Source organism: Mesoplodon bidens, assembly GCF_964165515.1.
Source record: "Mesoplodon bidens genome assembly, chromosome: 5".
In the NCBI taxonomy this organism is placed as follows: domain Eukaryota; kingdom Metazoa; phylum Chordata; class Mammalia; order Artiodactyla; family Ziphiidae; genus Mesoplodon; species Mesoplodon bidens.
In genome coordinates, this window is record NC_138161.1 from 86,477,800 (window position 1) to 86,621,978 (window position 144,179).

The 144,179-nt window shown below is 40.6% G+C and overlaps 5 protein-coding genes and 1 long non-coding RNA gene across 10 annotated transcripts; 3 read left to right on the forward strand and 3 right to left on the reverse strand.

Moving 5' to 3' along the window:
- The first annotated feature begins 22,846 nt into the window (after positions 1-22,846).
- On the forward strand, positions 22,847-24,713 carry LOC308617628. 2 transcript variants are annotated; one of them, XR_014015897.1, is made up of 3 exons: positions 22,847-22,936; positions 23,974-24,037; positions 24,353-24,713. It is a non-coding gene; the product is annotated as an uncharacterized lncRNA (long non-coding RNA). The 2 variants fall into 2 exon arrangements; XR_014015898.1 differs by having other exon boundaries at positions 24,391-24,713.
- Positions 22,930-28,779, reverse strand: ACTRT3 (actin related protein T3). The gene is given in 4 exon segments (XM_081234843.1): positions 22,930-23,872; positions 26,887-27,158; positions 27,160-27,820; positions 28,405-28,779. Coding segments are annotated over 3 exon segments (1,227 nt in total). The 5' UTR covers positions 28,713-28,779; the 3' UTR covers positions 22,930-23,872; positions 26,887-26,900.
- Positions 28,780-32,456: 3,677 nt separating this feature from the next.
- Positions 32,457-51,444, forward strand: MYNN (myoneurin). 4 transcript variants are annotated; one of them, XR_014015915.1, is made up of 9 exons: positions 32,458-33,381; positions 34,275-34,571; positions 40,988-41,778; positions 42,494-42,653; positions 44,489-44,667; positions 45,559-45,642; positions 46,698-46,784; positions 48,789-49,109; positions 50,721-51,444. XR_014015915.1 is itself a non-coding variant. In XM_081235043.1 (8 exons), the coding sequence occupies exons 2-8, from the start codon at positions 34,306-34,308 to the stop codon at positions 49,049-49,051; spliced, it is 1,830 nt and encodes a 609-aa protein (XP_081091169.1). In that variant the 5' UTR covers positions 32,458-33,381; positions 34,275-34,305; the 3' UTR covers positions 49,052-51,444. The 4 variants fall into 4 exon arrangements, 3 of the variants coding, with proteins under 3 accessions (XP_081091171.1, XP_081091169.1, XP_081091170.1); XM_081235043.1 differs by having other exon boundaries at positions 48,789-51,444; XM_081235044.1 differs by lacking the exon at positions 45,559-45,642 and having other exon boundaries at positions 48,789-51,444.
- A 118-nt stretch (positions 51,445-51,562) lies between these two features.
- On the reverse strand, positions 51,563-75,820 carry LRRC34 (leucine rich repeat containing 34). Its single transcript, XM_081235046.1, has 11 exons — positions 75,737-75,820; positions 71,490-71,610; positions 70,861-70,979; positions 70,698-70,762; positions 69,608-69,691; positions 65,812-65,940; positions 63,487-63,582; positions 60,231-60,385; positions 59,693-59,848; positions 58,928-59,054; positions 51,563-57,384 (listed from the first exon to the last, which is right to left on the reverse strand). Exons 2-11 carry the CDS (start codon positions 71,561-71,563, stop codon positions 57,181-57,183), a joined length of 1,209 nt encoding a protein of 402 aa, XP_081091172.1. The 5' UTR covers positions 71,564-71,610; positions 75,737-75,820; the 3' UTR covers positions 51,563-57,180.
- A 2,839-nt stretch (positions 75,821-78,659) lies between these two features.
- Positions 78,660-91,461, forward strand: LRRIQ4 (leucine rich repeats and IQ motif containing 4; the record flags this gene model as incomplete). Its single annotated transcript, XM_081234738.1, has 5 exons — positions 78,660-79,679; positions 83,944-84,117; positions 85,545-85,683; positions 86,951-87,147; positions 91,309-91,461. The coding sequence occupies 5 exons, from the start codon at positions 78,660-78,662 to the stop codon at positions 91,459-91,461; spliced, it is 1,683 nt and encodes a 560-aa protein (XP_081090864.1).
- Positions 91,462-93,900: 2,439 nt separating this feature from the next.
- Positions 93,901-121,503, reverse strand: LRRC31 (leucine rich repeat containing 31; the record flags this gene model as incomplete). The annotated part of the gene is given in 12 exon segments (XM_081235198.1): positions 93,901-94,232; positions 99,203-99,370; positions 104,572-104,710; positions 104,713-104,734; positions 107,560-107,656; positions 107,659-107,715; positions 108,725-108,892; positions 109,112-109,181; positions 109,185-109,270; positions 112,031-112,198; positions 113,959-114,102; positions 121,437-121,503. Coding segments are annotated over 12 exon segments (1,473 nt in total). The 5' UTR covers positions 121,459-121,503.
- Positions 121,504-144,179: the final 22,676 nt, after the last annotated feature.

A 144,179-nucleotide genomic window follows, 5' to 3' on the forward strand; every position in this document is an offset into this window, starting at 1 on the left:
TACAAGGGAATGAAACTCCTCAACTTGATAAATAAGAGCCATGTTGGCCTTTCCCTTTTATTCTTCTTCAGCCACCAATGGCTATATGGGGCAGGATAGTCCTTCCCCCAAAAAGTTCAGAACAGTTAAAGAGTGATGGACCCACATTACAGAAAACTCGGACATTGAACTTGAGAGAGATGAAAAGATATTTCTGGACCAAAAAAAAAAAAAAGTCACAGCAAAAATCCATAAAACACCTAGAAATAAGCATAACAAGAAATGTTCAAGACCCCTGTAAACACAACAATAAAGCTAACAAACAAAAACAATAAATTAAGTTTTAAAACCTAAGACAGACCTTATTCCTAGATAGGAAAAAGCAATTCTGAAAAATTTTCAAGTGATATCAAACTAATCTATATGTTCATTCAGAACGCAAACTGTTAATTGTCGTTACCTCCAAGGAGTGAGGCTGGGGAAAATGTTTGCAATAATGATAGACAAATCTCCTGGATAGTATTGATTAAAAAAAGATAATAATAACTCCATAGGAAAATATGAACAAAATATGTAATAGATAGGTCATAGAGGAGGAAATACAAGTTGGTCTTAAATATATAAAAAGAAGCTTAGCCTCATTCATAGTAAGAAAATATAAAATAATACACATCTAAGATACCATTTTTAAATTACAAAATTGGCAAAAAACAAAGTTTGCTAGCACCCTTTTGGCATGGCTGTAGGGAAATAGAAACTCTTGTACATTAGTTGAATATCACTACATTGCTTGTATATTATAAATTAGTTACATTTCTATGGAGGGCAATTGCATAATATCTATTAAAATTATAAATGCATGTATTCTTTGATCCAACAATGCCACTTCCTACAGATATACTCACATACATGCAAAATGACACAAAGTTAATAGCCAAAACACTGTTTAAAAGGGTAAAAGATTGAAAACAGCCAAATATCCTTTGATTGGGGACCGAGTAACTAACGTATGGTAGATCTATACAACTGAATATTATTCAACTGAAAAGAAAAGGAACAAAATCTTTATGTGCATGCAGACATGGAAAAAGTTTCATGACATATTATTAAGTAAAGAAAGCAAAGTACATGAGAGTGTTTAAATATGCAAATATTTATGTGTAAGAGGGATAAATATGAATATATATTCAAACGTATAAGAATATAACAATGGTTACTTGGAAAATAAGGTATTGGTTGCAGGAAATACAAGGGAAGACCAGAGGTGAGAAGAATTTTCGCTATATACCTTTTCTTAACTTTAGATTTTTGAACAATATGAATGCATTACCTACTGAGAAAATTTAAACTAAATTTTAATTGAACATTATTTCTTTATGAATTATTTGGAAATAAACCTTTTTATACCATGAAGTGCCTTTGTAAATGTATTTATGACAATCCCTATTTTTTTAGGAGAACCATATTAAAGGCAATTATATTTCATTTAAAAATATTAATTGCTTTCTCATACTTAATTTTAACATAAAGTTTATCACATTACTGTAACTTGGCAAACAAAAAATTTCCAAATATCTTGAATATGCCAATCCCTCTTGATACTGAGGTAGGTACAGGAAGATAAAGGGGAAAATAGATTTTATATTATATTGTGTATACATACACAATACATATTTATAAAGAAATGGAGGTTAATTTTTGACAGTATTGCACTATCTCAATCCCTTATCATTGGTTTAAACTCGTCACACAGCCAACGTATCCCACAACAAATTGATTCTTGTTCACATACAAAGAAGTAGTGTGCGTTTAAATAATGCTGTATTTACTGACTAGGGAAAAAAAAATAGCACACTGAAGTCAGTGGACTTCTGACCTTGAAGAAATGTAATGAACTTGTGTATGGAGAAAAGTTCCATGGTGCCTAGTGGTGAAGGGCACAGGATTTTGGAGTAAGATCCATCTAGATTGAATCCACTGCCTATGTGACCTTGGGTGAGTTACTTCAAAGGGGACTGTTTCCAACACACAGATTCCTCATAGGGTTTTTATTAAATAAAATAATGCATATAAATAGGTTAGCATAGACACCTACATAAACTCTATCTTCATCATGAACTCTGTTCTTTAAATGTCTCCACATTCCTTCCTATGCTTGCAGAGAAAAAAGAATACAAGACAGGTAGAAAAATGGAGAAATCAGTGGCCTCTATGATGCAATTTGTGGGGTTTAAAAAGGTTCTCCTATTCAGACACATCTCACCAAAGGGGCCCACAAGTAGTCTGAGAAGTTAGCCAATTCCTCAAGTTAATCCCTTGTGAACATGCAAATATCTCTAGAAGGGGATTAATCCTCTAACTATTAATACTTAGCATAGCACATTCAACAAATATTACTTTAATAGCTAGTATCAGAAGACATCTTAGAGAATAGTCTCTGTTTGACGAAATACAGAGTCCTGATGTGTCATTTCAGCTGTGGAATGAGTCTTTGAGGCACAGCTTGAAGGAGGCAGGAATAAGACCAAGGAGCAAAACCATTCTGCATAAGAACAGACAGAAATTTGTGGGGTTTGGAAGCACGCATAAGTCAAAGAAAAAGAGCAGACTTTGAAATAGGGAGAAAGGGAACTCTGGGTCCTCCTCCTAGCCCAGAAGACTGCAACTGCCCAGAGGCAGCATGGCCAAAGGCTTCTGAGAACAGAAATATCTGAAATTTAATTGTTTTGCATGGCTTCATGGCCCCAAACCTTTCATAAGATCTCAGGCACAATCCTGAGTTGTCAGGACTTTCAGCAGAAGGATTTGAGTGCTATCCAGGAAGAAGACATATGGAAAAGCAGGCAGAAAATACAGAGAGTAGGATAAATGCACTGTAGAGAAGATTTCCGGAAGTGGAAAGCAAAAATCAAAGGGCCTTGGTCTGGGACATAGCTCCCCCGCACCCCTCACTGCCCCAAGAATCCTCAGACATGGTGGAAATGGGGATGGGGTTAAGAGATGCCTCCTTTCCCTCCACATATGGGGTTAGGGGCTGAGTCCATTTAATTAAGTCTTGAAGGATGGAATGACCCAGCTGCATGTCGGTTGCACTAGCTCTTTTTCCTTCCAGCTCTCTAACAGCTGGGGAAAATTTAAAAGCAGAACCCAGAGGGCCTAGAAACCAGGACTGACAGGAGAAGGATAGCACAATTAGAGGTCAGAGGAGAAAGCTTGGGAGGGATAATAAGTAAAGGGCATCAGATAGGGACACCTCAACAGGAGATAGTTGCTCTGAATAGAGAGGGTTCCTGTGGCTTGAGTAAGCCCTGCACAGATTACAAATTAACATTTCAAATATTATTCACCTAAAGTTAAATTTGGTGAGTGCTATGTGGGTAAGTGACCAAATACCAGATTACTGTGATAAATTACTGAGAGGAAACTACTAAATCTGTAACATGGCAAATACAATGGGAAAAAGCATGGATCAAACAAACAAATATGAAAATGGTACTTTTTCTTCCCAGCTGTCTATTTAAAAGAGTTAAATTAAGCCATGAAATGATCATATCAGCCTTAATTCTTTCTGTTATTAATTGAACACCTTCTTGGAAACATGCAGATAAAAGTCCCACCTTGGAGAATTTGAGATAAGAGTGAATGGAAAAGAAGTAAAATTAACAGGCTTTCCCAGTTCACACTCATAACCATCATGCTTTGTTTGTTCAAAGCTGCCTACAAATGCATAATATTAAATCAAACCTTTAATGTATTCTGACGTGGGGGAGCTTACAATCCTAAGGCCTGTTCTTAGGTTCACACTTTTCTTTGTACATAGTAGGGGCCATAAAACCAAGTGAACAGCAAAAGGCTATTGTGAAATAAGATAGATGAGAGTTCTTTGCGTTATAAAGTAATTCAAGCTGCTAATTCCTGTGATGAAGACGACACAGATACACATACACAGTGTAGACAGTCCTCAGCTAAATATAGTAGATCCTATAATGCATTAGTTTACAGTCATATTAATATGATAAAAGAAATGATGAAATTTAGGTTTTTGCCTGAAAGAAGACTTGTCATAAATAACAAAACTGGCCAGATGTCCTGTGATCCTAAAAATAAGTAAGCTTCTGCTGTGAAACCCATCACTTCACAGGAAATAAAGTGAGAAGCACAGCGGCACTCTATGGAAAAGATCCACCAAGAAATAGCCAAGATAATTTCCTTCATTTGACCATAAACCCATCAAAACTTCATGGAATGTGGTCACTTTATTTATGCAGGAACTCTGTTCAGTTAACCACACATGCCATAACTTTCTTAAATAATGAGAGAGACAGACAACCATGGGACCTGTTCTCTAATAGGAATTCAAGTATCAATGTAAATCTCCAGAATCCTAAGGAATTTTCTACTGAAATTAACAGTCATCAACACAGACTGACTTAGAAATAGATTATAATTTATGCTTCCTTGCCTCCTTAAAACATTTATTCTTGGGGCTTCCCTGGTGGCACAGTGGTTGAGAGTCCGCCTGCCGATGCAGGGGACACGGGTTCGTGCCCCGGTCCAACATTTATTCTTAAAATCTAGCTACTTAAAGTGAACCATTTTAAGAAAAGAATCCAAAAGTACTATAATCAGCTATACTGCTTCTGAGAGGCTGATCGTCAATCATAGGAAAAAAGGAAGTCATTTTTTTTTAATGAAAATTGGCCTAATATTAATGTGGGCCATAAAAACATTTGAAGTCTTGATCAGTATGATGTCATGGAAGCCAGGCCTATTTGACACCAGGTATGAACCAACTTTTGTTTTCTTTGTATGTTGTATATGGCTTGATGTTTGGTGGTGGTATACTCTTGCCATGCTTCCCAACAGTCCTGTCTGAAAACAGCTGTCTTCCCAACCACAGTTCTCCAAAGAGCAAATTCTCAATGGAACTATTTTGAGAAAAGGCCAACTTATTTTAAACTACAAAACAAAAAGTTATAGGGAATTCCCTGGCGGTCCAGTGGTTAGGACTCTGCACTTCCACTGCAGGGGGCAATCCCTGGCTGAGGAACTAAGATCCCATATGCCGCATGGCATGGCCAAAAAAAAAAAAAACCCATAAAGTTATAACCAATAAGCAATCAAATTAGTACCAAATGTTACTTATCAAAGATAGACTTTGATGCAGATAACACTCATTATGGAAATTCCTAAAGTAAAAGCTAGAGAGTATGTCAATGTGTTTCTCTCATCACAGCACACAGCACTATAACATTAGCATTTCCAAAGGCATAGATGATGTTAGATTCTAGGGAGGATACAACTGCATATTATCTCTGTCTTTAAGAAAACTTGTCTAGGGACTTCTCTGGTGGCCCAGTGGTTAACACTCTGCGCTCCCAATGCAGGGGACCCCGGGTTCGATCCCTGGTCAGGGAATTAGATCCTGCATGCAGCAAGATCCAGAGTGCGGCATATCCCGACTGCAGCAGATCCCACGTGTGACAGATCCGCATGCTGCAACTAAGACCTGGCGCAGCCAAATGAATAAACAAATATTACACAAAAAAGAAACAAGCTTGTCTATTGCTTGTCACAGAAGTAAAATTGTGGAACCTATAAAACAGCTATTCTGTTAGGCCATCAGTTGTCATTTTTGAAATTTTTGAAGCTGTGGAGCCATTTCTTCAAATAAATGTTAGAAATCCACTTTATAGGAAATGCGTTGGTTGAGGGGATCAGAGGAGGGTCAGATCTAAAGGAAACCTCTCCAAAATCCTGGTCTCAATCCCCCACCCCCTTTCTTCCTGGAGAAGGAACGTGTAAGTGTGGGCCTTGGGTACAAAACTGGCATTTTTAAATTTCTTTATTGCTTACTTTATTCCTCAAAAATAAAAATGTATGAAGTTTAAAATTTTCTAGGCAAACCACACTTTGAAATTTTAAAAAAGAAGCAAAAAACCTTTATGGGTATGTAACAAGATCTGAGCATAAATTTTAACAGAACTAGCTAAAAACTGTTAGCTTAACCTCTCTAATTCTCGCCTCAGACTGTCCACCTCTCCGTTCTCTTTGTTCACTGCATCCAGCAGCCTTTTCTTGGAGCTGCCTGCCTTTCTACTCTGGAGTAAATGAAGGCATAGTTTTCATCTACTCATATACTTTTGTACCCCTTCAACCAAAATTTTAAAAGTAAGATTATACTGACATGCAAACTGTTTCTGTCTTCAGTTTTACAATTTTAAATAGACTGATTTCACTCTGCAGGGTGGGAGGGAAAATAATCTAAGTCTGTAGTCATTACTGTGATTGAGGTTTTTGCTACAGGTGAACAGATATTGCCATCTACTGTTGAGAAAAAATAAAATGGTTAAGCCAAAAGCTTTCAGCCTTAAGGTTTTGACAGATCATAAATTTAAAACAGAAAAAAAAAATGGTTTTGGGATTTCCCTGGTGGCCCAGTGGTTAAGAATCCGCCTGCCAATGCAGGGAACCCGGATTCGAGCCCTGGTCCGGGAAGATCCCACATGTTGCGGAGCAACTAAGCCCGTGTGCCAAAACTGCTGAGCCTGTGCTCTAGAGCCCGTGAGCCACAACTACTGAAGCCTGCATGCCTAGAGCCCGTGCTCTGCAACAAGAGAAGCCACCGCAATAAGCCCGCGCACCGCAACGAAGAGTAGCTCCCGCTCGCCGCAACTAGAGAAAGCCCGCGTGCAGCAATGAAGACCCAACGCAGCTCAAAATAAATAAATAAATTTATTTTTTTTAAATGGTTTTATGAAAGTAGGATTTAGTATTCATAAGTAGTTTGAAAACTAAAGAGAATAGAAAATATAACAAACAAACAAAACTTTCTTTCCTAAAATCAGAAAAATTGTTATGTGCAATTATTCCTACTTTTGATTAAAAGTTGAAAGCAAATCATTGCTTTATCGGTTTCTATTTGGCTCACCATTTTAGATACTACAGTGGAGAAGAAATATAAATAAATTATCCCTTTTTAATTATCTTACTTCATTTCAAAATTTAACTTAAGGTATATATTAACTTATTTTCTTTGTTTTCTCATAAAGCCACTAGAAGTGCTTATCAGTTTTTAACTTTAGATTTAGCTAGAAATAAATTTTCTTTAGAAAAATAGGGTAGTTAACACAGCCTTCTTTGGGGCCTCTAATAGTACATAGTTAAGCTCAAATATAGAGAAAGCCCCTTTAGGGCAAAAAGCTACCACAAAAGCAGTGCATCTGAGTCAGAAAATCCAGGCACATTAAAACTCTCCTACTAGTAACAAGCAACGTGAAGAATGACCTGTCATTTTTCTGATGGCTGGTGATGAGCTGGAGGAAATGATTTGGTGGCTGAAATTCAGTTGTTTTTACACATAAGAAAGTATTTTTCCCTTTAAAGAGTATTTATTTAACTCTACCAACAGTCGAACACCACGTGACGTCCTGTGTCAGCTATCTCATGCTGGAGAGAAGTGGATGTGAAGCGTGATGTGTGGATGGCACCACGCAAGCCCCCAATGTGAATGTCTATGTAAAGAAAGGAAAGAGACTTTTCATCTTTGTAGTGTGTTAATCCAAGTATAAAAGCTGACTACCCACCATGCACGGTGTATGGTGTGTACGTACGTATATTTGTGTGTGTATACGTGTCTGTAAAGGACTTAAAGTTTTTAAAAATTGGTAATTGACTTTGCTATATCAGCATTTCTGGTTCCAACCATTATGGCTTATTATGCTGGATGCTTTAAGGGATTTTCATCATATCTAATACTGGTAGAGCATTTACTGTATTCAAGGGGCCCTCACTCACATCAGTTTATTTGCTCATTTAACAAATGTGTACTGAACACCAGCCACGTGCAAGGCTCCCACAAGCATCAGAAATACAAAGCTGGAAGACAGACCAGCCTATCCTTCAAAGAGCCTCGAAGTCTAAGGGAGGTGAGAAAGAAGCAACCTCGCAACTGGGTTTACAGACACTGTTAGAAGTTCCCTGACAGAGGAATGAAGGAGCACTAGGTAAAATGAAAAATAACAGATCTGTTTCTGCTTGGAGAGTACAGCAGAAATCGGGAAGGTGTAGGGGATAGAAACCTGTATAGTACACGAACCAGCAGAGGGGACACTTTTTGAGAACTACAGGTCATTACTGGATGCCACATGCTCAGCAGGTATCAGCAGGTGAGTCTAGGGAGGAAATGTCATGCAAAGAAGTCCCAGGTATATATGCCTAGTGTCGTATATGCAGGGAAGATACAACGGTTATAGGAGAAGCTTATGAGCAGAGAAGTGGTGGATTGTCTATAATCCCTTGAACTCTCGTTATAATTATAGACGCACAAGAATTTGCAAACATAGTACAGAGAAGTCCCATACACCCTTCACCCAGTTTCCCCTAATGAGACCATCTTACACAGCTATAGCACAATATCGAAACCAGGAAAATGACATTGGTACAATATATGTGTATAGTTCTTTGTCATTTTATCAAATATGATTTGTGTAGCCACCAATGCAATTCTGAACTATTTCACGAAGATGTTCCTCATGCTACCCACTTACAGATACTTCCTCCCCTACTTCCCTCCATCATCCCTATTTCTGGCAACCACGATCTCCCTCTCTATATTTTTTTCATTTTTAGAATGTCATGTAAGTGGAATCATATTTATATGACCTTGTGTGACTGACTTCTCTCACTCAGTGTAATGCCTGAGATGTACCCACGTTGTTGCAAGTATCAATGGTCCCTTTTTAGGGACTTTCCTGGTGGCGCAGTGGTTAAGAATCCACCTGCCAATGCAGGGGACACAGGTTTGATCCCTGGCCCGGGAAGACCCCACATGCCACAGAGCAACCAAGCCCATGCACCGCAACTACAGAAAGCCCACACGCAGCAGGGAAGCCTCACTGCAGCCAACAATAAAAATAAAAATAATTTTAAACAATCATTAAGAAAATTCAAACAATAGTAGCTACAATACTGTGGTTTTGTACTAATAAAATAAGTATTTTAAAGTATTCAGTGAAGGGTTATTTGAGTATTAGAAGAATGAAGGAATCCTTGCAGGTGACCTAGGCTCTAACTTCATGTGGAGGGGTGGGTGGGACTGAAAGTTTCAACCCCTAATCACCTGGTTGATTCCCCTAGCAACCAGCCCCCCAACTTTAGGTGCTTTCCAAAAGTCACCTTATTAACATAAACTCAGGTGTAGCTGAAAGGAGTTTGTTAAGAATATCAAGACATTTTTATCACTGTTACCACTTAGGGAATTCCAAGGGTTTTTTTAAATTTTATTTTATTTTATTTTGCAGTACGCGGGCCTCTCACTGTTGTGGCCTCTCCCGCTGCGGAGCACAGGCTCCGGACGCGCAGGCTCAGCGGCCATGGCTCATGGGCCCAGCCGCTCCGGGGCATGTGGGATCTTCCCGGACCGGGGCACGAACCTGTGTCCCCTGCATCGGCAGGCGGACTCTCAACCACTGCGCCACCAGGGAAGCCCGTAATTCCAAGGGTTTTAAGAGTTCTGTGCCAGAAAAGGGGAGGAACACCAAATAGATATTTCTTTTTACAATATCACGCCTCCCTAATCCACTAAAACTAATATTACCAATACATAAGATGACCGTGTAACACACTGTATAAACCAAAATTTTTGAGAATGAAAAGGGACATTTTTAATAATTACACTGGGATGATAGTCACAAACAGTGACTGTCCTACACACAAACTAGAACTAATGGAAACTGTATAACATTTCCATTTTGATGTTTCACATCTCACTCAACATAAAAACACTGAATCATTGACTTTCCTACAAAATCTATTTTTCCTCATATTATTAAGTCCCTGTATCCATCCCATTTGCTTGAGCCAGAAATCTAGGAATTATGACCGATTCCCCCTTCCCCTCTCTCACATGCATTTCATAAATCTCTATCATAGATCTATCTACAAAGTATAACCCGAATATATACACCTCCCCCCTCCTCCATCTACCACCTAAGTCCTCCTCTCCCATCCATTGTATTCTAGCACAACACCTGTTCATTTCCTTTACACTCTGTAATTATATATTTATTAGTTTATTGGTCACTGTCTGTCTCCTCTAGTTTACTGCCAAGGACCCTGAGCCTTGGTCACCCAGTGCCGGGCATTCCTAGCACCTAGCATAATGCTGACACATAGCAGGTACTCAATAAATGTTTATTGGGTGAATGAATACGTGAATAAACAGATGGAAAAATATAAGCAAATAGCTGCTGAACACCCTCAAGAAATACTAGCATAAACAGTGTGAAATTGAGAATAATATAGCTGAGTCCTTGTGCCCTATTTAAAAATCAGCATCTGAATCTCTGAGACAAAGACCAAACAACCAAGTAAGTGGGGAAAGACAAAAATGAAGACAAGAGAGGAGAAAAGTAGAGAGAACTGGTGAATTCAAACCATTCACTCTACTTAATATGATAATCTCTAGGTCCATCCACGTTGCTGCAAATGGCATTTTTTTCCTTCTTTTTTTATGGCTGAGTAATATTCCACCGTATATATACCACATCTTCTTTATCCATTCATCTGTCAGTGGACACTTAAGTTGCTTCCATGTCTTCGCTACTGTAAATAGTGCTGCAATGAACATTGGGGTACATGTAAATTTTTGAATTAACGTTTTCTCCAGATATATGCCTGGGAGTGGGATTGCAGGATCATTTTTTTTTTGCCTGCGGTACACAGGCCTCTCACTGTTGTGGCCTCTCCCATTGTGGAGCACAGGCTCTGGACGCGCAGGCTCAGCAGCCATGGCTCACGGGCTAGCCGCTCCGCAGCATGTGGGATCTTCCCGGACCGGGGCACGAACCTGTGTCCCCTGCATCGGCAGGCGGACTCTCAACCACTGCGCCACCAGGGAAGCCCCTGTTTTTTAAGTTAAAAAAAATTTTTTTCTCTAGTCCTCTCCTTTGCCCTCTATATACAGTAACTCTGTTTTAATTCCATATCTTGCACTAGCAGAGAAAATTATGTTATTGAACATGTAAGAACAATCTTTCTGGAACAGCATTCTGTCAGACAGAGAAGGGGAGATCTGTCGATATAGAAGTCAACCATTCAGAAGCATTATCATCAGCAGTGTTATTCTTTGCTAGAGTCAGGTTGTTGCAATGAATACCAAAGGAAGATTTGTTCTGTAACAAGAATAACACATTAGACAGTCATCCAATAACATGTATTAACTCTTTTTAAACATGAACTTTAAGACAAAAATTAAAGTAGATGGATATTCTCACTCAGTTATAACATTATTCATATGAATTTCTCTGTAATAAACAACCAAGCAAATAAGGTGAGAGCCTGTTCTGGGGAAAGGAAAGAATGGGAGTGGGAGATGGAGAAGGGCAGGAGAACTTCAAATTTTCATTATTGTATATCTCATTATTGAAAAGCTACACATCAATACCACACACACACACACACACACACACACACACACACAGAAGAAAAGATTCTTTCTCCTCTTAAGATAAGCATCCCAAGCACACTCTGTGGTTTCAGCTTCCTAGCCTTTGGACCTATATCCTGAATAGCATAGGTCTATTGTCAAGATTGGTTCTGCCTTAACATTACAGCCCCTGTGCCTCTGCCATTTGATATTATAAATAATCACAAGCCACATCCATGGTATTTGGTAGCTACAAAGCATCTCTAATAGGATAAAATGTACTTGCAAATATAGTATCTGAAAGTTGCAAGTCCTATCTTTAGAAAGGGCAATGCTGGGACTTCCCTGATGGCCCAGTGGTTAAGACGCTGCACTTCCAATGCAGGGCGTGTGGGTTCGATCCCTTGTTCTTGGGAACTAAGATCCCACATGCCACCTGGCACCGTAAAAAAAAAAAAAAAAAAAAAGGCAATGCCGCTTATCATTGGGGGTCCAGGGCATGGGAGTTTAAAGTGGAAGAAGAGCAGGTCCCAGAGGTCTCTGAGGCAGGCCTCCTATCTTACAGAGAACATTTCCTTCTAGGACAGAAGCCATCTTAACCCCTCTTTTAGGATAGGACCACCGTACCATTCCTTGGCAAGGTAGCAGTAAAACTGGCAGTCATGCCAGTCCTTCTGCACCGTTAAAGTAATTTTAGTAGAAGCAACAAGAACCTCGACTCCAACTGGATTAAACAATCAAGGTGATCTATCAGTTCATGTATTTGAAAAGTCCAGAAGTAGAGCAAGATTTTCAGTACAGTCCATTAAGGATTCCACCTCTCTCTCTCTGTTTCTCTGGATTCTGCCTTTCTTTATGTGTTGACTCTGTCCTCAGAATAGTTTCCCTCTTAGCTGCTAATAGCAGCAACATTGGTTTCTGACTTCTTCATTCCCATGTGAAGAGAGAGACCCTTACTTCACTCAACCAGTAAACTGAAGTGCTGGACTTGTTTCACCTGGACCATCCCAGAAAAATCACAATGGCAAGGGAGATGGGATTAGAACCATTCCAGAAATAGGCAAGGGTCAATCCATCCCACCTACAATGCCTGGCTGCAACTGAATGCACGAGGAGGGTGTGATGTAGGAGAGGCACCATTATGTCCATGTTCAGCCTCTGCACTGATATGCTTTGTCCCTGTAACTCAGAACCACAAAGCTGCCCAAGAAATAGACTCACTCTGTTTTTAGCCATTCTCTCTCTCCCCCACACACACTTTTTCTTCTCTCTTTCTCTCTCTCTCATTCTCCCTGTCATCTTTACCTTCTGCTTTGTTAAAACTGACTGGCCGTGAAAGCAAGGTAGGAAAGAGGATGAGGAATAAGACAGGAAAGATATAGTGTCCTTCATTTTAGTAGAAGAACTCTAGAAAACTCTAGACTCTAGAAAACTTCTAGACTCTAGAAAAATTCTAGACTCTAGAAATCAGTGATTAAATCTACACAGTTACCCAAAGTCTGAAGCTGTGGCCAGAACTAGTGCTCTAGATTAGCAGATGTATGTGGTAATCCAGAAAAAAAATTTATTTTGGGAAATTTTAGAAGAGAAAGCAAAATAGGTAGATTACCCAGATGTACTATACAAGTCTGGACAATTCTCCTTCAAACCAATACTATCCCTTGTGTTAGTCATGCACTCTTAGTAATTAAATAAATGAATAATCTAAAAATATGGCAGGGAGTTCCCTGGTTGCCTAGTGGTTAGGATTCTGGGCTTTCACTGCTGTGGCCAAGGTTCAATCCCTGGTGGGGGAACTGCAAGCCACACAACGTGGGCAAAAATAAAAATAAATTAAAATATGGCAAATGTTGTGCATAATAATTATTCACAGTAGCAGGAAAATAATTGAAATTAACTTAAATATCCATCAGCAGGCAAAGTGTTATCTAGATTATTGTACAATCATTCAATGGAACATTAAGTAACAGTATTAAATAATGGTTCTGAAGGATCTGTAATATCAAAAAGTAATGCCTGTGATTTACTACCAAGGGTAAAAAGCAGAATTTGAAAAATAATTACATTAAATGTACATATCAGCTATAATTATATAAAATAGACATACAAAAAGGAAATAGAAATATACCAATGGTACTTGAGTTTTACTGAAATGTGATTGTTTTCTACTTCTCAATGTTTTTTGTGGTACTGTTACATTAATTTTATAACTGAAAAAAATTAGAAAGCATTATTACTTGGCAGATATCTATTTAGCACTTTGCCTCTGTGCTGGTAAAATAGCAGTTACGATTAAGTGGTCTGTTCTCTGTCCCAATAGCACTCATTCATTTACTTGACAAATAATTATTCAGTACCTATTATGTACTAGGCACCAGGGATATTTCAATGAGGTAAATGACTTGGTCCCTGCCTCTATCCTTACAGCCCAGTGAGGAAGACAGACAATAAGCAAATAATTTATTACAAATCAGGAGAACATAGTATGAAGGTAACCAACATAATGTCATACTAGGAAGGGGAAGCTGCTTTAAAAGGGGGTCAGAGACGCTTCCAAGGAAGTGGTATCTAAATTGAGATGACGATGAGAAGGTGCCAAAAACTGCAAGTGCCAGGGCAGAGCAATTTAAGCAGAGGAGCTAAGGTGAGAAAGATCTTGGCAAGTCCTGGGAACCGAGAGGAGGAGACCCCGGGTGGCTGGAGCACAGTGCAAGAGGAGAAGAGGAGTTAAAGTGAGGTTGGAGGGCTTCCCTGGTGGCGCAGTGGTTGAGACTCTGCCTGCCAATGCCGGGGACACGGGTTCGAGCCCTGGTCTGGGAAGATCCCATATGCCGCGGAGCAACTGGGCCCGTGAGCCACAATTACTGAACCTGCGCACCTGGAGCCTGTGCTCCGCAACAAGAGAGGCTGCGATAGTGAGAGGCCCGTGCACCGCGATGAAGAGTGGCCCTCACTTGCCACAACTAGAGAAAGCCCTCACACAGAAACGAAGACCCAACACAGCCATTAATTAATTAATTAATTAATTTTAAAAAAATGAGGTCGGAGAGGTAAGGAGGGACCAGATCATGCAAAACCTTGATAAGAATTTTGGATTTTATTCCCAGCGCAATGTGAAACTACGGAACAGAAGAAACACGGTTCAGTTAGTATTTTAATAAGCTCACTCAGGCTGCTTTGTGAAGAATGACTTGGTGGTGAGTAGAGGACAAGATAAGAAGCAGAGAACTAGTCAGAAGGTCTGTGAAGGAGATGATAGTGAACTGGAGTAAGGTGGTGGCAATGGAATGAATTAGAGATAGACCAGAGGATATGATGAGGTGAGGGGAGAATGAGGCAAGGGTGATGCCCAGATTACTGGTTTGAGCAATCGAGTGTATGGCAGCGGCGCTTACCGAGATGGGAAAAGTGAGGAAGAACTGGGGGAATAAAATGAAGAATTTACTTAAATTTAAATAACACTGAACTGCAATTTAGAATCTGCTTATATAATCTTACTCTCCAGGAAGACCTTTAAGGACGGGGAATATGTTTTTCACCTTTGAAGTCTCAACAATGCAACATGTTACAGACTAGGCATTTAGTAAGTGTTTGTTAAATGAATGTCACAGCTTTGCAAATAGTTCATTCCTTCCAGTGCAATAAGAGTCTACTTATTGTGAAAAGCCTGATTTTAGACAGTTTTCCTTACCAAGGCAAACAAGGACAAAATGATTGACCATTAATTATTCTTTAACTGAAAAGGAGAAAGAAAAAGCATGAGATGCTTATTTTTTAAATTCTTTGTTTAGTTTTCTGTAGTTAAACTAAAATGGGAGTTCAAAGCTTTAATGTGTATGTTTAAATTCTTGGGCCTGCTACTGACCTTCTTCAAGTGATTTTACCTCCCAGTGTTTTAGTTTCTCCATTTACAAGATGGAGATAATGGTAGTTGCCTTATCTCACAAGGATGTCATGAAAATAAGTCAGATAAATTGCTTTGCCCTCCTTAGAGAGGGGCTCTAGAAAGTAAGTAATATTAGATATGATGATGAATACCCACAACTTCAAAGATATTTTTTAATTGCCCCCCAAGTCTTTGAACATGTTAAGCCTATGAATAGCACCCTGTTAGGTGTTTATACATTTCTGGCAAGCTTTCACCTCTTGTTAAAGCAGTAAATGGTCTTTGAACAAATGTATTTCTCATTCTTTGATAACTATGCTTCCTTGTTTGTACACTTGAAAGATGATTATCATCTGGCATATGAGGTCGAGTTGAACTCCTTGGTGCCATTACAGTTCAATTGCAGCTTTAATTGAGTTTTTCTCCCAAGGTTGAAAATAAGTCACTTGGTTCACTTTAGTAAGCTACTTACTTCCTAAATAATGGTGAGATGAATTCAACTATTTTCTGCAAATGATATGTATAAATAATGCTTTTCATTTTAGCTATAATATCCTCATTCAAAAATTGACATAAAAATTCAGTATTTTTATTTCTTCATTGCTGTATTTTTTTTTCTGATGGGTTTTCCTAGAATTGCTTTAAATATCTATAATTATTCATTTTAACATTTCTAACATAGACAGCCATGGTACACACATAAATATCACCAAAGTAAAAACCTACAACTCTCAAGACAAAATATAGGATAGTGAACATCATCTAGAACAACTTTATATTTTTTTTTTGGCCAGTGTGAAGCATGCTGGATCTCAGTTCCTTAATCAGGGATTGAACCTATGCCCCCTGAAGTGGAAGCATGGAATTTTAACCACTGGATCACCATGGAAGTCCCTAGAACAACATGCCTTATTGCAGATGCGCATCAAGTTCATAATCAGTGTTATATAAAAAACTTGACATTAGCAATTCCACCCTTATCCACACATCCTTTACCTGATACCCAACACAAATCAAAACCACTTTCTGCTGGAGTAGCCACAATGCTCCTATCAGAGTGCTATAAAATCATTCCTTGCAAACTATGAGAATAAGACCTACCTCTCCTCTTTAATAAAACCATTAAAGGTAAGTCTTAGTATATCCATTTAATAAATGTGGAATATGAAGTTGGGTGACTTATACTAGATTCTTTTGGCCAGGTCAGAACCCAGGTTAAAATCGTTTGACCATTTCTTCCTGTTTCCTTTTTCTCTCAAGGAAGAAATGAGAATTTGAAGATACTGTTATCAAACAAAGTTTGTGTGCATGATGCAGAGTGAGGACAAATAAACCAAAACGTCAGAGTTTGGAGCAAAGAAAGGTTTATTGCAGGGCCAAGCAAAGAGAACTGGTGGCTTGTGCTCAAAAAACCTGAACTCCCCATTGGTTTTTGGGGAAGAGTTTTGATAGGCAAAATTTGGGGCAAGGGCTGCAGGGTGTATGACTTTCTACTGATTGGCTGGTGGTGAGGTAACCCAGGGTGGTGGTCCAGGAATCTTGTGCTCAGCCTGAACTTGCCATCCTCCACCTGTGTGGGGGCCTTAGTTCTGCAGAAGAACTCAAAGATATTGTTATAAATATTCCTTGAGGAGGGACAGGGACCCTGCCCCAAGGCTACACTATTGCTTCTTGACTGCTCCTCCCTTGTTTCTGCATTCTCTCTCCTCCCTGATTAGCAACTGTTTGAACCTGCCCTTTGAAGCTCAGGGAAGTTCATAGAGGCTGAGTGAAGCCTATTTCCTACAAACTATTGGGTTGGCCAAAAAGTGTGTTGGGGTTTTTCCATAAGATGTTATGGAAGGGACTTCCCTGGTGGCACAGTGGTTAAGAATCTGCCTGCCAATGCAGGGGACATGGGTTCAATCCCTGGAAAGATCTCACATGCCACGGAGCAACTAAGCCTGTGCAACTACTGAGCCTGCACTCTAGAGCCCACGAGCCACAACTACTGAACCCACATGCTGCAACTACTGAAGCCTGTGTGCCTAGAGCCTGTGCTCCACAATAATAGAACCCACTACAATGAGAAGCCCGCAACGAAGAGTAGCCCCTACTCGCCACAACTAGAGAAAGCCCATGAGCATCAACAAAGACCCAATGCAGCCAAAAAAAAAAAAAAAAAGATGTTATGGAAATATATGAATGAACTTTTTGGCCAACCTAATAGAAATGGGCGACACAGAAAGGATTTGTACCCAGGAGCCCCACAGCGTCCTTCTTGGTTTCAATACTGCACACTGTGATGACTAAGAAGGGAGATCTAAACCAAGGTGGAGGAAGGGTATGGGAGAAATGGCCTCAATTCCACCAGGTGATGGTATAAGCCTCCTCATGTTACCAAGTCCAAGCTCGCTCTGCTTGCTGCATGACAGGCCAATGAGTGAGGAGATGAGGTGTTGAGATAAGGAATATGACTTTATTTGGAGAGTTGGCAGACCAAGAAGATGGCAGACTAGTGTCTCTGAAAAACCATCTTACTGGGGTTTGGATGCCAGTTTCTTTCATAGAACAGAGAGGAGGAGGAAGTAAAGCAAGAAGGCCATAAGATTCACATATGTACCCTGGAATGGCCAGCCTCGAGGAGGGAATTTCTTCTTTCTTCAGCCATCCACAGGTGGACAGGGTCAGGATGTTTCCCTGAACAAAGGCACTTTTGTTTAACATTCAGGCAGAGGGGCAGTGTTCCCTGAGGCAGGCCATTGTGTATAGACAGTATCCTTTTAGTGGACAAAAGCAACAGGAAGCAAAGGTTAAAGTAAAAGAAACAGATCCAACTTGTAGTCAGATTTCGCTCTCCCCTGTTAGACTCACAGCCCCACCAGGATCTGACAGAATGGATACTGAAGGACAGGCCTATCCCTCAGGTTGATTCATAAGAGCAAATATCGTAGGTGTCCTAAGTCCTATATGTGGGGGAGGAGTTCCAGTTCCATTTTCAGAATATTATTAAAGTTTTATTTTGAAATTTCTGTCTTTAGTGATATTCCCAGGGGCCTATAAAAGATGCTAAGAGCATAGCCTCCTTTCACATACAATTATCTTGCATAGGCCTTTAACTGGTGGGATGGCCCAAACTCCCATACTTCTGGGAGAATCATTCCTGACTTCTGGTATCATTGAATTTGTGTAGGCCAAAGGCCACAGATTAGTAGCTATGATGGGCCAGAGTTTTCCTCAAAAGGTTTTTCGAGTGGCCCATTGCAATGACTTCTGACACCAACTCCCAAGTTAGGCCAAACTTCACTGGTTAAGGGCACAGTTCTCCACAAGACTGCCCTTACTTCAGACACCAGCTTAAAGTCTGGGGTTCCCCAAGCCATCCTCACTTCTGACCAGCTGGCTACAATTCAGCTGGCTAACCCTCAGGTTAGATAATTCACTAGAATGACTTGCAGAACTCAGAAAAGTGCTATACTTACGATTACAGTTTTATTATAGAAAAAGGATTCAAATCCAAACCAGCCAAAGAGAGAGATGTAGAGGGTGAGGTCTGGGAGGGCCCCCAGTGTGAAGCTTTCTCACCCAAGCTTCAAAGTGTCCAGAGTTTTGACTGGGACTTCATGACATCAGCGTGATTGGTTGAGTCATTAGCCAGTCTCTAGCCCCACTCCTCTCCTAGGAGGTCTGATAAGGACATGTTTGGTCTTGTTGGTGTGACCAGTCCCATCTAGGTCATCCCATAAGCTATTAGGTGCTGTCTGAGGCACCCACCAGGAATAAGAAAGGCACTCCTACCAATCAGGAAATTCCAAGGATACGGAAGCTACTTCTCAAGACTCGGGAATAAAAGCCATCCAAATTCTTTATTGTACATACACACAATATGTAATTTTATTTTAAATTAACTATCAACATTTTAAAATCAGTCTTTACATAAACTAAACTTTTTGTCTCCCCCTGAAATATTTCCAATTTTAGGTCTCCGTTCCCACAGGGCTGCTTCCCCTTTAAAAAGGATATTTCCCCACCATCTCCACAGTCTAATTCTTGGTGTGATTCACTCCTTTTGTTTCCTTCTGGTGCACTGCAGACATTTAAATTTGCAAATCTTGGCCTAAGCCTTGGGTATTTTTGCTGTTTTTACTTCCATCACACATTATTACCTTAAAAGAATAAATGGGGAAGGAATGACAATTACCTTTTGTCATTTCATCCTCACCTTAGTTTAATTTAAAACTGCTTTTCCTCTGCACTTTGTGTGAGTGCGAGTGCAGGTGTCTTCTATCTGTCTCTTATGTCTTGAGCCAGGCCAATATGGAATTTTTGACTGCAGAACCAGGACAAACTAAATTAAAACTCACATCATCCTCAGAATCAAAAACTACAGCCAACCCAGGACCTTGGAAAAGAAGCCTCTCTTTCTAAAGACAAAACAAAACCCGTGTTTCTCAATATTTTTAAAGCTGTAATTTCCTTCACAAGCATTAAATTCTCACATTCTCCTTTATTATTTGAAATTCATAAGTAACTAAAAATAAATAAATTAGACAAATAGTTATTTTCAAATTTCATTTACCCCTTCCCCCATTAAAACCCTTTGCAAATCACTGTTTAAATAATCTTAAAGGCATGAAATAAGCCCCAAGTACTTCAGGGGCCATGTGGATACATGCAGTCTCTCTCAGGTACAGGGGTTGCACAGACCTTGTAGTATAGGCAATCCTCAATATTCGCAGATTCCATATTTGTAAATCCACCTACTAAAATTTATTTGTAACCCCAAAATCAATAGCTACAGCGTTTTTACAGCCATTCATGGACACACGCTGAGCAGTGAAAAATTTGAGTCACTTGACACAAAGTTTCCCCACTGAGGTCCAACAAGGTGACACGCTGCCTACTTATTCCAAAAAGAACACTGTAAACAAGTGCCCTTTTTGTGATTTATTTAGTGGAACTTTTTTTTTTTTCATTTTTGTGCTTGTTGATGATTTTGCTGTTTAAAATGACCCCAAGTATAGTGCTGAAGTGCTGTTTGGTGTTCCTAAGTGAAAGAAGGCTGTGATATGCCTACAGAAAATATATGTGTAGATAAACTCATATACAGGCAAGAGCTATATATAGTGTTGTTGAATATGAGTTCAATGTTAATGAATCAATAATATATATTAAACAAGGTGTCTTTAAATAGAAACATACATAAAACAAGATTATTCATTGATCAGTTGATGAAAATGATGTGACTAGAGGCTCTCAGGAACCTAATCTTGTATTTCCCCTAGGAGAAATGGCTTTGTATTCACTAATTCAGTGTTAAGGTGACTTTATAGAACATACTACCACAAATAACAAGAATAAACTGTACTTGTAAACTAGTGAGACACACAATGGACCTTCCAGCACAAAATCCTATCAAAGAAGGTTGTGGAGGGAAGTGAGCAGGGGATGAAAACTAAGCTCACAGGCAAGTAATCCTTAAAGATGTTATTTTATTTTAAACCAGAAAATGGTGGTGGAGCTAACACTAATCATCTTTCCCAGGAAAGCCAATGCAGCATTAAGGTGCCACATAGTAAATAGAACACTGGACTTTAAAGTTCAGGTGGCTAATTGCTGGTCCCAACTCTGCAAAAAATTAACTTAGCCAAGGGAGTTTCTTCATCTGGTGGAGGGACTTAAATCTTTTAGCAATAAGAAGTCACATGTGCCATAATTATTATCTCCAAAATGTTGTCATGTAAATTATCTCATTGGTTGAACTCTATGGCCCCTTCTTGCTCCAAAATTATATAATTTAAGGAAGAGAATCATTCTGCCAAAACAGAAAAAAGTATATCAAATGTTCATAATACTGAGAATTTTCCTTTGGAATGTTTATAAGACATTTGTCAAGGAGAGGATTTCAAGTATAAGAACTAGAAAACGGCTGTGCTCTTTTAAATTGTATTTATTAAATCACTACTTTCTTTTTTTAAAATGAGAGAGAGGGACTTCCCTGGCAGCCCTGTGGTTAAGACTCTGGGCTTCCACTGCAGGGGGCATGTGTTTGGGAAACCCTGCAGGCCTCAGGAGGCCGAAAGAAAAAAAGAAAAAAAAAAAAAAAAAAAAGAGCCTTCTCCCCAGTCGGTGGCCATCCTTGCCTCAGGGCAGACTCCATCACAAATTTTGTACGTGTGGAGAAGCAAAAGTACCACTAGATGGAGCAGGAACAAAAGACATCTATTTATTTCTAGTTCAAGGAACCCTGGCAGTCTTCAAAAGCGATCTTAAAGGTCACTTTCTGAGTAAATGGTAGCTTAGTGAAGCTAGCTGAGTTACCTGAAAAACCAAGAAAAATCTTTGGCAAAATCAGAACGAGAACGTCATTCACTAACTTACCCCATGTTCTTTCCACAAAACCATGCTGACGGGAAAACTTTTTCCTTCTTAGAGAACATTACCAGAAACAGTGCAGTCCAGGTTTTTCACATTTCTTAACTGAAGGCTAAGAATTGTATTAGACGACACTGAGGGACCTACTTCAGGCAACAGGATGAAATGCTAGACATGTTCATGTAGATACTGACATGGTCCTGATTTTTCTTTTCCATTGTCGGATCCAGCTCCAGGCTGTATATCACACTGATAATTTGCCTTTACAATTCAGGCTGCTGGGTACTCTCTCTCCCAGCAATTGCCGCCAGACTAACTGTCTCAAGGAAGTGAAGGCACTGACTTCAATTCCCACATAAACCTGGAAGTTAGGTTTCGGAGACGAATGGGCAGAATGACCTGTTGATTGTTTCCTAATGGGCCTTTTTCTTCCCCCCCGCCCCACACACACCTTGGCAAAGAAACCTGACCCAGTTCTTGGGAGGGGGGGGATATATACTTCTTCGTACACTTTTCCGTCACCACTTAATACTTTGCATCCAAAGACGGAGACAAAGATGAAAAGCAACGACCATTAAGGAACAGAATTTCCACTGTTTTAAGAACAGACTAGATCTTCCAGCTAACAAATATTGTGCTTAATAATCTCACAAAAAAATCACTGCTCTTCCATACCCGATTGTCGGGACTGATCGGGATCTACTTTGGAAGAGGCAAAAACCTCGACAAAATCCGCAGAGCAGGAACTGCGTTGTGATACTATGATAAAAAGCAACAAAACCAGAGGAGGGGGAGGACAAAAAAGCCCTACACAGGAACGGCTAGCTGGCTATTCGGCTCACTGCCCATTCATTGGGACCAATTTTGGAGATGCCTCCACGTGTCCTTCTGACAGTTGATTTGCACGCACTGTGGTCCAATCTGCAAGTTTGGAGGCCCACAGGCCCACCACTGACGGCGAGGGAAGACGGACGCGCACCAACGGAGTCCCTCCTTCCAGAGAGAAAGCAGACTGCCCGCGCCCCACCCCCGCAGCTCCTCCGGCTGCAAGTGTCTGAGCCGAGTCCCGGGTGCACGTCCCACAGCTCAGGGAAGGGCACCGCGCGCGGGGACAGGCTCCGTTCCTTTCCCTGCGGTAAGAGCCTCGCCTCGGCCCCCCAAGCGACCCGCGGCTGACAGAGCCCAACTCTTCGCGGCGGCAGTGGGCGCCTCCGAAGAAGCCCCGGGCCGACCGCGGCCTCAGGCGGGGCGCGGGGCCTGGGCGGGCGCCACGCAGGTTCCCGGGAGAGGTGAGCGAGCCAGCGGCTGACATTTTTTTTTTTTTTTTTTTTTTTTTGCTTCAGTCTGGATGGTGGATGGCGGTAGGCCGAGGCTTTTCCGCCCGCTGAAAGTCAGCGAGAAAAACAGCGCGCGGGGAGCAAAAGCGCAGCGCCTACGCCAGTTTCGGTTAGGGTTAGACAAAAAATGGCAGCCACCACTCCCGGGCCCACCCTCCGCAGCCCACAGCGCCTCCTCCAACGTCTCCTTATAAAGAGAGTGGCCGCCGCCTGCGCGGATTGGCTGGGGCCCGCACGCCGCGGCTCTCGCGAGAGCCGGTCTCGCAAAGTATTTTTTTTTTCAAAAGTTCTGTTTCCCGCCATGAGGACAATCGCCGCCCCACCCACACATTCCTTACGGGAAGATTTGGATCTTTTCTTCAGACGTATTAACTTGTAATTTGAAAACTAACTTGAATGCTTCTTAGCGCTGTTTTCCATCTCTTACAGACCAGGCGAGGTGCACGTTACTATCTTAAAGAAATGGAGTTCACATAAAAATTGTAGGGCCAAAACAGTGATTCTCAGTTCGGATCATCACGTTTGTTAGAGAACTTTACCAAAATAGATTCCCGAACAGAATCTTGGCTTGGCTCATTGGGCTGCCTCCGCGATCCTGACCTGTTCCCTTCTTGAGCAGAGGTTGTTTTATTACGTATAACTACTCCCTTCTCGATCTCAACATTGAGGACTGAATCTCCCTTTTATTAGGAAATAAAGGCTTTTCAGTCATTGACTTTGCTTTAATGTTGTGCCGTGATTGTGTTAAAAAAGAATAATGCACCGTAAATTGTAGCAGGTTTTTATATTGGCCGGTACATGATGTTTTTTCATATAACTGGCTAATCTTAAAAGTTGAACTCTTCAGTTGGGTGAACTTCATGGAGTTGTCGCTATTGGCACCGCGATCTGAAAGAAAAGTAAAATGTTAAGGGGATTGGTTTGATATGGTTTAAGATAGGGGAAAATATAACTAAACGGAAATTTCACATTTTATTTCCTTTGCCTAGATTACCTGAAAAGAATCATCTATGACCCCAATGAAGAGGCTAGAGTCTGTACAGAATATTCCAGGTTAGTTGTTGGGTTAACTGCCTAAGAAACCACAGTTAAGGACCGTGCCCCTGCCTAATCTAGCAAGCTACTTTGGAGATCACTTTAAATTTACATCTCTTAACCTCTTTACATCTCAACTTCTTAATTTGTAAATGGGAATACTATTTGTCTTGCCCATCTCTCTGGGATGTTGAAGTTTAAATTAGATAAATGTATCTAAACAGGTTAGACGAAATTTCTTTTAGGAAAAAAGCACTTTAAGAATTCTAAAGTGAGGGGGTTGGGATCATTCTGTTAGGGGAACCACTGACTAAAACCGCCTGCCCTGGCCAGGTACCATAGTAACCACTTGCAAGAGCTATCTTAAGCAGGAGGTCCTGGTAAGGAATGCGGAACTAACAAGCTACCACCAACCGGAAGAATTTGGGAAAGATCAAAAGGAGAGAGGAGACTCCAGTCCAAGTGTTGTACCAACCTCCCAGAATCCTTCTCGCTAGAATCCATCTTGGCTGAGTGATGCGTGTGCCACCAGGAAGGATCCTGAGTCAGAGTGATTGGCCAGAGACAACCCAGAAATCAACCCCATTACCATAAAACCCGAGACTGCGAGCCACGTGGCAGAGCAGTTCTCCTGTGTTCCCTTACCCTGCTGCTCTCTGCCCCGCCGCCCCTTCCCAATAAAGCCTCTTGCTTTGTCAGCATGTGTGTCTCCTCGGACTATTCATTTCCGAGTGTTAGACAAGAGCCCACTCTCGGGCCCTGGAAGGGGTTCCCCTTCCTGCAACAGTTCTCTCTACAGTGCTTGTGACTCTAGTGAGTACAGCATCGACTATTCAAACTGCTCTCAGATAATCATTTTCTACACCTTATCCAATCTAATAGTTTTGCTTACAATCACTAAAATGATAAACACATGTCAAAGAATGAAATGCACCTCTTCACAAATGCTTCAGGCCAAACTGAATTACTTCCTGCTGCTTGTACATGCCCATGATTTTTACACCTTGGAGGCTTTGCCCTAATGTTCCCTCTGCCATCAGTGTGCTTCTGGTCAATTCTATATATCTGCATATCTACTGGGAGTGCACCACAGAAGTCATCAGGGAAGGGGACAGAGATGAAAAGAGAAAGCCCACAATCCCTGTCCTCTAAGAACATATCTAGTAAGGCAGAAAGACAAGCAAACCAAAAGATAAGGCTGCATAAATTAAGTGGTCAATAAAAGTACAAGTAATATAATGTGCTGAAGGATACAAATAATCGATTTTACTATGGAGGAAGTAGCATGAGCTGGACCTATAAATTGTCTAATTCTATAAGCAAAAAATAACATTGTGAAAGTTCCCATAGAGACATTATCTCATTTGTATTTCATAAGGACCCTGTGAGACAGATAGAGATTAAGATTAGCAACCCCACTTATCAATGAGGAAATTGATCTTCAAAATATTTAAACAATTTGTTTAAATCATGCAGCTGGTAGGTGGCAGGGCCTGGACCTGAACCCACATATACTGCCTCTAAATTCAGAAGGACGGGCACTGTATTAGGTTTACATTTCAGCTTCAAGCCCAGCCCCCAAAAGCCTTCCCTGAGCCTTCAAGTTGTTTTCCCTCCTACAAGTCCCATTTTATACTTCTCTTAGAACACTAAGTCAGTTTCCACCTTATATTATTGCAATTAAAGTATGAATTTCACCTCTCACACTGGACTGCTGGCTTCTTAAGGACACAATCTGACTCCTGATTTAGCACTTACTGCACTTAGCACAGTGCTTTGCATAGAGCAGATACTACATACTTTGAGTTATGTCAACACTGCCAACATTCTCTCAGCTACCTTCATCATTTCAGACCCTTCTTTCCCCTTCATAACTAATTAGGCACCAAGATTTGTCAGTTTTTCATAATTTCTTCTTTTTAATTCCTATTGCTTATAATCTTGAGTATAAGACTTGACTACTTTATATCTACACTAACAACTTTCTAATTGATCACTGAATCTCCAGGGCCTTTCCCAGTCCAATTTATCCTCCAAACTACTACCACATTCATCTTAATTTCCTTATGTCTCCTGTTTTCACATCTTTAATGGTTCCTTTTTGCCTATAGGACATTTAAAACAAAGCCTTCCAGTCTCTGACCTTAATTTACCTTCCTAGTCATTGCTCTTAGTCTGCTCAATATGAGCTCTTCATTTTAACAAAACCAGTGTATTAAACATGCCTTGAATATGCTTTGTTCATTCTCATATCTAGCTTGTTGCTCATTTCCACTATGCTCTTCTGAATATCTGCCCTCTTTTATTATGCTCCCACACCCATCCTAATGCCACCCCATTCATGATGGCATACCTCTGCTATGAAATCTCCCCTTATAGCAAACTTCCTTCCATAAACTTCAACAACCTTCAATCTGTATCACTCATTTGGCACATATCATGTTGTACCACAAATTGCTCTCTCCCTCCAAAGGAAGTGTAAGATCTCCAAGGTAAAGAATAACATCTTCTCAGGACTTCTCTGGTGGTGCAGTGGTTAAGATTCCACACTCCCATGTTAGGTGGCCCGGCTTCGATCCCTGGTCAGGGAGCTAGATCCCAGACACATGCTGCAACTAAGGAGCCCACCTGCTACAACTAAGACCTGGCACAGCCAAATAAATAAAATTAAAAGAGTAATGTCTCCTCTAGCATTTAGTTTGGTTCTACTCAATAAATATGTTATTTGACTGCTTCATCATTATTTTCCCCCATTATAGAAACGCAACAGAGACATGGACCTTCCAATAACTGAAATATTTTTTCTCCCAGAAACATATAATATCCAAAGTTTTCTGTCACATGTACTCAAAACATTTTCTTCTAACCATTTTATCTGTATTCAGAAGCATCTTTGGTGTACTATGTTGGGTCCGACTTCTTTAAATTCCGCAGCGGTGATCCACATGTCCTGGAAGGCAGAGAGGGATGCAAGAACAGAGCCTCCCATCCACATTGATATTTTCCTTTCTGGGGGAGCAATAACCCGCACAGGGGTGCTGGCAGGCACCACCTTTGCTATATCTTTAACTAGCCGCTTATCTAAACCAGGGAAAGAGGTTGATCCCCCAGCAAGGATAATATTGGAGAAAAAGGAATTAATTCCTCAGATCTGTATCACATTTCATTATGCTGCTGAAGCACATCTTATCAATGCCAGGGGTCTCAAGATGCATGAGACTTGGAGAGAAGAGGGCCTCTGGACAATGAAAGAGCTGGTCATGGAGTTTGAGTGTCTTCCCATCAGGCAGTTGGTAAACCTCTATACAATCAGCTTTCTTGGCCTTTTCCTCTTCAAAGTTCATTGCCACATAACAATAGGTTTCCTTAATGTCTGTGACAATCTTTCTATCTGAAGCACTAAGCAGCATGATGCCGTGCTCCTTCAACAGCATCGTGAGGTAGTTGGTAAGGTCAAGACCTGCCAGATCTAGGTGCTGGACACTATAACGCAGACAGTAACCCTCAAAGATGGGTACACACTGGGTAACCCCAGCACCTGAATTCAGCACAAAGCCAGTTGTGAAGCCAGCAGCAAAGAGAGCTAGCACGCCCTGGATGGACATATAGAAGGCAGGAACCTCCAGATGCTCAAAAAACACTTCAGTGACCCGTTGCCGGTTGGCCAGTGGGTTCAGTGCTGACTCTGTAATCAAGACTGGGCCATCACAGGGCTTTAGCTTCAGGTTATCGTCATAGATATGCTTCCACATGATCTCCATGTCCCCCCAGCAAGTAATGAGACCACGCTCCACTGGGTAGCTGTAGGAAAAGCAATAAGATAAATGGCAGCTTTAAATTTTTCCAGTGTCTGCTCTCTTCAAACATGGGTTAATCCCCATATTTATTACCAGTAGCCCTTTATGGGCAGTGCCCTCCAGAGCCTCTCAGAGATGGTAACTGCCAGCAAAAGATAGCCCAGCTACCTTCCTCTGCAATTTCTGTTGATTTCCATCTTCCCTACCTCTTTGGAATACCCTTTTTGACTTAAAATAATAATAATAATAAGGAAATCTTCACAGTTTTAATATCAGTTAGTTGAAAACAAATAGCCCAGAAGACAAAGGTACCTTGAATTAACATTCCTAAATGAACTTATATTTTATGAACGATAACTGTGTTTGTACGTTTGAATACATTTGAAAAGATACAGCGAGCAAGTAATGTTCACTCTTTAGGTATGTGGTACCCTCAGAGATTTGCGGCTCGAGCGTTTGCAATAACGATAGCTGGCAGAGACTTTCCTGTTCCTCACTTCTTATCCTTTCTCTCAGTGTTGGGCCCCTCCTCTGGGCTCCCCCTACTTTGCCTCCACGCGGGTCCTGCCCGCCGGGAGAAGGCGGTACCTGATGGAAAGTGAGCTTCTCTGCTGCTGCGCTTGGTCTCCCACGCACACTTCCTGCGTGCCCTCTGCCCTCCAGGTCTGGCCTTTGGCGCGGCCTATAAAGTTCTGGTAGACAAACTGGGGCTCCCGGGACCCAGCCAGGCCCGCCTTGATCACTCTTGAGCCGTTGTCGAACACCACCGGTAGCTGGTAGTAGCTCACGCCGCGGCCGCCTCCTGTCGCCCGGCCGCTCGGGCTGCCCTGGCTGCGGGCTGCGCGGGAAGCGCGGAAAGCGATGTGCCGGTCCGACGACCTGGAACGCCGCGTCATAGAGACCCCGGCACGGCCCCGCGGGGCCTGAGCCGGGCTGGTGGGAGCCGGGGGCTGGGGGGTAGGCGGGGGGGAGTCCCAGGCCTGGGACTCAATGGATGCAAGGCGCACTCTAAAGTGCCACCCACGATTGCGTCTCACCCGGGTTGAACCACTCCTCACCCCCTTGGAATCCGGGAATACCAATATCAGGAAAACCTGACTTTCTTCCCAAAAAGCTAGATACAAATCTAACCCTTCACAAGAGGCTTTCTCTAATACCTCGATAAGCCATAAAAACAGTTTTATTTCTCAGCGTCATTACATTCTGGTTAATAGATGTCTGTCCAAGGACCTGCGGGAAGCTCTGAAATGCGCCCTCGAAACTGGAAAAAGGTGGAGAGATTTGACAGGGTAAAGTGTCGTAGCAGGGGAGGCACGGTTCATGCTTCTGAACTTCTACAAAGAGAATTTCGTCAACCTGTAAAAAGAGAAAGGCAAAAAGTGCTAGGACTTAAAGTGGGTTTTAAATACTTTTATTATTATTTCTATATATTCTGGGCAGTACTTTGTTGTGTTTCTTTCCCCGTGTTTTCTAAGCAAAATGTACTCAAAACCAAAAAAGTATAATCTCACTTTAAAATTTTTTAAGCAATCCCATCAGGTTACCCACCCCACGCCCCCGCCCCCGGTGTAATATGGAAGCTCATTCTCATTCCCTAAAAATTCTTGATTTTTAGGCATAAGGATGTGTCTGCCTCTTTGCAGGAAAAACGATATTCCTTAGGTCATATGAAGCTCAGGCTTAGAAAAATTTATGCATGTTGCGTGCCCAAAAAGTGCATCTTGATGTCTGATTTTCTTTTTTAACCTCTTCAATTTTGCACACCCTGTAGAAGATTTTAAAACAAGTGCCGTCTAAAACAAGTACAGAGCAGAGGAGGAAATTCAAAAGCTAACGACACGTCCCTCCACCAGAGGCTGGAAGGATCGCTTTCTCGCTAGCTAAGTAACAGCTAGGGAGTTTGGTGCTGCGCGGAGCTGCACCCCGCTGCGGGAGCCGGGACTCCAGGATTCGCGTGCGGCCAGCCCTTCCTAGCCCGCCAAAGCCCCGAAACTCATCCGGGACTCTCAACAGAGTAACGCGAAGAAAAGAAACTAATATAACACTTCTTTTCCGTAGAAGAGAGTAAACCCCCAAAAAGTGCAACCAACGGGTGCCCGGTTGCTAACTAGGGGCTTTGAAAAAAGTGTATGCAAATTCCAACTTTTGAAATGGTAGTACTGTCCAACTGGACATACGGTTATTTTTCATTTTGGGGGGGGGGTTCATTGTTCTTTCTGTTAAAAGTTACGCTAACCCTACCTTTAAGCGCTTGTGAATTGCACGTTACGACAGCGATATCAAGGACTTTCTCAGATACTACTGCCAAGCGGGTTTCCGTAGTGTAGTGGTTATCACGTTCGCCTAACACGCGAAAGGTCCCCGGTTCGAAACCGGGCGGAAACAGCCTACTCCTTTTCCCCTTGTTCACGTCCACTTATTTACTCCTTTTTCCCTTGTTTACGTCCACTTATTTACTCCTTTTTCCCCTGTTTACGTCCACTTACTTAACAGGGTTTTGTGATACTCCGTATGTTTGCTTTTCATTTTATTTTTTTAACATCTTTATTGGACTATAAGTGCTTTACAATGTTGTGTTAGTTTCTGCTGTATAATAAAGTGAATCAACTATATGCATACGTACATCCCTATATCCCCTCCCTCTTGCGTCTCCCTCCCACCCTTCCTATCCCACCCTTCTAGGTGGTCACAAAACACTGAGCTGATCTCCCTGTGCTATGCAGCTGCTTCCCACTTGCTATCTACTTTACATTTGGGAGTGTGTATATATCAGTGCTACTCTCTCAATTCGTCCCAGCTTACCCTTCCCCCTCCCCGTGTCCTCAAGTCCATTCTCTATGTCTGCGTGTTTATTCCTGTGCTGCCCCTAGGTTCATCAGAACCATTTTTTTTTAGTTGCCATATATATGTGTTAGCATATGGTATTTGTTTTTCTCTTTCTGACTTACTTCACTCTGTATGACAGACTCTAGGTCCATCCACCTCACTGCAAATAACTCAATTTTGTTTCTTTTTATGGCTGAATAATATTCCATTGTATATATGTGCCACATCTTCTTTATCCATTCATCTGTCAGTGGACACTTAGGTTGCTTCCATGTCCTGGCTATTGTAAGTAGTGCTGCAATGAACATGGTGGTACATGACTCTTTTTGAATTATGGTTTTCTCAGGGTATATGCACAGTAGTGGGATTGCTCGGTCATATGGTAGCTCTATTTTCAGTTTTTTAAGGAACCTCCATATTGTTCTCTATAGTGGCTGTATCAATTCACATTCCCACCAACAGTGCAAGAGGGTTCCCTTTTCTCCACACCCTCTCCAGCATTTGTTGTTTGTAGATTTTCTGATGATAACCATTCTAACTGGTGTGAGGTGATACCTCATTGTAGCTTTGATTTGCATTTCTCTAATGATTAGTGATGTTGAGCATCCTTTCATGTGTTTGTTGGCAATCTGTATATCTTCTTTGGAGAAATGTCTGTTTAGGTCTTCTGCCCATTTTTGGATTGGGTTATGTTGGCTTTTTAAAAAACATAATCCTGATAGTAATTTGCAGTACCTTGGGAATTTGAACTTTCAACTTGGATGTTATTTTACTTGTTCACCAAATGTTTTTTTATTAACGGCTTGCACATGGAAGAAGTGCTTCAGACTTTAAAAAAAAAGCTTTTAAAACTCACAACCTGATACTGAAAAAATAATATTATGTACAGCCTAGTAAGAGTAATCAAACACCGCGTAAAAAGTAAGCCCTGTTGCCCCCAGCACTCTTTGTATTACAAGTCATTTGGTTTTCCATTAGTTTTCCCCCTGAGATTGCTGATTTCTCTAAACGCCAGAGACCATGTTTTACGCTTTTTCCATATTCTTAGTATCTGTTTGACACCTAGTAGAGAGAAATATTTCTGAATTAATAAATTACTGAAAAGGATTCTGACAAAAATAAAGTGGAATCAGAAAAAAATTATATTCATAAAGATGAAATCAAGAAAGAAACCAGCCTCATTTTTTTTTCTTATAAACCTAACGGTTGTGGGTTTTTTTCACAAACATTATTCTTACCAGGAAGAAAGAATTTACAAAGAGAGCAAACAGAATCTAGTTGTAAAAAATCTCAAGAGAGAAGAAAAGAATAAATTCAAGTTGAGACTGTCCTTTAATATAAAATCACGAGTAAATTTCCTGTGGTCCTGACACAACTTTTTTTGATTTTAGGTGGAGTATAGTTGCTTTACAATGTTTTGTTAGTTTCTGCAGTACAACGAAGTGAATCTGCTACATGAATCAGGATAGATACATATATTCCCCCCCCTCCTTTGGACCTCCCTCCCACCCCACCCCCCAATCCCACCCATCTAGGTCATCACAGAGCACCGAGCTGAGCTCCCTGTGTTACAACTTTTAACAAGAAAAAATATTGGGCTTTCTTGGTGGCGCAGTGATTGCGAGTCCGCCGGCCGATACTAGGAACGTGGGTTCGTGCCCCGCTTCAGGAGGATTCCCCCATGTCGCGGAGCGGCTAAGCCCGTGAGCTATAGCCGCTCGGCCTCCGCGTCCGGAGCCTGTGCTTCGCAACGGGAGAGGCCACGGTGGTAAGAGGCCCGCGTACCGCAAAAAAATAAAATGTTGATGCTTTGGTTTTCTTAGATTATATTGTCCGCGGGTAGTACGAAAGAATTCACCCTAACATACCAGCACGACTTATCTTACCGTTTCTGCGTCTTTTTATCTTACGCAGATAACTGGCACCCCTTTCCCTCACTGTACAAAATCTGAATACGATGTAAATAATTGTATTAAAATTTTTCTAGTCCAGACGCAGAAGAACCCTTTCCGGTACAAAGCCCACCTTTCCCCATGCGCATGCCCAGTGTACCCTACTGCTTTGCTCCGCTTTCATGCAGCTCAGACTTCAATCACCACGTAAGGGTATCCTGCAAACTGGGCTCCAGTTGGCTGATGCAAACAAGACTCGTGGGTTCCCAAGAGCTTTCGGGTACGTAAACTAAAAAGGGGTGATCAGTTTCAGTTCAAAAATTCCCATGGCCCAGAGCCCGAGTACACAAAGCAGCTGTTCCTACTCGTGGGGCCTCAAAGAAGGGGAGGATGATGGGAGAAGACGAGCAACTAACTACAAGCCCCAGCATGCAGTGCGCTATTTGGCTCCTGGAAAGAGGCCCGCGGTGCAGCGCGGTTCCGCCTCGGCCCAGAACGCGGGCCGAGCGCGAGATGCCGATTGTCGTCCAACCAGAATGCTCAGAATGAGGAAGACAGGCGTGGCGCTGTGAGCGAGCCCTTAGATCTCGTATCCAAGACTCCCTGTTTCTCCCTAGCTCCTGGCATGCTAGGTAGCGGTGTCTGTGTACGCCAGACTATTCCCCACAGGCCGGCATCCTAGTGCCCTCCGAGATCCTAGTGCCTACGGTGTTGCCACGGAACGCCCGGAGCCGGATGTGACGTAGCCGTGGAGGAAGAAGGGAGAGGTGGAGCGTGGCGCGGTGACGTCCTTCCAAGATGGCGGAGAGAGAGTGAAGAAACTGTGTTCCCCTTTGGGTTACTATAGGTGAGTTCTGTCTTCGCCCTCAGCCTGCTGTCCCCGCTCTCTCCAGACCCAGGGACATTGGAGGGCAGGCTCCTTGGAGTTCGCGCTCAGGTCGGAGTGAAGGTGTTAGTGTGGAAAGCTTAAGCGAGGCAGCCCCGGTGTTGGCCTTGGCCACAACCTCTGCTGTGGGAATTCGCGGGAGTGGGAGCTCGGCGAAGGGCAGGGAGGTGGAAGCCAGGAGAGACCGGCTTTCGCAGTCACTCTCGGATGCCACCTCGAGTGGAGGCGGGGTAGGGAGGGGTGTGGCCTCCTGGGGCGAGTGAGCTAACCTTTGACAACTCTTGGCCCTGCTCGTTCTCCGCCCCCTGGGCGCCCACCTTGCGTTTGAAGCCACTGTGCTCCGAGGAAGCTAACAGGTTTCAGTGATTTGAGAGTTTTACATTTGATCTTAGCCAAAAGGCCGAGAAGCGATTGAGAGCAATTTTAAAGAACTCATACCGTGTCCTTTCCCCCTTTGTCCCAAGAAATCATTTCTTAGTGGTTCATTAATTTTTTTTCGTAATATACCTGTGCCTACTGAGCTTGAAAGTCTGAAGGTTCAACTGATGCAAAAGCGTGAAATTTTGCGGTGCTTTTATTTTTTCCACTTTGTGGAAAATGTTTTCACACATTGCCATTTATTGACGTGTCCAAAGGATTGTGTTAGTTTACCAAGCTGAAATAAAAGCTAGAAAGGCATTTATCCCTTCGGCAGTTTTATCCATAACTGTTTGATAAGAATTTTCTGGGGATATAAAATGAGAACAGACTTTATTCTAGTTCATGTTTTGTGTCTCTTCACTCATCAATTGCTTGGGCGAAAAGTTTGATGAAAACTTAGGGTTACTGATTTACTATTTCTTTTTGTTTTTTAGAGCAAGGGTAAAATTCGATTCTGATATCAAAATGCAGTATTCGCACCACTGTGAGCACCTTTTAGAGAGACTGAACAAACAACGGGAAGCAGGTTTTCTTTGTGACTGCACCATAGTAATTGGGGAATTCCAGTTTAAAGCTCATAGGAATGTGCTTGCCTCGTTTAGTGAGTATTTTGGTGCGATCTACAGAAGCACTTCAGAGAACAATGTCTTTCTTGATCAGAGTCAGGTGAAGGCTGATGGATTTCAGAAACTGTTGGAATTTATATACACAGGAACTTTAAATCTTGACAGGTAAGGTACACATTTTATTTCCACTTATAAAAGCTGGTCAATAGTCTTTAGAGCCAAAGCAGATTAGTTTTTTCCTATTTAGTCCCTGAACTCTGAGTCTTCAAATATTGATGTGCACAGTGTTGTTTTTAATAAAGAAGTCAGTGTCTCTGATTTGAGATAAACAGACCACATTTCATAAGCACAGAAAGTACAGATGTTAATACGATTAAAGCATGGTTTTTGACACATTTGATTTATCTACTGAAACAAAGCCTGTGATTTCAGTTATGTAAAGTTAAAGATCAAAATATGATGAATTTTAATTGAATTCCAATTTCCCCTTGCTTTTTGGTCTTTATGTTCCTCTGGTCTTCTCTCTCACTCTCTGTCCCCTACTTCTTAAGGTGTTAGGGGTGGGGAGGTATAGGTGGAGAAAGAAGGAAGAATCTCTGTGTTCATTTAATAGGGCTCCCATTTCCAGCTGTAAATAGCAACCTGCAGGACCTCTTCCTGATCTTGATTCAGGAAAATAACTTCATTGGCCATGACTCCTGTTGCCTGGTAGAGCTATCAGTGCTAATGCTTAAGTCTGGTCTAAGATGCAAGGATGCTTCTCTGAGATGCTTAATGCTGTCGCTGCACTGACAAGAAGTAGGTTCCGAGGAATCTGATAATGCAGGCATTTTGTGTCTTTCATACGTGATGAACTGTATAATTAGATTAATACTAATTCGTTTACTTGTTGTTGGGGGAAAGGTAGTGGGGATAAAAGGAAAGAGAAACCAATAAACTTAGTCCTGTCTTCTTTTCTCCATCTTTTATGAAAGTGTAAACATGAATAGATCATCATCTGACATAGAAAGATTATGGTCTTTAGAATTAGATCTTGCCTGTCAAGTCACCACGTCTCTGAGCAAGCTATAGCCTCTCTGGGCCTCAGTTTCTCCATTTGTGAAAATGAGATGATAATAACTACATTGGTTGTTACTGTGAAGATTTAGGATTTACTGCCTCCCAATGAACATTACTTTCCTTCCTTTATTTCCTCTTCTCTATCCTACTCTACAAGCCCATTAATTCCGCATTTATTGGAGAAAAATTAGGGAAAAAACAAAAAAGGAAACACCTGAAATTCTGCCACCCATTGATAACCACTCTTAACACTTCGGTAAATATTCTTTCATTGTTTTCCAGATGATCTCCATAGATATATGCATGTACACATTAAGCAAAGTTCTTCGCTCTCTTTACACTGCAGCTTATCATGGAAATATACTTCTTGAAAAGCTGGAATTAGGATGTTCCTTAATCCTATTGAAAAGGAAACATTCATGCTGTTTGGAATTGCTTTTAAATTTTGATGTAATGAAATTTTTGAGTCAGTTCCGTGTAAGTTGATTAAAGGAATAAAGCAGTGTCATAGATAAATGTCATATGATATTATTTAAATTTACTGAATATTTGGCTATACAAGTGCCTCTGATCTAAAAATTTAGAATACATAATATAAAATCACAAAACCAGTGAATTTTGGTTGATCTTCAATTTAGTGGTTTCCCTTTCTCAAATAACTTTACCAAAAATCTTGAACTGATTGGAACACAATGAACAGTGCCTTACTTTGAACCTTCGTGCAAAAAACCAATGTGAAGAAGAGCCAGATGTTTGGCTCAATCTTTTTTTTTTTTTTTTTGATGTGGACCATTTTTAATGTCTTTATTGAATTTGTTACAACATTGCTTCTGTTTTCTGTTTTGGTTTTTTGGCCCCAAGGCACGTGGAATCTTAGCTCCCCAACCAGGAAATGAACCCGCACACCCTGCATTAGAAGGTGAAGTCTTTTTTTTTTTTTTTTGGTATTTATTTATTTATTATATATATTTTTTCAATCACTTCCTTTTTTTTTTCTGCTTTATAACAAAGTGAATCAGTTATACATATACATCTGTTCCCATATCCCTTCCTTCTTGCATCTCCCTCCCTCCCACCCTCCCTATCCCACCCCTCCAGGCGGTCACAGAGCACCGAGCTGATCTCCCTGTGCTATGCAGCTGCTTCCCACTAGCTATCTACCTTACGTTTGGTAGTGTATATATGTCCATGCCTCTCTCTCGCTTTGTCACAGCTTACCCTTCCCCCTCCCCATATCCTCAAGTCCATTCTCAAGTAGGTCTGTATCTTCCTGTTTTACCCCTAGGTTCTTCATGACATTTTTTATTCTTAGATTCCATATATATGTGTTAGCATACGGTATTTACCTTTCTCTTTCTGACTTACTTCACTCTGTATGACAGACTCTAGGTCTATCCACCTCATTTCAAATAGCTCAGTTTTGTTTCTTTTTATGGCTGAGTAATATTCCATTGTATATATGTGCCACATCTTCTTTATCCATTCATCCGATGATGGACACTTAGGTTGTTTCCATCTCCGGGCTATTGTAAATAGAGCTGCAATGAACATTTTGGTACATGACTCTTTTTGAATTATGGTTTTCTCAGGGTATATGCCCAGTAGTGGGATTGCTGGGTCATATGGTAGTTCTATTTGTAGTATTTTAAGGAACCTCCATACTGTTCTCCATAGTGGCTGTACCAATTCACATTCCCACCAGCAGTGCAAGAGTGTTCCCTTTTCTCCACACCCTCTCCAGCATTTATTGTTTCTAGATTTCTTGATGATGGCCATTCTGACTGGTGTGAGATGATATCTCATTGTAGTTTTGATTTGCATTTCTCTAATGATTAGTGATGTTGAGCATCCTTTCATGTGTTTGTTGGCAGTCTGTATATCTTCTTTGGAGAAATGTCTATTTAGGTCTTCTGCCCATTTTTGGATTGGGTTGTTTGTTTTTTTGATACTGAGCTGCATGAGCTGCTTATAGATTTTGGAGATTAATCCTTTGTCAGTTGCTTCATTTGCAAATATTTTCTCCCATTCTGAGGGTTGTCTTTTGGTCTTGTTTATGGTTTCCTTTGCTGTGCAAAAGCTTTGAAGTTTCATTAGGTCCCATGTGTTTATCTTTGTTTTTATTTCCATTTCTCTAGGAGGTGGGTCAAAAAGGATCTTGCTGTGATTTATGTCATAGAGTGTTCTGCCTATGTTTTCCTCTAAGACTTTTATAGTGTCTGGCCTTACATTTAGGTCTTTAATCCATTTTGAGCTTATTTTTGTGTATGGTGTTAAGGAGTGATCTAATCTCATACTTTTACATGTACCTGTCCAGTTTTCCCAGCACCACTTATTGAAGAGGCTGTCCTTTCTCCACTGTACATTCCTGCCTCCTTAATCAAAGATAAGGTGACCATATGTGCGTGGGTTTATCTCTGGGCTTTCTATCCTGTTCCATTGATCTATCTTTCTGTTTTTGTGCCAGTAGAAGGTGAAGTCTTAACCACTGGACTGCCAGGGAAGTCCCTGGCTCAATCTTTTTTGATACATGTCTTTCCTGGGGAGCTGGGGAGCCAATTGTTTGAGCTCAGACACAAATGTAAGAGAAGACATATACCAAAAATAGAAAGTCTGTACAACTTAGTGATTAAGAAAACAGAATAATAAAGAATTAAGTGGACTCAGGAGCTAGATTACCTTGGTCAAATCTTAGTTCTAACACTCTGTGATCTTGGACAAGTTACTTAACTTCTTTGGACCTCTGATCCTTCATTTGTATGTAAAATGGGGATTATAATTACTCATAAAGCAGTTAGCCATATCCCTGGCAATATGTAATTAAATGACTTTCAGTGACTATTCAAAACGTGAAAGCAAGTTTGCAGGCACTTTAACTTCATGCTTATAAACAAAAGCAGATCAGTTATTGACATAAACAAATGCTGATTCTCTTAATTGTAACTGAGATAGGCTATCTGTGAAATAGATAATTTGTATGAATTACTGTTTCAGTACTGAACAGTTAGTGTGTGACTCAGTACTAGTTTGTATTGGTCTTAAAGGCTATCTCACCTTGTTAGTGATTCATTTTATGAAGCACTAAGCACAATTATAATTTGAGACCTAAGTATAATAAGTGATGGAGTAAATTTGGTTTTCATTCTAATAGTGTCTCTCATTTATTGTAATTTAATAATAGACTGTGTAACAGAATCAATAAAAATGCTTAAGAAACGTAATGTTTTTAGAAAGTGACAGTGCTATATACAAGGAAAAAGCATTTTGTATGGAAGATGAATAAGATTGTATTTATGTTTGGGGCATTCATGCTATATCTTTGCAAACAGGGAGTTAACTTGATTACAAAGATCATTTGTTATTTGCTCCAGAATTATAGCCAAAGGCCCTAAGAAAAGACTTTTTTTTTTTTTTTTTTTGCGGTACGTGGGCCTCTCACTGCTGTGGCCTCTCCCATTGCGGAGCACAGGCTCCGGACGTGCAGGCTCAGCGGCCATGGCTCACGGGCCCAGCCGCTCCGCGGCATGTGGGATCTTCCCGGCCCGGGGCACGAACCCGTGTCCCCTGTATCGGCAGGCGGACTCTCAACCACTGCGCCACCAGGGAAGCCCCAGAAAAGACTATTTTAAGTAATGTTTTCTTAGCTAAGGGAGTCAGTTTACAAACAGGTTTCCAAACTAGCCTATAAATCTACTCAATTTCCTGAAGAATTAAATAGTATCTGGGGAAAATGACAAGTAGGAAGTTTACTTGAGGGTGTGTGTGTGTGTATGTGTATGTTTATGTATGTATCCATCGTCAGATGATTAAAAGCGTATATTTTTAGTGTTAATACCAACTCAGCTCTGAGTTTACAGCTAAGAAAATTGAAGCACCCAAAGATGCTGATTTATTCTAATTAATTCAGCTAGTAATCCAGAGCCATTGCTAGCGTAACTGAACAGCCAGCCTTTCACTACATTGTAAGCTTCTGGAGGGCAGAGACTATTTGATATTTCTTAATATCACTCTCGGTACCACGCATGGTAAATGCTCAGTAAATTTTTTTTTCTTTTCACATTTTATTCAATACATATAACAATACATAAAAGATTTAACAATAAGGAGATTTTTAATTTTTTGCTTTTATAAATTGCTTTTCTTTTCTTTTTAAAAAATTTTTTTAAAAAGTAAGCTGCAGGCTTTGGCTTCGAAAACACCAGGGTAGTGGGGGGCATAAACCTGAGGCTCCTGCCCCTTATCTGCCTTCACGGTACTGTCCCCTTCTCCCAGCTCCTCCCTGACTCTGTGAGCCAGGCCTCAGACCTTCCAGCTAACCACTTCCCATGAGCCACTACTCTGATGTCAGCCTATAACCAAAGGAGCTGGGGGTCTGGGCCTGGTTACCAAACCTTCGCCACCCACTCAGTCAGGGTGCTCCCCACCTGCAGGCAGGCAGCAACACCCTATCTGCTACCATCAGCCCCACCCAGAGCCCACTGCCCCACCCCTCCCTGTCTAGCCCAGCCATATGCAGCTCTGCCCCATCTGGGGATGCTCTGCTCAGAGATGGGCCGGCAGGGCCGCCCCAGCCCCCCTGGTAGGCAAAGACTCTGGAAACCTCTGGGGTCCTGTGTTCAGCCATGTGATCCCAGGGGTGCACATGGGCCCCTTGGGTATCTGAACAGAAGGGCATGGGAGGGAGGGCCGCACCCCTGCAGTCCTGCTCTGCTGGTCTAATGGGCAGCTGCCCACCCTACCCCACCCTGCACCGCGGGCTCCTGAGTCGGCAGATTAAGCATTTTATAAAGTGAAATGCTCAGTAAATATTGATTGGAATGTTGAATATTAATTTTTTCTACATAACTCTAATATGACAAACTCTCCAGCTAATTTGGGTTGGGGATCACACACAGAAAAGCTGGGAAGGTTGCTAGAGAGAGCTTAGTGCATTCTAAAACCTTGTTCTTCCAGATGTGATCCATGGACCAGCAACATTGGCATCACCAGGGCGTATGTTAGAAATGCAGATGCTCAGGCCCCAAAGCAGACCTACTGAATCAGAATCTACATTTAACAAATCCTTGGGTGATGCACATGCACAGGAAAGTTTGAGAAGTGCAGTTGAAGTCCCTCACAGGGGAGCAGAGGAAGATAATAATTTCTTTAGACTCTTCTTGTTGTCAGTCCAGAAAAGTTGGTTGGTATCTGAAGAGGCCTCAGGAGAAATGGGAGGAGGCAGTAAGTTGCTAACAGCCACTTTCGTGTTCCAGCTGTTTTCTTAACAAGTAGAAATTTTAACATTTTGTTTTTCCATGGTTGTACATATGAATAATCCATTACTTTACATCTTTTCAAGTTCTGTAAAACTGGAGATTTTTGCCTAAACATTCTGAGTGAATAAATTTTTTATAAATTTGTTCTGTTAGGCCTTTTGTATCATTCTACTTCATTAGGTCTTTAAAAGACAAATATTTGTGTAGCTCTGTTTCAAAAATGTTTTTTCTTTGATCAGAACATTGTCATTTAGCCTTGTTTCCTTACAGTTGGAATGTTAAAGAAATCCATCAGGCTGCTGACTATCTCAAAGTGGAAGAGGTGGTCACTAAATGTAAAATAAAGATGGAAGATTTTGCTTTTATTGCTAATCCCTCTTCTACAGAGATATCTAGTATTACCGGAAACATTGAATTGAATCAACAGACTTGTCTCCTTACTCTACGAGATTATAACAGTCGGGAGAAATCAGAAGGTTCTACAGATTTAGTTCAGGCAAATCCTAAACAAGGGGCTTTAGCAAAGAAGTCATCTCAAACTAAAAAGAAGAAGAAGGCCTTCAACTCCCAGAAAACAGGGCAGAATAAAACAGTGCAATATCCCAGTGACATTTTAGAGAATGCATCTGTTGAAGTATATCTAGATGCAAATAAATTGTCCACACCTGTAATAGAACAAGTTGCACAAAGAAATAATTCAGAACTTGAGTTGACATCAGTTGTGGAAAATACTTTTCCAGCACAAGATATTGTGCAAACTGTTACAGTGAAACGGAAACGTGGAAAATCACAGCCAAACTGTGCTCTGAAAGAACACTCTATGTCTAATATAGCCAGTGTCAAGAACTCTTACGAGCTGGAGAGCTCCGGGGAAGAGCTGGATCAGAGGTATTCCAAGGCCAAACCAATGTGTAACACGTGTGGGAAAGTGTTTTCAGAAGCCAGCAGCTTGCGAAGGCACATGAGAATACATAAAGGAGTCAAACCTTATGTCTGCCACTTGTGTGGAAAGGCATTTACCCAATGTAACCAGCTGAAAACGCATGTAAGAACTCATACAGGTAAGACTGGTTTGTGGAAAGTATAATTGTTTTTATATTGTGATCGAAATAGTATTTTTATAAACATATTAACATACAGTGTTGACTGTTTGTGACCAAAATTTGGTATATACTTGTATTCATAAAAGTATTGAGCATGTTAGACTTGAAAATGTCTTTGTAATTGTGACCAAGTATTTAATGGCTATTTGTTTTGTTGTAACTGATACTCTGAAGTCCCAGTGTGTGAACTCTTTAAACCATTTTCCCTCACAATTAAAATAAGCATAAATTTAGTTCTACCTTGCTAAATATTTAACAGACAATATATTAAAACTGATAAAAAGTAATTTCAACTCAGGCCGATTCTCAGATTTTACCAACACATCTCACCACCTGCTTCTTTGTCGAACTTCTGAACATAAATTATATATACGTTCCTTCCTCAGCCTCTATATTTACCTTTATTGGTACACTTAGATTTGTGCTTTTTAAGATACATTATGTATTTCTCTCATTGATCACTCTTCACTATTATGGACTAAGAAACACTAATTTCTTTTAACTCTACTGGTGGTTTCAGTAATCAATCTGGAAAAATATCCTATTTGCTTTTTTACTTCTAGAGTTAATATTTTCTGAATACTGTTGATGAACTCTTTTGAAAGCTTGTATGGCTTAAGCAACTAAAACAATATTTCCTTCTAAATATAAATTTTATTTACTTTTCTTTTAGGTGAGAAGCCATACAAATGTGAATTGTGTGATAAAGGATTTGCTCAGAAATGCCAGCTAGTCTTCCATAGTCGCATGCATCATGGTGAGGAAAAACCCTATAAATGTGACGTATGCAATTTACAATTTGCAACTTCTAGCAATCTCAAGATTCATGCAAGGTAAAAATAAAAACAAAAAAACAGATGTTTGATCTTTGAGTCTGTCATTCACTATAGCCTTAAATAGACTATTGTATGAGAATTCAGGACAGTAGAGTTCTAATTGTGGTACCACCACACAGTATTCTTAGTACAGTGAAGGAACCGCAAGGGAGCCATGGTGCCTGGAGGGGAATAAGTGAGCGAGGGAAATAAGATCAGAATGGTGTTAGGGTGTCCACATGGTGAAGGTTTTGTAGGTCATTATAAAGCTTTTACTCTTGAGAATGAGAAGTAAGTGATGTAATCTTGCTTGCATTGTAAGAAGATCACTATGGATGCTATGTTAAGCAAAAGATTGTAGGATTGCAAGAGTGGAAGCAAAGCTACCAGTTAGGAAGCTATAGATAAAACCCAAGTGAGAGTGACAGTGGTTCAGGTCAGAAAGATAGCAGTGGAAGAGATAAGTGGTAGTCAGATTCTGGATGTATTTTAAAGGTACAACAAACAGAATTTGCTGCACATTGGATGTGGGGTATGAAAGAAAAAAAGAAGAGTAGAATTAAAAATGATTCTCAGGTTTTGAGCCTGAGCATCTGAAAAGATAGAATTACCATTAACTGAGGTGGAGATTTGTGGACAAAGCAGTTTAAGTAGGAGTACAGGAGTTCAGGAGTAGAGTTCTGATCATGTTAAATTTGAGATGACTATTAGACATCTGAATGGAAACGTGCATTAGATAGTTGGTTATCTAAGTCTGGAAGTCAGGGGGATGGTTTGAGTAGATAGTATTTAAAGTCATAACATTAGATGAGGTCCCCAAGAGAATGAAGATGGATAAAAAAGAGATCAAAGGATGGAGTCATAAGGCACACTAAGAGTTCTGGGAGACGGGCAAGTCATTATAAGTGACTAGGAAGGAACAACCAGTATAGGGGCAAACCAGAAGATTGGGCTGTCTTGGAATTCAGGTGGAGGAAATGATTTCAGAGGGAGTAATCATTGTGTCAAATTCTGCTGATAGGGAGATTAAGAGTGAGAATTGACTATTGGATTTGGCAAAGTGAGAGGTTAGCAGTGGTTTTGACAAAAGCAGTGTTAGCAGAGGCTAGTAGAGAAGAAATGAAAGTAGAACCATTGGAGACTCAAGATTTTACTAAAGGGGAACAGAAAATAGAGGAGCAAGTAAGGTCAGGGGTCTTTTTTTTTTTTTTTAAGATGGGAGATATATCAGTATATTAGTATGCTACAATCCAAAGGGGTGGTGAAACTAGATGATATAGGATGGAGGAAATTGCAAGAGTGATCGAGTAGGCAAGGAGGATAGTATCTTAAATATATAAACTGGAGTACTTGGATTCAGAAGAACTGTCATTCTCATATTAGAGTTAAGAAAAGCAAACTCTATAGATACAGATGCCTATAGGTGGGGATTTGTGTGGTAGAAATTTACTTCTGATTGCTTAAGTTTTTCTCGGTGAAACAGGAAGCAAGGACACCAGCTGAGAGTGAGGAGGGGTGAGGATGTGCTGAAGGTTTGAGGGAAGAGTTTTGAAGAGTGAGTGAATGGACAGACAAAAATAATTGCCTGCAGTATTATGGGCACACTTGACTACCACATAAGGCTGATGGCAAAACTTTGAACTAGTCTCAGAACTAATGTTTTGAAAACCAAAACATTCATTCTTGACAGTATACATTGAAAACTGTTGATTTTAAATACATACTGTTGATCTGTTAAGATGAAATGAAATAAGATACTGCACGAAGAATTGTATGAAAAATGTTTGCTGTGTGGCGTTATCCTTAGATTGTTTTACTTGCCAACATGTATCTTTATATTTATTTACTAATAGGAAGCATAGTGGAGAGAAGCCATATGTATGTGATAGGTGCGGACAGCGATTTGCCCAAGCCAGCACATTGACCTATCATGTTCGAAGGCATACGGGAGAAAAGCCTTATGTGTGTGACACCTGTGGGAAGGCATTTGCTGTCTCTAGTTCTCTTATTACTCATTCTCGAAAACATACCGGTAAGGATTTGACACAGGGATGGCTTAAAATAAGGAAAGTTGTAAATAAAAGAAAAAGGGAAATTGAGCCTTTACAAAAAGTAGGTTAAGGCTTTGTAGTTATATATCTGTTGTGTCTGTGCTTCTTGAAGCTTTTTGTGTTTCTGATTTTCACATAAATATTAGATGTAAAAGCAGACTTATTTTCTAGAATAATACACAGTGGGTGAAATTTTTTACCATGTAACTTATATACATTAAAATCAGATAATTTTGACAATATATAAACTTGAGTTAATAAGACATTTTTTATGACCTTAGAAGAACTCCTTAGGGTCTTGAAGCTTCATTTCCCTTGGATAAAACTGTAAAGTTAAGGGGTTGGGGTGAGTTTGGGTAGAACATTGATTTAATAACTTCTTAGGACTTTTTCTACACAGACATTGTAAGATTTGCAAATTAAATAGATACTTCAAACCCAAAGTATCAATTTTGAAGCAAAATCTGTTGTTCAAAAATTTTCATTTTTTTGTAGGCTAATTTTTTAATAGATCTTTCCTAAATGATTTTATTCCCCTTTAATAATCTTATAGATAGCAAAAACTGAAATATGGATTAATGAATTTTCATGTTTTTAATTATATAAAAATCAGACTTCTTGTCCACCTCTAGTCTACTAGAAGGATATTTGGAGAAAGTTTTATTATATGAAAAGCATCAGGTTACATGAACAGTGTAAAGTAATTACTAATGTTCATTTAAGTTGGATCACACTGAAAATACCTCTGAAATACAATACAAAGAGGTTTTAATTTAAATAATATTTTAGAACAGCTTACTTTAGAGTATTGTAATTGATAAATATTATATTGGTATAGTACACCACTTCGCTATCTTTTATTTTCCATCTAGGTGAAAAACCATACATATGTGGTATTTGTGGGAAAAGTTTTATTTCCTCAGGAGAGCTCAACAAACACTTTCGATCCCATACAGGTCTGTGTTTAGGGAGAACGTATTATTTTTTGTTCTCTCTAATTTCTTTTTATGTAAACCTTGACTTTAAACCATTATGGACTATATGGTATCTAATCATACTCTTAACTGTAGCTATATTTTAATGTATGAATATCAACTTTTTATTTGTTTATTTTTGTTTTTTTAGTTGTTTGGATTATAGATTAAATTTGGTCAAGAATTGTGTAGATTTTCTAAGAAGTGTGCCAGATAATCAATGGTTTTTAAATGATTTGGATAAAATTACACAGATAATACCAAAAAATGAAAAGGAATAGATAATACCAAGATAATATCAGATTTTCTTATTAAACAATGTTCAGTATGCACGTTTTAGGAATATATTTTAATATTGACATGTTTATTGTAAAAGGTAGTAATGTAAGTAGTACAAAGAAAATATGAAATACACAAAAATTTTTAAAACAAAGAACACCACTTTGAAAATGTACTGTTCTTTTTCTTTCTAAAAGTTATTTCTTGTAATTCCTACCTAGTATAGTGTGAGCACCTAGTAAACAGTTAATAAGTTTATTGGCAACTTCTATATCCTCATGTTCCTTACTTTGCATTATAAAGCAATGAACAGTTCTTATTTCAAAAGAATTATAATTTTGTAGTATTTTTATTCTGTGAGTATTTTTAAAGGATTTTCTAATTTATAAGCTACCTGAGAGCAGAAATCATAATTACGCATTTTCCCCCAGCTACATCTCTTAGCCAGAGTCTGGCATATAATTGGCACTCACTAATGTCTGATAGAAATAAAAAAGTAAGTTTTTTTTAGTTTGAAGGTTCTGTTAGTGAAAATGCTCGATTTTTCCTTGAAATAGGTACACTTTGTATTATAAAGGAAAGGAGTGCCTATGTGTATAGAAGTTTTCATTTCACTATATTAGAACCAAGAGATTAAAATGGTAATTTGAAACTAAATTTAAACAATATAATGTTTGCATTGTGTTTGTGAACATTGATATTTTTGCCTTAGTAGCTTCTGAAATACTGAGATTTTAATTTTTTAACTTGTTTTTCAGGAGAAAGACCATTTATCTGTGAATTATGTGGAAATTCTTACACAGATATTAAAAATTTAAAGAAGCACAAAACGAAAGTCCATTCTGGTAAATGCATCTGTTTTTTAAAAATTTTGTGCTCTCATATTTGTACTATTCCTTAAAATGTTGAGATACACATTGTAACAGTTTATATTAGATATATATTTTTAAAAATTAGGTGCACAGGGCTTCCCTGGTGGCGCAGTGGTTGAGAGTCCGCCTGCTGATGCAGGGGACACAGGTTCGTGCCCCAGTCCGGGAAGATCCCACATGCCGCGGAGCGGCTGGGCCCGTGAGCCATGGGCACTGATCCTGTGCATCCGGAGCCTGTGCTCTGCAGCGGGAGAGGCCACAACAGTGAGAGGCCCGTGTACCGCCAGAAAAATAATAAAATAAAATAAAATAAAATAAAATTAGGTGCACACATATGAGGAAGGTAGCTTTATAATGTGCCAATGAGTTCACTCTGAATTTCTTTCCATACTGACCTTGTAATAAACGTTGCTTGAAATAACTTCCTCCTTTAAAAACCTGATATATGAATGTAAAGCAATTCAACTCCAATAAAGATGTTAATAAATAAATAAATAAAAACCTAGTATATGAACAATTGCAAGAATGAGAGAATACATAAACAACTATATATCACTCTTTCCCATACTACAATCTAGGTTAACTGGGGTCTACTGTAGTTATGCGAAGAAAGGAGCATCATGAACGCTAGTCCAAAAAGGTATAAGAGGAAATAGGGAAACAGGTATCCCCAAATTGTTATGATGCATGAAATGGAAAGCCAGACTACAAAAATTTTAGTCTGTTATTTAAAATGAATCCTTGAGAAAGTTTCACTGTGCTTACCATTCTGTCATGATTAGAAACAAAACGCTAGTCTTCTTCACTGTGTAGAGATGATAGTAAGTCTTTGATAGTAAATATAAACATCATAAGGATTGAGGTAGTAATGTCTGAAAACTTCAGTGAGTTATTAATTCAACAGGCATTTATTAAATACCTCTAAAGTACACATAACTATGCAGGGTATATGAAGTTGAACAAGGCATAGTCCTAGTCCTCAAAGAGCTTACCATCTGGTGTGGGAGACCAGAAATCTAAATAAATAACTGATTACAACACAAAATACAGGATATAATAGAGATGCAAGAATACTGAAGAAGAGGTTAAGTCCTTCTGAGGTGAGTATTGGAAAGGCTTAATTCTGGGGAAACTGAAAGGTGGAGAAGAGTTCAAAGGGTCGAGATGGGAAAGGGAATGTTCATCCCAGGCAGAGAGAATATTGTGAAGAGAGTCATCGCAACAAGAGAGCGCAGGTTGTATTCTTGGCTGGCTGAACTGAAGAATAGTCTGGCAAAAACAGAATCATAACTTTAAAAAAGCAAATACGCAATTTTGTCTAACAAGGTTAGTGAGATTGAAATCATGTCAGTACTTTGAGAAGAACGTGGTAAAGCTAGTGGAAAATCTGAAGGGAAAAATGTATCTTTAGTCAGTGGGGTAATTACTCCCTTGAGTAACACAGAATTTTCTTACTTCTGAAAATAAATGAAAGTGCCATACCTCTGAACTTGAACTTACAGAATAATATGAACTACTCATTAATACATTCAGTGAATAAACTGGGTACTTACTATGTGTGTAGCACTATAAGGTACTTTGAAGGAATTAGAGAAGTATAATTAGACATTTACTTTGAAGGAATTTATAGTCTGTTGAGCATTCAAGGCACACCTAAGTAGAATGTTACATGCCAGTAAGATAGATGTCACAAGGTGGTATATGAAAAACTGACAAATGAGTGATAAAGTAGATAGGAAACAGCTTACCCTGGTCTAGCACAATTAAGTCCATTTTTATAATGGTGCTTAAACCTAATCTTGAGGCCCATAATGGATTTGTATAGATAATGCTAAGGGCAAATCAGCAAAAAAGAAACAATGTGACTAAAGGTGTGGGGCTGAGATGCAAGTTCTGGGGGTGGTAAATAGATTGAGTCTTCCTCATGGTTTTTGTTTTGTTTTTAAAGATGGTGAGTTTTTTTACCTTCCATTTCAGGTACAGATAAAATTCTAGATTCCAGTATAGAGGATCATCCCTTGAGTGAACAAGATTCCATACAAAAAAGTCCTTTATCAGAAACTTTGGATGTGAAGCCTTCTGATATGACTTTACCCCTAACTCTTCCACTTGGGACTGAGGACCACCACATGCTTCTGCCTGTCACAGATAATCAGTCTCCTACATCAGATACATTGTTGAGGTCAACTGTGAACGGGTATTCAGAACCACAATTGATTTTTTTACAACAATTATACTGACTTTGTGAGGAATATGGAATTGCTAAATCGTCTCTGGTAGTAAACATAAACATCTCTGGTAAGGTGCATATATTCATATTAAATTAACCCTTCATTTGAGTTGTGGCCATTATTTTTCATTCACTGAAGTAAAAGCACCTGATGCTGCATCATAACTGTGCAATGCTTATTTTGATATTTGGCTTTTATGTCTACATTATACACATAGCTTTTAAAGGAATTATACTACAGTAGCACTATTTGGGGTGGATAAGTTTTACTATCTTTTAGAGCTGCCTTAATTCCATATTTATTTTCATTTTAGAATTGCCTTTCATTTACTGAAGTAGAATCTATCAGTTTATCACTTAGGACCTGTGGGATGTGTTTATTTTCTTCCCGTCAAAATTTAAACAAAATCCATAATAGTATCAGCCCAAGCGTGGTGCTGTTACTAAGTGCCATAGACCAGTACATAAACTGTGGGGAAAAAATTCGAATCTCTGCCTAAGAAAATTTAGGTACTGAGTAAGAATTGTGCTATTTCTCTATTAATATAGTCCATTGGAGGTAACTTTTCTAATGAAACAAAAAGTGCTTCTCTTAAAAACTAGAAAACTATATATAAATTTTGTTCATTTAGAACTCAGTATTCTGGATAAAACCAATGGTCAGTACTTTTGAATTATCTGAGACTACATTTTCAAAATGAATTTTAAATAGATATTTGGTGTTTTTATCTTATTAAAGACAGTTTCAGATTTGATTCAGATTGTTTTAATAGGTTTCTAGATTACTGGAGATGAGGAAAATATACTGAGTTTTGAAAATTTTTGATAAGCCTCTCATATTCTTATGCACTTTTTAAAATATAAAATCCTAAAAAGAATTTTCTAAATAGCAACTTAATGCATAGTATAAAATACTTGTCTTCTGAATTTCATACATTATATTCATAAAGAGTTAAATTAACTTCAATTATAAGTGAACATTTGAGATATCAGAAAGCCAGTTTATTAAACATTTTATACTTGAGTTTTCTGTAAGTTTCGAGTTTTACATTTTTATAGATTAAACCACAACAGTTCATGGTGGTCGTAGTTTCACAGTAGTCCTTTTCCTTCCTAATGAACTTAGAAAATTCAGATTTATTCTGATATTTACTACCACTCTTCCCCCTCCCATTTTTCCCACATATTGATTTATTTCACTGCCTAATCTTTGGACAGTAAATTATCAGTTCCTCAAAGTCAGTTCCTATACTGCTGATCAAACACCATAGTGACATTATTTCTTATTTCTGCAGTGCATCATTTGTTTTCTGCTTTTAAACTATACCTGTAACCAAATTAATGTATTTTCTATTGGTATTGATTTCTTTAGTTGTATTTTCTCTGGCGTTCCTAGTCATAGGAACCAAGTAGAAGACTTAATAAAACTAAATTCTTCTAAACTGTACAGATCATCACCATTTTACAGCAGCATTTTTACAATGAATTGCCACCAGTGGGATTGACTTAATTAAATAGAGTTTGAAATACTGCCTTTGTATAACATACATCAAACTTAGTATTTAATTTATCTAAGAAATCTAATTATGCATATGTATTAATTTAATATACTGGGTTTAAATACAATTTATAAAGTTATAAAAATGTTCAACTAATCTATTCTGGCTTAAATTCAATAGGAATTTATTGGAATGTGAAGAAATTAAAGAAAATTAAGACAGCCTTTTTAAGAAGTCTGCTGAAATGGAGAGGCTATATTTAATTCACATCTTCATTAATCCAAGCATCTAATGAACAAAATTTCTTTTTAAAAACTGCTATAGTGATGTCATAATTCTGTAAGGGTAGTAGTTACCAAATTTCCTCTAACATGATGATAATTAGCATTTGCCTTTACATAAATTAGCCTTTAAATTTATTATTTTTAGGATTATTGGATTGGAGTGACTGAAGTTGATCTATTCTCTTCATCACATTATCTGCTTCTTAGCTAAAATAATTTTATTTTAAATTGACATGGCTTGACGCTCTTCCAGAATGACATGTAAAGAAAGCTTGAAGACTGAGTATCTTTGTCTTGTCATTCTTCTCATAATGCTGTATTATTCTTTATCATAATATGCATATATTTTAGTTGTATCTGCTATCATTGTAACACAATTATCAGTTAAATTCATCTTTAAATATATTTGCTACAATGCAGTGTTTTGGGAAAGTTCTATTCTTAATTATGTAAGTATTACTAAGTTTTTTGAAAGTCTTTTTAGGATGCTGAACATCTTATTGAGAAATTATTTTCTAAATTAATTTTGTTTTGTATTTGTATTAGATTATTCTTTCTGTATCATTAGATTTTAGGCTTTTTAAAAAAACATAGATTATATATAAATGATTTTTTGCTGGTATTTGTTTTATGTTTAATTTCATAGAATGATTTTGATAGATTTTAGAAAATTGTTTTATTTTTTTCAAAAGAAAAGGTTCTGTCAGTTCTCTTGCAACAATAGTGTGTCACTTTTCTGTATGTTTCGTTTCTATAGCAATTGTGCAAATGAGTAGTTGAAATGTGCTTATATAAAGACAATCTACATGTACTCATTTTTTAAAATATCCTAGAACAGTAGCTGACATTTGATGCATATCAGAAACATAGTTTAAAAATAGTGGTGTCCAAGCCCCACCCCACCTTAGGCTCTCTGAATCAGACAATCTCCAGAACATGCTGAAAAGCTCCATAGGTGATCTTAATGCATACCAAACACTGAAAACTATTATCCTAAACATTTCTTGGTGTTCTTCCTTTGGGCTCTTGATATGTGATATGTAGGCTCTATTTTTTTTTTTTTTCTTTTGGCCGCGCCATGCAGCTTGCAGGGATCTTAGTTCCCCGACCAGGGATTGAACCCGGGCCCTCGGCAGTGAAAGTGCAGAGTCGTAACCACTGCACTGCCAGGGAAGTCTCTCTGTGGGCTCTTGATAAATGAAGCTCTTGATATAACTTTTCACTTTTTACTCAGAGATTTTGAGTTTTTAGAACTTGTCTAGAAATACCACCAAATAAAAAGAAATTGTACTTTAATGCAATTTCTGTAAATTCTACATTTTTACTCATTATGTATGAACAATACCGATATTTAGTTTTTGGAGCATTTCTTGAGACAGTGATATGGTCTACTTGTCTGTCCTCTACAACCCCTGCCCCCCCTTCACTGAACAGAGCTTTGGTGTATTTGCTTAAGGAATTTAGATAATTATCATGTAAACACAGTAATCATTCAGAAATAGGGTATTTAACTTCCAAAGAATATACTGAAATAAACACCATGGATGTGAATCAGACATTTAGATTAAAATATCTGGCCATTATTTCAAATGCTGGAAAATTATTGAAATCAGAATACATACAGCTGTAAAGATGAATAAGATAATCTCCTCTTTTAAGTTTACAGTCAAGTGGGAAAGACAAGCCTGAATGCCAAGTGTTATAGTGGAGGAAGGAAAGAAAGGAAATGCTGAGCAGTCAATGGAAGTTGAGTGGACAGAGAAAGGGCTGTTACTCCCCTGGATAGGCAAACAAGAGGAGATGGCTAATGGGAGGAATTTGTACACAGCTGACTGAGGTAGGGAGAATGGAGAGAAAGTCTGAAAGGTGGTGGCAGAGATAGGAATCAAAGACACATCTAGCACTGTATCTATACCACCTTGAAATAGTCCTCTACCTTTAGCCTGTGCTGAAAGAGTGGGATTAGATAGCCATGTTTATAATGCAGGATCTCACACACTCAATTACAGTTGACTGCTGAAGGGCAGGGATTAGACAGCCACATTTGTAACACGATTCCATACTTGTGACCACAGCTGACGAACACCTTACCAGGGAGAAACAATTCTTAGGCCAAACTGAGCGACTTTCTTAAGAATTTGAGCTATGAAATTCAGAGACCTACTAGGTATTGGTGTACATGGAAAAGATCATTTAGATCTGGTCCACAGTCACTGAAGCAAGCCAAAGTCTAAAAGAAACAGTGAAGCAGAGAAAGCTGACCTGTAGAGCGAAGCAAGGGGATGAAGTAGGGTTTGCAGAACCAAGCGACTGAGGCCCTGTGAGAGAAGTGGCTTGGTTTCTGGCTTTGCAGCCCCATTCTTGAGGTCACACAGCTATGCTTCATTTCCTTGTTCTGGATGCCAGTGATTTTCTTACTTCCCCAGCCAGAGACTGAACCCACAAATTCCCTAAATCCACCTTTTCTTAGGCAGGCTTGAGTCAGTTTCTGTTGCGTGTAGTTAGGCAGTTTCAACTTAGAATCTTAAATTCTGATCCTCAGCGATTGAGTATATGGAGGTGCCATTAACTGCTAGGCAAGATAAGGGGGAGGTTTATGGAAGAGAAGACTTTATTTTGTATGTGCTGAATTTGATCGGTGGTGAGATACCTATGTGAAAATGTCTAGCAGTAGTTGGAAATGGGGACTGAAACCCAGCAGATGTTAAAGCTAGAGAAACAGATCTTGCAGCATAAGGCTAATAATTATTGTGATAGAAATGATTTAGGCAACGCTGGGAGATGGTACAGAAGAACAAAAGACGAGGACAAAATCTTGGGGGAAATGCATTTTAAGAATGAGCAAAAGACAGAAAAAGAGATGGAAAGTGATAATAGGAAGAAAACCAGGGTGATGCAAGTTTCACGAAGACAAAAGTGGCTTTGTACTGATCACGTGGTATAGAGAAATTAGATACGATGCAAATCAAAGACAACATTGGGTTGAGTTATTGGGTTGGGTAATTGGAGCATGAATGATCCCCTGAGAAAGGCAGCTGCAGTAATAATAGTGGGAGTAGAACCCAGGTGGATATGGTTTGAGTAGTAGATAAGACATAATGAATACTACCATTTAGTTTGAAAAGCAGAGTGCGTACAGCAAACAAGATCATTTTATCAAATATCTAAAAGGTACAAACCACTTTATTTCTTGCTTTTTTGCTTCAAACTTGAAACTTTGTTAAATGATGAGCATAATAGAGTCTGCAACACTGTAATTTGAGGCTGGATTTGAGCTGGATCTTAAAGGATGATTGCTAAGAGGAAAATGGAAGGAAATGTATAACATGTATATGATTGCAGATTTGGTCGTTACAATTCAGATGTGCAGAAGAAGGGATTTTTCCTACAGAACTCTTGCACCCAGTGGGAAGTCTAGAAAAAAATTAACTTTTAGTCCTAGGCACTTCAAAACCTAATCTGATACAAAGCAGGTAGAATTTATAATATCTTAAGGTACTGCTTAAACATTTTGAAAATTGCTGTCTTATTTCTACCCTTTGTCTTCTCTCAAATGCTGTCCACATATATGGGGAGGAGAGGAGGCTTGCATGACAAAATGGCATCAGGGAAGACACTGTCTTCACTCTGTTCTCTGGGCATCCTGCTGGCCTCTCATGCAATAGGCAACAGCTTGTAAAATATGTGATCAGGTTTTCCCTAGCCTGGTCAGAGCCCAGTAATTCTTGGCTGACCTGGCTTCACCTTAGTTCTCTTGGATGCGGAGAAGAGAGCTCTGAGACTTCTGCAAAAATGTCTCAAGCAGTCCGGTGTAAGTAAGGTTGCAGGTTTAGCACATGCCACTCCACTGCAGGCTCCAGATAAGCCTATTTCCCATTTACCTATTTGCTTCCCACTCAGCTACCTTGTCAGTCTCCCCTTGGGAGAATATAGGAACTTGTGGGTCCCCTCTGTAGCACAGAGGAACAGAGAGTAGCTTGGGAAAGCAAACTGCATTAGAAAGGTTTACTTTGATATGGCTGTGTCCTAGCCTGGGAGTATCTCTTTGAGAATCCTGTGGACTCCTACCCAGCATATTATGGAATACTTCAAAACAATGAAAGCTGAATAGACACTGCTACGTTAAACAACACGAATGAATTGCACTAATGTACAAAAGAAGTCTGACACAAAGCGTATATATACTGTATGATTCCATTTATATAAAATTCCAAAACATGCACAACTACTCTGATGTTAGACATCATGATAGTGGTTGTCTATTGGAAGATGGTTGGAGGTGGTTCTGGGGAAGCTTATGGCATTTACTATCTTTATCTGGGTCCTGGTTAACACAGATGGGTTAGCTTTGTGATAATTCATCTCGCTATTCACTTAGATACTTCCATTTAAAAGAAGTATATATTAAAGAAACTAATTTGAAGAATGAGAAAACCAGAGCATTGGTTTTTAAACTTCAGTGAGATTAAAGATGACCTGGATTGTAAAAATGCGGATTCCCCAGACTATCCTCAGAAATTCTGATTCAGTAGCTCTCACTCTAAGAATCTGTATTTTTAACATTTGCCCCGGGTGATTCTGATGCTCCATACTTTAAAAAATGCTGATTTGGTATCTTCAGTTTAAACTATCTTTACTCTTTGGACAGATGTTCAAGTGTCTGTGACAGAAGTCTGTCATAGTGTTTCTCAAGTCTGAGTTTACTGGCTATCTAATTGCTAGGAGTAGCATTTCCTCACCAGCTTAATGTTTTCCAAATGTAATGACAATTGTTAGAAATGTTTGTATTTTTTCCTATACCATGGTTTTCTTGCACTCATTGAATTCTGCAGTTTTTCAAATTTGATCAAAAGACAAAATTTTTTTAAATTTCCTATTGCATTTTTAACACTATAGACATGACCTTCCTCGGACATACAACTTTTTTTTTTAGATACAGTTAATTATTTCTAGCTATATTCAGCATGTAATAATGTAAAAGAACTTGGTAAAAAAACAGCTAGTCTTTGTATCTGCAGAGGAGAGATCTTAAAGTGGAAAGTAAGATCTGAAACATATAGAGAACAGTGGAAACTAAAGTTTGATAAAAGCTAATAACTAAGAGTAAAATAAAATTCATCTCTCTGAAAGCGTGAGAATGGATTTGGTAAGGCATTTAGGTCTTTCCTGGCTCAGTAGCTCTAGAACATTAAGTGCAAATCATGGCTTATATAATTTATTCAGATGTTCTTCCCATTTCATAACCACCACCACCATCTGTGCCACCCCCTCACCACCACCACCCCAGTTTCCCCAAGGAGTATGGAAGTGTGGTATGAGGTGCTGAATATAAGGAAAAACCTGTTAAACTTTAAAAAACATTAAGTAGTGAGTAGGGCATATTTATCTTAATTCTTTAATCTATTAAAGGAATGGACAATGACAGATGTGGGGGTTTTTTGTAATGTTAATTTTTGTGAATAAATACAGCTATGATTTGAGGAATTCACAGTACTTTAAGTGAAGGCCAATACTTTGACAACTGTAAAGCTATCACGTTTATTCCTCTCTCAACATTTAGAGATAGATGGTTTTTCCATTTAGACTGCAGAACTTAAAAGTAACCTCTTTAAATTGTTCACATAAAATTTTTTTTCTCACACTTTGCTCAGCTTTAGCAGTAATAAATCATTCAGATTAAACAGTTAAGTGGTATGTATGAATTAATTTGTGAACATGGGTCTGTAATCAAAGGATCGTGGTGTCTGTTGCCTCTTCATAGAAATTTTAATTTGAAAACAGGATTGACCACAGACAACAGTAATTGTTTGCCATCAAATCATGAAAATGTTATTGGCATCCTCCAAAAGAGAGAATTATCTTTTTTTAAAAATTCACTGGCAGCACTGACTTGTTTGGAAAGTATACATTTATATGTATTTGTATATGTTTATATATATTTGCCTGTATTTGTGAAATTGTATCAATAACCATTTGTAAAATACTTTTTCAACCTCTAAACCCCTTGACAGTCCCTGGAATCTGCCACCTGAAACCTTTTTACCACTTCATGACAACTTTCAGTTAGGATACCTATAATGACCTCTCCTTGTATGCTACTTTACTCTTTGGGTATATTTTCTTTATAAAAAGAAATTAGTTCCTTAATTTCCTTCTCCAGGTGTTCAAATTTTAGTCCCTATTTTGCTAAATTTCTTTGAAAAAATTACACTACTCAGTTTTTCACAATGGACAGTTATTCACAGTTTAGTATCTCTTTTCATTGTTCTAATTTATGAAAGAAAATTTAATAGACAATAAAATGTAATCTCTGTGAAGAGTAATAAGACAAATATATGAAAATTAAAGCTTGTTTTTCATAGATATTGACCTACTGGTACAAGAGTAAGACCTGCATTAGATGATGGGCTGCAAGCTTCTCCATAACCTGGTGTCCAGTAATAATGCCTTTTAAGGCCATTGGAGACTTCTGCAAGGTACACGTGTCCATCCACCACAAATGGCTCCACATCTGTATTGTCTGATTTTAGACGGCCCATGTGAATTAAATCTGAATATGCCTAGGATTTTTAAGAAAAACTGTATCATTAAGAAAATAGTTTATTCATTTTACAGTGCTTAAACGAATTTCAACATTCAAATTAGATGTGATAATTTATAGTTTAAAATAAAATATTCTGTATAACACTGCTGAATTTTAATATTTTCCAGGCATTGTAGTTTTTATTCATTTAATTCCACACAATGTAATTACAGTCTTGCAAAACTTATTTCTACATTTTAACGTTATTAGGCATGTTTTGTTGTTTCATGACTCCCAGAGATAACAATTCTATGTATTACCAATTTTGTGGACCAAAGGTCTCATGGTCAAAATTTTCAAGTCCTAAGGTGACTGACTGATAAATGAGGATGGAGTGCTGTTGTATATGCCCTTGAAGATCCGATGACAGCCAGGGATCCATTTTTCAGAAAAATAAATAATCACAGATTTTGGCATACAACTGTATGGAGTTCATGGACCCCCTGAAGGTAATCTTCAGATTTAGGCTTAGAGAGACCATTCCCATAGTATTAGATGCTGGCCTGGCTGGGCACTAATTATTTCTTCATTGTAGAATTTTCTTTGTATATATCTTATGGATCATTGATACCTACATAAAAGTGTCGTACAAACACGTTAAACTAGTTTGTCAGTACGGTTGCGATTATAGAGAATGGCAGAAATTAGACAGTAAAAGATTCAAAACTCTAGTTGCTTTCTGCTGTAGCTTGTCATTAGTAGTTCCAACTCAGCTCAGCCTCTAGTGTATAGAATGTGGATATGTTTTTCTGAAATCAAGGAATTTTTTTAATAGTGTACATTTTATTAGCCTTTTTAGTGATAGAATTCTGGTTAGTCTTTTGGCAATTTTTGAGAATTCTAACATATATATATATTTTTTGGCTGTCTTGGGTCTTTGTTGCTGCACGTGGGCTCTAGAGCACACGGGCTCAGTACCTGTGGCACACGGGCTTAGCTACTCCGCGACATGTGGGATCTTCCCGGACCAGGGCTCGAACCCATGTCCTCTGCAGTGGCAGGTGGACCCTTAACCACTGTGCCACCAGGGAAGTCCCCTAACATCTTGTTTTTCTTTCTTTTCTTTCCAAATGAAAACTATTTGTTACTATGCTTTTTGTGTGTGTTGAAAGCAGTATCAAGGGTTCTCTGTATTTACATAAGCAACACACCAAATATTTTGACAGCTTTTACTATATCTCTCCAAATTCTGTGTCTTGGTTTAATTATCGAGTAGCAGATTGGAGATTGTGCCACAGCAAATTTAAAATAAATCAACAATTGTGATTTAAAAAAACTTAACTTTGGAGAAATTGGGACTGTGTAATTCAGTGATCTTTATACTAATATGTAGTATTTGATATCTTTTCCTATTTCAACCACAAAACTTTCCAGTAGCTAATTTTTAGGACTTAACATTAAAATTTATCAAAACTGCAGTGTCTCGTTATGCTTTGTAATCATGTCTAAGGCATCTGTATATAACATCTGACGTTATAGGGAAAACCCCAGAAAAAGCCTCAGTGAAGAAAAAAACTTACCACACATGTAGCTTCATCAAATTTGTTTCCCCAAATGTAGATATTAGAGAGTGTGGGATTTGTTTTCATTGATTGTGAAAGTGCAACAAGTCCTTCTCCCTCTATGTTGTTGCTTACTACTGACAACCTATGGAAAACCAAAAAGTAATAACCCTGGAAACCAACAGTTCCACAAAGAATGCATAAGCTAGCAACAGCATTTATTACACACATTTTATTGTGTTAAGTCTTAGCATTAAATACATTTAATGTATAATCAAAATATTGACCTAATAATTCCTAAAATCCAAGAAGCTTAGTTTTCTAGTTGGATACTTCATGTACCTAAGTAGAGCTACCTACATTTTGGAAATAAACAGTCTATTGTTTTCTATTTATTATTCAGTAAAGGTTTGGGGTGGATTACAGATATATTTTTCAAGATAAAGTCATCCAAGTAATATTTACTTCTTTGATTCATTCTTATTTTAGAGTCTTGATCATATTGAATGATTATAATTTTTCTGTTAGAATTCAGGATAAAATAAGTAATCAGAATTTTCTCATTAATTTTAAGCAGTCATAACTAGAATCAATCTAATTTTTAAAAGACATTACTTTTGAAAAATAGAAGAAATTGAAATGTTTCCTGTAACTTAATATGTCAATTTAGAAACTGAGTTTTCATATTTCACCATGAATCTTAAGAGGTAAGAGGTTTAAGGTTAGTATTCTAAAAAATTTAAGTTTTTCTGTTATTTTGGTTAAATATAAAACCATACTAACGCTTTAAGAGTCCTGTTGTGTGAAGCAAGAGTGTCACTGAGATAGTTTGCTCCTGCATTTTCTATTCTGTTAAAAGAAAGATCTATTACTTCCAGGGTAGTATTGCTTTTCAGTACATCGGCCAAACACACCATTCCATCCTGAGTTATTTTATTGCTGGGAAAGGATAAATATGTAGTTATATTTGGAAATATGAAGTATTCTTTTATTCATAGAGATAGCATGCTTGAAAACATATAGTAATAAGTACTTTCTATTTTAGTTGAGATTTATTTTAATCACTCAATTTCCAAAAAATTTAATAAAAATTTGCCATAAAATGTTGCTTCTATTCTGGTTTACATATTTAAATTGATCTCAAGTTATTATATCGGTATAAGCCGAATAAATACTAAGGCTCAAGATAAAAAGTTGACAACAATGGTTGTATTTTCTAATTTTTGGAATTAGTGTCTAACAAAGAATCTTATCTACAGGGAATATTTACAGAGATTATTCCCATGATTTAACTCCTGAATTAATATATGTTATCACTTACCAGCTTACATCAAGGTAGCGTAGGCTTCTGTTCAGATACAGTGCATCACATAACTGTTTCATACCACAGTTTTTTATGTCATGCTTACACACGTGTAGTTCAACAAGGCACTGATTTTCTTTCAACATGTGGCCTAGATGAACTGTGGACTCTTCCTAAAAATAGATAATCTTTTTTCTAGAATATAATTTTGAAGCAGTACATGTTTATTCCAAACATGCAAAGTTATTTAAATTAGCTTTTAAAAAAGATTTTATCAGTTAAGACGATTAGTCTACGATTTGCAATTTGTTTGGCATGGCTTTTAAAAAAAATCATTTTGCCACAAATATCTTTACTGTCTTAGAAACAGGCAGCAGGAACTTGTAAAGTGCAGTGACTAAGTGATTTAAGAGAGGCTGGTTAAAAAAAATCATTACTAAAAAAGCAACAATCATCTCAGCAGGAAAAATAAATCAAAATAATTGGTCCCATGATTGAGCATGAGGGAATTCCCTGGTGGTCCAGTGGTTAGGACTCGGAGCTTTCACTGCTGGAGCTCAGGTTCAATCCCTGGTCAGGGAACTGAGATCCCACAAGCTGCACGGTGTGGCCAAAAAAAAAAAATTGAGCATGGAAGCTCCTTTACTGCTGTCCTCTCAAGACCAGGTGTTCTTGCCCCTTACATATGTTTCTAAACTTTGCTCTTGATCTCCACTCTTTGTAGTTTTTAGACTCCCTCCCTCCCTCCCTTCCTTCCTTCTTCCCTCCCTCCGCTGCTTCCAGGCAAAAGGTATGTAACCTCAGTGAGGATCTGAACACCAAGCACTTTAAATTTTTAACAGAATCAAAGCATGTCTTAAAATGAATGGGCCAAAGTATTTTATGATAAGAAGTCCTGATGCATTATTGCTGTTTTTATAAGTTTTATAGTCACTGGAAATGCTGATCATGGATAGCCATATATGCTCGAATTATCTAAAAGTACTTTGAGAAAAAATAAAAGTTAAGTAAAATCATATAGCAATAGCAGATTGTACATGAGCTTTATAATAAAACTGTCCAAATGCTAGCTTTACCTTGTACTAACTTTATCACTTTGGGCGAATTATTTCATCTAGCTGAGTCCCAGTTCCCTTTTCTATATAAAATAGGTAAAATTTTACTGCCCTCACAGAAGTAAATAAATTAACAAAAGTACCTGGCACAAAACTGGTGTTCTATAGAAAACCACAAAGCATTTATTATTGTTCAATATTCTATAATACTGTATCTGATTTAAGTTATTGCTTTGACACTGAAAATACATATCCAGAGGGAAGCTGTAGTCTGAAATCTTAGATGAGAACTGACCACTGAGAGGTCCAGTATTGCTCTGCATAGTGCCTGGAGCAGAGGACATACTCAATACGGATGTGATGTATGTCTTGACTGCATTTTTAGGTCAAGAAATTTGAAAGAGGGACCATCCTTATTAAGAAAGGGAACTAGTATCACAGATAGTAAAGGGTTTTTGTTGTTTGGTGTTTTTTTTTTAGCTCCACTCACTCAGTTTGTGGCTTAGTTTGGCCTAGGGTGGCACCTAGCATCAGCGTTTTTCTAAGCTCCCCCGGATAATGAACAGTAAAACCCTTAAATGAAATAGGTTTGCTGGCTTGTATTTGGGAACAGCAGGTATGAGGAAGCACAAGAGGATTCTACTCCACAACCATTTAAGAGAATAGTACTGTCAGGGTTAGAAGGTGGCGGCTGCCTGGGAGAGGAATAGAAAGCAGGCTAGTTTAGTTGTCTGCCCAGAAGCACCAGGCTAAGAGCAAGGTCCGGGGCCTGAGAAAGAGCCCTGGGCTTTTTTTTTTTTTTTTTTTGGCTGTGTTGGGTCTTTGTTGCTGCGTGTGTGAGCGTGGGCTTTCCCTAGTGGAGGCCCTGGGCTTTCAATAACTATTCTCAGATGGATTTAGGAGTAATGACACCACTCAACATTTAAAAGAGGAATTGTGCTTCTAATATAATTTCATATAGTTTAACATACTTCCTCAGGGATTTAATCCGGAAAAGTTTGATTCAGCCTTCAAATCTCTTAACATGTCCTCAATCTGAGAAGCTTCCTTGCCACCTCTCATCCCCCTGCATTGATTTCTATGTCTTTTCTCCTGCTCCCAAGGCACCCTGAGCATATCACTCTCCAGACTTGTGGATCTTCCTCCATGTGGACTGAAAAAAAGCTCTTTGAAAATTAGGGCTATGTGCTTTGACATTATCCCTGGCACCAGCATTGTTTCTTGTTTAGGGTTGCATTCAAATATTTACTGAGTGAAGAATGAGAAATGAAGCAATTTACTGAATGCTTACTTTGAGCCAGGTATTTTGCTGGTCTTTAAAGTAGGTTTTTCTATTTGAGGATTCTGGTTGTCTTTTTGAGATTAAATTTGTAAACATGAAGCAATTAACATGATGTAAAATTCCAAAATTTTTCGTACAGCAAAGTACAGAGATAATTCAAAGGGAGAGATCTATGTAGACAACGAATGCAAAATATACTTACAAATATGAAAAATATTTTTAAAATATGGTTAATTCTCAATTACTCATACTAATGGGGAACAGTGAAGTAGCTGATTTAAAGACGAAAGTCCTTGAACTTTTTCTTTTAGTAGATATTCTGTTTTTGTTTAGCCCAATAGTAAAACGAGTTCTTATTCCCTAGCATTTTGCTGATAAGAGAGGAGAGCCACCTAAAAGAGTGTTAAGGGGCAAGGAGAAGCCTTGAGAGTTGGAACCATGTTTTTACTGTCTTTCTGTCTCTAGCGTGCAGCTTACCTGAAGCACCAAGTCCAGACCTCCCAGACTGCTATTCATATGCAATTTGCCGTTATAGCTCAGGATTTCAAAAATGTAATGGTTCATCACATCAGTGTAACAAGAACAAACAAATCACAAAACAGTTCACACTGGGCTCTTATAATCCTCCAGCCTTTAAAACTTTCATCATTTATGCTTTCATCTTAAACCCTCTGCCCCTCACAGGTTTACTCACTGAGAATGAGCTTATAAGAAAAATAGACGACATGTTTTCTGTTTAAATAAGCAACATCTAAAACCATATTTGTAAAACTCTTACCAAGAATTTAAAATTTTCCTTTCAAGTTTTTTCTTTGTAAACAGTAGTTTACAGTTCTAAAAATACAATGCATTCATGAATCTTGACATAACCTTCAGTAAGTAGTACCTTTGTTTTATTCACATGTAGCCTTATTAACTGCTCACTTTGAATACATACCTGTTCACCATACAGTATAGGTCGGTTTAGGTTTAATCCCTTAATTGTTTGGTTTTGAGTTAGGACTGTAGCGAATGCTATCACACTCTGCATTCCCTAAAAACAGGTAAATTCATTAAGGAAACTGACAAAGTATATAAATTAACCCCTAATATTTCAAGATCAGTAATCTGGAGTCTGACAAATCAAAATTGTGTTTTTAAAAAGTTTAATTTCCTGATCCTTCAATTGTAAGTTGATCAAATTCAGAAATGAATTGTTACTGTGTTATTTTCTCTCTGCCCTAAAATCTATAACATACATGGGGAGTTTCTTAAGGTTTCAGTATCCATTTCCTCCGGTGTTTACCTCTAGGTTTGCTCCTAACCCCTCAAGGTTCTATATGATGCACAGAAATACAGACATACAAGTGGATCCCAGCTAGGGCTCTATACTACTTATAGTGTATATCCTTAATGCAAGCTTTCTTTTACATTCATACTAGTACTTTAAGTGTGTGTTTGTGGCAGGAAAGGGTTACTAATCACATTTTTCACTGCTCCCACAGGCCTCCCTCTACCTTATTGGAAGGGCCTAGTCCTCCGCCATCTCTGTGATGCACACACATCTAGTTGTTATGCCAGAAAACGTGGGCTTTTTTCCACTTCACCAGTCAGCCCTCTTACTCTCCTATCAGTTGATCAGCAAGTCTTACAGATTCTGCCTCCAAAAGATGTTTCAAATTAGTCCATCTCTGTAGCTACCACCTCATCGCCAGTCTTCATCACCCACCTGAATTACTGCAGAAACTGCCTAAGTGGTCAGTGGGCTTCCTCTCACCACCCTCTAATTCCCCACAGAGAAACAAGAGTGGTCTTTTACAAGCACCAATCATATCATGTCACCCCTCAAAGCCTTTCCATAATTTGCATTTAACTCCCTTTGTGTAGCTACTCTGGCTTTTTAGTTCTCAGACTCAGTATTTCATCATTCATGTACTCCCCTCATGATTTTTGCCATATCTGAGTATCAGTTTTACTCTTTACCTAATACTTTTCCATTAAATCAACTCACTTTTCATTTATATTTATTTTAAAACTGTGTCACTACCTTAAATGGAAAGCCACAATCCCTTGAAATAAATAGAAAGCATTTGTAAAAATAAATATGTATTAAAATTACCTCAGATTATGTCAGTCAGTATGCTACCCATACCACACTTGGGGAAGCACTATCTTAGAGTCTGTGTGTTCTGGACCCCCTGCCTGGAATGTTCTGCCATGGACCCTCTTCAAGGGAGCTCTTTCTCATCCTTCACGACTCCTAAGTATGACCTCCTCAGGTCTTCGGGGAACCATCCTATCATGCATATTACCTTCTGCCCATTATCAGAGTACTCTGCCAACTTTGTCGCACTTTTCTCTAACTTACTGATGTTTTCCTAACTAAAATATAACCTTTATGAGGGCAGAGACCATATCTGATGCACTCCTGTATCCTTAGAATCTAGAATTGTGACTGGTATGTGTAGACAATACTCAGTTGACCCTTAAAGGGTCAAGGATCAACTGTGTACCTTGGTATCCATGGATTCAAACAACCTTGAATCCTGTAGCAACTGTAGTATTTACTATTGAAAAAAATCTGCATATAACTGGACCCCAGCAGTTCAACCCGTGTTATCAAGAGTCAACTGTATATCGAATTAATGCTTTCCCAAGACCATACTGGCTGCATCTACCCCCTTCTTAAGCTTTAGAGCCTATTACCCCAAATAGCCTCCTTGGCTCATCTTACTGTTTTCCTGTCCCAGTAATTTTGCATTAACCTATTAACAATAGGTTCCTAACAGTAGGCCTGAAGGTTTGAAGGCCTGTTTGAGAAAATGAAGCCTAGAATTTGAAGACATGTAAAACAGAAAAACTTCTCATTATCAGTCCAGATGAAGGCTCAGAGCAGCTCTTAGCATCATCTTAGGTTTTATGCTATAACATAACTACTCACTGCAAAATGTTTCCATGAGTAAAAAATTTATATTATACGAATGAAGCAGTATTTGTTTAATTAAAAGGAACATAATCATCTTCTTTAGAAAATCCCATACAAGTTAAGAAGGGTAACAGATGGAAGTTTAGGAAGATTTTTATCACACTGGATATTCTTCCATAATATTATTATAATCTGATTCTTATTTAAAAAAAATATTTTCTCTGATATTAGACCTTAGAGACAAGCTTAATCATTCATAAGCCTGTCATTTAGCTGGTCTCTGACACTTCTCTATGCTAGTTTCCAGGGAGAATGATCCAATATCTGAGTGACTATCTCATACCCAATTTAACTCACCAGATCGCAGTCACCCAGATCTAATTTCTCTAAGGATGAATTAATTTGTAGCGTTGCAGCAAAAAACATTCCACCCTTATTTTCAATCTTGTTTCCAGTCATTCTTAGGTGTTTCAGAGTTGTATTCTTCTGAAAAGGAAAAGAGGCAAAACTTGGTTAAAATTTTAACTCACAGAATTCTCTTTAGATTACATGAGTTAGGAGACTCTATTACTATTTGCAGACTCATCAGGTTTTCATGGAGATAGAACAGGATATATTCCTTAAAGGTAACATTCAATTTCCCATAACAGATAAAAATCTAGTTTAATAGTTTAGTAGAAAGAATGCCCAGGAAATAGATACCAAAATAATGACCAGTGAATGAAGCAGATTTTAATAACTTTCCTTTCATTAGAAAATCTATAAATTTATCTTCTAAGAAAATTATACCACCTTTTAAAATTGAGATGAAATTCACATAACACAAAATTAACCATTTTGAAATGTACAATTTGGGACTTCCCTGGCGGTCCAGTGGTTAGGACTCCATGCTCTCGCTGCTGAGGGCCTGGGATCAATCCCTGGTTGGGGAGCTAAGATCCCACAAGCCGCATGGTGCAGAAAAAAAAATAAGCAGGAAAATGTACAATTCACTGGATTTTACTACATTCGCAGTGTTGTGCAGCCATCACCTCTAGCTAATTCCAAAACATTTTTATCACCCCTAAAGGAGACCCTGTACCCATTAAGCAATCACTTCACATTCCCCCATATCATTTTGAAAGTGATACAATTTCTCAGACATTTGTGAAGTTTAATTCCTTCTCTTATTTCATTTCTTTTGATAAATCTTTCACAAAATTACAGACATTTCATTGTCCTAGTGAATAAGTATTTGGACATACAAGTGTAAGTAATTATCTTTAAAATTAAGTCAAACCCCTTTAAGAGTGGGAAGAAGGCAAGGATGTCCACTCTCACCATTTCTATTTGACATTGTACTGGAGGGTCTAGATAGGACAATTAGGCAAGAAAAAGAAACAAAAAAGGCATCCAGGTTGGAAAAGAAGTAAAACTCTTGTTTGCATATGACATGATCTTATATGTGGAAAATTCTAAGGAATCCACCAAAAAAACCCAAACCAAACCAAAACAAAAGCTGTTAGAACGAATAAATGGGGAATTCCCTGGCAGTCCAGTGGTTAGGGCTCCGTGTTCTCACTGCTGAGGGCCCAGGTTCAATCCCTGGTCGGGGAACTAAAATCCCACAAGCCGGCGGAAAAAAAAAAAAAAAAAAAAACTAATAAATGAGTTCAGCAAGACTGCAGGACACAAGATCAATATATAGAAATCAACTGTATTTCCATACACTAGCAATGAACAATTTAAAAATGAAATTAAGAAAATTCCATTTATAATAACATCAAAAAGAATAAAACATTAGGAATAAATTTAACAAAAGGGCAAGACTTGCACATTGAAAACTACAAAGCATCAAAGCATGGTTGAAAGAACTTTAAAACAACCTAAACAGGGACTTCCCTGGCAGTCCAGTGGTTAAGACTCCGAACTTCCACTGCAAGAAGCATGGGTTCCATCCCTGGTCGGGGAATTAAGATCCCACATGCTGTGCAGCGTGGCCAAAAATAAATAAATATTAAAAAAATAAAAAACTAAAATAAAAACAACCTAAGTAAATGGAAACACATCCCATGTTCCTGGATCGGAAGACTTAATATTAAGATGGCAATATTCCCCAAATTGGTCTAAATATTTAAAGCAATCCCTCTCAAAATCCCAGTTGCATTTTTTGCAGAAACTGATAAACTGATCTTAAAATTCATGTGGAAATGCAAGGGACCCAGAAGGACCAACACAATCTTGAAAAAAGAAGAAAGAGGACTCACTTCTTGACTTTAAAACTTACTACAAAACTACAGTAGTCGAGATATTGTGAGAGTGGCCTAAGGATAGACATATAGATTAAAAGAATAGAATGGAGAGTACAGAAATAAACCCTCACATTTATAATCAACTGACTTTCAACAAGGATGTCAAAATTAATAGGGAAAGAACAGTCTTAACAAAAGGTGTTGGGTCAAATGGATATCCACAGGAAAAAGAATGAAATTAGACTCCTACTTCACATCATATATAAAAATTAACTCAAAATGTATCAGAGAACTAAATCAAAGAGCCAAATCAAAAAGCTGTTAGACGAAAATGTAAGTCTAAATCTTTATGACTTTGGATTAGGCAAAGTCATGAAGTTGTAGCCTTCTTAGATACATCACCAAAAGCCCAAACAACAAAAGAAAAAATAGATAAAATGAATTTTATCAACATTAAAAAATTTTGTGCTTCAAAAGACACCACTATGGAAGTTAAAGGCAACCAACAGAATGTGCGAAAATATTTGCAAATCACGTATCTAATAAGGGACTCCAGAAAGGGCAAAAGATTTGAACAGATAGTTCTCCAAAGAAGATACACAAATGACTAATTAGCATATAAAAAGATATTCAACATCTTTATTCATTACGGAAATGCAAATCAAAACCACAAAACCTCTCCATACCCACTAGGATAGCTCAAATCAAAAAGACAATAACAAGTACTGGTGAGGATATGGAGAAATCAGAACACCCATACACTGTTGGTAGAATTGTAAAAAGGGACAGCCACTTTGGAAAACAGTTTGGCAGTCACTCAAAATGTTAAACAGAGTTTCCAAATGAACCAGCAATTTCAATCCTAGGTATGTACCCTAGAAAACTGAAAACATACATGCACAGAAAAATGTGTGCAAATATTCATAGCAGCATTATACATTATAGACAAAAAGTGGAAACCCAAATGTCCATTAACTAATGGATGAACAAAATTGATATTTCCAAACAATGGAATATTACTTGGCAATAAAAAGAAATGAAGCATGTTACAACATGGATAAAATTTGAAAGCATTAAGCCAGTCACTAAAGGCCACATACTGTACGATTCCATTTATAAATGACCAGAATAGGCAATCTACAGGTAGAAAGTAGATGTGACTGCCAGGTGCTGGAGAGTGAGAGAGAGAAGCACAGAGAGGGATTACTAACGGGTACAGGGCTTCTTTTGTGGGGGGGAATGTTCTAAAAACAGTGATAGTGGTGATGGTCACATAACTGTGAATATAACTGACTGTTGAACAACACAGGGGTTAGGGGCGACGACCCTCTGTGCAGTTGAAAATGAGTTTAACTTTACATTTGGCCCTCTGAATCCGAGGTCCTGCATCCTCAGATTCAACTGACCGTGGATTGTGTGGTACTGCAGCATGTATTTAGTGAAAGAAATCTACATACGAGTGGACCCATACAGTTCAAACCTGTGCTGTTCAAGGGTCCACTGTATTCAATATACTAAAAAAACATTGAATTGAACACTTACAAAGGGTAAATTTTGTATATGTGAATTATATCTTAATAAAGCTCTTTATTTTTCTCTATTTTTTTAACTGAAGTATAGCTGATTTACAATGTTGTGCTAATTTCTGCTGTACAGCAAAGTGACTCAATTATACACATATATACATTCTTTTTTTATATTTTCCATTATGGTTTATCCATAAAGCTGTTTATTTTTAAAAATGAGTTCAAAAGTGCTCATGTAATGTCCAGATTTTAATAAATTGAAGTGAAATAAAAAATATACATTCGCACAATATTAAAATAAGTTGACTTAACATTTGTTTCTGTTGGTTCCAAGCTAAAACTAAAGAAGTTAAAATTCCCAAATAAAATGTTAGCTTGAGGTATACGAATGCTTACATGTAGTGCTTTAGCAATCAGTTCTCCACCTTCAGGCCCAATGTCATTAAACATAAGGTTTAAGTAAATGAGATTATGTTGTTTCTAAAATAAGGAGAGAAAAGAAGCTATTACATATGTATTATTAAAAATCAATAATATGTAAGAGCTGCTTTTTAAGTAAAAGTGTTTACCTCCAAAAAAAATCTTTATAACCAGGAAATTTCAAGGTCCAGCAAAAGAAAGGACCATTAAGGAAAAAAATCAACATGATCATTTAAACAAATATAATGGCAACATAAAGAAAAGAACTATATTCATTTTTGATCAATGATTCAAAGTATGGATGTGCTTTATGTACTTAACCATAGCATATGAGTTTGCAAAAGATGACTTAGGAGGCTCTAGGTACCAGCTCTACTGAGACCAAATACACAAATGGGTTTTTAGTATATTTCAAGTGTTATAAATATGGCACAGAGTCAGGACACTTGACATTTTGCAAAACTAGTGTTTTGTATGTGTGTCATTAGACTAGGTGATTTCACCATAAACAGAGCTAAGAATATTTTGATGATGATGCTTTTGCAGCATTTTTATTTGTGGTTGATGAAAATAACTTGGTTACTTCACTTTTTTTTTTTTTAATCTTCACTCTGTCCTTACATTGTGTGCCATTTCATGGACATGAGAATTTTAAGATCATTTTAAGCTCATTAGAAGCACTTGTAGCAGATGAGAATGGAACAAATAGGAAATTAAAAAGCCAATTTAAGGGAAGAATAAAAAACGATATATGCAGCTTTAAACATTTTATTTTAACTGAAAATACAGACATACATACATATGTGCCAATCTTCTGAGGTTGAAACATAGCCTTTTCTTTAACGACACCTATTCTGATTGGTGGACCACACTGTCTTTCTTAAATAAAATGCAACCATAAAACAGCATTTCACCTTGGGTATCTCCAAAGTGAAGTCTGCAATAAAGGGTTAGCTTAGCAGACTAGGGGTGCTGAAACCCTGCACGTTCCAAAGAAAGGGCTGGTTCTTAACTGGGTCCTGGGAAAAAAAAAATGAACCAAGAACATTTTGTAGTAAAATAATACCTGAAGCAGTTTTGCAGCATAGGATGCGCCAACATCACTTATGAGGTTATATCTAACATCCAAACCTGAAGAACACAGATGAATAGAAGCTGATATTCCTTCTAGTGAACAGTTAAAATCAGGAAAATGAAAGTTGGAAGGAACGATTCTTAAGGAGACATACCATTAATATATGGATTATTCTTTAAAATTCTGCAAAGAATCCAAAAATCTTCACCTGTTACTCTTTCTACTGGCATTAAGTGACAGTTACCAGCAACATTTAATGTGATTCCTGCCAATCTGTTAAAATATAAAAAAGAAATCCTGTCAAGAAATAAAAGTATTTTTCCTTCATGTTTAGTAACATCATGGATAGCATTTACTGGAACCAAGTATGTACCACAATACAGATTTATATCAAGTAACTTAAAACTACTGAATATTCTACAGCTTTTGCAAAGCACTTTAATATATGCATAGTTTAACTTCTCAACCACAAGAAAACCAAAGTATTCCCACTTGACAGATGATGACATTGAAGACTTCAATGATTTGCATAAGTAAACTCAGCTCACAGGAGTTAAGGACAAATCTGGAACCCAGACTTGGAGAATGCTGGTCTAGTCCTTTTTCAGTAAACTCCACTACCTCCAAGACCTAACTATGTCAATCATCTATGCTGAATCAAAAAGTATGTCCACTTTATCAAGCATTTGCACATGGCTTTCAAATCACTCAACGTTCCAGTATTTTCTCACAGATGAATATCAGTGAATGTTACTGATGTAATCAAGTATTTGTCTTCCTTACCCCTTTTCAATTTCTTCGTCCACTTCTTGGAGTATATGCAATATAAAAGGTTTAATTTCCTGGGATTTTTCCATACACAGCTCATAATAATATTCCTGTAGACCGCCAATAGGTTCTGCAGCTTTTGAAAAATAAATGCATTACCCTTCATCACATATACATTATCCCAGGTGCTTCCCCCCTGCCAAAAAAAAATTAGACTTCTTTCAAAGATACAAACGTGTGCGTATAGAGTTGAGGGCAGGGTGAAGAAAAGGAGATAACGTTAAGAATATAGAAAGGGAAGAAAAATAAGAAGGAATGGGAGAGAAGAAAAATGCTGTTTGGAGAACTAGGGCCATAGAAGTACCCACTTGAGAGTGGGCAGACACTAACTTCGAAGTGACACAGAGGGAGAACTAACCTCTGTTATGTAACAGGCCTGGCAGCTGAGGAAAATGATGTCAGAGAAATTACGTATTTTGCCTAAAATCATACAGATAATAAGGGCAGAGTACAGAATCATACTGACTCCAAAGTCTCTTCCTACTCTGCTATAATGGGTTAGGGTGACTCAAGGTTGCTTATCATGGCTTCAAACAAAGACAATTTTATCATAGAGTCTAAACTCAAAAGGGATCTGAAAAATCACCAAGTCCAATAGGCTTCTTGGAGACCCTCTATACCATGCACGTTGATGGCATTTGAATACAGCTCTGTCTGTGCTTCCTAACACCAAGTTGAGGCCTAGCTCACAGAAGCGCTTCACCTACCCTGGCCTTCCATTTCCTCTTTCTAAAGGTGATTTTCCCTGTCCAGTCCTTAATAAGGAAGACAGAAACAAAACAGGAGTTAAGAACTTGTTCCGCTGTTATACCTGCACTTTTCCTTAATGGTCTTATTATTTTCAATATTACTTTCTTTAAATTTTTATTGGAGTATAGTTGAGTTACAGTGTTGTGTTGGTTTCAGGTGTACAGCAAAGTGAATCAGTTATACATATACATATATCCACTCTTTTTAAGATTCTTTTCCCATATAGGTCATTACAGAGTATTGAGTAGAGTTCCCTGTGCTATACAGTAGGTCCTTATTAGTTATCCATTTTATATACAGTAATGTGTATATATCAATCCCAGTCTTCCAATTTATCCCTCCCCCCCTCCCTTCGTCTTCCAATTTATCCCTCCCCTACTACTTTAAAAGCATCCTTTTTGAGGCCCAGGCCTTCTTGGGTAGAAGGTATGTTGACACTTTTCTTAGAAGCACACACCACTGTCTGTATTTTCTGTCCTACCTTTTGGGTATGTCTATTTAACAGTACATGCTCAGAGATATCACTACTCAATCAGCCTGAGGTCTTTAGGATCCAGCTTCTCTAAGTCTCTACATCTCAAAGATCTTATTTGCTGAGTGGATTTCTGCACTATATGAACTAAAGAGTTTGCTAAACAAATATGCAAAACAAGATTTAAGATGAGGAACATCATATTACAAGTGAAAGCAAATAAACCTTCCTTATAGTTTTTTAAAATAAACTTAAAAAAAATAAATTTAGGGGACTTCCCTGGTGGTCCAGTAGTCAGGACTCTGCGCTTTCACTGCACTGCAGTGCAGCCCAAATAAATAAATAAATAAATAAATTTAACCCACACTTATTTCAGATAACTTGAAAATTTCAATATCAAAAAGAAAATAAAGAAAAGAAAAGAAAAGAAAAGAAAAGAAAAGAAACATTCATCAGCAATCCCACTACCAAAGAACCACCACAACTGAGGTCTGGGGGTATTTCTTCCCTATTATTTTTCTTTTTCTATATCCTTTTTTTCTTCAGTTAACATTGTGAGCAGCTTTCCCATATCATTAGATATTCTCTGAAAAATTTTAATGTCAGCATAATTTCTGTCTTGTGGATGGATGTACATAAGAAACCTTTCACTTACCAGATATAAAATAGATAAACAACAAGGACCTACTACATAGCACAGGGAACTATATTCAGTATCTTGTAATAGCCTATAATGGAAAAGAATCTGAAGAAGAATATACCTATATATATGTATGTATAACTGAATCACTGTGCTATACACCTGAAACTAACACAACATTGTAAATCAACTATACTTCAATTAAAAAAAATTTTTTAAAGAAATCTTTCACTTACTTTAGGAAATTTTCATGTATTTAAATAATACTTTAGCACAACATTTCCCAAATTGTGTTGTGGAATACTAATCTACAAGATGATCAACGATGCTCTAAATAGAATAGCTTTTACTGTCAAATAAGTTTGGGAAATGATGAATTGAACAATGCTAAACAGATTCCTACCTACAACACTTCTCAGGACATTTAAAACTCTCAGGTGCTCAAAGATTCCTCAGATTGTTGAGCCTGGCGGGGAGGGAGGTTAAAAATGCTCCCAGACTTAGGACTTTCGTGACCATGGTTAACATGGAATGCAATCCAAAAAATGCTAGTTTAGCGTCCTCAACAGAAAACAAAGCAAGTAGATCTCAAACGGATTTACTTCCTGGAGCTGGGCTCCCACTGGGCTTCTTTCCTCTCTTCTGGCTACTACTTTCCTCGGTATTAAAAATGTTAAACAATATTTCAGAAATAGAGACCTGATTGAAATAAAGGCGTGTTTATTTGGGGTTTGTTAGGACTGCAACCCAGGAGACACAGATCCAAGAAGCACTTGAACTGTGTTCCACCAGACTACAAAATGGTGGGGGCTTATAAAGGCAAAAAACCCACAAGGTTACATAAATTGTTTGTCAAGAATTAGGATTGGAGCTGGCAAGAAGTAAGGGTGCTTGGTAAGCAAGGATTGGTTAGGAGTCTGAAACACTTACAAAATTGCAAAGGTGGGGGTAATTTGAAACTACAAGGTTGCAACTAGCAGCTGCTAATACAGTTCAGAGAAAATTCAAGCTCTCAGTGATGAAGGAATGCATCTGAAATCATATCCACAATGGCCACTTGGCTCCATTTTGCGTGCTTGTACCACAGTTACTCCATTTTGATTTTTAAACGATCTTAAGTATGTCATCAAAGAGAAGAGAGGATTGCCCTGAGAATTTCCCTGACGTTCATTCTGCCTGCCCTCAGCTGGCACAACCATATCCAGGACATGCAGACAGATGTCAGACTTACAGGTCATGTTTTTGTGAAGGCATGAAGGAATCTTAGATTACAAGCTACATATAGCTAAAGAAATTTGCAAGAATATTTGTATTTAATTACCTGGCCATGGATGTAGATTATTTTAAAGCTTCAGCTATATCTTTCTGTTACTCTCTCTTTTATTTAAAATTCACCTATTGTATGTCAGGATTCTATGGCACCAATAATTTATTTCCTATAGTGTATTCATATTAGGAGAAAATAATAAACCAGTCTGCAAATTGTAAAGCAAAACCTAGGAATAACCAATTACACAAGAAAATGTCAAGACTCTAACCTGGATTTCATTTTTAATCCACACTGGGTCTTGAATTCCAAATAATTTTTACTTAATAGCCTGTTTAAAAAATTCTAGTTAAGGCTCATTTTGGAGGTGGTTCCCAATGCCCTTCTATACTGGAACAGCCAAGTACTGGGAAATCCAAGGGTTGAGGGTGTCATACTTGGGTGCCTATCCAAAACGTCTGTATGACGCTGAACAAGTTACTTAAATTCTTCTATCTTAAATTTCCTCTTCTGCTAAAAGCAGAGTATATCAATGCTCATCTCAAGGTGCTTGAGGAATACGAAGGCTTCTGGCACAATTCCATATCTACAACACAAGTGTCCAAAATGGAAATTGTGGAGGGAGAGGGCGTTCACACTATACCTAACTTGCTACCGGATAATTCATGGGTGCAGAAATACTTAAAACCGAGCTGGCGTAGAGGTGCAAATAGCGGTTTCCAGACCCTCTCGCCCACCTGGGCCCTGCTCTCTGGAGACTGCACAAAAAGGGGCCCGAGAAGTATATCCAGACAACCTTCTCAGAGACCGTAAGAGCAAAACGACACACACGCTTTAGTACTTCAGGACAACCCACGGCGCGAACTGCGTACCCGCTGCGGGAACTTGGGGCTCCGCTCCCGCCTGCGTTTGGGGGCGCCCCGAAGTTCCGGCCACAGCTGGGGTTCCCAGGGGCACCCTCCCGCCGGACCACCTCTGGCCCGAAGTCTGCTCGGAGGAATCGGCCTGGCCCCGACGGACCTCGCGCGTTTCGTCCGGGCGAGGCCGGCGCCAAAGGACCCCCTATTTCTTACCGCTACCGTCGGCCGCAGCCCACGCCGGAGTAGGGGTCGTAGATGGGGCGGAAGGTGGGGTCTGGGACTCAGGCCTGGCCTCCTGCGGGCTGCGTTGCATGCTCTCTGCATCCAGCGGGCCGCGGCAGCGGCGTTGTCATGACGACCGCGCGCGTGCGCCAGCCGCCCCAGGCCGCCAACGATCTGCGCAGTGAGCAGATCCACCGCACGACCCCCAGCGCCGGAACCAGCCGGCTGTGGCGACCTTCGCCATTACTCCCTTGGTCCCTGAGGCCTGATTGGGCGGGCAGTGACCGCCGATGCTATGGAGGCTCTTTGGTCACCCCGCTGGGTCCAGGTCACCTGCCCTGGGTTAAAGACACACTGAGGGAGGGCACCCTGGCTCCTTTTCAGGGAGAAGTTCTCGAGGTTTAGGGGGCACAGCTGGTGGGCTAGGGCCCGGGGATACAAAGACGATTATGACACGGTCCTTTCCCCAAAGTGTGCACATACCTGCGGAGGCCAGGCGCAAAAGCACAGAGTGGCACTAACACGGATAGGGCGCGGAGGTAAGGGAGCATAAAGGGGCTTGTCGATCAGTCTTATGGAGGGGTGGGGGCATCAGGGAGGGCTTCTTGGAAGAGGTATCATCCTGACTGGCCCGGGTGAACCTGCCAGAGGGCAGAACTGCTTTGTGCGTTTCTGGAGATGTGCAGGTTCTTGGGGCTGCCCAGATGAGCCCAGACTGTGTCTGTATTGGGAGCAAAGGGGGAGCTGTGTGGCAAGTGAGGCCAGATCCACGTGGAGTCCTGTGCATCCTCTGAGAAGCAGAGCTGTTATGGGGCAGGGCGCTGGGAGCTCTCAGATGGGGAACAGCTGATGGAGGATGGATTTGACACGACCTAGGGGAGATGCAGTATGAAGCAGCTCAGGAGAGATCATAAAGCCTCAGCTAAGACTGGAGTTTGGGGAATGAGAAGGAGACAGAACCCAGCGATAGTTACAGGGTAACATGGTCAGGATTTGGTACTTGGGCCTGGGGGAGGGAAGAAAAGGAAGGAGGGAAGGAAGGCCCTCTATTTGGGGTTACCATAGATCAAAGAGAAGTGGAAGGCCCCTGTAGAGCAGTGGTCCCCAACCTTTTTGTCACCAGGGACCGGTTTTGTGGAAGACAATTTTTCCACAGATGGGGGGGAGGCATGGCGGGGTGAAAGGGGTGGGGGATGGTTCCGGCGGTAACGTGAGCGATGGGGAGCGATGGGGAGAAGCAGATGAAGCTTCCCTCACTCACCGCCACTCACCTCCTGCTGTGCGGCCCGGTCCCTAACAGGCTGCGGACCTGTACCGGTCCATGGCCCGGGGTTTGGGGACCCCTGCTGTAGAGGACTCTGGAGCCAGTCAGAGACTTCTTGCCTGAGCAAAGGTGCAAGGAAGATCCTCAAGGTAAAAACAGGCCATTTAGGAAGACAGTTCAAAGGTGAAAAACAAAATGTCTGAGTCCTCTCTCCTTCCCACTACCCCACCAGCCAATTCCAGACCACCGCTCCACTGCCAAGAAATTGTGCCAGGCAAGGCAGAGGTCTCTTGAAACCCTGTGTAGCCCACAGATTTTAAGCATCACTTGAAGTATTTCTTCAGATTACACATGATGATGATAGAAAAGACAATTATATTTTCATTTACCCCACATGCTACCAACAAAGTTGAGAGGTAGCCTGAAATACTGAAGTGTGAGTGTAGGTGCAATTCAGCACCCGCCCTTCCCTATTCCTCCCTTAAAGTATTTTGAGTTAAGAAAATAGGGGATGGGCTTCCCTGGTGGCACAGTGGTTGAGAGTCCGCCTGCCGATGCAGGGGGCGCGGGTTCGTGCCCAGGTCCGGGAAGGTCCCACATCCCACATGCCGCAGAGCGGCTGGGCCCGTGAGCCATGGCCACTGAGCCTGCGCGTCCGGAGCCTGTGCTCCGCAACGGGAGAGGCCACAACAGTGAGAGGCCCGCGTGCCGCAAAAAAAAAAAAAAAATAGAGAGGTTGAGGATTAATTAATTGCTGCCCCAGGGGAAGGGAAGAACACTCTTCCAAAGGAGCTAGAAGGGCAGAATTAGACTTTTGTTCTAGAGAGTGGCTAACAAACAGGGTCAGAACAGAATAAACAGGAAAGAGCTGCCTTATCCAGGCAAACAGCACCTACAGCACTGTTCTCCCCATCTGCCTTAGCAAAACAAAAACAGTATTTACACAGAACGACAGCCTGCAATGTCAAAATGCGTATCAAATAGGATGGTCAAAAAGACACCACATGTACAGCTCATTTCCGTTAGTACCTTTCTCATCACCCCCAGTGATTTCCAGGTATGGAGGAGGGATGTAGTTTGGGGGAAAAAAAACCCTCCCTGATTGGGGGGTAGGGGAGCAGGGGAGAGGGATGCTGAGTGGATTCACTGGGTGCTTATGTGTCAAGAACTCGGAGTAGAGGTCTAACTGGAATCTGAGCTTTCTAGAAGTCAGAACCAAAGAAAATATGTGAGGATGTCATTGTTCCTTGTCATCCCTCGGTATCCTCAGGGATTAGTTCCAGGACCCACTCGGATCCCAATATCCGTGGATGCTCAAGTCCCTTCTCGGTGTTTATGGTAAGAGCAATGATCTTTTGCAACCTTCCACATCCAACCTGAAAATAGAATCAAAAGAGGCATTTCTAAAAATTGAAATTAGACAATCCTTCTTTTAAAATATGAGTCAACCTGTTAGGAGAAAGAGGGGTACTCTCCCAACATGAAACACTAAAACCTACATTTTATGTTGTGTCGTAGTGAGCACTAAATTTAATCAACTAAATTTTATTTCTCTTAAGTATACCAAATCTGGTGGCAAGTAAACTGATATTTTTTTCTTTCTTTTCACAATATTTCAGATTTTGAATATTTGAACTTTCCATCAGAATAATGTCAAATGACAACACAAAATCAGAACATTCATCTAGAATTCATCAGAAAAATGATCCACAACAGGTCTCTGATAGAACATTTTTCATTGACGTTTCTAATCAGAGCTTGCTTACCATTCCAGCGGAGATTTTAGGCTTACGAGAATTAGAGGAAGTGCATCTGGAAAACAACCAGATTGCAGAAATCCCCAAGGATATTCAGCATTTAAGGAATGTCAGGATCCTCTACCTGAACAAGAACAAGCTGAAGAATCTGTGCCCCGAGCTGGGGAAGCTGAGCAACCTGGAGGGCCTGGACCTGAGCGACAACCCGCTCCTGGCCTCGTCCCTTCGGGTCCTCAGCAGCATCCGCAAGTTGCGTGAGCTCCGCCTCTACCACACGGACCTGGCGGAGATCCCCATCTTCGTCTGTGAACACCTTCACCACCTCGAGCTGCTCGGACTGGAGGGAAACCAGCTGAAATCTCTGCCTAAGGAAATGGTGAACCAGACCAAACTGAGGGAGATCCACCTGAAGCAAAACCAATTTGAAGTTTTCCCTCTGGAGCTGTGTGGTCTCTTCAACCTGGAGATCATCGACCTGGATGAGAACAAGCTAAGTGTCATCCCAGAAGAGATTGGGAACCTGACGAAGCTGAAGAAGTTCTACGTGGCCTACAACAGCCTGCCTGTTCTCCCGGAGTCGCTGTGCCAGTGCTCCAAGCTGTCGGTGCTGGATTTATCCCACAATCGCCTCCACTCCATCCCGCACACCCTGGCCAAGCTCTCGCAGGTGACGGAGATTGGGCTGAGCGGGAACCCCCTGGAGAAGGTGCCACCCCTCCTTTGCAGGTGGACCTCGCTGCACCTGCTCTACCTGCACAACACGTGCCTGCGGGTGCTGCGCCGCCCCTTCCGACGCCTGGTTAACCTGCGCTTCCTCGATCTCAGCCAGAACTATCTGGAACGCTGTCCGTTGCAGATCTGTGAGCTGCAGAACCTGGAAATCCTGGCGCTGGATGATAATAAAATATGCCAGGTACCGATCCCCTTCCTGGCTGTCACTGTGCTCCCACCAAGGGCCCTTCCGGCCCTAAGTTGGTGTAGTTCTGTGTCTAAACATCAGGAAATCCGAACTGAGTTTATGAGTGAAAATCCGGGATTAGCAGATATATCCAACAGGGTCACCATTTATGTTACTTTTCCCCCCTGAATAGCAATAGTGATCATAAATGGTAGCTGATGTTTACTTACAATATGTATGTGCCAGTTACTGGGCTAAATGTTTTACATGTATTGATATTATCCCATTTAATCCTCACAATAACTTTTCGATGTGGGTGATATTATCCTCAATGATCTATGAGGAAAATGAGGCATGGGGAGCTTAACTAACTTGTCAAGGCCACACACCTGTACATGAGAGAGTCAGGATGCCAACACACAGCACTGGGTTGCAGGGTTCATGTTCTTAACAAGACCACCTCCTAACAGGGTTTCCTGAAACAGCAGAGTTCTCTGACATATACAACCTTAGGCTTTAATGTTCCATTCACGGGAAACTGCAAAATCAGTTTGTCCCTAGAGAAACTCTCCCACAGGTGTGCAGGGTGGTGTGTTCAAAAACGTTCATGATAACATTGTTGATAATCATGACGTACGGGAGATAATCTAAATGTCAGTTGGTAGAGGAATTCGCAAGTAAATTGCGGTATATTTGTAAAATGGAATATGGCAGCTTTTTTTTTTTTTTTTTTGCGGTACGCGGGCCTCTCACTGTTGTGGCCTCTCCCACCGCGGAGCACAGGCTCCGGACGCGCAGGCTCAACGGCCACGGCTCACGGGCCCAACCGCTCCACGGCATGCGGGATCCTCCCAGACCGGGGCACGAACCCACGTCCCCTGCATCGGCAGGCAGACTCTCAACCACTGCGCCACCAGGGAAGCCCCAGATGCTTTTTTTTTATTTTATGTTTTTATTGAAGTATAGTTGATTTACAATGTTGTGTTAGTTTCAGGTGTACAGCAAAGTGATTCAGTTGTGTATATATGTTTCTTTTGCAGATTCTTTTCCATTATAGGTTATTACAAGATATTGAATAACTTTTTTTTTCATATTTGAAAATTTAAAAGGACAGAGTTCTGTTAAAAGCAAATGACAACTGTAGAGAGAGAGAAAGGGAGGTTTGGAAATCAACGACAGTAACCAAATATTAGGTCTGTTTTTCCTAGCCGTGAACACCACTCTCATGTACTTCATACATTATAAAAGTCCTAGCCTTAAAGTTGTTTTTTGTTCTTTTTTAATCCTTTACTCAACTTTCAATTTCCAGAACTTTGGGGTTTTTTCTTTTTTTTTTTTTTTTTTGGTTTTCCTAATTGCTAGAGAGTTTCAAAACTGCCTTTCAGGAAGTAAATATTTTGATGATGACTTTAAGATTTAGGAAGAGAATCTAGGACTTAATCTCTACTTAGGTAGCAGCCCACCCTGGAGGATTTTAAAGGTTCTATGAGAAGCCCTCTGCCCATCTCCCAATTCTTTTGCAGCTCATGTAAGAAATTCCTTTTATAGTGAACAAAGTCTGTCATTCCACAGTTGGGAGTGAAAGTCTCAAAATATAAAGTGCCCTTGGGAAGTTCACTTAAATCCTATTGAGTCATGAGTGATACCTAACCCTTTCCTGTGAGACATTTTAAGAAATCAGGGGGGAGGAGGGAATCACACACAGATGGCTCCTTAACAAAGATTAGCCTCACCCAATACCAAGTTTTACTGCAAGTCAAACTGCACCGAAATGTGAACACGTTCAATGTTATTATGTTGAACATGAAGATCTCCATGTACCAGGGCTTATTATTCTTCAGTTCTTATGATGGTATTTCTGCAGCTTTTGTCTTCCTTTTTCAATTTCCTATTATGCCTCCAGCAACCTCCCAATGCATTTCTCTCCATAATGACACATTGCCTTTAAGCCAACGCCTAATCTCTCACACCCCAAAATTTACCTCATGGGCTTCTGGCGCTAGAGGCCTGGCCACTAGCTTTTTCTTGCCTAGATGGAGGCAAAAATAGCTAACTTTCAGTGTGTATCTAGATGGATTTTATTTGTATGGTACATTTCTATTGTTGACTGAAAAAAGACGGACAACCTAAAAGTTGAGAATTATGTTTTATTTGGTGGACAAAACTGAGGACTTGAGCCGGGGACGCAGCCTCTCAGATAGCTCAGAGGGACAGCTCCACAGAGGGAAGGGTGGAGCCGGGATATATAGGACTTTTTGCAACAAAGACTAGGTAGTCGGAACTTCAAAAGGTTACTGTTAATTAAAGAAAGCCAAATTCTCAAGTTAAGGAATTTAGCGCTTTTCTATGTACGGGAAGATGCAACAGTCTGGGCTCATGGAAATCATTCCTTTGATGTGCGCCTCAGCTCTCTAGGGCCAGTATCCTGTGCCTTCCCATCCTGAGTCTCCTCAGGGTGCACTGTGGAGGGTGACTGCAGTGGCTGAGGGCTTGGGAGTGGGCAGCCCATTTGTCTCCATCCTGAGTTCCCTCAGGGCTCACTGTCAGGGGGCTGCAACATCTTTTGTTTACTGATTTGGCTGGTAACATTTTTCATTCACACTATTAAGGGGGAAAATTCAACCTCAGAATGGCTACAGCTCAATTATAGTGTCAGCAATAATTGTTCTCATTTGATGCTCTGCAGGTTTTCTGTACATCCAAATTTACTTACACTATACTTTGATATGACTATGATGGGATTCATTATTAGATCTTAAATATCCTGGGGAAAAAAATCTTTAAAATTCAGTGGGCTTTTGAAAAAGAAAAGCTAAACCTATGAACGAAGTAAACAGCAATAAGAGTGAAATGACTAGGTTATAATGAAGTGGTTAGATTGAAAACTCTTTCCCCATTATTTTGGACCGCATTGAATGCAGATGCTTCCCACTGAAGGGATCTAAGGGCCTAATGAAGAATTTTGAAATAGCCAAGAAGGAAAGCTTAATCATCAGTGTCTCTGGAGGTTGACTTGTTCTGAGTTTTCTTTTTTTAATGTTAATAAATAAGTAAAACTGTAAACAGTTTATAACTTTTTAAGAAAATGAACCCTCACACTACACAATAAAGAGAAAAATGGCTTATGGCAGATTCCAAGTGTATGAGACTTTTGCCTGTAGGTCAAAAGAAAGCCCACTATAGAGATATCTATTCACTAATTATTTACCTATTCCACCCATCTAGAGAGAGATTGGGCTAAGCCAAACTCTATCAACCATTCTCATGGAAAGTAGAGTGACAGATTAGGGAATGGGTGGGGGGAAAGCCCAAAGGCTGAAGCAGGGACCTGTGAGGAAGGATTTCCCAGGGAACTATATTTCAAAATGAGTTAAGAAGCTATTAAGACACAGTTGGGCCATTTTTCCTACAAGAAAATAGATATTTCTGTAACATAATCAACAGGGTGATAGTGTCACATATTTTAAGAATGAGATTTTTCCATGTGGTTCTAGAGGGCCAGAAAGAGGCCAAAAGGTTGATGTATTAGTGACACAGATTTTGGCTTGACAGGAGAAGGAAATTTGATCAGTAGTGGTCTTCATCCAATAAGCTTTTCATCCCAGGAGGTGGTGTTTAAATATGGGCTGGATGGCTAGCTATGGAACATATTCAACCACCATATTAGAGGGTTAGAATAGAGAGACCTTTTTAAGGCCTTGCAACTCTGATGTTCTGGGAGTGGGAATCTGTGAAATGCCTGCCTAATACCAGGACAGATAGCCTTGGGATTCACTGGAGGGCAGAAGATATAATTGTAATTCATTGTTTCCTCCCAACTGAGATTTTAACTAAAGTTTCAGAATTGCTGAGCTAAACCCTTTAAGGGTGAGAGGTCATGTCACTAAATTGATCAGTTCCAATAACAGAATTAATTATGAATATTATAGTTGCAATATTACACTAATAAGCTTAGTACTCTTTCTTTCAGTAGTGTCAAGCATTTGATACACTACAGCTTAAAAATTTGCAATAAAGTAGGTTAAAAATTGCTCTAATTTTATCCAGTGCATAAAAGTAAAGAGCAGAGAGGCTGGGGGAAAGGTAGAACTCCAGACTTTAGATCTATGAGTATAAATACTATATATGCAAACATATGGGCTAACTTTTCATCAGTAGGAGATGCTAAATTGCTCTACTTATTTTTTAAACATTCTGCCTCAAAACTAAAAGCCCAATTTATTTTCTTACTGTTAAAAATAATCTTGACCTGAAACTTATCTTTTTGGAATACTTCCAGTTACCTTCAGACTTTGGTTTACTTTCAAAACTGAAGATTCTTGGACTAACTGGAAATCAGTTTTCTTCCTTTCCAGAAGAAATCCTTTCTTTAGAGTCTTTAGAGAAATTATACATTGGCCAAGATCAGGGAGCCAAGCTTACCCATATTCCAGAATGCATTAGGAAACTACAGGTAAGCCTCCCCAAACGAGCAGGCAAAGAATTATATGCCCTGATTCCTTAAATTGGCTGATATTGAGAAGACATGGTGTTGTTCTCACAGGCTGCATGTGGAATCATCCATACAAGATTCCTAGCTCCCAGCAAGCAGTCACTGTTACACTTTGAGGCTTCCACTGTCTTCCTGAACAGCCCCGGGATCCCTACTCCAAGAATATTTTATTGTAATTGCTCTTAGATTATGTCAAGCCATACTTGTTTCACTGTGTGGTTTGGCATGTTTTATTTGCAGAAACTGAGCCATACCACTTTCCAATTAATTTCCACTTTTAAAAAATATTCCCTGAAAATTATACTATTTTGAAGTTAAGGTATCATACAGATGACATGTCTGGGAGTCTGCATTTTGGATGGGACAGTCTGATTTCCCTCTCTGCATGGTGGAAGGCATATCATGGTGTACTTAACAATTGCACCAGGTTCATGCTGAAGATGGGTCCACAGCACTATGCTAAATCCTAGCAAAGCAACAAGATGACATCATTCAAAGTAGCCATACCAGTGTGTCTTTATATACGCGACCTTTAAAGATTTTTTTTTATGTTCTTGGTGCTACACTTTAATAATGATAAAGTAGGTGTAAGCCCCTACATAACTCCCAGTCATGGAACTGAGCAATGGCATGTACAGAACAGGTACTTCTCACCTATTCCTAATTCTCTATTCCTGTGCCCTGTGTTCATAGAGCTCCTTTCATCAACTTGCTCCTTGTACATGTCACGCCACACTCTCCAAAATCTTAGGGTGAAATGCAAACATTAAAATCTTGCCCAGTGAATCTGAAAATAGTTAACCTATTCTCTGTACATTTTGGCTACATCCATTTGGGCAATGTTGGATTGATGTTTGTGGCAATTGCAGTTCTGTAGCAACTGCCACAGAGAATTAGCTGTTGAACGGGAGCAAATGATATTTGTAGTTAAGTGATCCAAACTGTTTTTCCATAAAGTTCTCGTGAAACAAATAAACACTAGATTCCCATGTTCTCTTTTCCCTGCATACATGAGAACTGCAACTGATGGCTTAACTCAAAAATAATTGTAGTTTTTGATGATGATTCTTTAAATGTGTTTTTCCCTTTATCCCAATGCATAATATCCCCATTGAAAGAACATGGAGGGACTTCCCTGGTGGTCCAGTGGGTAAGACTCTGCACTCCCAGTGCAGGGAGCCCAGGTTTGATCCCTGGTCAGGGAACTAGATCCTGCATGTATGCTGAAAGTAGGAGTCCACATGCAGCAACTAAGACCCAGAACAGCCTAAGTAAATAAATATTAAAAGAAAAAAAAGAAAGAACATGGGAACTCACAGGTGATTCTGGTTACCATAATTCTTTTATCAATGTAAGGATCATTATGGTATACTCTCATGTTATTTCAGAGTCTTAAAGAGCTGTATATAGAGAACAATTATCTCGAGTACCTGCCTGTATCCTTGGGATCAATGGCCAACTTGGAAATTCTTGATTGTCGCTGCAATCTGATTAAGCAACTTCCAGATGCCATTTGCCAAGCACAAGGTGAGGAATCTTTGTAGATCCACAGCCCAGTGGAGTTTGAGGCTAGCATTTCCTGGGATTGAAGGCTTCCTTGCCCTACTAAAGATCAATCTCAGTGATGAGAGCTTAGACCTACCCCATCATCTCCTTGCAGAGCTTCCTAGTAGTGTGGGGAAGGCCAGGTGCCAGGTTAGTACAGCTAAGAGCCTCACAAAGGCAATTAGATTGTTTATTAAGAATTGAAAAGAAAATAGCAACTGCTAAGAAAGTTATCATTCATCCATATAGTCATTATGCCATGAACAAGAATTTACTGAATACCTACTATCTGCCAGAATTTGGAGTTGGGAGTCCTGTATTAAATTTGCATTAGGTCAATAAGTCACTTGAATAAAAAGGAAAAGGATTGACCCAGAGTAATGAAATTAGCAAGGGGGGACTTTTGGAGCTACATGATTGACATGAAAAATCATACATGATTCATATTTGAACATGCAAACATTTTCCACTAGGCTAAACCACTATTTGTAAATCCATCCATTCACTGAACAAGCTTTTGCTGAGATCCTACTGGAACGAAATAAAAACTTTTTTTTGCCATAATGTGCTGAATCTTCAGGTTTACAGATGTGTTTTCAAGCTATGACTTATTCTTTAATGAAAGGAGGATGAAGGAATATGAGTGGAAGCTGTTGCCTACCCATATACCCATAGGACATAATTCAAAGATTAGCGGCAGGGGTGGGTATGAGGTACTCTTTAGCCATGCTCCTGACCATGCATTTTTATCCTCTCTTTGATCCCCGGAGGAATGGAATGTTCTCAACATTTTTTAGTATTTACTATTTTCCTGTCTCTAACACTGATTTACACTGGCTCCAACAACTTTGAGTTGTTATAAAAAAGAGAACTTGGTTTGCCTCATTAAATGTGCCATCTTTTGTTACATGGCATAGGAGGAAACAAACATTTCAAAGTGATTGGACTAAAGAATGCATGCTCGGGCTTCCCTGGTGGCGCAGTGGTTGGGAGTCTGCCTGCAGATGCAGGGGACACGGGTTTGTGCCCTGGTCCGGGAAGATCCCACATGCCGCAGAGCGGCTGGGCCCGTGAGCCATGGCCGCTGAGCCTGCGCGTCCGGAGCCTGTGCTCCTCAACGGGAGAGACCACAGCAGTGAGAGGCCCACGTACCGCAAAAAAAAAAAAAAAAAAAAAAAAAAAAAAGAATGCATGCTTTAATTTTGCTTGTTTTTAAGACAAATTCATTATTTTTAAAAAATCATTTCAGCTTTGAAAGAATTACGGCTCGAGGACAACTTGATCACCCATCTTCCAGAGAATTTGGATAGTCTAGTGAATCTAAAAGTTCTGACACTGATGGGCAATCCCATGGAAGAACCCCCAATGATAGTGTATACTGAAGGCGCTGAGGCTGTATGGGCGTACCTTAAAGAAAGAAGAAATATGAAGACAATGGCAACAAAGGTAAAATCAGCAAAAATTTTGTATAACATATTCACAGTTGCTTGGAGTGGGATTAGTGTTAAACTATAGATTTATGAGGCTGCTCTTTACACATCTCTACCTTGAGAATAGAGATACTTATTTACTTTTATATCCCCATGGCTAAGCAAGAGAATTTTTAACATCATCCTAGCATTTTTTGTCTTTTCTGTTCCTTTTCTCTGTGTCAGATGAGAAGCCGACAAATAGGCAAAAGAAACCAAAACTTCAAATTCCCAAACTATCTAAAACTGTTGGACTATTCGCTGGAGTGAAAAGCTTATGTTAACAAAGTCAGTAAGATGAGGCTGAAAAATTAGAAATGAAAGCATTTATGGATCAGACATCTAGAGACCAGAGTTCTGCTCTGCCCCTAACTTAGCATCAAAGGGCTAAGAGCCTTGTCACTCTCCTCCTTGACCACCAAGCCCGTGGAAACATAAGGATATCCCAGACAGCCCAGGAACGTGTCCACTTCAGTCAGTATTCAGTATTCTTCATTCAACTGGTCCAAACCCCCATCATCTCAAACCCAGATGACTGCATTAGCCCTCCAACTAGTGTCCCTGCTTCCTCACCTGCTTCCCCTGTGATACATCTTCCACTCAGCAGTCAGACCTATGCTGTTAAAACCTAGGTCAGATCTTGCCATGCCTCTGCTGAAGTGGACAACTCTCCATTTTACCTGAAATAAGAGTTAGTCTTTGGTCTGTAAGACCCTTTATCAATGGCCCTCAATCATATCAGACCTAACATCCTCCCTTTCCTGGTAAATATTGTGTGATACCTCCTTTACGCTTCTGAAATTAAACTCATAGATAATATAAGCTACCACAAACATTATTTATTTATTTATTTATTTATTTATTTGTGGTACGCGGGCCTCTCACTGTTGTGACCTATCCCATTGAGGAGCACAGGCTCCGGACGCGTAGGCTCAGCGGCCATGGCTCACGGGCCCAGCTGCTCTGCGGCACGTGGGATCTTCCCGAACTGGGGCATGAACCCGTGTCCCCTGCATCGGCAGGCGGACTCTCAACTACTGCTCCACCAGGGAAGCCCAGTCCTACTATTTTTAATTATCTCATTTTTTGGTGTCCCAGAGCTTTTTGGAGTCCAGGGCAACCCCCCTGGTCAGATTCAGGTAGATGAGAGGCTGCCAGAGGGGCAGTTGTGAAGGGGCAGCTACAACTAGAGGATCAGCAGCTGTGTTCCTTGGCAGATACATTTCAGGGAGGGGTATGGATGGAAGTTGAAGCTCTGGAAATGAGTTGCTTCCAACCTATCTAAGCCTGCACACTCTTGGAAAGTCTTTGTGGACCAGGGTGCATGTCACAAAATAGAGGTCTGTTAAATCTTAACACACAAAAAGCCTCGTAAATTTCCAGAATCCCCCTCCTAGACAATACTGTTCCCCTGGAAAATCACCACCTTAACTGATCTGCTGCTTCCACTCTGCATCTCATCCTTCCCATTTTCACTTTACTTCAGTCACAAATGGGGTCCTTGGTGTTTTTTCAAGGCCCATGCGTGCTCCTGCTTCAGAGCCTTAACACTGGCTCCTGCCTCTGCCCAGAAGTGCTTTCCCCAGATGTGGACAAGACCGGCCCTCACTTAGTTCAGCCTCTGCTCAAATATCCACATATCTGCCCTTCATCCACCTTTTATAAAACAGCATACCTCCACCCACCTCATTCATTCATTCGTTCAACAAATATTTACTGAGCTGCTACTATGTACCAGGCACTGGAAATGCATTCACTGAACAAAATGGACAAATATTTCTGTCCTCATATTGCTTAAAGCCTAGTGTGACAGAAATAAGAACATGAAATATAAAACATAAAATTGTATACTAAGTTAGAAAGTGATTAATTGGTATTGGAAAAAAGCTCAAGTTAAGGGGAACTGAGGTTGCCAGAAGTAGTGTGTGTGTGAGTGTGTGTTATAGGGGTTTCATAAAAAATTTTTTTTTGGTCCAAACATTTATTTAGGCAGGAGAAACTGGCAGATTTCAGACTACTGTTCCATCCTACTGCACTACTAAAGTAGCCACTTACTATATTTAATCTCTGTTCTTTCATCTGATCTTACTTCAGTTAGCTTTTTTTTTTTTAATTTTTATTTTATATTGGAGCATAGTTGATTAACGATGTTGTGTTAGTTTCAGGTCTACAACAAAGTGATTCAGTTATACATATACATGTATCTGTTCTTTTTCAAATTCTTTTCCCATTTATGTTATTACAGAATATTGAGCAGAGTTCCCTGTGCTATACAGTAGGTCCTTGTTGGTTATCCATTTTAAATATAGTAGTGTGTACATGTCAATCCCAAGCTCCCAATCTAACCCTCCCCTGCCACCCTTCCCCCCGTTAACCATAAATTTTTTTAAAAGGATTATTTTTATAAATTTATTTATTTTTGGCTGTTGGGTCCCCGTTTCTGTGCGAGGGCTTTCTTTAGTTGCGGCGAACGGGGGCCACTCTTCATCGCGGTGCGCGGGCCTCTCACTATCACGGTCTCTCTTGTTGTGGAGCACAGGCTCCAGATGCACAGGCTCAGTAGTTGTGGCTCACGGGCCCAGCTGCTCCGTGGCACGTGGGATCTTCCCAGACCAGGGCTCGAACCCGTGTCCCTTGCATTGGCAGGCAGATTCTCAACCACTGCACCACCAGGGAAGCCCCATAAATTTGTTTTCTAAGTCTATGAGTCTCTTTCTGTTTTGTAAATAAGTTCATTTGTATCTTTTTTTTTTTTTTTTTTTTTTTAGATTTATAGGGGTTTCAATTTAATAAGATGGTCAGGGTAGGCCTCATTGGGAAAATGACTGTCTTAGCTCAGGCAACCATTACAATATATCATAGCTTGGGTGGCTTGAACAACAGAAACTTATTTTCTCACAGTTCTGGAGGCTAGAAGTCCGGGATGGTCCATGGTGCCAGCATGGTCAGTTTCTGGTGAGAGCTCCCTTCCTGCCTTGCAGATGGCTGCCTTCTCACCGTGACCTCACATGACAGAGAAAGAGCAAGCTTTCTGATGTCTCTTCCTATAAGAGCAATGATTCCATCATGAGGGCCTCACCCTCATGACCTTATCTAACCTCATTACCTTCTAAGGCCCAATCTCCAAATACCACCACATTGGGCATTAAGGCTTTTCAACATACGAATTGCGGGAGCAGGGGACACAATTCAGTCCATAGCAATGACAATTGAGCAAATTCTTGAAGAAGTGGAGGGGTGAACCATCCGAATATTAGGAAGAGTGTTCCAGGCAGAGGAAGCAGTAAAGGCAAAGGCCCTGAGCTGGAGCAGTACCTGTGTGTGTCTGAGCAGTGAGTAGGCCTGCATTGCTGGAGCAAGTGAGCAAGGGGGAGAGAGTTAAGAGATCAGGAGGGAGGGGCAGATCGGATAGGGCTTTGTAAGCCATTGCAAGGCTCTGAGTTTTGGGGTGGGGGGGAGTTTGTTTGTTTGTTTTTGTTTAAGACGTGGATATATTTAGAGAGATACACATTCCACAGACAGAATGCCGTCCATCTCAAAAGGTGAAAATGACCTTGGGAGAAACACACTCCACAGACAGAGTGTGGGCCATCTCAGAAGGTGAGAGGCCAGGACTTGAGTTTTTATTCTGAGAGAAACGGGGAGCCACTGGCAGGTTTGAAGAATCTACTAGAGAAGAGGTTTCCTGAGTGGGTGCGAAGGAATAGGATCTCAAGAACAAGTAAGGGCTGCCTGTAGGTAGGAGCTCGGGTAGTCCAGGAACAAGGGGAAGGCAGGGTACAGGCATACCCATTCCCCTTGCTGTGCACTGTCACCTCTGCCATCTGGCAAATTATACAGTCATGTGTTTATTGTTTATTGTCTATTCCCCTCACTGGGATGTGAGTTCCACCGAGTCAGTGACATTGGTATTTAACTGCTGTTTCCCAAATGTCTAGAACTGTGCGTGGCACGTAAAGCACCAAATACTTGAAAAATGCTTTGCCTGCATGACTGGCCAATTGAGAAAGAGAGAAAATAAGGTTCAGAGTTCTAGTGACATTCCATTCTCCACATCTTGAAAACTACATACCAGAACAAAGAGCTGTAACCATCCCCAGTCCATTGTGATACGAGCTGATGCTGTTCTTGTTTTCAGGTTCAGGCATGGTGGCGTGGAATAATGGTATGCAAAGGATTTGGGAAATTTGAAGGCCTGCTAAAATTGCAGAAGAAGGGAAGGAATTCTCCAAAAGATAAGCAAGGAAAGAAGGATGTAAAAGGAAAATCTGTAAAGAAAAATAAGAAATAATTCTATAAATGTATGAATTGAGGTAATAAACCCTGATGGATTAAGAAGGCAAAATCTCTAGGAATTAGATGCCTACCACACAAAAATTATTCACAGAGTTATGGTTATATATAAAAATATAGGTTATTTTACTGAAATGTTGATGGATAAAAATGCTATGATGCCTGGGAGTTGCTTCAGAATAATATCAGGGAGAGGTAAATGTGGAGGATCCAAATGAAACAAGATTGGCCCAAAATTGGTAACTGTAGAAGCATGTGATAGGTACATGGAGGTTCGCTGTACTGTCATATCTACTTTTAAAACTTTTAATTATGAAATAATTCACAGGAGGTTCCAAAGAAATGTACAGGGAGGTCCATGCATCCTTCACCCTCCCTCAGTGTTGACATCCTACATAACTATAGTACAGTAACAAAATCAGAAAATGGACCTCACTACCAGCCACAGAGCTTATTCAGATTCCATCACTTATACATGCACTTTTGTGTGTGTGCGTGTGTGTGTCTGTGTGTGTGTGAGTGTGTAGTCCAATGCAATTTTCTTACATGTAGCTTTTGTGAAGACACCACCACAATCAAGACACAGAATTGTTCTATCACCACCAATCTCCCTTGTGCTATTGCTTTTATTCACACCTACCACCTACCCCTCTTCCAACCCCTAACCTGTAATTTTGTTATTTTAAGAAGATCATGTAAATGGAATCACATAGTATGTAACATTTGGGGACTGGCCTTTTTATTCTGTATAATTCACTTCCAGTCCATACAAGTAGTGCGTGTATCAATAGTTCGTTCCTTTCTGGTTGCTGAGTAGTATTGCATAGTTTGTTTCACCATTCACCCTTTGAAGGGTGTTGCTCTGTTTCCAGTTTTTGGCTAGTATGAATAAAGCTGCTATGAACATTTGTTCATAGGGTTTTGCATGAGCACAGGTGTTCATGGGATTCATGGGAATGCCAAAAGAAGTGAAGAATCATTACCTAAAACATCCCCATTTATACCACTCAAGACCTCCTCACCCTGACGAATTTTCCTTTTTTTTTTTTTTGGCCGCACTGTATGGCTCGTGGGATCTTAGTTTCCTGACCAAGGATTGGACCCAGGCCAACAGCAGTGAAAGCAGAGAGTCCTAACCACTAGACTGCCGGGGAATTCCCATGATAATTTTTTCTTTTAGAGTGGTATTGATTTTAAATTCTACATGTCTTTCAAGCAATGATTGCAATATGAATTATTAGTGTAGCAAGAAGAAAGCAAAACATAACTTGACTGGAGCATATCAGAATAGAAATGTGTGAACAGACCCCTCAGCCATGCAATGATTTCATGCTCTAGTAAGAGAAAAATTAAAAATTCCAAAAATCACTTAGAGCAGTACAGAAACTTTAATGAGTTAAGTAGGTTTTATGTGGCAAATTCCATGTCAAAGAAATGCTCAGAGGTAATATGTTAATTTGTTTATTTTAGCAACAAAATATTTTACTTTATTTTAACAAGGTATTTTTTTTTTTTTTTTTTAATTTATTTATTTTTATTTTTGGCTGTGTTGGGTCTTCGTTTCTGTGCAAGGACTTTCTCTAGTTGTGGCAAGTGGGGGCCACTCTTCATCATGGTGCGCGGGCCTCTCACTGTCGTGGCCTCTCCCGTTGCGGAGCACAGGCTCCAGACGCGCAGGCTCAGCAGCCGTGGCTCACGGGCCCAGTCGCTCCGCGGCATGCGGGATCTTCCCAGACCAGGGCTCGAACCCGTGCCCCCTGCATCGGCAGGCAGACTCCCAACCACTGCGCCACCAGGGAAGCCCCTAACAAGGTATTTTTTGATACTGGGTTTTGAATTTTCGACCACTTTTAATGAAGGTTTGTATGTCAGTGGCCATTATTAGTGTTCATGGTTTATATCTGAGATAAAAGCCAAGAGAGCATAAAATAATAAACCACTGAAAGGAATACTTTCTGATAAACATGTGAGTGGACCACATTAAGATACATATAATGGTAAAGAGCATGAAAATGTTCCACAGCTAGTGTCTTTCACATTAGAATTTTACACACACATGCACATACACATAAACACGCACCCTTATATTTAAAATATTTAGGAAAAGAGAGGCAGAAAATTCCAGGACAAGACAAAAGGAGATGCAGTACCAGAATCTAAGCATTTTTGTCAGGGCTTCTAAACAGTAAGTGAACTAACTATATATCAAAACAAATGAAAATCCATTGAAAAGTGTCATTCTTGTTTTATAAAATAGAGAATAAAGCCATGCTCACATTAGATTATTATAGACAATATATATTTACAAAGCTCTTGTACTGTATATCCCACCAAACAGCCCAGAAACTGGTACTCCTTGATTTCGCCAGGATTCACTCTTGTTCTTTTCCTCCCCCTTAGGATGGTGAGTAGCTTAGTTGAGCCTTGAGAAGTCAGCTTACTGAAACCCACCATGGTCAAAGTGAATGCTGCTTTTGTGATCTTGGTCAAAGCCTTCTAGTTCTTCCTCCTGTGAGGCTGGGAGGACCCACCTCTTCATTCCTATCTCGGTGATCTCAGGAAGTTTGGTCACGGCACATAACAAGTGTCTAAACCATTGTCCACACTCCCGAAAAGCTGATGGCTGAAAGCTAATATCCAGCTCGGTTAACTCTTTGAGGAGCCACAGGTTTTGGCAGAAGATGGTCCATTCTGCATCACAGATGCTCTCATTATAGCTCAGGTCCAGCTTCCGCAGCGTGGCCAGGTGACCTGTCTGGATTACCGATGCTGAAAAACAAAATCACTCTAAATGCTAAAAGCCAAGGACACTTTCTAGTGTGACCATTTCCCACTTCCAATAACACAACACAGTAGCTCCAGGATTCGTAATGAAAAGACTGATACTTAGTAATGAAATGTTATTAGCTAGCAGTTTTATTCAGGGCATCTGAAATTACTCTAGTAACAAATTTCCTCTCTGCATTTCATGTATAGCTTGAAAATGGATTTTTCTTTCTCTTTCCAAATCCCATGCCAAAGAGTGTCTTTTTTTGTCGAGTTCCTGCTCTCTGCTCCACTGGAGTCCCAACTCTTACTGCAGACTTTCTCTAATTAAAGGTGAAGAGTGATGGCTCACTGGCTTTAACTCAGGACCATTTCTGAATAGTTTTCTTGCTGTTTAATGCTGTTTAATTATTCATTGCTTATTCATTGTTCATTCAACAGTTATTTAATTGAGCACTTTCCATGGGCAAAATATGCTTGGATAATTTCTAATTCATGGGTCAATTAGAGACTTTAATACATGGATCAAGTTTTCCTTTGAATAGCACATATCACAGTACTACCCATAATGGCTCTCAATAAATAACAGTTAATGATGAAGCTAAGAAAAGGAACTAGGAGAGACAGCCAAAGCAGACAGGACATGCTTCCCTTTTCAGCCAAAAACAGGAATGGATTACAGAGATGAGATGTGTAGAATCTCAGAGTTGGAAGGGACCTTGAAGGGCTCCTCATTCAACCTGATGGATGATCAGAGAGAAATCCCTCTCACAGCTTCTCTACTGGGGACCAGCCCAACTCTGCCTGAAGTCCCTCTTCAGGTTGCCCCAACAGAGGGAAGCAACTCTCAGTGGGAGGAAGCCATGCCTCTAGGCCCTATCTGACTTTCCCCACTGCCCACCTCAGCCTGCTGGGAACTTCAGTTCCTTCCTTGTGCCAACCATGCAATGTTGGACAACAGTCAGGTCCCCTCAAATGTTCCCCCTATAGGCCTAAACATGCCCTGGTCCTTCAATCGTTCCTCACACATCATGGCTTCCACACCAAGTGGGATGCTCCATCCCCATCATTTTCATCATCCCAGTCAGGACACTCAAGAGCTGCATTTGGTCCCTAGGTGTTCATGTTGATCGTGTCCCTTCCTATCTTTCTGTCTCGGAACATTACTCACCATGTTCTCAAGACCTAGCTAAGAGTTAAAGATAATGTGCATGCTTTTTCCCTTTAGAAAATTTTCTATTACAGACATTTTCAAACATATAAAAAGTAGATGGAATAGGAGTGAGAACTCCCATGTTCCCATCAATCAGCTTCAACGCTATTTTCATTACACTGATCTTGGCTCATCCAGTCCCTTTCCCCTACTTTTTGTTTGTTTGTTTTTTAGTATTTTAAAGCAAATCTCAGACATTGTTTTACCTTTCCTATACCATTTGAATTTTCCAATGATGTGAGTACTCCATTTATTATATTTTAGTATGTTATATGCGTTATATATTTTTAAATCTGGGTAATAGTATCATGGGTCATGAAAATACTATTTTTGTAGCTTACTATATGAAGAAAACCAATGCTGTTATTTACAAAAGAATAAAACACAAACTACTAGGGATTAACAAATTCTTAAAGTTTCTATTAGAAATAATCAAAACAGTTAAGTGGCAATGCTTAAAGCCACACACAGCAATACTTGTCATTGACTAAAAATTGAAAGAACAAAAAATAGCCTTGACAAAATGTAAAAGTATAAATTTGACCTGAGGAAGAAAACCTGGTAGTAAAAATTAAGAAACAATATATAATGGCTGGAGCTATGATTAATAAAATATGATGCAGACCAAAAACATTAAAAATTGAAGAAGCAAATTTTAATAACTTTAAATGAAATAATTTAAATATGTTTAGTGGTGTCCAGTTCAGGAAAACAAAACAAACCAAAGGCTTATTTTTTTAGAAGATTGATAATATTGATAAACCTCTTGTGGTAATCAGAATTCTAAGGTGACCCCAAGATTTCCACCCTAATTCCTAGGACTGTGTATATGATGGATTCCCATGATTGGGTTATATTACATGGCACACCTGAGTTTAAGAAACGCAGACCCAAGAGAGGTTAACCTACTCACAGGAGCCCTTTAAAAGCAGAGAATTTTCTCAGCAGGTGGTTGAAGAGGAAGGAGGTCACAGAAGAAGTAGTCAGAGTGATTAGCAGACATTAACAGGATTATAAGAAAACAACTTTATTTCCATAAATTTGACCTAAGTAAAATGGGCCATTCCTTGGAAGACACAAAGTGCCAAAACTCAAGAAGAAAAAGATAACCTGAATGGTGCTATATCTATTTTTTGAACTGGATTTGTAATTTAAAACTTCTCACAAAGAAAACTCCAAGTTTAGACAGGTTCAGTGGTCAATTCTATGAAGTTTCAAGTTAATGAAAAAATAATACCAAGTCTACAAAATCTTTCCAGGAAATAGAAGAGGCAGGAACACTTGCCAACTCATTTTCTGAGATCATTATTACCCTGATACCAAAGCCAGAAAAAGATATTACAAAAAAAACTATTAGGCAATTATCTCTCATGAACATAGCCACAAACATCCTCAACAAAATATCTTCAATTCATTATAAGAAATCTAGCCAGATTAGGATTCCTTTACCTGATAAAGGGCACATCTACAAAACACAAACAAAAACCTATAGCTAACATTATACTTAATGGGAAAGACTGAGTGCTTTTCCCCCAATATTGAGAACAAGGCAGGGATGTCTGCTCTCACCTCATTCAACATCTACTGGAAATCCTAGCCAGTTAAATAACCAAGAAAAAGAAATAAAAGGTATAGAGACTAGACAGGATGAAATAAAGCTGACTCTAATTATAGATGACATGATTGCCTATGTAGAAAATCCTACAGCAGCTACCAAAAATCTCATAGTACTAATAGATGAGTTTAGCAAGGTCTCAGTATAAAATGTCAATATACGAAAATCAATTGTATTTCTACATACTAGCAATGACCAATTGGGAATCAAAATTTAGAAACCAGTACCGTTTATAATAGCACCAAAAAATTAAATACTTAGATATAAATTTAACAAAGTATATGTAGGATCTGCATTGTAGAAACTACAAAACACCAATGAAATAAATCAAAGAGGACCTAAATAAAAAGAGAAATATACTGTGTTCATGGATGGGAGTGCTCAATATAGTTAAGATGTCATTTCTCCCTGAATTTACCTATAGATCCAATGCAATCCCAATCAAAATTCCAAAGCATCAGCTGATGCTAAAATTTATATGGAAGTGTCAAGGAACTAGAATAACCAAAATGATTTTGAAAAAGAAGAACAAAGTCAGAATGCCCATGCTACCTGATTTCAAGGCTTACTATAAAGCTATAGTAATCAAGACACTATGGTATCAGTAAAAGAATAGATGCATAGACCAATGGAACAGAACAGACCAAAAATAGACCCTCACAAACTGGTCAATTGATTTCTGACAAAAATGCAAAGGCGATTCAATGAGTCTTTTCAACTAATGGTGCTTGAATAGTTGAGCTGTCATATGCCAAAATATTTTCAGCTCATATTTCACACCTTGTACAAAAATACTCAAAATGGATAATAAGTCAAAATGTAAAATGTAAATGTAAACCCTTTAGAAGAAAATCTAGGAAAATCCTTGAGAACTTGGGTTTTGCAAAAAGTTCTAAGATGCAACACAGAAAGCCCTACCCATCAAATTAGCAAATAGATAAATAGATCTTTATCAAAACTGAAAGTCTTGGGACTTCCCTGGTGGTCCAGCGGTTAAGACTCCACACTCCCAATGCAGTGGGCCAGGTTTGATCCCTGGTCAGGGAACTAGATCCCGCATGCCACACTAAAAGCTCCCTCATGCTGCAACGAAGGTCCCGCATGCTGCAACTAAAACCCGGCACAGCCAAATAAATAAATATTTAAAAAAAAAAAAAAAACTGAAAGTCGTGCTATGCAAAAGACACTGTTAAGGGGATGAGAAGACAAGTTACAGACTGAGAGAAAATATTTGCAAGTTATAGATCTGATAAAAGACGTATCCAGAAAATCTAAAGAACTCTCATTAAGAAGAAAACAAACTATCCAGTTTTTTAAATTAGGCAAAAGATTAGAACAGACACTGCACCAAGGAATATATACAGTTTACAGATAAACACAGATAAACACATAAAAATATGCTCACCATCATTAGTTATTAGGGAAATGCAAAATAAAATCACAATGATTTGTCCACATCTTCCAATTACAGTGTTTGGCCATAACACTTGTTTTGAAAACACATATTTGTTCCAACTAGATTGAAATATCAGAGAACAGTGTGAGCATAACACAAATTTCTTGTTTGCTTATGCATAATTTACCACAGGAAACAGTAAGTGAACACAGAAAACTGCACCCAGCTGAGCCAAGGTGGGTATAGGCATAAACAAAATCCACACATGCACACACCTCTCAAGGACAAGAAGCCTCACCCATCCACATCCAGTGTTCCAACTTTCTATTCTACATCAGGTAATCCTCCTTCTTCCACCACCATATCTATGTCTATCTCCTTTTTATCTTCTTCTTTTTTTTTTTTAATGTTTGGCCGCACCTTGTGGCTTGTGGGATCTTAGTTCCCCAACCAGGGGTCGAACCCTCGACCCCGGGAGTGAAAGTGTGGAGTCCTAACCACTGAACCGCCAGGGAAATTCCTCCATCTCCTTTTATGAAACACTTTCCACTGTCTTTTTGGTTTTAGAATTGCCCTTATCTGATTTAACCAGCTCTCTCCTAAGCAGATGTCAGGGAGCAGGGAAGCTGCACAGAGGGCTTAGCTCCAGGCCTCGCTGCCTTCTCCACCTCCCTTGCCCTGGAGCGGCAGGGCAGGCACGCTGGGCTCTGAGTGCCAGGACTGCTTTGGATGGAACCAGTAGGTAAAACCCAGAAGAGCCACGTCCTCTGTCACCAGGGAACAGCTGCTCAGCCTCAGCACCCGAAGGGACGTTGAAAGCTTTAGCGTTTCCAGGAACAGCTTTAGGTTGCTGCCAACACACTTATTCCAAGAAAGGCTGACTATTTCCAGAGCAGGGAGGTGAACGGAGACTTCAGCTGAAATTGACAGTGATAAGAATAGCAATAATTTAGGTTTCCTTAGAGGTCATAAGTCTTGAATTTGAGGAACCTAGGCTAGGGCAACATTACTATCAGTGAGGTTAAGACAGTTGTAGAGACCGTTTCTCCTGCCTGAAATTCATGGCCTCAATTTAGGTTGTCTACTTTTATTTGGGAGAAATGTTGGAAACTTTAGAAAAGTAAAACTTGATTAAATGGGGACTTCCCTGGTGGCGCAGTGGTTAAGAGTCTGTCTGCCAATGCAAGGGACATGGGTTTGAGCCCTGGTCCAGAAAGATCCCACATGCCGCGGAGCAACTGGGCCCGTGAGCCACAACTACTGAGCCTGTGCTCTAGAGTCCGCAAGCCACAACTACTGAGCCCCCGTGCCACAACTACTGAAGCCTGTGCACCTAGAGCCCATGCTCCGCAACAAGAGAAGCCACTGCGATGAGAAGCCCGCATACTGCAACTAAGAGTAGTCCCAGCTCACTGCAACTAGAGAAAGCCCACGTGCAGCAATGAAGACCCAACGCAGCCAATAAATAAATAAATAAATAAATAATTTAAAAACTTGATTAAATGGAATTCACTATTGACTGGGATTTCTTTCCTTCACTTCACATTTAAGAGGGAGAAAGAGATGAACAGTTTTCACAGCTAGTCATGATTTCCAGAGTGTGTCCTGGTTTTACATGTCCTGGTCGCTGTTGAAATTCAGAGGCAAGGCCAAACCTCCCTAGAACTCTGAAACACCAAAATGTATTTGTGTTTACTTAACTGCAGTTAACAGAGACAAAGAAGGGAAATAGTGTATATTGGAAAGATTTTTAAAGGAAATTCAAAGATTTTCTGCTTAGTTCTCGGTTTTGCCTAACATTAAAATTAACCAGAGGGCTTCCCTGGTGGCTCAGTGGTTGAGAGTCCGCCTGCTGATGCAGGGGACACGGGTTCGTGCCCCGGTCCGGGAAGATCCCACATGCCGCGGAGTGGCTGGGCCCGTGAGCCATGGCCACTGAGCCTGTGCATCCGGAGCCTGTGCTCCGCAATGGGAGAGGCCACAACAGTGAGAGGTCCGTGTACTGCAAAAAAAAAAAAAAAAAAAAAAAAAAAAATTAACCAGAGCAACTTATCCACGAGGTATAGCCATTAATTACATTTTAAACTATTCTGCCTTCTTTCTAAAAAATAATATACATTTGAGGGGTAGATATATATTCCTTTTTATAATATCTAACAAGAGCACACTCCCACTCCTATGGTACAGAGACCTATCAATAAGAAATGGAACTTTCTTTTCTCAAAGTGATGCAGAGAAATATGTATTTACTTGATTTACTTCTTTTTTTTATTGTTGATTTACTTCTTAATTCAAATTGAATTAAACAGGTCTCCCTCGACTTATGGTGGGGTTACGTCCCAATAAGTTGAAAATATATTAAGTAAAAAATGAATGTAGGGCTTCCCTGGTGGCGCAGCGGTTGAGAGTCTGCCTGCCGATGCAGGGGACACGGGTTCGTGCCCCGGTCCGGGAAGATCCCACATGCCGCAGAGTGGCTAGGCCCGTGAGCCATGGCCACTGAGCCTGCGCGTCCGGAGCCTGTGCTCCGCAACGGAAGAGGCCACAACAGTGAGAGGCCCGCGTACCGCAAAAAAAAAAAAAAAAAAAAAAAATGAATGTAATACACCTAACCTTCTGACCATCATAACTTTGCCTAGCCTACTTAAACATGCTCAGAACATTTATATTAGCCCATGGTTGGGTAAAATCATCTAACACAAAGCCTGTTTTATACTAAAATGTTGAATATCTCATGTAATTTATTGAATACCATACTGAAAGTGGAAAACAGAGTGGTTGTCTGGGTACAGAGTGATTGTTAAGTTTACCCTCGTGATGGCATGAGTATTGCACCACGTACATATTACTAGGCCAGGAGAAGATCAAAATTCAAAATTCTAAGTACGTTTTCTACTGAATGTGTATAGCTTTTACACCACCTTAAAGTCGAAAAGTGTGAAGTCAAACCGTTGTAAGTCAGGGACTGTCTAAAGATTTATGTCAGATGATGTAATTTTGTGTAATATCTATTTGATTATGATCCATTGATTGTGTAGCTATAATTGAAAAGAGTTGTGCCTTCTGATGGCAGAAGACACAAAGTTAAAAACAAAATTTTCTTTAAAAATATTCAACATTTTCCATCTAGGAAGTATATTTATGAAATCTCATGTTGTCCCCAAATTTATTTTTTTGTGAAATTTTCCTAACATTAGTCTGAGCAGTGGAATGTGGGGTATGTGTGTGTGTTTACCTAGCCATTTTGGGGATTATAGCCCCCTTTGAGAAATTTGTTTGTCTGTCTGTATGTCTGTCTATCTATCTACTAACCTGCCTCTCTACTTACTGACTTACTTAACTAATACCGAAAATGTGCTTTGAAGGATGCAGTGAAGAATAAACACAATCCCTGCCCTCAAGAGGGTAACAATCTGGGAGAAGTATCAACATTATAAAACCACACAAGTAAATACATAACTATAAATTCTGATAAAGGCTATAAGGAAGATACAGGGACTTTTAATTCAGAGAGGGGCTGTCTTAAAAGGGGACATTTACACTGAGACCTGCAATCAGAGCTCCCCAGGAAAGACTAGGGGGTAGGGAATTCTAGAGAACAGGAAGGTCAAAGGCAGGAGAGAACTCGGTGATATGAAGGAACAGAAAGAAGCCAACTGAGGCTGGGTTCGGGGAGCAAGGGGGAGAGCTGCCAGGGGGCCTGTTAGATCACATGAAGGAATCTGGATTTTACCAGAGGTTCTCCAGGCAACCGCTGGCTTTTACAATAAAATTTACTTTTTTTTTTTTTTGGCTACACCGTGTGGTATGTGGGATCTCAGTTCCCCGACCAGGGATGGAACCTGCACCCCTGCAGTGCAAGTACGGAGTCTTAACCACTGGAGCGCCAGGGAAGTCCCAAAATTTACTTTTTAAGTAAAATTTATAGACACTCTCCCCATAATAATATTAACAATTGGCATTTATTGAGCATTTACTATGAGCCAGGCACATTTCCAAGAACTTCACATGTAATAACCCATTTAATTCTTACAACCCTATGAGATATGATCCTATTATTCCATTTACAGACAAGGAAACTGAAGCACAGAGTTGTTAAGTACCTCAGGTCATGAGAGCCAGAGCCAGGATTTGCTTTCAGATGTCTGATCCCAGGTGCTTTGGAGCCAGAAAAATGTACCATATGTTCCCCACCAACAAAAGAATTGGAATCAGTTTTAGGGAGTTCACAGCCCCCTGCCCAGGCATAACTATAGACTGACTCTCTTAAGGAAGGAGCCGTGGACCTCAGGTTAAGAAGCATACATATCCTGCTACTTTTCCCCATCCAGACACGTGGCCAATGAGATGAGCAGTGCTGGGGGAAGGCTGGGAGCAGTACATGACAAGGACCAAGACCCTGTGGGTCGAACAGTATACTTGGGCTGAAAAGGAGAGCAGGAGTACCCTAAATAGAGAGTTCTTAGAATTTGGGATAAATTATATGTACTTATTTTTATTAACAGATATTAATAAATAACTACTTGTTATTTTTTATTAATAGAATGCCTTTATTTCATTAAAATAGCCCTGTTGGGTCCATAGGACAATTCATTTTTAAGGGAGTATCAACAGACATAACCCTTGAGGGAAGGTCAGAGAGAAGGGCTCTGTTTTCACTGTTACCCAGGAAGCACCAGAATCCAACCGCACTAGTCTTGTGCATGTGTACAAAACAGAATTAACCTAACAGGCCTGAGACCACTATCCCTACAAAGTCCTGCTGGCAAGGTTGGCCCTTGGCTGACATCTGGAAACTTGGAATTTGGAAGTGTTGTCACCATTCCCTAACTTATAAGGGTGGTTTGTTGTGCCTACAGTGTTTGTGTACAAATAAGATGATTTATGCTGAACACTAGCTTTCCTTCTGTGAGTCTGGAATTTTGGTATGTACTTCGTAGAGGGTGCCTGCATGACCAAGCCCCACTAAAAACCCTGGACTTGAAGGGTCAGGCGAGCCTTCTCAGGAAACATTTCAGACCATGTCTTCACAACGTGCTGCAGGAACGGAGCGCATCCTTGTGACTCTGCTGGGAAAGGAATCTTGGAAGCTTGGGCCTGGTTTCCTCTGGACTCTGCCCCATGCATGTTTCCCTTTGCTGATTTTGCCTTGTATCCCTTTGTTGTAATAAATCTCAGCGGTGAGATCTGTGAGTCTCTCCAGTGGATCACTGAAGCTGGAGGTGGTTGAGGACCCCTGGAACCATGTGCTTAAAGTGTTGGATGCCTGCGTGGTATATTTGGGAAAATTGGGCAAAGTCCCTTTGCGTCAAAATGTCTCCCTCTACTCGCTGACAGTGCCCTTGCCCCAGCATAGGCAGAAATGTCAGATTTAGTAAATCCCTGATGTAGGCCAGGCTATATCCATGGTCTTCAGGCACGCCAAGATTCCTGAGAGAGGACAACAAACCCTGTTGGGACTAGGTGCTAGGCAGCCAGCTAGGATCACACACTAGTAAATGCCTCCCTTTCCAGTAATTCCAAATTATACTGTACAAGTTACCAGGAATGTGAGCCTTCAGAGTTGGTTATACAGCCGTCCCTCCGTATCTACAGGGGCATTGTTTCCAGGACACCCTGCAGACACCAAAATCCATGGAAGCTCAGGTCCCTTATATAAAATGGCACAGTATTTGCGTATAACCTATGCACATCCTCCCATATACTTTAAATCAACTCTAGATTACTTATAATACCTATTACAATGTAAATGCTATCTGTGTAAATGGTCGCCTGAATGAGACAAATTCAAGTTTTGCTTTTTGGAACTTTCCGGAAATTTTTTTCCGAATATTTTCAATTTGCTGTCAGTTGAATCCACGGATTTGGAACCCATGGTTACAAAGGGCCAACTGTGTACACTTTAAATTTTAAATGTTAAATTTACAATGCCAGAAATCATTCATGTGGCTTTGAAAGTCACTTTCAAGAAAGCATATTTCCTGAAAGAAAGACAAATTAATACTTTACGTTGCCTACAGCTGAGCCTTGGAATGAAATTCATTTGTAGGCAAAGAGAGGCCTCCCCTCTCAGATGTTATGTTACCAGTGCCTGCAGGGATTTGGGGAATGCTCTTACCCAAAGCAGTAAAAGTCTCACTTTCCAAAGCACAGTTGTTGAGTAACAATGACTTCAATGCTGGTAAAAATCGGAGCCTGCTGAGTAGGTTTTCAGAAGAGCTGCCCATCTTTCTGTTGGCAGATAAATCCAATTCTTGAAAACTCTAGAGAAAAGGGATAACCTGGGCTATTAAAACATCAACAGTGACATGTTTTAGGCAGCATCTCACAAAGGGTCTTCTGGGTGTTAGGGTCCCACAGTCTGCACAGGCTCCGGACGCGCAGGCTCAGCGGCCATGGCTCACGGGCCCAGCCGCTCCACGGCATGTGGGATCTTCCCGGACCGGGGCACAGACCCGCGTCCCCTGCATCGGCAGGCGGACTCTCAACCACTGCGCCACCAGGGAAGCCCCCACTGTCTTCTTGATCAGCAAGCACAGCTCTTCCCTCTCTGACTCCTGCCCTGCCTTACACACAATTACACACCACATACACACCAGCCATTCTTCCCAATGTGCAGCTTGGGCTCTTCTCCAAGCCTCTCTCAAGGCTAGAAGTTAAGAGCAAAGACTTTGGAGACAGAACTGGTGGTTCTAATCCTGGATTTGCTACTAAAGAACTGTGTGGTTTCGGACAAGTTACTTAACTTCTCTGAACCTCAGTTTTCTCAATAAGAATAACAATACTACTTCACAGAGGCAATGGGAAGATAAAACGACTTGGTATGTGTAAAGTGCCTGGTACAGTGCCTGGCACACACTAAATGCTCAATTAATGTTTAATACGATCATTCTTTTCTCAGAATAGAAGTCAGAAGTACTAGAAAGGTAATGAAATCAAGAAATCAGAACAGATATCTGTGGCTAACAGCACCAGAGTGGGGTCCTGAAGGCCCTTGCTGTGCCAGGAGTTACCCCTGCTTCGCTATCTTTCTGCTGCTTTTCCTGCTTCCAGACCTTTGCCCTAGTTCTTTCCAATGTGGCAAATGCAGTATCCTGGGATCTCTGTGGGGCTGGCTCACCTCCTCAGAATCTTCCAGGGCCACCAAACCCACAGTAACCCTTTGGTCACTATTACATCTCCCTATTTTCTTTTCCTCCCAGCACCCCCGTTACGTGATTTGTTTGTGTTTGTGTTTGTCTTCTGCCCTCCCTCCCCAAAGGTGAGCTCTGTGTGTAGGGGCTGCTTCGTGCCCAGTGTGTGCCTCAGAGCCTGGAAACCAGAAGCACAAATGTTAGTGGAAGGAGGGAAGGACAGGAGAAAGGAAGGGGAAGGGAAGGGAAAAGGGCAGGTACTTGCTGTGGTGTCTCCCTCTTCTAACGCCCCCAGCACCTTGTACTTCACCACGTATTTGGTTTATTGCTGCCCCCACCAGCCTGAAGCTCCTGCCTGTGAATTTCCCTCAGCCCACAGAACAGTGCCTCGAACAATTAGATGATCCATCAAACGTTGTTGGCTAAATGACCTGTAATTCCATTCCTTTGGAGCTATCGAGAATGATCAGATCAAAGAATGTTCAATTCTTTAACATCATAAGGTATAAACGGGATGTATTTTCAATTCCATCTTTTCAAAATTAAGCAGGAGAACAATGCAATTCACTACAGTTATTAAATAACCATTACCTTTCTGGGGCCATTTACCCGTGTTGGTGGCTGCAGATCTAGATAAGAGAGGCTAATCCCTCTGTTGTACTAGCGTTAACAATTCAGATCCTCTAGCACTTTAATCCTCCTCTGAGCAATAAGATGAGACAGGACGTTCGTGTTATTCAGTTGTAACAGGGAAATTCCTTATTTGGAATCTGGTGGATTGGTAATTCAGGAGTGTCTCCACAGGTAGGACATTCATAAGAAAAGGGGATGGTGACACTTCACAGTCTCCACCTGGAGCCCCAAAAGGGATTGTTTACTACTTTAAAATCTTCATGAAAGCCTTGAACTCTTCTCATTTTCCCCAATTGAGGGATAAGAGTCTAAGAAATAACTTAGCAGGGCTAAAAATCAATATTAGACCTAAAGACCTATTGTACTGTTTTTCTCCCCCAACTGTACTAAAAACAACAACAAAAAATTCTTTTTCTCGTTCCTTATTGATTGATTCATTCGATCAATCACATTCTCAACAAGCATTTACTGGCTGCCAACTATGTGCCAGACCCTGTGCATGAGCAACAGAGAGATACTGAAAAAAAAAACAAAACAAAACCCATCCCTACGCAGGACGAGCCCATAGCACGGAGGGAGGGCAGAGCATGGCTGGTGTGCATGAGCGTCAGCACACGTGCTGTGGCTGGAGTAGTCAATGGGGGGAAGGAATAGAGAATGCAGTCAGAGTGACAGAGGAGCAGGAAAACCATCTGGACTCTTGTAATAATCTAGGCATGAGGTGACAGCGGGCTGGACCGGGGTAGTAGAGGTCTAGATGGTAAGCCATGGTCAGAGTCTGGATGCATTCTGAGGGTTTATTGGGGCTGCAGGTGGAATAAAACCCTTGATCTCAAGAGTGTGCTTGCTGTTTGTTAGGGGAAACTGCACTTATACATTACAGGACTATGTCTGTGGTAGGAAAGTAAGCGTAGTGACCTCAAGTTGTAATGTACAGTTGTTATGCACCGTCCCACTGACTTTCTGTAACTTCATTTGTATCTAAGTGCCTCGGCTTCACTTGATTAGCAAGAAAGACTCAACACCCTTCGTTTTGGCTTTCCTTCTACATCCCTATTTGTAACACACTTTGTAACAGTAACAGATCCATTTCTAAACAGCCACATAAATTCAAAAATTTTCTCCCTCAAGCGCCACATCTATCCTTTACAGATGTGTGTAGGAGGAGTTTAGATTCACTAACAATTACTGGGTGCTTAATATTTGCCAAATACTATATTGGGGCATTCACAAAACTTTTATGATGTGATCCTTCTGGTAACTTCATAAACGGCACATCTCAAATTCGCCAGGTTTGCAAGCACATGGCAAGGCTCCAAGAGTCCTCGGCTCTGCAGTACCTGCTCAGCCACACCATGTCGTCGGCCGGCAGCGAGCACTGGTGAAGATCCAGCCCCTCCAGATGCTCAAGCATGGCCAGCCCCGGGGAGTCTTCATCTCCTTGTTGCAGGAAAGGTCTAGTGTCCTCAGCTCACACAAGTATCTAAAAGCAGCACCTACAAAGAAGGTCAGAACCCCATTCTGACATATTACAAGGTGGTCGGCAGGAGAGGGGGCAGGTGTGGAGAAGGGAGACTGAGACAATACGTACACTATTTGACAAAAGCCCAGACAGTAGGATAACGGTCCACTTTGTACCATCTACCCCTTTGGACCTGACAATGGCTTCAAATACACACTCCCTGTGATCTGCATTGATCGTCAATGGTTTTGATCAAAATCTTTCAACCAATGAAGCTTCCCCTACTATCCTTGAGCACTGGTGCTGACATAGCATTCTAGACTTATTCAAACTGCCAGGGAGAAGGATTTTACAGGCTCTAGAAGTTGAAGGGATAAATACACATTTCATTTCCTATTCTTTAATGTGGATACTCCATAGCAGAGTAAATTTTAACTACAGATGTCACTGAAGCTGTTCTTTTTATCAGTACCAATTCCTTCCTACTACTAAGCATAAAATAATGCTGGCATTTTCAAAAGTAAGAGAAAAATGGACAGCTTTAGTAGCACACTTATTTTGCACAGTGTCTCTCTCAGACCTATAATATCCTGGCCTTTTCAGAGTCAGCCGTTTTCAAAGATTATTTTTGTAATCATGAAGGTACATGCTCACTGTAAAAGACTTAGAAAATCAATACAACATGAAGAAGATTTAAATCACCCATTATCTTATTCCCCAACATAACCACTGTTGATGTTTTGTTGTATTTCCTAACAGCTTAAAAATTCCATATAGTATAAAGTTATATAGAAACTTTAGCCATTCCTAACTCACCCAGTAGGTTTTTTTTTTTTTTTTTTTTTTTGCAGTACGCAGGCCTCTCACTGTTGTGGCCTCTCCTGTTGCGGAGCACAGGCTCCGGACGCGCAGGCTCAGCGGCCATGGCTCACGGGCCCAGCCGCTCCACAGCATGTGGGATCTTCCCGGTCCGGGGCACGAACCCGTGTTCCCTGCATCGGCAGGCGGACTCTCAAACACTGTGCCACCAGGGAAGCCCTCACCCAGTAGTTTGACACTCTTTTGTGATAATCCACATGAATGTAACTTCAAGACTTTCAGATTTAAGGTACTTTTTAATCCCTGAACAATACTGTTGAGACTGCCACCGATGTTTCTGTTAATAGAAAGATCAAGTACTTCAAGGTTTTGCAGCCTAAGTAGCAACTGACCTGGAAGGAAGGAAATCCAAAGGACAACTCAGTAAAGATGCAGGGTGTGAAAGTTGGGGCAGGTAGGAGGGAGGTACATCTTCATATGACCTGGGATATAGTGAACCACTCTTTCAATTCAGGGTGAGAGAAAACACAGCTAACGTTGATTTCCAAGCTGTCCAATCATGGGTGCCTTCACATTTTTTCCTGGGAAGGACTCTTCCAAATTCCACTTACCCACAAACGCCCCATCTTCTGACGTGAGGGCATAGTCCACAAGCTCAGGCATTTGTATCTTGTTCCCTTCTCAGAATGTCTGGAGGATCAGAGGCAAGTTTCCTCCCACTTTACTGGACAAATTCAACTCAAGTTCAGGCAGTGCTTTAAGTGCTTCTCCTGTTACAAAATGGCCCAAAGATCAGGTTGATCGCTAATCCGCATAGCAGGGAATTCATTTCAAAATCAATACAGCCATTGTTTAAGGAGTATTGAAGCCGGGCCAGCTACTGGTTAGATGCCAGGGAACAGGGAGGAGAAAAGGACCCAGTTCTTACCTACTCCCAGCACGGTGAGCTTCTATATGTACAGGCACAGCAAGTCTAGTCCCTCCAGAATTCTGAAGCCATGCTGGTAAGTAAACATTGTGTTAAAAAAAAAAAAAATCCACCTGTTAGTAGGGGTGGTTTTACCGAATTGTTTTTATGGTAGTAAATATACTTTGGCCAGAGGAAGATTGGCCAGAGGTAGAAGCAAAGCAGGGCACTGGCCACCACAGAGGAAAAGCTCACTTTGACATCAAGAATATCACATACAACTGATCCAACCACTGCAGGGAGGAACCAGTAAGAGAGCATCGGGCACTAGCGTCTCATAACAGTGATGCAGCCTTGGGGTGGAGGAGGATGCAGTGAGGGGGGTGAAACTTGACATTTCTGATACCATTTCACACAGGGAACATCTGAGGGCTACAGAGTGGAAGCTGGGAGAGAACAGGGGAAGTGTGGGGAGATCAGCCCTTAGGAATAATTTTCACTGCTCTGGGGGTAGAACAGAATGGTGAGCCACACACATGACAAATGTGCTTTCTCAATGTCTGGAGTCAATTTTAGCACCAGTTAAGAGTGCTGGAAGGTCCACTGTGTCCAGAAGCCTCTCTTCCACCATCCACTACTGGGCTGGAACTTCTGCCACTTGTTATTTATTGCATGGTTTAAGGTTTTTGGAGTCTAGGAGCCCCAGGTTAAAATGCAAATTCTCCAGGAGTTATAATATCATAAGCCAGGAATAAACAGGTGTCATTTTGTATGCCATTGCCAGTCAAAGGGGCGTGGATATGTATCGCCCTGAGGCATCCCCCAGGATCAGGGAGAAAGAGTACCTGATTGTCTGCAGTGCATATGGTACTGGAGGGCCTAGGCATTTGCAATCCTGCACTAAGCAATTGTAACAGGTGTAATAATGTTGAAATGCCTCCTGATTTATGTTTTCTTATCAGTAAACCATTTATTCTCCTTATACTCCATCTGCCATTAAGGCTAAGCAGAGTATGGATGATAAGATAGCCCCTCCTGGTGGAGAGGATGCAGAAGTCCTTCCAGAGAGGATAAAATCTTGGGGAGAGGGGAAAGGACACAAAACATTAGTGACAAGGGTGCAGACTCTCTCCTGGACCAGATGAGTTTAGAGTGGGCCCCAGGGCAGAAATTCTACTTCCTGGTTTCTTAAGGATGGTGGATCATGAAAAAGATTAGATTAGTCATAGAAAATAATCTATACTTCTTTTCATGACTGAGTAACAGTATGTTAAATTTGAGACCCTGGTACACGATAACCAGCTGCTAACCAGTGGGGCTATATTGATCATGAAAAACCACAGAAAGGTAATTTTGGATGAGGGAATAGGGAAAGAAAGAATTATCGATTATTGAGTTCCTACTATGTGTCAAGCACGTAGTAGGTACTTTTCAGAAATTATTTAATGCTCACAATAATTTTTTTTGAGTTGGATATCACCCCTTTTCAGAGATAATAAAACTGAGGCTCAGAAAGTTAAGTATTTTGTCCATGGTCACAAAGAGAATCAGAAGTGGGACTAGGATTTGAAAGGACCTGGCCAGCTCTGAGATGTATAACGTTCTTCCTTAGCTATAGGAAGGGTGAACCAGGAAACATCAGCTGGCCCCTATTTTCTAGGGAAGGATTAGTGAGAAGACATTGGCATAAATTTTGTTGCTTTTACAGAAATCTTTGCAGAGATGTAAATGATCAAAATACATGATCGAAATAAGAAACTTCAGACAAAAAGAAGACAGAAAAAGTACTAATTGCATCTAAAACCAGCAAGCATTCTAGATAACCCAGCATTCATAACCCAGTAAAGCAGCTGGGTTAGTAGCATGACAAATTTTATCTTATGGGGCTTCCCTGGTGGCGCAGTGGTTGAGAGTCTGCCTGCCGATGTGGGGAACGCGGGTTCGTGCCCCGGTCCGGGAGGATCCCACGTGCCGCGGAGCCGCTGGGCCCGTGAGCCGTGGCCGCTGAGCCTGCGCGTCCGGAGCCTGTGCTCTGCAGCGGGAGGGGCCACAACAGTGAGAGGCCCGCGTACCGCAAAAAAAAAAAAAAAAAAAAAAAAAAAAAATTATCTTGTGTTCTATGTTATCCAATGTTTGATATACTATAAACTAACTTAATTGAGGTTCTAGTCCTATTTAAATCATTGCTTTTAATTGAAAAATCTTGTTTTGATCATTTTTTTAAAATGGGAATGGGAAAATAGAAGAGAGAAGTACTATTTTGGAATTGGAAAGGAACTTAATTATTATCTATCCCAACTCCTCTAATTTACAGATGAGGTAACAGACCCAAAGTGAGCAAATTTTACAGTTACTACCTCCACTTAAACTCCATGAGAACAGAGGCTTGGTCAGCCTGTTCCCTTCTCTATCCCAGGGCTTAGCACGATGCTAGGTGCAGGTTACACAGCTCCTTAGAAGGTATACAAGTGCTCAACACAGCATCACATCATGTACAGTCAGCGCTCTCATCCTCGTGCATGGGCACTTGAGGGGGTGGTGACCCAGATAATTCGCCCCTGAGGGTTTGGGTTGCAAAGATTCTTCCAGGGGATCCATCCCTTAAGGGAAGCATTCATCATACCCAGTGCTCGAACATCATCAGCAGTAAGTCTGCAACTACCCAGCCTCAGGATTTTTAACTTGCTGACAAGATGCATTTGCTGCATGAGTAAATGAAGGGTTCTGCCTATGAAATCATTCCAGGAAATATCCAGTTTTTCCAAGTCTGGGAGAGAAGGCAGCAAAGCAAGTAGAAGTGAACACAAGAAAAAACAGATTTGCACGTGTAATTTGTGATTTGTAGTAAATAGGATCCACTGCCTGTTGCTCTGTAAGAGGATAGAAGGAGTGTGGACTTTTTGACTTGCCACAAAGCAGGGATCTCTCAGCCGCACAACCGGAGACATTGTGACGTTTGCTTTACCTATTTCTTGGGACGTTTTCTATTTCTGCCAAATAACTGCACTCTGAAAATGCAGTGGTGTTTCCATAAGATTTCATAAGAACTCCTTTATTGTAGTGGAAATTGTAATTCTACTGCTAGGACTGTTACTACCACTGTCACTGTAATGTGTAGACGGGTCCTTTTATTTTGCAAAACCCCCTGACACCCGTCACCCTGTCGTCCTATTGGACCCTCAGGCTGAAGGTCTGGGGAATACTCCATTGGCAGGACCGCTGAGACTGAGGGTGCCCGTTACCTTTTCTTTCTTATCTTGATCACCTGGGTGTCACCTTATAAAGTTCCTGTTATACCTACATGGGCCAACATGTGCAGGTTTAGACTGGCACAAACCCTGACTGGAACCTTCTCTGAGTCTCCTCCATTGCTCACGAAAATTGAAGCTACTCTCTGTGAACAAGATTCTCAAAGGTCATCTTTATCTCCTGCAGCAACAAGACTTAAGAGTGGAAATGCCAAAGTCAGGGGGCGAAAGTGTCTTTGCTTGCTTGCTTTTAAACATCTGTCTTGAATGTTAAAATGGCATGTTAAAATGTTAAAGTGGCAGCAATCAGGCGCTGCATGGTGAGCTTCTAGAGTTACAGGCATAGCAATTCCTGACTTTCCACAATTCCGAAGAAATTCTAAAAACATGCTTAGGGGGCAAAAAATATATTTTCTTTCTACTAGCATTCAAAGCACTTTAGCAACTTCATCTTGTTCACCATGATCCTAACTTTATAAAGTATGAAAGCTTATTGAACACATTAAGAAGGAAAAAAACAGGATTCCTGGGGCCTACCCTCAAAGATTTCAATTCGGTGGGTTTGGGTTGGACTCAAGTGCCTGCATTTCCACAAGTTCTGCAAGAGATTCTGACATGTACATAGGCATTTGAGAATCACAGGCATGGTTAGAGCTCCCTCATAAGAGATCTGTCTCAAATATAATGGCATGGATTTTAATTAAAATACTCAAGGACCCCTCACTCAAAACGCAGTTCTTTTGATACCTCTGTTGGTAGCCACACCTAATTTGATTCAAGACTTGATTTAAGGTATCTGAAAAAAGAGCGTTTTTTAAAAAGGTGGTGACAGTGGTGTTGGGAAGATGGTTCTTCACAACCAAACTCCTGCTAGAGTGTCACAAACAGTAGTTGCACTTTTGTGTAAAACGGTGTGAGCAATAATTGCTGGTAGTGATAGTTTTCATTCCACAGATAACAACGAGATGCCCCTTTAAATTCCCAGCAGGGCTCAGTTTTACGGATGAGTTTACATCCTATGCAGGAACAGATGTGTTTCAGGGAGCTAGAGGTAATCAGTAGAGAAGTAAAATTGCTCAGGAAAAACAAACAAACCTCCCTCTTATACTCGGCTCAAATCTTTGAAGCTTGAGGAAGAATCAATTAACTTGTTAAAAAAAAAAATAGTGTTGCAGCTGAGCTTCCTGAGTTGTCTGGGCCACCCTGCAGACCTCGGATTACTAAGTGAGGACCCAGCACTTACCCTGCTCATCCCAGTCCAAAGGCCCTCTGTGCCTCTGCGCAAGGTCAACTCCATACAGACCTGGCTCCCTCACATCCGCTGTTGTTAGTCTACAGTTGTTCAAATCTAGACACTTGCCGGCAGGGTTTTTGCCCAGCTTCTGCAGGAACGGCTCATTTTCCTCCATCCTGGATCTTAATTCCATTTCTGAAGTGATAGTCTTAGCTGTATTATAAAAATAAAGAAAAATTTGCTGTGAATGACAGAGTGTATTAAAGATGCATAATGATCGCCATAAGACAAGTGAGAAGACAGACAACAACCCTGAACTGGTCCCTTGTGAAACCTCACCTCAGAAGGGGACAAAACCTGACCTCTGTTCCTGAGGTCGGTGCTCAGCACTGGCCGCTCCAGTGACCCATTTCCTAGAAAGGAGCCTGAGGAACTCGGTGGCTTTTCTTTTGTGGCCTGACCTGGGCTTCTTGCATGTAGATGGAGCTTTGGTCTTGGACAAAGAGGTAAACTTGTTAGCACAGGGTTTAAGACAGCGCTGCTGGAAGGATGCACAAACATCTTTGGTGAATGCAATCCTGTGGGTATGCCCAGGCACTGGCCTCCTAACCAGACAGGTGAGGGAGGGGAAGCACTGCAGTCACCACTGATGAGCCTCAGGTGGCTAAAGGGAGCGAGTGAAACACTCGCTGCTCATTTCCTAGACCCTTCAATTGACACATCCGGAGAGAGTAGTCCCTGGGAGAGCTTTTGTATTTTCTCAACTCCTGCCAGAGAATACACTCAGAAAGCCTCATGTGTCCTCATTATTAGGGACTTTTTATGTGGCACCCTTACCAAGTTCCACTGTAATAATACCACACTACATGATATCACTACAATTTTTAAAAGTTAAATAAATAAAAACAAAAAGCTATGATTTTATTGAGTGCCTACTATGTACCAGGGCTTTACCTACTGAATATGTCAACATTTAAGACATATGTGAAACACATCATACTTTTGTAAGGAAAAATGAATAGGCATGTATGGACAGTGACTTTAAAGAGGTTTTGTAAGTGAAAAGGCACAGTTTAAAACACACGCAAAGAGTATACTGGAATCCAATAGGAAAGCATAAGTTCTGAGTGTGCAGTAATACTCTACTACCCCTGACAAAACGTATACAACCACATAGCAAAAAAGAAATATATTAGTACCAGTGGAAATGAAAAGATACTGGCCTTACAGTAGTAGTAAATTTAGACTAAAATATTAGCAGGATAATAAAAACTCCCCCTCTCCTCCACAGTGTGTCTGGTGGCTTGCTATTTTTGTTTTGTTTTGTTTTGTTTTCTTGGTGGCTTGCTATTTTTAAGAAAACCACCTACAGGCTGTACATCTTTGTAGGGATGGTTGGTGTTGTCACATTCTACCAGTAGGGGGCAGCATCATCCACCTACCGTTCACCTCTTCATTTTCGTCTTCAATTTTTATTATGGTACATTGGATACAAGGTGTTTTGTTTTGGGTAGGGCTGCCAGATTTAGGAAAAATAAAAATAGCACGTCCGATTAAACTTAAACTTCAGGTAAACAAAGAACCATTGTTTAGTAAAAGTATGTCCCAAATATTGTGTGTATTTTTTCTGGCAACCCTAATTTTGGGTGAGGAGAGTTGTGGATGGAAGATGTGAGTACGGGGCATTTCGTGTAAACTTAATGCAAAGAGTCACAATTACACATAGTTTTGGAAACTGAGACTCAGAGAGACTGTTAAGCAGTAAGCAGCAGAGGCAGAATTTGAACCCAGAGCAATCGGCTCCAAAGCCCATTATGTGCAGCTGCTTTTTAAAATTTTTGTTCTTAAAAAAATTTTCTCTGCATTGTATCTTATTGCTCTCTCTTTTGTTTTTTAGCTTTTTATCTCCATAGGCTCAACCTACAATCATGCTCAAGTTCCAGCCTCACCAAACCTTCTTTTTCTTTGTTTTCTCCTCAAGCCACTGTTTTGTCAATCATTTCCTTTACTGTCAAATGTTTGGAAAGAATGGTTTGTATTTGCTGACCCCACTTCTTCACCACAGTTACCAATTAACCCTCTACATTCTGGTTGCCACACTTAAATTGTTTCTCAGAGGTCACCACCAATGACCTACATGTGGTCAGGCCATTCAAGATGGCTGTTCTCTTGCTCTCTGTCCATTCCCTGTTCCACCAGGCCCTGCTTCACTCACATGACTATCCAATCCTCTTAGTTATAGGGCTTAATCAATAACTGCCTGAGTGTTTGCCCCCTGCCCCTGCTGCTGGTTTCCGTGGTAACTGATGAGCCCACCTGACATCAATTCCCCTATAAATGGTAGCCTCCTTCTCCACCAAGTAGTGGAGGCTGTTGCCATGTCCTGTCTGCTGCCAGCCATCCATGGAAGGAGTGTTGTTCCAGGGCCTTTGTGGAAGATGTCCCTTAACCAATGAGCTTTGATGTCTCTGTTGTTGTCTCCAGGTTTTTCTTTGGTCTCAAGGCTGAGCAGCTACAAGATTTGCAGGCTGGTGGGGTGCGGTCCACCAACCAACCAGTTGACAGATTCAGAAATCTCTTCTCAGACCACAGCCTACTTGGGCGCTCTGTAATATTTATATGATTGGCAAGTCCAAGGCAGCACAACTGGAAAACCTGGTTCAACTCGTGGGTCCATCAGGTAAGCAAGTCACTTAACTTCTCTGAGCCTTGGTTTACTCATCCATAAAATGGAAATTATAATTCCTGCCTGGTTCATTTCTCAGGAACATAGTGATTAAAGTTACTGAGGCCTCCCAGGAAGATGGGACTCTGCAATGCCTTTTACATCAGAGGTACTTTGTAAGCATTTGTTGAATGAACAAATAACTGAGCGAATGAATGAATATTAGTTTTACAGTTCCTCAATAACCAAAATAAATCAAGATGACAAATCTTTATCAAACCACCTAAGTATAAATATGAGTACCAATTTATGAGGCCCCTGGACATCTCCTTACAGACCATATATTTCTTTTTTTTTAATCTATAAAACACTTTCTTCAAAAAATATCTTACGTCACACCTCAATATAAAACAGATGAGTCAGAGTTGCTACAGGTTGGCTGAGGAGGGAGGGCTGGCACTCCGTGGAGGGTGCAAAGTGACCACACATAAGCAGCTCCATGGAGTGACTCGGGGCCTTTTCTGGCGGCTTTACTGCTGAACCGAGCTCTTGCTTCTCCAGGTGATTCTGTGAGCCAAGCAGTATCTTCTCATTAGGTTCTTTTCCAAGCTAAACCTGTAGGGATTTGTTTCCGTTGTTTACAACCAAGAATCCCGATGCTTTCATAAAACATTTTTACATGTTTGTAACATGGGTGATGCTGTACAGGGAACCAAGGTAACAAGTTCCTGTTGCCAAGGAGCTACCTGTCTGATGGAGCAGACAGACAAGAAAGCCACAGAGGATCCAAAGTCCAGTGGGTGCATCTTGGGAAGCTTCCAGGTGAAGGTGGTAGATAAATTGCACCTTAAAGGGTGAGTGAAAGTCAGCCAGGTGGGTGGACATGAGGGAGGGATAAATGGGGGAGGGGTGCAGACGGAGGATGCCACAAGGGAAGGTCTTTCTAGGCACAGGTACCCACTTCAGGGGAATGTGGCCAGTTCAGGAAACAGTCAGTCAGAATGTCAGGAGTAGCAGATGAACATAAGATTGGGGGCAAGGCAGAGGTTGTGAAGAGATATTCAACTGATCACAAATACCTTGAAGACCATGCTTGAGAGTATAGACTTTCTCTTCAAGGCAAGAAAGACTCAGTGAAGGATTTTAAACCCGTGAGAGACACCACAGTATCTGTGGTTTAGAAAGAGCACCCAGTAGCAGTGTGGAGGACAGGCTGGCCACAGAGCAAGACCAGGAGCAGAGAAACCAGGGAGAAAGCTGTGGCAGTGGTCCAGGCAAGAGACAATGAAAGCCAGGACAGCAGCGGAGAGGAGGAATGAGGTCCCAGAGCTGTTTGGAGGACAGAATTCACATGACTCCAGGGGCCACTGGATTTGGGGAGAAATGGAAATGGAGAAGCCACGCATGGTGTTGCCCAGCTGGGATAACCAGCTGACTGGTCTTGCACGGTTAATTTAATCATGGTTATGGGTATCCATTAACCATGTTCCTGAAGCTCCAAATCATACTTTAGAACAAATATCAACAACTTTCTGATTGCCCTCTTTTAAAGGAAGACTTCTTAATTTTCTACTTCCAAAAATGCATTCAATCTGCTTACAGGTAAAATGATATTGTTGGTATTTGGTGCAAATAATCTGACGGACATGAGGGTAAGTATAAATGAAACAAGATTGGCCATGGATTGGTAATTGTTAGAGGGAGGTGGTCATGGGGACTCATACTGTTCTCTCTTCTTTTGTATATGTTTGCATAAAAAGTTTAAAGTGTTTTAAAAATACATTTAATCTAATAATATAGTGACGGCATTGTATACGACACATAACTTTAGAGAGAGATTTGGCAATACTTTCATAACCCTTGTATTTGTAATCTCTGTTCTGGGAATTTGTGCTAGTTGCTGAAACAGAGTAAAGCAGAAAATAGGGGAGAGGGAAAGCCAAAGATATTCACTAAAGGGCAGAAAAGGAACTTAAGTAATTATGGCATAGGCATGTAATGGAATATTATGCCACTGTCAAAATTGGGCATATGAACATTATGTAACAATATGAGAACGGAGCAGTATAATAATATGTCTCAGGGGCTTCCCTGGTGGCGCAGTGGTTGAGAGTCTGCCTGCCGATGCAGGGGACACGGGTTCGTGCCCCGGTCCGGGAGGATCCCACATGCCGCGGAGCGGCTGGGCCCATGAGCCATGGCCGCTGAGCCTGCGCGTCCGGAGCCTGTGCTCCGCAACGGGAGAGGCCACAACAGTGAGAGGCCCGCGTACCGCAAAAAAAAAAAAACAACAAAACTAATATGTCTCAGTAGGATCACAGCTCCGTGTAAGATCAAGCGGGCTTTATAAGCTCTTATAACTGTACAAAGTACGTCCGTTTGGCCTCAGCTACCTCTCTGACTGGTCTACTACTCTCATCCACTCTCCATCTCTCATCCTGCTTTAGCATGCCTAACCTCCTGGCTTGCTCTCAAGCACTCCAGGCTCACTCCCATCTTGGGCCTTTGCATTCACACATCCCTTTGCCTGGAAAACTACTCCCACAAATACCTGTGTAGCTGGCTTCATTCATTCTACGTGGCTGACTTTCAGATCTCAGCTCAAATGCCACCAAATCAGAGACTCCTTCCTTCCAACCACATCTAAAATAGCACCCCCAGCCCATCATTCTCTGTCTCCTCAGCCTGTTTTGTCTTCATATGACTTATCACACTGAAATTATATCTGCTTTTGGTTCTTTACGTACGCAAATGTTCTCTTTTTCATGGCTGTACTGCTAGTAACAGTGACTGGCACATAGCAGATACTCAGTGTTTGACTGGTTGGTTGACCATAAATGCATGTATATGAATAAAAGGCTGAAAAGAATCTTGAAGAAATGACCATTTGTGTTAGAATGAAAGGAAATAGGGTATTTTTCTCTAAACCTTTCTGCAACATATTACTTTTGATAATTTAAAAGGAAAGTGAGGGGAATTCCCTGGCGGCCCAGTGGTTAGGACTCCACGCTTCCACTGCTGGGAGCCTGGGTTCAGTCCCTGGTTGGGGTCCCACAAGCTGTGTGGCATGGCCGAAACAAAAAAGTAAAATGAGCAAATTGTTTAAAGCATTTAACAAAATAAATGTTTAGAACAGACTCATCATACTAGGTTTTGGTGTCTCGTCGCTGGGTCGAAAATCAGTTGTTTTAAGGTCATTGCTCTCTTTTCTGTTTTCAGCCTTGGGGGACCTGAATTTTGACCCCCTGATGCATTTGTTGACAAATGAAGTCTGGGGTTTAGTTTCTCCATCTGAGGAACTCTTGTTCCCTGTTTGACTCACGGACAATTTGAAGGGGGTCTTTCTCAATAAGCCATCTTCCTGTGGTTTTCTGTTTTCTAGGATTTCAGAAGAAAACAAGAGTCTGTCAAGCCTGTGTGAAATCCTAACTTCCCTACACCTGTTTTTATTTCCCCCTTACTTTCTGTTTTTGTTGCTGGCAGTGTTTAACATAAAAATAAGAATGATGCAACCCAGGATCCTGGAACTAACAGGTGGTAGCAGATACAAATCCAAAGCAAATTTGAGTTTTAAACTTTGCCCTATTTTATTGTGAGATACAATTCATTAAACACCACTTTGGCAAGCGCATTAAATGTGTCAATACTTTTTAAATTTCAACAGTCAATTAAAGTTCCCTTCCGGGAGAGAGAGCGTCAGAGCACTCGGCATGCCTCTGAGCTGTCTGGCCCTTTGAGAAACTGTCGCCCAGAGGAGACTGCCTCCAGGGACCCCAGTCGCATCTCTTGGCTTACCGTTTCTTTTTCTCTTGGCATTCTCACCTTCTCTACTGCAGCCCTTCACCCACACCCCATGAAAACACATTGGCAGTAAAGAATTAATTCACTCCATAAACAGAACTCACTGTTCTCGATGCTAAGAGATTCAGTGATAAACAAGACATAGCTCATGTCACTGAAGTCTTAACCTGGTGGAAAGATGGTTACACTGGAGCAAGGGCTGTCAGGGAGGAGAGACCCACGTAGTCAGGGAACCCACAGTTGGATCAAGCCTGTCTTGGAGCACAGCCTTTGAATGATGAGTGGCATGGCCTGGGTTTTGAAGAACTGAGATAGCTAAAAAGAGGAGAGAGAGGGAAGTGTCCCAGGCAGACAAATCAGGCTCAGAAACTTCCAGGTATGAAGATCTAAAGGAGCCTGAGGTTGCCTCTAGGAGTGAATTCTGGTTTGCCTGGAGCAAGAATGGAGGATGGAGGTTAGGGGTAGTTCTGGTATGATTTGAGGCTCAAGATTCATAAGGGTCAATCTATGAATCCCTCCGGGGATTTGCTTACATTTTAAGGGAGGGTTCAAGAATTAAAGGGATAAAACTATAAATGGAATTTTAGATTCTGTTAATAAAATCTGGTTTCTATCCTTAGGCTAGGGCCTAATAGGTATTCTTAAAGTTACAATGTTCATGGCTTCCTCCCTATAAAATAGGTCTTACAATGTTCCAGAATGGTTCAAGAAACGTTTTGCACAAGAGGATCCTCAAAATGACTTTGCAAAGCCCACCTCCATGCTTGGGGGATGGAATGTTCCATATACCTGGAGTACTATTTTAGAAGTCATAACTGGGCATCCTTTTTTTTTTTCTCCAAACTAGAAGCAGGATCCGGCCCACCAGGTTTACGCAGGAACAGACAGCAATGGAACCAGACAGGTGTCCCAGCCACAGCCCCATAGCTGACCGAGCCTCAGTAGGTTGGGTGGGAAAGAGAGACCTTCAGCTTGTGAATCCAGCCACAACCTGCTGCCCTAACTGCCCCATCCTGATTCCACCATCACCCCGGGGGTGCTTTTACTTTCACTGGTCCCCTGGCTCCCACCCAAGACTTACCTCTATGGTCACTTTCACTCATTTTCACCTTTGGGAGGTTTATACACTGCTATTCTTTGGAGAGCCATCACAGTAAATGCTTTTACTCCCCACCCCCCCAGTTGCTGTGACTCCATCTCCCACATCTTAAGAAAACACTGCTGGATGGTGCTCCAGGATGTGGTAATTTCCCCAAGTGAAACCCCACGCAGCTGGTGAGGCCCCGCTGGTTTCTCTGTGCAGATGAGTACACCACAGAGCAGGATGGGAAAGACCAGGGAGCCAGGGAAGGTCAGAAAGCACACAGGACTCGAGTGATCGGAAGAGGAAACAAAATACCGTAGGGAACAAGGAAGGCAGAAAGGAGAGGAAGGCAAGAGAAGGAAGCAACTGAGAGCTAACAGGGAATCTGGAAAGGAACAAGTGCGAGAAAGGCAGATTTGTGAGAACAAGGGGGAGAGCACCGGCATATTTCTTAATATACAGTGGGTTAAGCGGTAGGTTACCATGCTCGTGCTCAGAAAAGAATTTTTTTCAAAATGTATTTGGGAAATTTCTCTTTATATACAAACTTGTGCAAGTACTCAGGCTTCCCACACCAACTCGAGCTTTAAGGATGGCTTCCCCCTTGTCTCTGCACTGGGTTTTACTCTGTGAAGGTAAATCTTGGAAACCGAATTTGGGGAAATTTTCAGATCACAACATAACCAGACTACAGCAGCTAAAAACTAGGGTTTTGCCTCTCCTCCCAGGATCAGAGGCATTCACTTAAGAGCCCTCTGGGAAAACTAATGGCTGGCATTTAACAGAGTAGTTACTGTATTATATTTACTGTATTATCAGTAGGTAAGATTACTTGCCATGAAACCCCAAGGATAATACATATTTGGCAAGTAATTTCTCTTGCACTGAAGCGATTTTTGTTTTTGTAAAAGTGAGGTATACTTTTTTTTCTTTTCCATCCTTAGGTTTAGGCTTAACGTATATTTTATTTTATTTTTTTTAATTTATTTATTTATTTATTTATTTTGGGCTGTGTTGGGTCTCCGTTTCTGTGCGAGGGCTTTCTCCAGTTGTGGCAAGCGGGGGCCACTCCTCATCGCGGTGCACGGGGCCTCTCACCATCGCGGCCTCTCTTGTTGTGGAGCACAGGCTCCAGATGCGCAGGCTCAGCAGTTGTGGCTCACGGGCCCAGCTGCTCCACGGCATGTGGGATCTTCCCAGACCAGGGCTCGAACCCGTGTCCCCTGCATCAGCAGGCAGACTCAACCACTGCGCCACCAGGGAAGCCTTACTTTATTTTATTTTTTAACATCTTTATTGGAGTATAATTGCTTTACAGTGGTGTGTTAGTTTCTGCTTTATAACAAAGTGAATCAGCTATACATACACATATGTTCCCATATCTCCTCCCTCTTGCGTCTCCCTCCCACCCTCCCTAACCCACCCCTCTAGGTGGTCACAAAGCACCGAGCTGATCTCCCTGTGCTATGCGGCTGCTTCCCACTAGCTATCTATTTTACGTTTGGTAGTGTATATATGTCCATGCCACTCTCTCACTTCAGGCTTAACGTATATTTTAAAGCATTTTTGAGGAATGCTTTCAAAGGCCTTAAAATTTTTGATCCAGTGTTTTCAGAGTGAATCATATTTTCAGTGTTGCTTCTTAAAGGGAAATGCATTTTCTTTCTCCACAAAACTTTATTAAAAAGCATAACACATGCTGCGACATGAATGACACTTGAGGACATAAGAGAAGAAAGCTAGTCATAAAAAAAGGCAAATACTGTATGATTTCACTTACATGAGGTTTATAAAGCAGTCAAATTCATAGAAACAGATAGTAGAACGGTGGTTGCCAGGGGCTTGGGGGAGGGGGAATTGGGGAGTTGTCTAATCTGTACAGAGTTTCACTTTTGTAAGATGGAAAAGTTCTGGCGATCTGTTGCACAGCAATATGAATATATTTAACACTACTGAACTGCACACTTAAAAATGGTTAAGATGGTAACTTTTATGTTATGTGGGGCTTTTTTACTACAATTAGAAATTTGTTTGAAATATATTTAAAAAACATGATTCAGAAAGCTAGGACTCTAAATGTAAAGAAGTTTTAAGAGTACCTTAATCAATTTCTGATTTATTTTTCTTCTTATGTATGTACAAGTATGACATGATTTTTAAAACTCCATACCTAAATGTCTAAATAAGTTTTAATAAGTATAAAGTAAAGATCCTAGGTAATTTTTAAAAACTTACTTCAGACACTCAGCTCTAAAGCATTCTGGCAGCATGCAGTGTCTTGAGTTACATGTCTGATGGGCTTACTTCGGCCCTATTCAGACCTCTTGCCTTGAAAACATTATTGTAGATATATTTCTAGCATTAGTTAATATCACTATTCTCAGTTAATTTAAGCAGAAAAGGGATGTATTAAAAGGATGACAAAACTTCTATTAAAAAGATGACAAAGGTAAACATGTGTTTACCTCCACTCCTCTTGAACCCCATTTAAACAATTAAGGAATTAAAAAAACACAATCACTTCATGAATCTGTAAGGATAAAGAGAACTGGACAGATGCCAACAAAATTTTGGAATCTAGAGAGCATGAGGAGGGTACATTTACCTGACTTTACAGTTAATTACCTGCAAAGTTTGGGGTAACAGATTTTTCAAATTTCAGAATCCCCAGAGGTTCAGTAAGTGAACCAGTAATTATACCAGGTAACTCTGAAGGAAGAGGTAGGAATGGGTAGGGCTGAAAACAGGATGATTAGTTTAAAAGTATAAGAAGTTAAGCTATTAAATTCCATTTATCACCCTGGGGCAGACAGGAGACCGCCCTCATCCCCACCCTGGAAAAGATAGAAAGTTTATTTTCAGAAACTGTTGAAACACAGAGGATCTGGATTCAGAGACACTGGTCATGGTTTGAGTACCGTATTGGATAGGGGGTGAAGTAAAGTCTGTGCACGGAAGCATGAGATCTCTCCCTAAGCCCCCTTTAGTTCCTCTAAGAACACACTGGCAACCAAGCTTAATCACCCTCTTCCTCTGCCCAATAGAGGCAGGTGCGGGGACACCTCCCTGGGAAACTGACCAGCCGAAGAGAAAAAAGCTGCAGATATTGACTGTGTAGAGTCCCTCAACTAAATGAATCTGTTGCTGCCCAAGCAATTACAGAGAAGCCCACTGATTGACAAGTCCTACCTATATACATAGAGCCCCTCATTCTACAAGTGCCCGGAGGACCAAAGACCTCAAGATAGTTGAGGAAAGACTCTGATATGAAAATGAGGTGCAGAAACCGTAAGAAAAAGGGAACTTGGAGAAAATAAGGACAAAGTAAGGAGAAGAAAAAAAAGTTTTTAACTCACTATTATACTTAGAGAGTTCTTGGGCCCATAAGCCAAGAATCAGAAGATGTAAAAAGGGGGAAATCTAGGGAATAAAGGAACTTCTAGAAATTAAAAATGTGATCATTTCTGTGCAAGATTAAAGTGGCAATCATGTAGTTTTGAATCCACCTATTCCTCTAACAGTAACCACCACCACAACAAACACACAACAAGTATCTACTATAAAAGTAGTAAGGTATCCTGTGAACTTCGAATACAAGGAAAGGGCGGATTAACTGACAGCAGAAAGACCCACAGGGTATCAGCAAGTGGGCAGGAGGAAGTCGAAAGCAGGCAAAGGGTCTTCTGGTGGCACTGAACGGCATCCGACTTGTAATCAAACTGCCAAAGGTACTTACCCTAAAATCTAAATGTGCCCACTCAGCATAGAAAGCGAATTGGGTTTTTGGGGAACAGTGCCACTGCTAGGTTCTAAGGGTGAAGGCAAAGGAAAGATTAGGTGGTGTGGGGCAGTCTGGGCCCTATTAAATCTCAGAACTAACCAACTGACTCTCCTTTCCAGGACAAAGTCCCTCCCGGAGAAGGATCTGCTGGCAGTAGAATCTAAATTGAGCAGCACAGAGACACTATGAGCAAAGGCAAGAGACGATCCAGATGACGTGGGAGAAGGGGAAGAAAAGGTAGTTTCAAAAAGCATAAGGCAATATTGTCTGACTCTAGCATAACAACAGCAAAGCCACCGAGCTAGAAAAGCAGTCCCGGTGTACCCTCCTCTCCCAAGGTACACCATGGGGGCCTCTTCATAGGGCTGCCTGATATATTCTCACAAACTGGCAGCTGACATGCCAGAGCACATGATTCATGGGTGAAAGCAAGGAGGAAGCTGTGATGTCTGCGATGAGCTGGTCACACACCATCCCTCCCACCGTATTCCATTCGTTAGAAGTGAGTCCCTAAGTCCAGCCCATACTCAAGGTGAAGAAAGAGCTCCACTCTTTGAAGGAAGGAGTATCAAAGAATTATGGGCATTTAAAAACTGCTCTAAGATACAAAAGGACTAGAGAGAAAGCGAGAGCTGTGAATAGAAGACAGGCAAAGAGAAACCAACATTTGTTTGTCAACAGTTTTGAGGAACTGCCAGACTGCCAAAAGGTAAACACAATCCAAGTGTCCATCAACTGATGAATGGATAAATAAAATGTGATTTCATCCAATGGAATATTATTTGGTCCTAAAAAAAGTAATGAAGTACTGATATATGCTAGAACATGAATGAACCTTGAAAACATCATGTTAGGTAAAAGAAGCCAGACACAAAAGACCATATATAAGATTCCATTTATATTAAATATCCAGAATAAGCAAATATATAGAGACAGAAAGTAGGCTAATGATTACTTAAAGCTGAGAGGGGTAAGGGAAAGTGGGGTAGGGGAAGGTGATAGTTAAAGGGTAAGTGGTTTCTTTTCGATGAGATTAAAATGTCCTAAAATTGTTTGTAGTGAAGGTTGCACAACTCTGTGGAGCTACTAAAAACCAATGAATTGTACACATTAAATGAGTGAATTATATTTTGTGAATTTTATCTCAATAAAGCTGTTACTAAAAAATGAAGCTATTATTAACTACAGGAAAAAATGTATATACATTTCTGACATACTTTATGGTTAAGATGTGAACAGTTTTTACATAGCTGTAATAATATAACAGTAAATGTTATATTATAAAACTCTGGAATAACCATATTGAAGGGCTGTGGAAAGGGGAAATTTGTAGAGGTTTACAGAAATAAATTCTCATCTGCCCTACCAGGAAGACAATAGATAGTACCTAAGTTGAAATGACAGTATAAGTGTATTATTTAGAAATACAGATGTAAATAGTAGACAAAAGAATAAAAGAGTTGGAATATGTTGCCTGAATAAAATCTTATGACATTTAGGTTTTTCTCAACTACTTCTTTTTTGTGTGACCCTGGACATCTGTAACCTCTAAGACTCAATACTGTCTTCTGTAAAATAGAAGTTATAATAATAACATATAATACAGAGTATGTTGTGATGATTAGGTGAGATGATCCATGTCAGATGCTTATTATAGTGCCTGTGACATAGCAAGAACTCAGTAAATGTTAGATTCTGATGGCATCATGATCATAATCATTATCACCACCAGGACTATGAGGTAGCTGGCATTTATTCCAACCATTAGGGCTAATCGGATGCTCATGGGAAGATCTAGAAATAACCGCCAGGGAGTAGGAATGATGGTTTCTCTCTGCTGTGAGGCCCTCCACTTGTACCCAAGGCCCCTCTGGGGTCCCAAGGTAACAGAGGACAGAGACCAGTCTTGAGTGTAGGACCTTAGGTGCAGCCAATACCTTCCTGGCCTCTCCACAGCCCCTAATACTTAGTCTCTTATATCATCATCCACCCATGCATCCCTTATTATGCAGTGAGTTATCATGAAGGATGTAGTAAAAAGCCTGCCCATGGGATCTTCTCTCCCGTTTTAGGGCTGTTGGTCGTTAGTTGTTTCCTGCAGTGAACCCATCTCCTTATTGGCAAATTGTGACACAGAGGTCCCCCAACCCCCAGTCCCCGGTACCGGTCCACAGCCTGTTGGCAACCGGGCCGCACAGCAAGAGGTGAGCGGTGTGCCAGTGAGTGAAGCTTCCTCTGCCGCTCCCCAGCCCTCGCATTACTGCCTCAACTATCTCCTCCCCCATCCCCCGCCAACGTCCGTGGAAAAATTGTCTTCCAGGAAACCAGTCCCTGGTGCCAAAAAGGTTGGGGACCGCTGTTGTAGCATAAGGAACGTATCCATTTGAGCTCAAAAAGTCACCAGATGGGTTTAGATGCTCCCAACATTCTCCTTACCTAGATATCACCTCCCCTGTGCCCAGCACCAGGAGAACATCAAGACTCACAGAATTCTGAGAATCAAAGTTCTACCTAGACATATCCTGATCATGAAAGCAGCCCAAGATAAAGGAAATGCAAAGAAAATTAGAGAGTTGTAAAAGCACTGTCCAATTAGTCACAGAAAATAATATAGGCCTGGAGAGGTTTGAAGTATCTACCTTTCTCTGGTCCTTAAGCTGGAGGCTCAATGCAGCTCATCCCAACTGCATTACTTATGCTCCCTTTTAAATGTTCTCAAAACAGGAGCAGCTTCCTTACAGAGGGACTTACTGAGACAAATAACATTTGTATAATAAGCATGTATGTGTACCTTACGCAGTGCTGGGTTCTGACAAAGCTCATCTGTGATAAGGAACTTGCCCTCTTACAGCTTCTAATGTTCCTACAGCAAGGAACAGATGGAGAGAAAGGCACATGCTTTAGCCAAATGCAAAAGAAGTGGAGTAATACACACTTTTACAGTGGCTTTATTCTTGATAGGGGAAAAGACAATAGAAAGACAAGGAGAGTGGCACTAGATAAGTATAGGATTTTAAAGAGCTAATGTGAGAATTGGAAGATTTTCAAAAGTGGGGATCTCACTTTGATTCTTTTGATATGTGGTGTGATGAACACCATGAATTACACGCTCAAAATCTCTTTCAACCCCATCCAGCAGGTTTTCCCTACTGCAGAGACTACAAACTTAAAATGCCTTTTCCCAGCCTCCCCCAGAGCTAGGCTCTGGATGTGATTTAGGTTCTGCTGAGCTGCTACATTTGTGCAAGCCTTGAATTTGCAGCTGAGGTACATGGGGAGAGGGACAGGTTACGTGATGTCCAATTTCCTGATATGTGTGGTTTGGGGTCAGCAGCTGCAGCAGCTGCTTCCAGTTTCAACAGGCAGTGGCCTCATTGTGACAGGGCAGCAGTTTTCTTGGTGGCCCAGTAATATGGGGTGGCTTTAGGGTCTTCCTGGAAACACAACTCAGAATCCATTTTCCCATGATTCCATAACTGATATAGTACCTGTAACAAATCCCTTTTTGCCAATCTAACCAGAGCAGATCCTGGTCTCTTGAAGAACCCTGCCCAATACAGGGTGGGTGGGATGGTGGGAGCTACAGAAGAGTGGGAGACACCAGTCAGGAACCTCATAGGACAGGAGGACGTGCTCAATCTCTCAAGTTGCTTAAATCTCTCTCAGCAAGAAGGAACTCTGTGCCATTCCACAAGGGCTTCCGGGGTGGAGAAAAGTATGATAGGAGGGTGATACATGACCATTAATTGTTTCAGGAATACCCAAATAAGTTTTAGAAAAAGAGATTGAAATCTTTAACAAAGCCCACAAGGCCGTACAATGTGATTTCTACGTGTTTCATGAGCCTGGTGGACTGTGCCCTCACTTTCTCTTGTCCAGCCATGCTGGCCTTTTCTTCTTCAGATTCACTACTCCCTTCTCTGCCTCAGAACCCCAGCGGCGGATATTCTTTAACTGGTAACTCTTACTTGTTGTTAAATGAACTCTCTCATTAGACCTCAGGATGTCCATGTGATGTGCTCTCTTGACACGTTCTACCTCGCTTCATGAGTCATAGCCAGAGTTAAATGCTGATTTATATGTCATAAATATTAATAGATGTCTGCCCTGCAGACAGGAAAGTCCATGAGAGTAGAGGCTGCCATATCCTCAGTATCTAAAAGTGATTTGCACACAGCTGGGGCTCAGTAAGTATAGGTTAAGTGTACACACTCCATCTTCCTGCTCCGGTTTTGTTGCAACTCTATCTGAATACCTGCTCCCATGACTGTTGCAGCAAAGGAAGATAGATTAGAGACTTGGCCACCGGTTCCTAAATGCTTCTGCGAGGGAATGACGTGCATCACCTCCATGAATACTTCGTTGGCCAAAGCAAGTCACAAGGCCACCTAGCTTCAAAAGGGCAATCCAGGAAGGGAAGGAGAACTATGAATACTGGTCTGCTGCAGCCCCCTACCCTAGAAGCTGACTTAAACATTAAGGTTAGAAGGGGGAAAGTGTTGATTATTCTATAACTCGTGACTTGAGTCTTACTTCCTAAAGCAAGCACATTGTATTCTTTGTTCTGAGGCATATTTTCCCCATTTCACTTTCATTGTCATGTTCTCTACTGGCTAATGTGCATTCTTATCTAGGCAGTCCTAAGCTCAGGGCTTTACCAGAAATGTCCCTGTGAAAATGAACTTTAGGCCAATAGCAGAATGTGCTTACCCAAGCTGGCTCATCGTCTATTCATTGCCTCAATGAGGACAAGCACATTTAGTCCCTTTGTTACATATGACCCCTGGCTGTGCTGCTGTTCTCATTCATTTGCCTTGAAATTAGCTGCTCTTGGAGCTTGGCAGCATGGGGCCAGCATCCACAATCAACCACGTATGGACTGACCATCTGTTACCCAGAGTTCCTTTACCAGGTGTCGATAGGTGCAGAGAAACACAGTTCATGACTCTTGTCCTCAAGGAGCTAACCCTCCAACTGAGGAAACGAGATGTAAATCCCCCCAATACTACCTAAATTTATGGCCGTGTATGTTTAAATACAGAATGGGTTTTCGGGCAATGAAAGAATTTCAGAGGCAGGAGAAAGAGGGGGGAAAGGGAGGAAGAAGATCAGCCACAGTTGTGGAGGAGAGAGCCCCCGCCGTCAACGGGTGTGGAGGGCATGTTGCTGAAGCGGCGGGGAGAAATCCTGAAAGCAGGGCCAGTGGTGGCCTCCCCTTGGTCCAGTTGTCTCTCGGTTCTGACTTTGAGTGTTCCCAGGTCATGACTGCACCTGGGATTCCAGAAATTCTACATCTTCTGGAAGTCCAGCATTTGGATTAACATGAGAATGCTACTCCACATCAGAGATCTTTGTGTCCCGACTGACATCCTCCGAGCCCACAGCTTGCTGCAGGCATTGCTGGGACAGCTGGGTGTGTGCAGGCCTCACAGGACAGCGCTGCCTTGGCTGAACCCAGGAGCTCTGCTTCTAGGCCCTGGAGCTTCTCTGCCGCCACCTTGAGGGAGGCTGAAGGGAGCTGCCCAGAGTTCTACTGCAGGTGCAAGCCTGGAAGTGCCAGGAAGTTCACACCCGCCTTGGACAAACCTTGGCCAAGGGGAACTTGGGGGCCGTGCAGCAGGTACACGCTCCCCTCTTCTGTCCCTTGAGCTGACAACTGTGAAGGCATTTTACACATTTTCTCAGGAGTTCCCCAGAGGGGAGTAAAGTGTGAAGAGTAACCTCCTGTTTAACACACACTGTACTGACTTTTCTTCCTTCTGTTTCACAATTCCAGGTCCCCCAATAAGCAAATCCTATGCCCAAGTTAGGACACCCCCCCCAAAGAAAACTGCTTAAAGTTCTTTACTTCTTTAGTAAAGCATTTACCCCTTTGTTTCAGAGTTATTAATTAAAAAATTAAAATTAGAAAAGGCTAATTCTTTGCTCTTATACTTTAATAAACTATTCTGGAGAGCTTTTCATGTTAGGACAAAAATATCTATCTGATTTTTAAAATAGTATTCACTCTATGGAATATCATAATTTATATAATCAGTTCTCTATTCACTCTTCTGATAAATACTTTGATGGACAGCTTTATCTGTGTATATGTCCTCTTTTCCCAAACTGCCCTTTATCTTTATTTTAATATCATTTCTCCTGACCAAAATATTGGGAGAAATATCCTGGCCTGTGCTTTATTAGGATAGGTCAGGATTGATGGGTTTCAGGCAGCAAAGCCGAGCTGGTAGGGATTTTTCCAGGCCATACAGATGTGCCTTTAAACTTGTGAGAGTTTAGCCAACTGAGAAGTGAGAAGAAAACAGTCCACAGAAGAGACCAACCTCACTTCTAATACAAGTTGCAAGTTCAGGGGTTCCCAAGACCACTCTTAGGTTTGATAATTTGCTGGAGGAGTTCACAGAACTCACTGAAAGCTGCTATGGTTATGCTTTAATACAGCTAAACACTACAGATTAGAATCAGGCAAGGGAAGACGTACACAGGACAGAGTCCAAGAGAGTACGAAATGCTGTTTCTGTTTCCTCTTCCCATGGAGTCATGACACTGTCACTTTCTTGACATCGATGTGTGGCAATACGCATTGAATATCATCAACCAAGAAAGTTTACCCCAGCCTCGGTGTCCAGTCTTTATCCAGTGGGTAACCTCGTTCCAGCCCCTCAAGAGGTCCACTGATACCACCTCAAAACACCCACCCTACCTCATTTTGTGATTAATTGTCTGACCCCCAGGCTAACAAAGACTCTCCTGTCAAGAAGCTGAGGACAGTGTAGGTGGGTTCCCTTCTCTCCACACCCTCTCCAGCATTTATTGTTTGTGGATTTTTTGTAACAGCCATTCTGACTGGTGCGAGGTGATATCTCATTATAGTTTTGATTTGCATTTCTCTAATAGCGATATTGAACATCTTTTCATGTGCCTCTTGGCCATCTGTATGCCTTCTTTCGAACCCTCCTACAGTGTTGGTGGGAATGTAAATTGGTGCAACCACTATGGAAAACAGTATGGAGGTTCCTTAAGAAACTCAAAATAGAGCTACCATATGATCCTACAATCCCACTCCTGGGCAAGTATCTGGAGAAAAACATGGTCTAAAAGGATACAGGCACCCCAATGTTCATTGGAGCACTGTTTACTATAGCCAAGAAATGGAAGCAACCTAAATTTCCATCGACAGAGGAATGGATAAAGAAGATGTGGGGTGTGTGTGTGTGTGTGTGTGTGTGTGTGTGTGTGTGTGTGTGTGTATATATATATATATATATACACAATGGAATATTACTCAGCCATTCAAAAGAATAAAATAATGCCATTTGCAGCAACATGGATGGACCTAGAGATTGTCATACTGAGTGAAGTAAGTCAGACAGAGAAATATCGTATGATCATGATTATATGCGGAATCTACAAAAAAAATGATACAAATGAACTTATTTACAAAACAGAAGCAGCCTCAGAGACTGAGAATGAACTTACGGTTACCAGGGGGGATGGGGGGGATAGTCAGGGAGTTTGGGATTGACAGGTATTCACTGCTATATTTAAAATGGATAACTAACAAGGACCTACTGTATAGCACAGGGAACTCTGCTCAATATTATGTAACAACCTAAATGAGAAAAGAATTTGAAAAAGAATAGTTACATATGTATGTATAACTGAATCACTTGGCTGTACACCCGAAACCAATACAACATTGTTAATCAACTATATTCCAATATAAAATAAAAAATTAAAAAAAAAAAAACAGCAACTGAGGACAAAGGCCAGACCTCTTTTTGCAGTAAAAGATAGACTCTATACTACACAACACCAAAACAGAATTGACTCCATTAGATTTTTCTAGGGAAATATCCAATTAAAAATGTCTAATTTTTTTTCCCAAGAAAGTTATTTAATCAAGCAAAATGGGAATGACCATCAGTTTGCTCAATAGCAAAAAGTGTCCTTGACAGCAGTCAGCTCAACATGTCGCAAAGAAGCCCTGGTCCCAACCTCACACCCTGCCTGAACATGGCAAACAGCAAGCTGCACTGGTCACATATTTTCCCCTTGGGCTAGGATCTCTGTTTATTCTAAGGGAAATAAAATCCTTATGTTTCTGAATCATTTACACTTAACTCATTAAAAAATTTCACAATGGAAATTCTTTGGTTCTCTCCTTCTTTAAATCTTGGGGAGTGGGGTTGTGGGAAACAAAGAAGTTTTATACTAGCAGGTATTTCAAACATTCAACATACCGCAAACTTAGTTTCAGGCCAGGAAATCATGAAGAATAGTGCTGGTGTTAGTGATACCACATGACTCTATTCTTCTAGAACTTGAGTGCTCAAATCACACCAGATCCACAAAGGCTTCTCCCAGACAGGAGTTTTCTTAGTCCCTTTGGGCTGCTTTAACAGACTGTGTGGCTTATAAACACAAATTTATTTCTCACAGTTCTAGAGGCTGGGAAGTCCAAGATCAAGGTACCAGCAGATTCAGTGCCTGGTGAGGACCTGCTTCCTGGTTCATAGACAGCCATCTTGATCTGTGTTGGTACATGGCAAAAGGGGCTAGGGAGCTCTCTGGGGTCTCTCTTAGGACACGAATCTTATTCATGAGAGTTCCACCCTCACGACCTAATGACCTCCCAAAGTTCCTACCTCCAAACACCATGACATTGGAGATTAGGTTCAACACATGAATTCTGGGAGGACACAAACATGCAATCTATAGCAGAAGGGATCTCTCAGCCTTTTGACTGTTTTGCCACACCTCTGCTCTGATCTAATATGATAATAATAATGCAATATTATAATAATAATACAATGCTGCATCTCTGTTCTGATCTAATATTACCTTGAGTGCTTATCTCTACAACCAAAGTGTTATCTCTACTCCAGAGTAGGAGGACACCTCATACCTGTGCATACACTGCACATTGCCCAGCACAGCACCCTTTGATGATACTGATGACAGAGCACATAGTGGGGTTCAATAAACATTTGTTGACAATAAAACAATTTATATTTTTGCAGGTTCTTTTGCATATATTTATTTATTCTAAATTTAAAAAACAAGCTCCTTTACCCTCCTGTCCTCATTCTTTAGTTACAAAGTACTATACCACGAGTTTCAGTAAAGCCCTCAAGAATAGTGTTCTATGCCTATTTATCACATAGCTTCTGCACTACGCTGAAAAAGATGAAAGTAAACATGATCGAATGCAAAAAGAAGCAATCTGAGTGTAGGAAAGGAGGGATTTTGCCATTGGAATTTTACTATGGTTTTTAATTTTTTTTTTTCTTGCTGAGAAAGTAAGCAACTAACCTCAAGAACCACTGCACAACAAAAACCTACTGACTTTTTTGTTCCTTAAACAGGCTTTATGTAACTTATACATTAAATGAAGTTAGACCTTTCCTGGAGGTGCAATTACCACTAGTTCTCAAATTCTGTGGTGAGGAACAGTATCATTAACACACAATACCGGGTTTCTGCACATCACATTAAATTAACCCACTGGTTCAGGCATGACTGACTGGAAGACCATGTTCTGCCCTAAAAGAGCCCTTAATGACTAACTATTGTTGTCTACGAAAACAGTGAAACTCTGTGCCATTCAAGAAAAATATGGTCAGGGGACCGTTCCTTTGATGGCTTATGCAACTCCAGGTGTTTCATTTAGTGGGCCAGTTTTCAGAGTAATTTGGCCATAATAAAGATTTTTTAAAATCCAGTTTTAGATACATCTTTAAGGCTCTGAGGACAAACATTAATCAGATACATAAGCATTCCTTGTAATTTTTGGCCTCATATCCACTTTCCCCTATATTACTGAGGCTCCAGCTGTTTTATCTGGTAAATGTTTTGTAAAACTGGGAAGGTTGTTGACCCTCTTTCAATGGTAACTCTTGTAAAACAGGATAGAGTGTCAGCTGGATGCTGTGACAAGGGTGGTCCTAATGACATGGGCTCAAGGTCTCTCCCAGAGAAGAGCTTTGGGGCTGGTAAAAACCCTCTCACTGGGCTTCCCTGGTAGCACAGTGGTTAAGAATCTGCCTGCCAGTGCAGGGGACATGGGTTTGAGCCCTGATCCGGGAAGATCCCACATGCAGTGGGGCAACTAAGCCTGTGTGCCACAACTACTGAGCCCATGCGCCTACAGCACATGCTCTGCAACAAGAGAAGCCACTGCAATAAGAAGCCCACTCGCCGCAACTATAGAAAGACAGCACGCAGCAACGAAGACCCAACACAGACAAAAATAAATAAATTTTTTAAAAAATGAACCCTCTCACTGAGGTCCTTAGAGTGAAAACAGTTCTCACTTTAACAATGCTAAGATGTTATTTGCCTTGTTCACTCCTATGCTCTCATGACTGTACATGACATGTGGAGTTTTCCAGAGGCTATATGATATGTGGTGTCACAATAGATTGAATGAAGAAGGAAGAGAATCCAGCTGTCTTTTTCTAAGCCAGACATTACAGAGATTGGCAAAAATGCAAAACAGTGCCATTTTTCTCACTAATTTTTTTTGAAAATATCTTTTTTATAAAAATATTTTACTTATATTAACATGCAATGGGTTCATTGTTATTTTTAAATGAATTGATAAATGTTTTTGAAATTCTGCTTTAATTTCTAACACAGTAAATATTGACATACATTCCATTTGAACAAAAGTTTTTTAAGGCACCCAAAACATTTTAAGAGCAAAATTGATCCTGAGGCCAAAAAAGTTTGAGAATCACTGGTGTAAGGGAAACAGCTTTGAATAGAGATATCCCTGCCACTTACTAGCCACCTCTCCACACATCCCACCTCGAAGAGCACGCACACACACACACACACACGCACACACACACACACACATCCCAATCAAGCTCTTTCCCATCGCCTACTGAAGGAAAAAAAAAACAGTTTAATTCAATAAGTAAATATTAAGTGACTCAACAAAGCAATTAAAAGAAAAAAATTCCCCAACTGAGTAATGAAGGTAGAGGAAAACAGAATATGTCATCCCCAAATACCCGTCTTTGACATAAATTTATTTTGAGCTGAAGGCAATTAAGAAGCAAACAGAGGAAAAACTGTCTGTACTGTCCACTTTTTCTGCCTAAAGGCAGGATATAAATTCTCCTTTACTAGAGATGATGCTGAACTCATAATTATGAGCCCAGAGAAAACCCAAGGAAGCTGCAAACAAACCTTACTCCCTTATTTTCCTCCTATATGTTTACCTTCCCACAGCTTGCCACCTTTGGAAACCTAAAACTGCTTTCCTTTGTCTTGTCATTTCTCTACAAATTTATTGCTTTTTGTTGAAAATGCTATGAAAGTAGGAGTTCTAAGCCACCTTTTCTAGTTACTCTTCTCTTTCCCCAAGTTTTTCCCATGCATATGTGAGATGTTAACAAACTTGTTTGTTTTTCTGCTATTAATCTGTCTTTGTAGAGACCCAGCTGAGACCATAGAAGGGTAGAAGGAAAGATTTTTCCTCTCCTACGAACATACTCAGTTTGGGTATGGGAGCAAGGAAGGGAAAGCGTGAAATAGAACTAAATGCAAGTGACTTGGGGGTTATTTGGTATTATGCTATTTTTGTATGCATACTCAAATGAACTGTATTTGGATATTCAAAAGCTTTTAGTTTTTCTATTAGCTTATTATGGGTGCTCTAACCCTTTTGTTTTGAATACATACTATTTTATTTTCTTTTTCCTTCCCCAATTTTACTGAGGTATATTTTATCACCATAAACTGCACATATTTAGAGTACATAATTTGATGGGTTTTGACCCATGTACATACCTGTGAAACTATCATCACAAGTTAATAAACATATTCATCATCCCCCCAGTCTCCTTTTATAATTCACCCCCACTCCTCCACTCATCAAACAGTAATCTGCTTTCTGTTTAGTATAGATTAGTTTGCATTTTCTAGCATTTTATATAAATGAACTCACTGCAGTATATACTCTTTTGCAACATTATTTTGAGACTTAATCACGTTGCATTTATCATTAGTTTGTCCATTTTTATTGCTGAGTAGTATTCTACTGTATAGATTCACCAAAACCTGTTTATTCTACTCACTCATTGATGGACTGGGTTGTTTGCAGGTTTTGGCAATTGAAAACAAAGCTGCTATGTCCACTTGCGTACAAGTCCTTGTGTTACCAACCCTCCCCAGTCAAGCCCCAACAATGGCCCTCCTGCCCAGTATTGCCAGTGCCAGTAGAAGGAGACCGAGTTCGGTTTAGAAGCAAAGGGAAACTTTATTGTTTGATTAGAGAACGGAGAGAGGTAAGCTCGACCCTGCAGCACTCACTGGCCGCAACAGGCCGGCAGGTCCTGGGCGTGGCTGCTTTATAGGGATCTCGTGGAGGGCGCGGGGCGGGGTTGGGGGGCGGAGTTCTCACTGAGCAGGCGCACATGTGCTGCTCGTGGCATTCACTCGTATCAGCGCCAGGTGCAGCCCCTCTGCACACAGCCCACCACCGCCATCTTGGATTAAGGTGTGTGCGCAGCGTCTCTGCACACGGCTGGGGCTGAGGTGCTGGTTGCTGCCGTTTTGCAATGGGAACTCTGCTGAAGTGCTGGGTGCGAGGTGTCTGCTCGCGGCTCCCTATGAACAAGTGGAACTAGACTAAACACAAAGGAAAGGAAAAAGGTGAGTCTTTATCTTATTACCCAGATTCTGTTTTTATTTCCTGGGAATTGTTAATGGGCTTTGGCAGTGACAAATCCCTCCTCTGTCTTATGTCCTGCTCCTCATTTTTGAGGGACGCTTGTCTATCTTCTGTAATCCTTTTTATTACTGGAGTCTGGGAGGTTACTGTGTATCCTGCCAGCCTTTTTCCCTCCCTCATAAAACTACTTCTGTCCATGAACCATTCCTCTTTAGGGTTTGGGGAGGCTCGCTTCCTAGGTTGGGGGAACTGGCATAGACTGTATCTATTGTTTCTACACAATCACGTTCTAAGGACCCTGTTTCTGTAGGTAGTAAAGTGGCAGGATTTAGTGTGTGACAGGTTTTTATAGTAACCACTGGGTTGTCTAATGGCTCTATGAATGCCTGTTCTTGGGCCTTCCCTGTTACCCCCATAATTTTACAACTCGTTTTAAAACTAATTTTATTATATTTTATTAATTTTGAGGGAAAATAACTGTTGGCCTAGAATTCTACATCCAGATGAACAATTTTTTAAAAGTATAGTTGATTTACAATGTTTCAGGTGTACAGAAAAGTTATTCAGTTATGCATATGTGTACGTATTCTCATTCAGATTCTTTTCCATTATAGGTTATTACAAGATATTGAATATAGTATATACTCAAGTATATATAGTATATACAAGGCCATATAGTAGGTCCTTGTTTTTTGTCTGTTTTATATATAGTAGTGTGTATATATTAATCCCAAAGCCCTAATTTATCCTTCCCCTTTGGTAGTGAGTCAGTGAGTTTGTTTTCTGTCAGTGAGTCTGTTTTCTGTCAGTGAGTCTATTTCTGTTTTGTAAATAAGTTCATTTGTATCATTTTTTAAGATTCCATATATAAGTGATATCGTATGATTTTGGCTATCTCTGTTTGACTTATTTCACTTAGAAGTTTACAACTCTTGCAATCGAATTTGCCTGGTCTGGTCTTCAGAACCAAGTAAGTGACACTGGTGTCGACTAAGAATTTGACAGGCTTTCCCCTTATGTCCAATGTTAGCCAGGGCACCTCGGGGGCCAGATGGAGCACCAGCTTAGGAGCCCCATGGCCCTATCATTCTTCATCTGTTTGGACTATCTGCTTTCAAGGGTAGTGGCCAGGATCTGCCATTTCTATCTCCCTTTGGGAGTGGCAAGGGCATTCTCCTTCCAGTGTCCCTCTTGTTTACACGTGGCACACGGGCACTGATGGAGTCCTAGTTTCCTTGGCTTGTTATCCCTCGGTGGGGACTTGGGGTCACTCAGTGGAGTCTGGGCAGTTAGTCCAGATTCCCGTGTGACCAGTTGACATTGAAGGGCAACAGCCAGGATGTGGGCTTGCCTCCACACCTTTTTATCTTCTGACTTTTCTTCCTCTGTATCTCAGTTATTAAACACCTGGTAGTCAACCTCAACCAGGCAAGGGGTAGAGGTATCTGGTTCTATTTCCAGTTTCTGAAGTTTGCACCTGATGTCGGGGCATTTTGGGAAATGAAACACGACCTCAGGACTGCATTCCCTTCCAGTGACCCAGGGTCAGTTGCAGTATATGTTCAAAGGCATTCCCTGAGGCTGTCTAGGAGTGCCAGAGGGTTTTCCGTTGACTCTTGATTGATTTTCCTTTGTCTTACTCTAATTGACAGGTGTCTTTCCTGCTGTTTGGATTCCCTTTAGGATCATATTTGGTTAGCCTTTGCCTTCTACCCCCTTATCCATTGTCTCAGTGGTCCCAGTTGCGTTTATTATCTGGGACCCCTTGACTTCCTGGTCTGAAAATAACATGACCTACATTGTTTCTATTCTCTGCCTGCTTCCTCTCAGGCTTTTAAAAAGACCATGGCCTTTTCTTCCCCCATTAGGAGTACATTGAGGAGGCTCTAGATGTCAGCCCATGTGGGTCATGGGTCTAAAAGATTCCACTAATCAAATTCAGGAACCCCTCTGGATCTTCCCTCAGCCCCTTACTATGCCTTTTTTTCCAACTACCATCGGGGTGTTGGAGTGATTTGTTGGCACGCAAATGCCACAAGATTTGACCCAAATAAGATTTCCAGTTTGGGAAATTTGGAACCAGCACCAAACTGTTACTGGATTCCTCAAGAGACCCAAATAGGAGTGAGCTCTGATTGGGGGTTCCCCTTGACTTTCAGTCGGTGCTTGAAGACGGGACTGCCTCCAGGCCAGAGCAGCTTAGCTGAGGCGGGTGTCTTCCTGCCAAGTGAGAGCTAAACGCATGAGGGATTCCCCCCGCTCCCAGGGTACTCACCAGATCACGAGGGTTGATACCAGGAGGAGTGTCCGTGGAGCCTCAGTTGATAAAGAATCACCCAAGGCTTGCCTCACAAGCAGAAGGGGGAAGGAGCTTGGAATATTAGAAGGAAAAGAGATCAGGGAGAGGTCAGACGGTGGGTGTTTCCTGTTCTTGCCAGCAGCTCACAGGGCTTCCTGATAATGGGGCTCCTGGTCTTGCGAGCAGCTCATGGGGCTTCCCAGCCCGTTTCAGGGAGATTATCACTGACCAGAAGCGGTCAAGTCACCGGTCTTGTACCTATAGGGCCCCTTCATACTCAGGCGTCCCTGGGGCCTTTTCCTGAACTCAAATCCTGTGCCCTCATTCCGTTTTGTCAGGCAGTCTTTATTACCTGGGCCTTTTCCCCATCTAGCCTCTTGACTCACGCGGCAGGCCACTTTCCTTTACCAGACTGTGATGATGGAGGATGCACTGTTGACCCCTGGAGGTTGGCAAGGAGGGCAAGAAGCCCTGTTGCAGCTGCTACTGCCTTGTACAGGGGTCACGAGGCCAGCACTGCTGGCGAGACAGTGAGCAAGACTGCCTGGCTCCGTCTTGTCTGGTAACGTGGGAAGCCAGCCAGAGGCAGTGGGCAGACACGTGTGAGTTTCAGTCTCCAATCCCCAACACTGCCACAGTATGATCCCCTCAAGGAGGTGCAGTCCAGATGACTCTGGGGGCCACGCTGTGTGCTTACCGCACCTGGGTATTGGGTTGCTGGGCAGAGTTGCTGTGAATTTGGCCAAAGGCTGCCGCCGTTCTACCCCATCAGAGTGAACTCAGAGATCAGAGTCAGTCATCCTTATGCAAACCTCCCAAAACCTCTGCCATCCTCCCTCTGGAGCTGGGGTGAGCCTGGAGCCTGGTGGATAGGTGCGGCTGAAAAGGCCACAGTCCATCCTTCGCGGTCGCCAGAATTTGTGTACTGGTGTACTTGATGCCAGTAAAATGAGACTGAGTTTGGTTCAGAAGCAAAGGAAAGCTTTATTCTTTGATCAAAGAACGGAGAGGTGTGAGCTCAAGCTCTAAAGTACATGTTCTCTCTGAAAGGCCTTGGCTGGGTTGCTTTATGGGGTTCTCATGAGCAGAGGGAGGGCTGGAGTGCTTGCAGGTCGGGCGAAGTTCTGTGGCTCACGGCACTTCACACTGAAGTGCCAGAGGCTACATGTCTGCACACGGTCCACAGTCACTGTCTTGAATTGAGGTGTCGTGTGCAGCACTTCTGTACACAGCTTGCCAAGTTGGGGTGTCAGGAGCCGCAGTTCTGTGCTGGGAACCCTTATCCGATGTGTGAGGCACAAGGCCGCTACACACGGCCCCCTAAAAGCAAGTGAAACTAGACTAAGCACAAAAGAAGAGGTTAGATCTTGTCTCGTAGATACCATCTTATTTTTCCCCAGGGACCCATTGGGCTTTGCCAGTAACAAATATATATTTTTATTTCTCTCAAGTGAATACTTGGCAGTGCGGTGGTTGACTCATATGACAGATGTGTGTTTAACTTCATAAGAAATTGCCAAACTGCCAAACTGTTTTCCAAAATGATCACACCGTTTCACCTACTTATCAGCAGTGTGTGAGAGAGTTCCACTTGTTCCTACATCCTTGCCAACACTGTATGGTCAGTCTTTTAAATTTTAGGGAATTCCCTGGCAGTCTAGTGGTTAGGATTCCGAGCTTCCACTGCAGGGGGCCCGGGTTTGACCCCTGGTCCAGGAACTAAGATCCTGCAAGCTGCAAGGCGCGGCAAATAAATAAAATTTGGCCAATTGAAGGTGCATAGTGATAACCTGTTACTTTTCCTCTATCTCCTGATGCCCTATAACACCACTATTTTCCTAATTTTCTAAATATTATTCATCATTCAAGGCCAAGCACAATATAATATGTCCTTCAATGAAACATTAAGCAATCATAAATAAGAGTCCTCTGTTTATGCTGATAAGGAACAAACTCCAAGACATATTATGTGAAAATAGTAACGTCTAACATATTACAGTGCTTTCTACATGCTAGGCAGTGTTCTGAGCATTTAATATACCTTACCTTATTTAATCCTTAACAACCTTAAGAGGCAGATACTCATACTTTACTTCATTTTAGAGATCGGTGAACTGTCTCAGTGACTTTTGCCCAAGATCACACTGGTAAAAAGTGACAGAGCCAAGACTGGAACACAGGCTCCAGAATCTCAGCTTTTTTTTTTCCTTCCAGTTTATTAAGATACAGTTGGCATACAGCACTGTATAAGTTTCAGGCGTACAGCATGATCATTTGACTTAGGTCCATCATGAAATGATCACCACAGTATATTCAGTGAACATCCATCATCTCATAAGGATACAAAAGAAAAGAAAAAGAAAAAAAATGTTTTTCCCTTGTGATGAGAACTCTTAGGATATACTCTCTGAACAACTTTCATATATAACATGCAGCGGTGTCAATTACATTAATCATGTTGTACATTACATCCCTAGGACTTATTTATCTTATACCTGGAAGTTTGCACCTTTTGACAACCTTCCTCCAATTCCTCCTCCCCCGGTCTCCCACCTCTGGTAACCACAAATCTAATCTCTTTTTCTGTGAGTGAGTTTGTTTGTTTCTTGAAGAATAATTGACCTACAACACTATGTTAGTTCCTGGTGCACAACATAGTGATTCAGTATTTCTGTACATTATAAAATGATCACCACAATAAATCTAGTCACCATCTGTCACCATACAAAGATATTACATGATTATTGACTCTGTTCCCCAGGCTGTGCATTTCATCCCCATGACATTTATTTTGTAACTGGAAGTTTGTACCTCTTAATCTCCCTCATCTATTGCTCTCAGCCCCCGACCCAGAGCCTCAGCTTTTGATAGCTTGCTACACCATACTACCTCTGTGTTTCAAGGCACAGACTAGCTACAATTTGTAACTCCAAAGGGAGAGAAAATATCTACTCACATTTATTTATATATGCATGAGATATCTCTGAAAAAATATACAAAAAAGCAGTAATGTCAATTGCCTTTGAGGAGGAAACTTGGAGTTGAAGGATAGGGGAGAGAGGAAGATCTTTGAAACTTTGAATTTGGAATTTTGGATATTTTTACTCAAAATAGAAAATAAAATTTAAGTAATTAAAAAAAACCCCCACAAGTCCAACTTTTTTCCAGAATGTCTCCCAGATACTCAATTCCAGATCCATGTTGTATAACAAATGACATTTTTCACGTACTCACCTTTCTTTCCCAGGTTATAAACACTTTGAATGAAATACCACCTTCATACTTATAAGTCTTGGAGTTCCCTGCAGTACTCAGCACAGTACTGGGCATTAGCAAATGCTTAATAAAAACTTGTTTATTAACTGGTAAACCCATTCCCAAGAAACTGAAATCCTGACACGAATCCAGCTTTATGTAGCAAGTTGTCTTCTGTGACGAAAACACGTGGGACTGGGTCAGCTGAGGAGAGGATCAGGCACATGCTGATCAGCAAAAAGAGAAGCAACAAAAAACCTTTTTTAAAAAAAATTTGATATTTTATATTTGAAAAATAAATTGAAGTGGTCATCATGGGAAATACAAATGCTTTGCTGGATTCCGTACAAGTATTTTATAGTTTGAAATTGTTTTTACTTGTTTACATAATAGAGCACAGTTGTCTTTTCAACGTCTGTCTGCCCGCCCAGGGCCTCTAAGTACTTAATCCAGCTGGGAAATCACACAGAATAGATTTTTCCATGATGATGTAGTTTACTTGTCTCCTTTTTTTTTTTTTTTTTAAATTTAATTTATTTATTTATGGCTGTGTTGGCTCTTGGTTTCTGTGCGAGGGCTTTCTCTAGTTGTGGCAAGCGGGGGCCACTCCTCATCGCGATGCGCGGGCCTCTCACTATGGTGGCCTCTCTTGTTGCGGAGCACAAGCTCCAGACGCACAGGCTCAGTAATTGTGGCTCACGGGGCTAGCTGCTCCGC

Coding starts and splice junctions, on each gene's coding strand:
- MYNN (XM_081235043.1), top strand. CDS start 34,306: ATGCAGTATTCGCACCACTGTGAGCACCTTTTAGAGAGACTGAACAAA. Junction 45,643..46,697: donor ACACTTTCGATCCCATACAG/GTCTGTGTTTAG, acceptor CTTGTTTTTCAG/GAGAAAGACCATTTATCTGT. Junction 46,785..48,788: donor CAAAACGAAAGTCCATTCTG/GTAAATGCATCT, acceptor CTTCCATTTCAG/GTACAGATAAAATTCTAGAT.
- LRRC34 (XM_081235046.1), bottom strand. CDS start 71,563: ATGGAAAAATCCCAGGAAATTAAACCTTTTATATTGCATATACTCCAA. Junction 70,763..70,860: donor GAATAATCCATATATTAATG/GTATGTCTCCTT, acceptor TGTGTTCTTCAG/GTTTGGATGTTAGATATAAC. Junction 65,941..69,607: donor TGATTGCTAAAGCACTACAT/GTAAGCATTCGT, acceptor TTTCCTTTTCAG/AAGAATACAACTCTGAAACA.